The 133,697-nt window shown below is 37.0% G+C and overlaps 1 protein-coding gene and 1 pseudogene across 1 annotated transcript; one reads left to right on the plus strand and one right to left on the minus strand.

Moving 5' to 3' along the window:
• Positions 1 to 11,422: 11,422 nt before the first annotated feature.
• LOC114093936 (small ribosomal subunit protein eS27-like) lies at positions 11,423 to 11,730 on the minus strand (annotated as a pseudogene).
• Positions 11,731 to 52,357: 40,627 nt separating this feature from the next.
• Dars1 (aspartyl-tRNA synthetase 1) lies at positions 52,358 to 111,328 on the plus strand. The gene is made up of 16 exons (XM_027936849.2): positions 52,358 to 52,607; positions 54,497 to 54,554; positions 57,030 to 57,122; positions 70,061 to 70,163; positions 82,159 to 82,261; positions 85,829 to 85,909; positions 87,610 to 87,669; positions 94,375 to 94,486; positions 95,587 to 95,721; positions 98,198 to 98,345; positions 102,665 to 102,811; positions 104,520 to 104,562; positions 105,795 to 105,875; positions 106,432 to 106,543; positions 106,714 to 106,785; positions 110,665 to 111,328. Exons 1-16 carry the CDS (start codon positions 52,542 to 52,544, stop codon positions 110,754 to 110,756), a joined length of 1,506 nt encoding a protein of 501 aa, XP_027792650.1. The 5' UTR covers positions 52,358 to 52,541; the 3' UTR covers positions 110,757 to 111,328.
• The last annotated feature ends 22,369 nt before the right edge of the window (positions 111,329 to 133,697 follow it).

Genomic DNA, 133,697 nt, shown 5'->3' on the forward strand with positions numbered 1-133,697 from the left:
ACCCCATATACAGATTGCAGAATCACATCAGTTACACATCCATTGATTTACATATTGCCATACTAGTGTCTGTTGTATTCTGCTGCCTTTCCTATCCTCTACTATCACCCCTCCCCTCCCCTCCCCTCCCCTCTTCTCTCTCTGCCCCCTCTACTGACATTCGTTTGTCCCCCTTGTATTATTTTTCCCCTTCCCCTCACTTCCTCTTGTATGTACTTTTGTATAACTCTGAGGGTCTCCTTCCGTTTCCATGCATTTTCCCTTCTCTCTCCCTTTCCCTCCCACCTCTCATCCCTGTTTAATGTTAATCTTCTTCTCATGCTCTTCGACCCTACTCTGTTCTTAGTTACTCTCCTTATATCAAAGAAGACATTTGGCATTTGTTTTTTAGGGATTGGCTAGCTTCACTTAGCATAATCTGCTCTAATGCCATCCATTTCCCTGTAAATTCTATGATTTTGTCATTTTTTAATGCAGAGTAATACTCCATTGTGTATAAATGCCACATTTTTTTTATCCATTCATCCATTGAAGGGCATCTAGGTTGGTTCCACAGTCTAGCTATTGTGAATTGTGCTGCTATGAACATCGATGTAGCAGTGTCCCTGTAGCATGCTCTTTTTAGGTCTTTAGGGAATAGACCGAGAAGGGGAATAGCTGGGTCAAATGGTGGCTCCATTCCCAGCTTTCCAAGAAATCTCCATACTGCTTTCCAAATTGGCTGCACCAATTTGCAGTCCCACCAGCAATGTACAAGTGTACCCTTTTCCCCACATCCTCGCCAGCACTTGTTGTTGTTTGACTTCATAATGGCTGCCAATCTAACTGGAGTGAGATGGTATCTTAGGGTGGTTTTGATTTGCATTTCTCTGACTGCTAGAGATGGTGAGCATTTTTCCATGTACTTGTTGATTGATTGTATGTCCTCCTCTGAGAAGTGTCTGTTCAGGTCCTTGGCCCATTTGTTGATTGGGTTGTTTGTTCTCTTATTGTCTAATTTTTTGAGTTCTTTGTATACTCTGGATATTAGGGCTCTATCTGAAGTGTGAGGAGTAAAGATTTGTTCCCAGGATGTAGGCTCTCTATTTACCTCTCTTATTGTATCTTTTGCTGAGAAAAAACTTTTTAGTTTGAGTAAGTCCCATTTGTTGATTCTAGTTATTAACTTTTGTGCTATGGGTGTCCTATTGAGGAATTTGGAGCCCGACCCCACAGTATGTAGATCGTACTGGCCTCAATCTTGATATCCTTCTGCCTCAAACTCCCACATCGCTGGGGTTACAGGTGTGTGTCACCACACCCAGCTGCTGATGACCATGACCTCTTTCTTTCTTTAAAAAATATTTTGTTCTTTTTAATATTTGTTTTTTAGTCATAGATGAGCACAATACTTTTTTAAAATTTTAATTTTTATATGGTGCTGAGGATCGAACCCATTGCTTCACATGTACTAGGCAAGCACTCTATCACTGAGCTACAACTCCAGCCCATGCTAACGACCTCTTTATTTGAGTTTCTCAACCACAGGGTAATTTATCCAGAATTTAACTAGCTTAGCCTGTCACCTCTAGATATCATATATTCTAATCATGTTGTGAGCCTATCCACTATGTTGAGGAAGAAGAGGGAAGTTAGTGTATTTTACACACAATTAACAGGTCAGATGAAGATATTAAACAAAGCAATGCTTCTGTATTTACACTTTTATGGGTAACGTGAATAGCTTTTTTCTCATGAATCAGCTTCTTCATTTCTCTCTTCCATGACCTGGATTTTCCTTCTTGGCACCTTTGAAATGAGTACTCTTTGATAGGTAAAATTGGAGCATTGAAGACTCTACCTGGGACAGTAAACACGCTTCATCAGAACATGGATTTAACCTACTGTGTTAGTCAGCCTTCCATTACCGGAACAAAATACCTAAGAAAATCACCTTAAGGGAGGAAAGGTTTATTTTGATTCATGGTTTCAGAGGTTTCAACTCATGGTTACTTGTTTTGGGACCCGTAGCAAGGAAAAGCCTCATAATAGGGAGCGCATGGTAGAGCAGAACTGCTTACCTCATGGCAGCCAGGAAGCAAAGAGAAAGGAAGAGGCCAAGTTCCAACATCCCTGTCAAAGGATATCCCTAGTATCCTTAGCTTCCTTCCACCGGACCCTACCATCTCCCAATAGCTCCATTAGCTGGGGGCCAAGCATTAAACACATGAGGTTTTAGGGGACATTTAAAATTCAAACTATAACATCTATTGCCTAAGCCTTTCATATGGACCTTAGCAGAGCGTATTCAGCATTGTTGCTTTTATTTTCATGCACAGATCCTTTCCCAACAACAAAAGTGTGTGTTTACTGAAGACAGGGATAGCTCCTCTATCTTTGGATCTTGATATTGAACATATCTCACTTTTAATATTGTTACTTTTAAAAAGTTCTCTTCAGAGACTAAGTATAAAACAAAAAGAAAAACTTAAGAAGATCACATCATCTTCAATCAACACATAGGAAGCACTACACTTGGCGCCTAGATCTGCAAGAAATGCAAGAATATGTTAAGTTATCACAGAAACCCAAGAGCTCGGACTGAAGAGGATCACCTGGGCAAGGCCAAGGAACTAAGCAGAATAGATGTTATGGTTTGAATATGAAGTGTTCCCTCAAAGTTCCTGTGTTCATGCATGAATATTCAGAGGTAAATGTGATCGGATTATGAGAGCTCTAACTTAATCAGTCCATCCTAGTTTGAGTGGACTGATTGGATGGTACCTGTAGGCAGGTGAAGTATGGTTGGAGGAGGTGGGTCACTCAGGCATGCTCTGGAAGAGTTCACCTTACCTGCACTGCAGTCCCTTCCCCTTTCTCTCTGTTTCCTGGCTGTCATAAGGTAATTAGTTTCCCTGCACCACACTCTTTGGACATGATGTTCTGCTTCACCTTGGGCCGAGAGCAATGCAGTCAGCCGACCCTGGACTAAATCTCTGACACCACGAACCAAAATATACTTTCCTTCCTCTAAGTTGTTCTTGTCAGGTATTTTGGTCATAGCAACAAAGAGCTAACTGACACAATAGAGAAGCATTACAGGTCTTCAAGAACAAATTGAAAGAACAAGGACAAGTTGAAAGACAAATTGTAGGAAGAGTCATTGATGGAATTACACAAGATAGATAAATGCAGGGAAAATTAGAGGCGAAAAAAAACTTATATATGTATATAGAAGGGATATACACATATCCCTTCTTCCAAAACAGAATTCAGGGAGTTTATAAAACTTCAAGGAATTTTCATAAAAATTCATACCAGATAAATTTTTAAATAAGAAGGTTATAAAACTGAATCTAATTATGGTTAGATAAAACTGAGAGTGAGATTGTTTTACAAAATTTATGCTGTGTGGAGAACACAATCTGATCCATGAATCATTGCTTAAATAAGGTAAAAGTAAAACATTTTTTTAAAGATAAGCTTAATAGTTTTCAGTCCTAGAAACAGAGAAAAATTTGTCTCTGAGGTATTTAAACAAAGGATATTTATGCTGTTTGATGAGTAACAAGTGCCTTCAAAAATATTCTTAAAGTAAATAATATAGGCAGTTGATTACATAATATGGGGATGGGAGGAGGAGACTGGATGTAAAAAATCAGGGAGGATACTAGAAATGAGAGGTTCCAAAGCAAAATGGTATGCTTCTGTCTAATCTGGTTTAATTTCAGGATGGATTCTTCTTTTTTAAAAAAAATATTTTTTAGCTGTCAATGGATATTTATTTATTTATATGCAGTGCTGAGAATCGAACCCAGTGCTTCTCACATACTAGACAAGTGCTCTATTGCTGAGCTACAACCTTAGCTCTCAGGATGAATTCTTTAAAAATCTCTAGATGTCATGTTTCTAAAAACATGGTGGATAGACCATCATGGAGATACTTGATTAAAAAAAAAAAGTAGATTCCTGGGCCTTCCCCAAGAGGTAATAAATCAAAGTCATTGGGGGAAGAACCTCAGGAAGTTTTAAAGAAAACCTCCCAGTATTTCTACTGCACACTGATATTTGAGAACCTTGAGGAAAGCCAAATTTTTAGTCTTTGGGTAAACCTATTGTGGGTTGTGAAATAAGTACATTGAATTATAATGAGTATTTTTAAAATGAAATAAAAATAGGAAGATAGACTGTATCTAAGTGTATCCAACTTAATCAGGATAAGAAATTAGGATAAGTACTATTTAGGGAAATTTTTTTTTTCAGTGCTGGGGATTGAAATCCATGGCCTTGTACATGAGAAGCAAGCACTCTACCAACTGGGTAAATTTTGTGAAGATCTACAGGTTATTATATATGTGTGTGCATACATATATGTATATCACATAGTGATTATGAGATTATATTATACCATAAAATTATATATTAAAAAATATCTTATAGTTGAGCTTTCCTACTCTAAATTTCCATGTTACTGGGGATTGAACTCAGGGGCACTTGACCATTGAGCCACATCCCCAGTCCTATTTTGTAACCACTGAGTTTCTTAGTGCCCCACTTTTGCTAAAGCTGGCTTTGAACTCGTGATCCTCCTGCCTCAGGCTCCTGAGCCATTGAAATTACAGGTATGTGTCACCCACAGGGCTGAATTTCCATGTTTTAAAATTCATTATCATAATATATCTTTTCTAAATCTATACATTTAAGCTGGGAACATAACTCAGTGATAGAATACTTGCCTAGCAAATTCTAGGCAATCCATGCTATTCCCCTTCTCCCTCAATCCCAAGTACCACAAAACAAATAAATCTATGTATTTACTCCAATATTTATTAAGTGCCTGTTGTGTGTAGGTATTGTGATGGTAGAATATTCAAATGGCTTTGAACTGCCCACACTACTTAGGCACAGGACACATCGTTCGACTCTAAGTCAAATAGATATTATTAACTAATTGGCTATTAATATGCATTTTGCTTTCTGCCTATGTTTTTCCCCCTTTGGCTTTTTTTTTTTTTTAACTTGGGTAAAAATAGATGCGGTGAAAGAACGTGAAAGTTCAGAACAAATAGCTGTGCTCATTTTGTTAAAGCTTTACAACATAAGGCTGCTCTTGTATAGATGTGACCTTCTTAAATCATTTTAATCAAATTAAAAACACTTATCTGAATACATTCCAAGCATCACTTATCCTAAAAAATCATATCTCTTGAATACATTATAAACTTTTTCATTTGTTTCAGTTTGATCAACCTGAGATGCTTAAATGAATACATAATACACTCTCATCTCCCTTGGAATACCCTAAACCAAAAGCTAAGAATAACTCTGTCCTTTCTTTGTTATACAAAATTTAGGAGTAAATCTATTGCCTTTATTCATTTTTTAAATATATATATATTATAATGTATAGTATATATAATATATTATTATATATAGTAACATGTATTATAATATATTATATATCAAATGATATATAACATATATTTAGTTGTAGATAATATATTGTTTTTATTTTTATGTGGTGCTAAGGATTGAACCAGTGCCTCACACATGCGAGGCAGGTGCTCTCCCATTGAGCTACAGCCCCAGCCCCGCCTTTATGCATTTTTAAAAAAATTTTATTTATTTATTTTTGCATTACAATTCTTAATACACCATTATACCATAATTTATCATATCTCTGATTATATATAAGGTATGTTGACACCAAATTCACATCTTCATACATGTATTTTGTATAATATGAGGGTCTCCTTTCACCATCCATGCTATTCCCTTTCTCCCTCCCTTTCCCTCCCACCCCTATTCCCTATCTAGAGCTAATCTTCCTCTCTTGCTCTCCCTCCAAACCCCAGCCTTTATGCATTTTTAAGCAATGAAAAAAGTATTTTAATATCTTCTTGGGATCAAAACAATTTATACTCGATTTCTGTGATTGACTAGTTTGAAACAGCTAGGAGCTGAATCCATTCCCCTCTTATGATAAAACATTTGAAATACATGGTAGTATATGTTAGTTTTAGAAATTTTTGAAAGTACCAACACAAAAGGAAAACATTTTTTAAGTTACCAATAACCCTACCACCTTTGTTTATAACAATAACACTTAGAATATATCCTTCTAGATCTGACTTAAGAATCTTCTTTTTCATCATATATTTATACAAAATCTTTGGATTTACCAGCCCTAATGATAGAAGTTTGTATCTAGTCTTTGATATAATTGTAGAATCAGATAGAAGAAAGTAATGTGAAACAGTCTGTTCAGAGAAAATTCATTATGCACCTTTCTTAATGCAGCTATTAAAATAGGGGAGAAAAACATGTTAACAAAAGGTAACTTTATCACCGGGACAAGATATGCTATTATTGTCTTAATAACTAAATTACTGTGCGATATTACTTTCACTCAAGAATGTTAGATGCTTAATAAGAAGTGCCAGGACGGGATGTGCTCAGCATTTTCACACTCATTTATTGCAATACCTCAGAGCATTATAGAATGTTCAATTGAAATGTAATTTTCCAGCTAAGTTTCAGCTCTGCAAAGGGCTAGGGAAACTCAAACCCTAGATTTTGTCCTAGAGGTTTTGAAGTTTAATGTTATTATGACTATTTCACATGCCAAGGTAAACCCAACAGTGTTAAGTTACACTCCTGGGGATGGAGTACAAATATAATCTCCAGCTTACAACTGACTTGCAACCAAAAACCCGCAGACTTGAACTGCTTCTCAAAAAGAGATGTAACTGATGTCAGCACTGGAAAGATGAAAGCAAACTGATCCCTACATATCAATGCCAATGTGCCAGTGCACATCCAACTATGGCAATAATACAAAAATGGAAGGAGATCAGGATATCCAAACTTTAGAGGCTTTAGAGGCTAGACCAAATTAAATTTGATCAAAGAGCAGAAACATTATAACTACCAGTCTAAATGCATTCTGTTAAGTTTAATTGCAAGTGTGTCCATAATTTATTTCCAAGAGCTTCAAGACATCCTGGCTAGTACTTTGAAATTTTGTTACCTAACAGTTCAAGAATAGAGATATTTTAAGAATCTAAGACTATAATGGCATATTTATAGGTGATTATATACAGTGGGATGTATAACATGATTCCCTGATCTGTTGATAACACTTGGACCGTGGAATGAGAGCCTGAGTGAAAGCAGTAATTCAAAATTTCCTTCCTTTGTGATTTTTTTTGGTCTAAATCTCACCATTACTTTTTCATTGTTTGGCCCTTATTGTATTAAAGGGCAGGGCAAGCCTGATAAGAGCAAAGGAAAGGCTTAGCACAGTTTGGAGAAGGCAATATGGACTTCCTCTAAAACCAGCACTGGGACCCACCCCGGGGGGCTGGAACCATGGGAATTTCCTTCTGTAGCATGTACCAGCCTATAACTTAACCTTTTCTATAAGATTGATGAGACCGAAGAATGGAGTATTCTCAACTCAAGGTAAAATCAAATACCACAAGTTAGAAGTTCAGGTGAATTTCTATTTCATGGACACTAGCATATTGTCGAGAAGACCCTCAGATTGCATGAAGGGAGAAAAAAGTTTTTCTCCAACAACTCCACTCAACTGTGATGAATTGAAATTCTATGCCTGAGGACAGCAACCGCAAAGAACCCCAGAAGAAAAAAAAAAAAACACTTTAAAGTCACTTCTAAAAACCGATGAATGTCACATATTATGCTCACAGGATATCCTATCCAAAAGGATTTGCTTCTTTCCACCATCAACTTGCAGCTGTGACTGTCACATTCTTGGGGTGAAACTATGCTCCAAGTCCACTTAAGCCTGATCTGCTTATGAAAACTACCAACCACAAATATGCAGCCATTGGAGCATCCTGACCTCCCATCACTAACACAAACACTTTGGATCTGCTTGATTTATTAATATGATGAGTGATTCTACTAGAACAATGGTTCTCAATATGGGGCTGATTTCCCCCCCCCACACACAAGGGACATTTGGCAATGTCTGAGAACAATTGATTGTTATAACGGAGGGGATAGTGAGGAGGGGCTTACTATTGTCATCCAGTGGTGGGTAGAGCCAGAGATTTTGCTAAACATCTTACAAAGCAAAGAACAATTAGGGAGGGGAGGCAAGCAAACAAACAAAAATCTTGCCCATGTCAATAGGGCTGAGAGTGGAATACTCTGAACCTCTAAACTGGAGTTCTTTTCTTTTTTTATAACTCTTTTGTGGAAATGAGCATATACGTGACTGGGTGAGGTTGGGGTAGGAATGTATTTATTTGCTCCCATATTTCTCCACGTCAACACCTTCTCTATTATCATTTTTCCCCCAGTACTGGAGATTGAATCCAGCCACATCTTCAGCCCTTTTTATTTTTAATTTTGAGACAGGGTCTTGCTAAGTTGCCCAGGCTGACCTCAAACTTGCCATCCTCCTGCCTCAGCCTCCCTAGTCCTCTTCTCTACCTTTTTGTAACTGCTCACTCTTCTCTTTTCACCTGAATCCCTGGCTCCCTACACAAAGGGTGACTTTTAGAACAAAACAAATGTTGCTGTCTTCCAGAAGCCAAATGGTAAGTGCTAACTTTTCAAGTGACTTCAACTGTTTTGATGAATAGAGCTTCTTTTATAGCTGGTGAAGAAAAACAACCCAGATAATGGTCTCTGCAGCTGTTGGGAAGTTTGTCAGTTTATTTGTTTATTTTGTCTAGATTAGCTGCCCTGGCTACATCAACTCCTGCACTTGACCAAGCAAAATGTCTCATTCCTAAATTAGGATAGTCAAAGACACTAGATGAACCTGGAAAGAAACATGAAACCATGGGAAAGAAGATAAGGCTGACCACCTAATCATCTTGTTTTCAGAAAAATCCAGACGTCACCTGCCATAGTCCAGAAAAAGAAACATGGAAGAAGACAAAAATGCTAATAAGAATGCAAAGACAGGCCACACTAGAAATTGAGGTCGGGAGAAAGAGGAGGCCACATTCTTTTCCATAACTACTTTATACTCATCCTCCAGAATACAGGCATTGCCTGCTTTCTTTAAAAGTGCCAAAGTATAATCCACATCCTTTCTAGTTACATATCAAAAAGCTCACAGCCCTATTCTAATCAAAAGGTAGGGATTCCCAAGGATAGTTGAGTCTGGAAGCAGGGTTATCTAAATGACCTGATAAGCCCTTATCTGTTATCATCCTGTGATATGGAGCACATTTTTATTATGAGTTGCTGGATTACAGGAAATAAAATGAGAGGGAAAAGGCTGTATATCTTTACCTAAAGCCATATACCCTTATTTGGGAAGGAATTTAAAAGTTATAATTAAACAGAGTGACATAAAAGAGCATCAATAAGTTTCCTCCTGTCCATCACAAAGCTAACAGTTCATCCTCAGAGACCCAGTTCTCCCTGCCCCTGACACTCCAGCTACACAAGGAAGTTTGATTTTTTCACATTTCAAGATTCTGTTTCCCACCCCCATTCCCTTTATCATGCTATTCCCTCAGTGGACAATACTCTGTCCCTCATCTTCATCCCCACTCTTGTCTTCCTCTTTATTAAGATAGGATCAGGTGTCATTTTTGGAACTTCCTTTTATTCTACCCCCACCCCATTTCTGTACTTCCATAGTAATCAATTCATAACATCATCATTATTATACAAAAGACCTTTTCACATCCATTCACTTTTCCAGTAGATCTCAAAAGTTTAGTGAGCAAAATTTTCACTTGAAGAATTTGTTAAAATACTTATTGATTTGCTCTGTGCAAACTTTGATTCAGTAATTGTGAAGTAGGCCCAAGAGACTACATTTGTAAATAAAACCTTCCCTAATAATTCTTTTTTTATGATTTTTTTCAGCTTGTTTGAGGCATAATTGACACATTAAAAATTATATATATATATATATATATATATATATATATATATATTTTTTTTTTTTTTAAGATGTACAATGTGGTGTTTAGATACAAGTATACCTTATACACACAAAGGAGTTTTATCCAGCCATAAAGGGCAATGAAATTATGCCAATCACAGGAAAATAGATGGAGAGACCATGATGTTAAGTGAAATAAGCCAAATTCAGAAGGTCAAGGGTCATATGTATTATCTCATATGTGAAAGTAAGAAAGGCAAAGGAGAAAGATGGGGTCAGGGGTATCTTATGAAAATCAAAGAGAAATTGATAAAGGAAGGGAACTAGGAGTAGGAGGTGGGAGGGAGGGGGAAATGCTAGGAGTGATACTAAATTAAAAAAAAAAAAGATAAAAGCCTACCAAGCACAAAGATTCACACAGTCAAGTTAATTAATATGCCTCACATAGTTACTTGTGTGTGTGTGTGTTTGTGTGTGTGGTGAGAAAATTTAAAATCTATTCTGAGCAAATTTCTAGAATATAATACATCATTATTAACTATAGTTACAATGTTGGACATTAGGTCTACAGACTTATTCATCTTTTAAATGAAAGTTTGTACCTTTTGTCAACATTTCCCCATTTCCCTACTTCTCTCCCCTGGCAACAACTATTCTACTTTCTGTTTCTCTAAATTAAACTTTTTAAGATTCCACATATAAGTCATATCAAGCAACATTTTCCTTCCTATTCTGAGGCTAGCGTTCAACCACATTGGAGAGACTGGCTTCGTCTGTATGCTGAGCCCCCTGATACTCCAAACTAGAAGCCATCTTTAATTCACCTTTATATCCTCATTCCTAGCCAGGATCTACACAGAGAAAATCCAAGTTCAGTAAAAGTCATTGAAGGGATAAGTCCTGAAACATCTTAGTAAGAGAGCAGTAAAAGAAATTAGAAGGCAGGAGTGATGGAAAATCCTTGAAGTCAAATTTCCAGTTGCTTCACAATTTACCAAGAAATTCACAATTTGCTTTCTTCACTTTGGGCATCAGCTCCCTGTACTGAGCTTCCCTCTGCCCACCATTCCTGAGGTTATACCAATTAGCTACCTAGGGGCTTCTCTATCACCTTTATACTGCATACCACACTCTTCTAGTGTTGCAGTCAGGAAAAAAAGGTGTGTTTCATGTTAAATATTTCCCTGTACTTTCTCATTGTCCATTCTTTTGTTGTTACTGCTGTTGTTAGTTGTTTTAGCTTTGAGGTATAATATACAAAAAAAGTATACACAGTGCACTTCTTGGTTAGTTTGGACATATGCATATAGCCAGGATACCATCACCACAATCATAGTACTAAATATATCCATCTCAAAAAATCTCATTTCCTTCCTTCTTTCCTTCCTTTCTTCCTGAATAATTAACATGAGGGCTATAGGTGTAGCTCAATGGTAATCTGTTTGCCTAGAATATGCAAGAACCTGGGTTCAATGCCCAGTACGACCATCACAAAAAAAAAAAAAAAAAAAAACTTAACATGAGATCCATCCTCAACATATTTTCCTCAATATATTTTTTTAATATCCAAAATGTGTTTATTGGGATGTTTTCCCACTCATCTTGATTCAGGCTGCTCCTAGTGCTGCTTCCTCCTGAAGGAACATCCTTCTGTAAGCCTTGCTTTTCCTCCCGTTAGGCTGGCAGAGGACAGTGGAGCAGCCAACACACAAAACTACTGTTTGTGCATGGCTAAAAACTGTGGTGATTTTATAGCATTCGGGGCATTTCACATCCATGAAATAGGAGTTGGGGCTCTGCACCAGGCGCTTCTTGTGTTTTCGCTTCTCCTCTTCCGGAGAGGAATGAAGGAGATCTTTCACGAGAGGCATGTTCTCGTGGGGAGGTCGTCACCGCTGGAAAGACTCAACATATTGTAAAGTGCACAATACAGTATTGCTGTTACTATGTTGTATAGCAGATCTCTAGAACTAAATCCTTATCCATTCTTAATAATTAGTAGTGCCCAGCCTGAAATATCCTACTACTTTTACACAAATATAAAGGAAGGTCTGTATTCATACAACTAGTATAATTGGGAAAGGAATACAGATCCTGGTTTTTAAAGCAAAGTCTCAATTATGCTTTCTTTGGTATAGATGTTAGCTGGATTACAAAATAAAGGAGTATGTGTACACACATGTGGGTGTGTGGTTAAATATGAGCTAGCCAAGAATTTTCTAGTTTCCTATTAGAGCAAAATGGGTTTGATTCTTTGTCCTGATCTCTCCCATCCTGGTTCAGTGGGAACTGAGAATATTCTTCCACCCAACCCACAGGTCAAAGAGTTCTGTGTTATTGGAAAGCTATTATTTTTCCAGGCTCTGTGATGTTAATGATTTAATTATCAATATAATGATGTAGCAAGTTTGTTTGATTTTGGGAGGTCTTAGTACCATATGTCAACAAATACTAAGAAAAAACATTCCTTCAGATCTCCAACAGACACACACACACACACACACACACACACACACACACCAAACTTGACCTACTTCCCTCCCTACAACAAATCTCTTTCCAAACATTCCATCAGAAAAGATTACCACTTTAAAAACTTTTTAAAAATAAACTTTCTATTTTGGAATAAGCTTAGATTTTCCAAAGAGTATAGAGAGTTCTCATTATACCTTTCATCATTTTTTCCCAGTGTCTTAATCTTACATAATCTTGGCCCATTTGTCTAAATCAGGGGATGACAAACTGCAGCAGACTGCAGATCAATCCAGTTGTCTGTTTTTGTAAGGCCTGCAAGCAAAGTATAGTAGTCCCACATTATCCACAGTTTCAGTTACTTGTGGTCAATCACTGTCCAAAAATATTAAATGGAAAATTCCAGATATAATTTGTAAATTTCATATGCAGCTGTTTTGAGTAGCACAATGAAATCTCAGGCTGTCTCATCCCCATCTCAACCAGGATGTGGATCATTCCTTTTTTCCAGAGTATCTATGATGTATATGCTACCCTCCCATTCTTGAGTTTTTAGTTAACATATCAGACTCCCTGTATGGAAGTGCTTGTGTTCAAGTAACCTTTATTTTACTCAATAATGGCCTCAAATGCATAGGTAGTAATGTTGGAAATTTTACTACCGTACATTGTTATTATTCTTTTATTTTTTATTATTATTAATCTCTTATTGTGCCTGGTTTATAAATTCAACTTTATCATAAGTATGTATGTATAGAAAAAAATCATATTATACATAGGGTTCAGTTCTGCCCATTGTTTAAGTTTTCGATGGGTAAGACTAATATGTTCATATTTCAAATAGTGGGGAGGGGGAGGCTGTAATTCAAGACACATGAAAGTTATGTCAAATTCAAAATTCAGTTTCCATAAAGTTTTATTGCAATACAATTATGCCCATTCCTTTACATATTGTCTGGTTACTCAGACACGTCAGAGAACATCTGGCCTACAAAACCTAAAATCTTTACCATCAGGTTTGCTGAGTTCTGGTCTGAACTAAGAAACGAACATTATCACATTACTATTAACCAAACTCTGAGCTTCGAATCAGTAGTTTTTCCACTAATGTCTCACGATGCAATCCAGGAACCATGAACCACGTTGCATTTAACAATTGCTTTTGTATGGTGAGCAGGTGCATGATCATCCTACTTTGGAAAATATTCCTGCCTAACAAATGAATTTCAGCTGGCCACTTGAACAGGGCTTGTTTTTTTGTTGTTTGTTTGGAGTTGTTTACGTATTTTACACAATAGGCAGACAGTTGAAAACAACATCTGGGCTAGGAACGCTGTGAACTTGAAGATGGAGGAAGAGCTATATTTGTTCGAGCATTCCACGCGCTGGGCCAAGGCAAAAGGGACCAACTCAGCCCCTTGAGAAAAGGGGGCTCCCAATGACCCTCTTGGTTCATATGGTAGGAGGCCTTCCTCGGGCCCCACGCAGTCTCTGCCCCAGCGCCCCGGTCCTTTGTTTCCTCTTCCCCCACCCAAGCCTGTGAACGCCGCGGCTCCGGCTTTCACCCTACGGCGGCTGCATTCAGCGGGCTCCGCGGGCGCGGGCGGGCGCGGGCGGGCGGCGTCCGGTTGCCGGGCAACGGTCTGAAAGGCAGCTCACGTTGCCGCCAGGGCCGAGACACATCCGCACCAGCCAGTCTGCGCCGAGAGCCTGTGGCCTGATTTCTCCCCCTCCATTGTTGTAGCTCATACAAAAGGCTACACCGCTAGCGTGGTCACCTCGGCTGCGATGAATCACTCGCCAGGGCATTTTTCGGGCCGGAGCCTTTGTGGGCCGAGATGCGCCCCCTCCAGGGCACAGCTCCGGGCCTGTCACTGGCAGGCTCGGCGCCTCGCCACCCTTAGCGAGGGGTCTCCCTCCCTGCCTCCGCCCTACCCACCACCTACCGCTTTTGTTCCTTTCAGCAGGCAGCCAGGCCCTCGCTTGCCTTTTGGCCGCTCTGAGATCACTCCGGCGGCGGCGGCCCTGGGCAGTCTTCCCTCCCCACCCGCGCCTTCGCGCTCAAAGTAAGCGTCGCCTATAAAATCCCAGGCCTCTCGGGTCATCTTATCTCTTTTTCAGCCATCTTCCCCCCGCCCCGCCCCCATCCCTCTCAAAGTTTCTGAGGCCGCGGTTGCCATGGGACTCAAAAAACAACTTGAGGGCTGAAGGGAAGATTTCTATGGTGGCTGACAACCCTCCTCCCAAAACTAGAGAATGAAGACCGAGGGATGTCCTTGGGATTCTCCAACGTTCCCCCTGTCCACCAGTCTTTCGAATTACATTTAACCCACCACCCTTTACTCCACGAACCAGTTTTCAACATCGTGTTTGGATTCTGGGAAGTTCAGTGGTGAATTGGGAAAAGAAATTTTGTCATGCCTAGGAGCAAGTGTAGGTAGAAGCTGGAAGGGTCTCCCTCCAAAGGAAAACTATCCCAAGAATTTTCAAGAGTGTAAAATAGACAAAGAGCACCGTTAAGTTAGCTGTTTGTTATCACATCTTATTTGCTGAGGAAGAAGTGCATGAAGGTAACAGATAATTGGCTTTTTTTATATGTGAAATGCCTGCTGTTCAGGTTCCAAAGAGTGGGCACTACTCTCAGCGCCTTCAGCAGGCCAGGAGCAAAAGCACAGGCCCTTGCCCCACATCTCAGCACTGGTTCCTGCCAACGTGGGAATCCAAGTGTACCATGCATCTGACAACATCCTGCCATCTCTCATAATTCCCATTACTGTCCCCATAAGATGCTGTTAAACCCCAGGCACAAAGTAGTAAGTAAGACCATAAGAGGGATTCAAACTGCAGTTGTAACTTAATTTTTATATAGAATTCGTATTATAGGGGTGGCAGGGAGATACCCAAAAAGTCTGTATGCTTTTCATCTGTTTTACCTCTTTCAGCTGATCTATAGCAAATTGCAGTTACCATAAATCAGTAAATCAGATGAAGTGCAAATATTTGTCTACAGATGTGGCACAAACCCTGAACCCTCAGAGCAGATGCCTACCATTGGGAAACAACTAAACACTGCTCTCTTGATGACTACTGGGATCATATCCCCATGCTAGGGAATTGGAAGTGGGTTGAAAGGAATCCTCAGAAATAAATTATGGTTTCTTCTCAAGATTATTGTTATTCCACTAAAAAAATTTCTAAATATAAATTTCACACATGGAATGATCCCAAGTATAACTATTCATAGCTAGAGTTTATCATTAATAATAATACCTAAATTTTCACAACAACCTTATGAAATTTTTTTAAATTATTACTATCTCCATTTTACCTATACAAAAACAAAGAATCATTGGATACTTCTTGCTCCAGCTTTTGTACATGTAGGAGAGACAAAAGGAGAAGGAGAAGGCATTTATTAACTGCCTATAGTGTTTCAGGTGTAATTCCAGGCAAGGTAGATCATGCATACAAATGACCATACTTTAGAACTATCAGCCATGTGTAGGACAAACAGAAGGAAGAAAAGCTGTGCTCAGGAGCACCGATTAGAAGTTTGAACACATCTAGATTAAAGATAAGAGGAAGGAAACTAGGATTATGGTAGTGACTAATTTTAGTTACCTAGGAAGCTCAGGGGAGCAAAAACAAGATAATTATGTTTTGCAGAAAAAGGAAAAAGAATGTCAGGGTTATGGAGGATTCCTGAGAGATGGGGCCCCAAGTTTCAACCACAGACCTTAGGTAGCAGTTAGGTAATAAGGCCTTCAAGACGCAGATGAAGAAAGAAAAGTGATGTAAGAGGCACTTGGGAAAGAATCTTGGCCACTGATGTAGTGGGGGATGTGAAATAGAAGAGTCAAAAGTGGTGGAGTCTTCAAATATGCCGAAGTTTATTATACTAAAAAGCTCTCAAGTAGGTTAAAGGAGTTAATTCAGCATCCCAAAATGCCTAACCCACTCCTGAGTAGTTTCTGACAGAAAATCTGAACCAATAAATAAATATTAAATTACTTTACATTATGTAAAACAGTGCTAGGCTCACAAAAGAAGTTAATTGAGTATTTATTGAACGACTGACTGCTTAAATAAATTGAGGAACAAAGATGTGCAAATCCTAAGCTTTCCTTCAAATCAATATGTTTTCAGTTTCTGCCCTGGTGACTATCTGAATAAAGCGTCCAAGACATGGAGATGCATTGGGAAGGAGCAGGAGACTGGGGCTCATGTCCTATTCTGCGTATAACTCGAAGGAAGTTGTTTATACAGGGTGCAATGGCATATACCTATAATCCCAGTGATTCAGGAGGCTGAGGCAGGAGGATCACAAGTTCAAAGCCAACCTCAGCAACTTAGCAAGGCCCTAAGCAAGTTAATGAGACCCTGTCTTAAAAATAAGAAAATGAAAAGGGCAGGGGATGTGGCTCAGTAGTAAAGTGCCCTTGGGTTCAATTCCTGGTACTGGTACAAAAAAAAAAAGGTTCCCTGTACTTGGACCTTCTTGTCCATTAAGTGTAAAGGGTAGACTGAATCTTAATCATCTAAACTACAAAAATCAACATTTTACAAAAATATCTCCATCCAAAATACTTGAAGAAAAATCAATGAAGCATTTTTCACTGAGCAGAACTTGGCAATTTTCTCCCACAGTAATAGAAATGCATCATACTAAATGGTGAAGGAGATATGATATTTCTAGGCTCTTTTCCTATAAAAATACTGGCAATGTGCACAAGTTTGGTGGGACTTTCCCATCAATTTTGATTCCCGTGATTTCACACTCATGGAAATTTCTTCAGAGAAGCAGTTTCTTTGGCAACCCCATGCTCACGATCATCTTAGTATCAATAGAAGTTATGCAGACATGTCAGCAGGAGAATAGACCTCTTCTGGGCAAAGGGAAAAAGGAGCTGTCTGCTTTTATTTCCAAAAGCTAAATACAGAAGACACAAAAGATTTTTACCACACTTGTCACATATGGTAGAATAAGTTGAAGATAAAACTCAAATCTATTCCATAAAACAAAAGGCTTTGTGTGTGTTTCAAAGGCATTTTATATTGTATGATATGAAATTAGCTCCAGCTCTTTGAGCATTACATATATATTCTAAAATGAAAGTATATAGAATTCTTCCTTATACTTTCCCTCCCAGGAAAATAGAATATCATTAAAATAAAATTTAAAAAAGACTGAAGGGAAACATTGTTTGTGGTGAGCTTATAAATAATGAAGTGTCTTAAATACCAAACAGTTCCAGCAAACTGTATCAGTGGTAGTGGTCAAACTCACTCTGCTTCTCCTTAGTATTGGTTGTATTTCTAAAATCTAAATTTAACTTTGATTCAGTATTATCTTTACATTGTGAGGTGTGGGTCAGCAGCAACATCACCTGGATGTTGATTGTAAAAATATACAATCTCCAGGCCTATCCAGAATGTGCATTCTAATGAAATCATCAAGTAACTTGAACATTACTATTGGAGAAGGCATGCTCTACTCTACGGCATACATCTAACAGAGATGATGTTTTGAAGCAGCAGTTTTCCTTTCTGGGGAAAATAATTGTAGAAATTATTTGCTATAGTGGTCAAAATGGGGGGGCTAACCTTTCCCTAATGACAAAGAACAATAAAATATAACATGCTCTTATTAGTATGAGAAAATGCCATCAGAGGCCTATAATCAGGGATGTTTATATTGGGGGCAGATTTGGAACTCCTCCATCCACATTCTCCTGGGCCAGTCTTCATGTGACCAAGCATTCACTTTTGCAAGATGGCTGAGGTTAAGAGTGCAATCTGGCCACAGAAAGAAGAAAAGCTCGCTGACCCATGCTGACCTCTGACACTGACCTCATTAGCTAACCAAATGAGGTAACCACCCAAGAATATCAGAGCGCATTATATTTTGATTACACCAAAGCATAAGAAGATGCAACAAAAGATTAGTTACATAAATGGTTCTATCTTGATCATCCTTACTTATTAAACATAATATGAAGAACGCACACACAAATTATCTTCCATCTTCCAGTATTTTTTCCCATTATACCAACATATATTGAAGACAACAAAAGGTTCTTTTCTTTTATAACTCACTAGTCTTTCTCTTCAAAGTACTTAAGACAAAGTAGAATTATAAATTTATTTGGGGTTTACTATTTTATGATAACCTCTACCACTAAGTTCCCTAAAGGCAAAGATCTCCCTCTGATTTGCTGTCTATACCTAGCATTTAGCCAGATGCCTGGCACCTAGTAAGAGTTCAAGAGACAGTTGTTGAGTAATGGACTACATGAATAAATGATTGAATATTGACTCATAGCTCTAAAACCAAACCTATCTAAATTATCTTGTAATATTCAATAAAATTGTCTCTTCTGTTATGCTAGGGATTAGATAGACAAATTCTCCCTGCCTTTTAGAATCTCACATTTTAGTAGAAAAGACAAGATTTAAAATAATACTAATTGGTAACCTCGTAGTCACTACTCCAGGCTCATTAAACATGTTAACTCATTGAGGCCAAAAGCAGAGGCAGATATTCTGAGCATCTCCATTCTGCAGATGTGAAAACTGAGATACAGAGAGGTGAAGTTAACTTGCCCAAAGCCATATGTTTAGCGTCAGGTGAACCTATATGTGAACCGAGGTCATCTGCTTTCAGAAACCATATTTTTTTTTAATTTTTTATTGTTGGCTGTTCAAAACATTACATATTTCTTGATATATCATATTTCACAATTTGATTCAAGTGGGTTATGAGCTCCCATTTTTACCCCATATACAGATTGCAGAATCACATCAGTTACACATCCATTGATTTACATATTGCCATACTAGTGTCTGTTGTGTTCTGCTGCCTTTCCTATCCTCTACTATCCCCCCTCCCCTCCCCTCCCCTCCCCTCTTCTCTCTCTGCCCCCTCTACTGACATTCGTTTGTCCCCCTTGTATTATTTTTCCCCTTCCCCTCACTTCCTCTTGTATGTACTTTTGTATAACTCTGAGGGTCTCCTTCCATTTCCATGCGTTTTCCCTTCTCTCTCCCTCTCCCTCCCACCTCTCATCCCTGTTTAATGTTAATCTTCTTCTCATGCTCTTCGACCCTACTCTGTTCTTAGTTAACCATATTTTTGATAAGGCAGTTTGGTAACTTTTTTTCTAATAAGCCTTCAGGGACCTGATGCCTTGAAGAAGGATGAGAGAAGTATACACAGGATCTAGGGGAGCAGGAAAGGAACAACTGGTAACAAACCCAGTCTGTGCTTTTCAAATGACAAAAGCAAGAGCTTGCTGCTGGTGAATTCCCTGGGAAGATCTTTGTGGGGGATACAGAGAACAACACAGTGTTCCCCAAAGGGTTGCAGTCAGCCGCCTGGAGTCAATCTCACCTCCTCTCAGCTTGTTTTTTGTCAGCCTTGGTAACAACAGAGATCCCAGTCCAATAAAAACATATATTAACCTTTACTGTGAGCTTGGTGCAGGAACCAGGCTCCAGCTTCAACAGTTTAATGGATTCAGAGGAAGTTGGAACAGGATATCAATGACATCCAGTTTCAGAATTTAGGACACAACAGGATAATCACTTGCCCAGGCACAATACATATGATTGTTTTCCATCTTGGTCATCCATCTATCTTTATTCTCCCTTTTTAGCCCCTCCAGGGAGGGACCTACGTCCTCCTGTCTTGATGTACATTAAGGTCTTTCAAATGGAATTGCTTCCTTTAATTCCTGACAGGTTGAGTGTGGTCACTAGTTCCGCTTCAAGCTTGAGTGTGTGTTTCCAGCTGAGATACCATCACAACTCACATTTCCCTTTCAGGGCTCCACAGATTACTCTAGCATGTAGTTATATTTTTTAAAAAAAATTACTCTCAGTTCCTCGAAGTAGTTTAACAGAACTTAGATGTTGGGGGAAATTATGCACTCTGGCACAATTTTTAATTAACTTAATCAGACCAATTAGTTTGAAAGGAGAAGATGCCATGTAATTCATGTCTTCTTGGAGGCAGCAGTCTTTAGTTGGCTCTTTGGTCACTGAATCAATAAAGCTGGAATCTTTTTCTAAGGAATAAGTTATAAGTAAAAGAAAAACCTTCCACTAAAAAAGTTATTTATGTGGGCTTTACACTTTGCCTTTTTCAACTTTCTGCCTCTTCTTTTGGATAGCTGTACATTCCAATGTTTTCTTATTCCTTTTATACTTAGAAGGTATCTGTGTTTTTTTATTCAAAAGAAAATCACTTTTTTTTTACTGGACACATTTATTTATATTCATTATCATTTAATAAGACAAATTGAGAATTTTCTGCCCACAGATCTTTAATAAAGAAAATTCTAAAACCAGGGGGAAAAAATCACCCAAAGAATATTTAAAATACCAAACAGAAGATTGGTGTAGATGAGTTTAAAGATTAACACATTAATATGCACTTATTTACTTGTTCACAATTTTTAAAAATTAAGATAATCTAAAGACAAATCATCCAGAGTAGTAAAATGGCATAGTAACAACTTTTGGATACATAATTAACTATACAATTAAAAACAATTATAATTATTATGCATCTAAGAAAATCACTTCTTATGAGAATTCTATTTATACCTTTGGTTACTCTTCCCTCTTTTTTTCACTGGCCCCGCTCAAATTCTTTGCTTTCCCTTCTCGCTATTTGCATGGTTGATCCTGTTTTTCTCCCTCTCATAGACCTGCATGGTGCAAAATGAATAGTACAAGGGTATTTTTCTATGTGCCATTACATGTATTTGCATTCTTTTCTCTCTGTGGATATGTTATCATAGAACTTGTACACGCCTCAGAAAATAACACTAATGAATTACAACTCAATATTAATAATCTCCCAATCCACATTATTTTCTTGTTTGTTTTGTTTGTACCAGGGAAGAAAACCAGTAGCACTTAACCACCAAGCCACACACCCTGCACTTTTTATATTTTATTTAGAGACAGGATCTTGCTAAGTTGCTTAGGGCCTCACTAAGTTTCTGAGGCTGGCTTTGAACTTGTGATTCTCCTGCCATTTGCACCTGGCTCCCCATTGTTTTCAACATATACTAATTTGTAACCATATCAAGTAGAAGTAATGGTAAAATGTGACAGCTAGGACGCAGCCCTCTCTCCTTCTTGTTCAGCAGCCTTCCCTGCTGTGGCCTGGGTGAAGACATTCACCTAAGTTAAAGCACGATGAGCAGGAATCAGCTAGGAGTGCTGTGTTTCTCTCATTTGCTCTGCGTGGCCTGTCAACAGAACCTGAGAGCTTTAAACTCGACATGAATTACTAACCACTTATCTGCGATTTCCCAGCCATGTCTACTTTCTGTGTAACTGAAATATTTTTCTGTTCCTGATTTCAGACAAGCATTACTTTCAATGTGCCACTGCCTAAGGCACACAAAAAAAATGAATATGCAAACTTAATGAAATTTGGTAGACATACAAATGCAGTCATGAAATGTTTCATTATTAACCTCATGCAGTATAGCATGATTCAAATACTTTTAATACTTGGGTAACCGCTTCCTACATTTAACATTTAACTAATCTTTGCTAATGAGAATTATCCTAATCTAACTGAAATTTCCATTACCCTCCTAATTAACAGTGCTGTTATGGTGATTCAACTCTTTAGCCCACCAAAGACATAAACAAGAATATCTGGCAATTTTACTTTCATTGTGAAATATCAATTTCATTTACATCCAAAGAAAGTATGGATGAAATAAGTGCAATTGAGTGATTGGACTGAAATGGTGTGTAGCATTGCCTAATATATCAAGTTTTCTGGTAATAGTTTTTCTAAATCCATTACCTTATTAATATAAAGTGTAACTGATGATTCGCTTTGCATGCTGTGACAATAGAAATCAAATTAGGAGCTCATTTCTTCCAGAGGATTTCTGCACTGTCACCGTTCAAAACAAAGTCTCTTTCAACAAAATGCCCACATCCGAGGAGAAATGTTGAAATATGAAGTGATTTGTAATTCTTAATAATAACTTTTGTTAAGTCCCTTTCTACCCACTAGCATCTTTCAAATCCTTAATGATCCTTATAATTAAATTACAACTCAGAATGAGAACTTTCTGGAAACATATAATGCTAGAAATATAGATTTTTGTTTAAAATCAAAGCAGTGTAATTTAAAGACAAATAGCTAGACATGATTGAAATTGAGAGTGCCTGGGCCTGAAACAGAAGTTCTTCTGATAAAGAAGCAAGTTGATGTGTGAGAGGGCAGAGAACCACACCCCATGGGACAAGGTCAAGATTAATTCACTTTCTAACTAAGACAGATGAGAATCATTGCACAGGAGCCCATGGAGATGAGGTCATGCATCAAGCCCTGATGCCTATGGATCTCAAATGCTACAAATGGCTACTGAACACTCATCAATTCCATTTCATAGGAGCAGTCTTAATGAACAAGGAGCAGGGCTCATGTCATCATATGTTCAGACTTGAGGCAGTTTCTTCCCAAGGAATAAGTAGTGTTGCATTCCTGCTAGAGATGGAGACACAAGGGAAAAGGGAAAAAGTATCCTGGCATTCATATCATAGGAAAACAAGCTGCTGTTTTGTCACCTGAAATGATAACTGTACCGCTGATGGTTTTGAATGAGGTCCTGCTGTCCTCAGAGACAAAAGAATGTCTGAGTGCAAAGTTTGGCAATTTCCTCAATCTAGACTCACCACTTCATAATTGAAAAAAAAAAAAAAAAGGTTAAGGTATGAAGTGAGTGTGAGCACTTATATGCATTCACATGTGTGCAGTCAGCATACATGCTTAATATATTGTGAGATTTCTTATTGCTAGAATAGCAAATTAGCCATACTCTTCTAGGTGCTCAGAGGAGAGAGGAAAGAGCTCATCCTCCTGCTAGCCCAGCCCTCACATAGTCAGGGAGAACTGTTAGAGGGGCATGTTAGAGGGTGATGGACCTGGTCAGGCCCATCCTTGCATAGCATTTCAGTAGAGCACATCTGTTAGAATTTCTAGACTAATCCTCAAAGTCTGCTTCCCAGAAACTTAATTTAGCACATCTACCAGAAAGAAATCAGAATCTCTTGATATTACATGTTATCTACAGATCAAAGTAGTTGGTCAGGTAACAACTCTAGATCCATCTAGCAGTTTCCAAAATAGCTTGCTCTGATCCATTATCTGCAATGTTGAGAATACCATTTTTGAATTGTAAATAAGTAGTTAAAATTCAGATTAGACAGAAACTCCTTTAGGTTTCTCTTCCTGCCCATTAAAGATTTTAACTGCATTTTTCTTACATCTTTTTAATCACACTTATTGAAATTATAACAGTTCATAGCACTATGGTGCTTTCAAATTATCAGGGACGAGGTTTTCCTGAATACCTTTGATGTATGTGAAGAATCCATATGGAGGAATAAGTACCAGTTCACAAATACCAACTCAATTTTGTTTGGTTTATGCTACCTTTGATTACCTGCATTTAAGTCATAGGAGATCATCTCTGATTCAAAGCCCAGACTAAATTATGTGGGGGTTTTTTATTATTATTTTTATAATGACAGTGCTATTTTCAAACAGTCTTACAGAATGACTTATATATTAAACTTCCTAAGAATTCCTGAAAGCCAGGACACTGATATTTCAGACCAGTCTATTACCCAATTGTTTGGCATCCAAACCTTTTAGTGCCTTTTCCGCATCTCCAGGCTAGTCATCCCTCTCTTCAACAGGGATATGTTAAATAGAGTGGGGATGGCGGGGGCTGGAAACAACAGGTGGGAAGGACATAAGGAAATCCATACAGATATGCCTAAGAGAGCCTGGAAAGAAAATAATAATAATAATAATAATAAGCAGAATGTCCATGAAAATCTTGCCCTGTGTTTGGAATACCAACTGAACAGTGTCCTAAAGAGAAGGGCTTTTTAAATATCATTTTTTTTGTATATATATAAAACTACCATGTGATACTTGTAGTAGGGAAAGGCCAAATAGAAAGACAAATTTCCATATATTCTACATACTCCAATGAAAGATTCCCACTGTAACTTGTTTGCCCTGTATTTTAAACACAGGAATTTAGGACAATATAACTCCTTCCTTTCAAAACAAGCAGTTTTCCCTTCTGGCCAACATAGCATAATACAATTGTAACCCTGGCGTGCCTGATGGGCCCCATTGAGCCCACAGCCTCCCTTCCTCAGCACTCTGGGAGCTTCCTCCACACGCAGTGTGTGCTCTGAGAGTTTGCTTTGACTCTGCCTGTTTATAGCACTGAGGAGGAAGAAACAAAGCAATTGTGAAGCTTGTTAAGTGGCCGTTCATATGATATTAGAGGTGACCTTGCCACTTCCAGTTCTATTTATTCCACTTCCTTCCAAACCGGGGCAAATCCTTCCTTTCAGAGCAAGAGCACCGCTCTGTGGATACAGTCTGTGGGAACAGAGAAAAGTTCAAGCCCTCAGAGGTTATTCATTACCCAAGTCTGGAAATACAGTTTTTCCCATTCACTCACATGTCGGGTGTATAAATCACTGCTGCTTGGAAGAAGGAGAGGAACTTCTATGAAAAGCAGTTTTATTTCAGTGAGGTTTAATTTTATCACCACCCTAGGGAATCTTTAAAAAAAAATGTAAAAATTCCCACATCCCCAAAACTCCATGTACATGAAGGGATTTATACCTAAAGCCACAATAGAATCCATACTATGTAGATTCTCCAAATTAATATAAGAATTTCTCTTGTGAACTTGGCCATAGCGTACCTACAAATATTCATCACCCAAATGTCTAACCCTGTCAGAAAGAGACCAAAGATCACAGTTTCATATCAATGGGCTTTCATGGTGTTTTCTGTTGTAGTTTGCTGCATTCTTCAGAAAGTAAAGGCATTTCCTGAAGGACCACGGAAGCCAGCAGGCGTATAGCTAAGTATAATAGTGGATGTTGGTATGGGTTGTATCTGCTGGAGACAGAAAATGGCTTATCAAGACTTAACCTTGATTATATTGAATAATGGCTCAGCAGTTCAGCTTGGTAATTTCCTCACTGTCAGTGTCAAGGCATTTGCACCATCACATACAGAAGTACTGTTTGAATCTGGCAAAGTGTAAATCCACATGCACCATTAAAACTCTTTCAAGGGCTTAGGTTGTAGTTCAGTGGTAGAGTTCTTGCCTAGCATGTGTAGGACACTGAGTTCAATTCTCAGAACTGCATATAAATAAATAAATTAAATAAAGGTCCATCAATAACTAAAAATGATTTTTTAAAAAACTCTTTCAAATTCTTCTTTTCTCCACCGAAAACATTTTATTTTTATCTTTCCCCTCAGACTAACTGAATAATCCTTACTTCTTCATCTTGTGGACAAATAAGCTGCCTTTTAGACCTGCTGATTATAACAGATGTTGTTGAGACAGTGAAAGGATTAAAAAGCAATCGGAAGTGCCAACTCCTTTACAGAGGTCTTCATCAAGTCCCTTCTGAGAAGTTTTGGTGTTCCATAGTACAGTGGGGTGATTATAGCCATGATAATTATTATATGGTTTATGAAGAACTCCAAGAAAGGAACTCAAAAGTCTCTTAAGATAAAAAAAAATGCTAATCACCCTTATTGGTTCATGCTATATACATATGTTGGAATATCACACTGTACCTTATAAATATGTACAATTATTACATTATTTTAAAATTCCAACCTACCCTATTCCACTAAAACTGGGATTGGGGGAGTTGAAGTTGGGGCAGACTGTGGTTTGGCTTACCTTTCAATCCTGGTCTCCCCTTTCAGACCCCTCCCTCTCAGTCCTGGTTTTCCCTGGGTTCATCTCCATGAATGGCTCAGATGGGAAGTTTCAACTGAGTCCTCATGCCACACAAAAATTCAAGAGCAGCTTTAATACTTGTCAAGTTCATTCCATGTCTGCAGAGAACATCTGCATTTGGCTCCAAATTTCTGCATTCACTCGGTTATTCATTTAGTCAGTAACCACATAACCAGCATGCTGTATAACTATGAGGAGATATTAATCTGAACAAGATTGTTCCCTACCCTTATGTTGTTCAAAATCTAATTGGGAAAGTAAAATACATATTCACACGATTTTAATATAAGATAAAAGGCAAGAAAAAACGTAGAATATAAATTTTTCTGAAGGTACAGAGAAAGGAGTAAACTCTTCTGGCTAGGTGATAAAGGAGAACATCATGGTAACATCATATAAAGTGACTTATAAAACTGGCTCTTGAAGAGCTGAGACCCCAGAGATGAAGGAAAGGCATTTTGATTGTGGGAAATGCATGGTAAACGGCAGAGAAGCAAGAAAGTACATAGGGAGAGATCAGGACACAAATAATAAGTGATCCTATTCAGCAGGAGCACAGATTATCTGAAGAGAAGGAAATGAGTGAAGGGTAGGGTTGACCTGGAGTAGAAATGACAAATTTACCTAAAATACCCAGGAAGATTTTTTTTCCAGACCATTGGGAATGGTTTCTAGGTGTAGTGGACAACCAGTGTTCCCTTCCTATTAGAATACATATTTAACCTTTTCTTGGGCATTTATTTCTTTAATCATTCTTCCAAATAATAAGCACAGCTCTGAGGAACATTTTTGTTCAAGCATTTTTGCACATATCCATACTATTTCCCTGTAAAATATTCCTAGGAGACTTCATGTACTATAGGAGATGGACAGTCCTCCAGCCCTGGCGAACCAAGGAAACACTCCCCAGGCAGAGTCCTGTTCCTCCTAACCCCCTGACACTTGGTAGTCATTTTAAATCTTTATTGATTTGATAGTCCAAAAACAATGATTGAATTGTCATTCTTACTTACTTGATTGCTAATAAGTCTAAACATTTTTATCAAATATTGGTGGCCATCTAGTCAATATATAAAATTCTCTAAATTGGATTTTATCCGAAGTGAACTAAAAAGAATGCATCAGATTCATTTTCATTTTGTTTCCTGAAATTAAATTGTAAAACTATTGATCCTGAAACTGCATCTCCAGGAAAATAGGGAAGGGTGGCCTGATTTTCCTATTGATTGCCCCTACCCTCATCTTCAGCCTTCGTTTGACTGGGAACAGCTGGCCTTTGAAAATTGGCCATGCAGTAATGCATTGTACCATAACTCCAGCTCTGCACCTTATCTTGGGCTCTTTGAACCTTGACCTACTCTTCTTTCAGCTGTTTGAAGCCTCATTAAAATTTATTCCTCTCTAAAGGCATGTATAATATTTTGCTTCAAATAGATATTTATCTTCCCCTTCAAAGATCTAAGTTTCTTTGAGAGCAACTTTGTCTTATCAAGTTATCTCCTGCAATAACTAACACAATTCCTCCAGTATTTTTTAATGGAAATAAATATAACAGTCTAAAAAGTATTTATTTCCTTTTCTTATTTTCTTTATTTTCCTTTGTTGTCTTTGGGATTTTTTATTCTTGGAAAAACTTGCCAACATGAAAATAAAATCTCAAAAACAGATATAACCCAATTCCCAATCAAGTAACAATGAATTAAATACTGACATTAATACATAAGCAATTCTCAAAGAAGATATTTCTTCCTTTCTAGAAACGCTCCCTTTCATGGGCCAGGTGTTATTGAATCATTAAATTACTTTGAATTCTAGCGGAGGTAAATAAGAACATATTTTTAAGTAGATTAAATATGTCTATTTTTTTGTTTTGATTCACAAATAAATTTGGATTTTTTTAACATATACAGAAATGTGTATTTGAAACCTCAGATTAAAGCATTTTCTAAATCATGTTGTATTTCTTCACTGAAAAGGTTCACCTCCACTGAGCACAGGCTCTCTGAAACAAAACCTTAATAGCATACTTAGCAAAGGAATAGTCACCAGCTGACTAGCTATTGATTTAATGTTCCATCATTCCATGGTTCAATCATACCTACCATGGTGAATCAGTTGGAGCATCCTCAATGAACCAATAAATGAGCAATTTCCCCCACTGAAGGAACATGTTTCATATGTGGCAGAGGCATACATAACTTATCACAAACAATGTGAGGACCAAGTGCTGCATTGATTTACCTTGGATCATCTAGCCTTCTGTTTTCAGTAATGGTTTATTCCTCTAATTGGCACTTGCCACAGACCAGCCTTTTATTTAAACATGTGGGCATGTGATCTATCTCTGCCTGAAGTCAGGGACCATTTCTTATATATACACTTAATCATTTTTCTAGGACATACATTAGGTGGTCAATATGTATTTGTCAAATGAGAATCATAAGTTAACACAGAATAGGGCCAGTGTTTGCTATATGCCTATGGTTTGCAATCCTGGATGCCGATTAGCATCATCTGGGGATCTTTGTTAAAAAGGCTCAGGCCCCTGGGGCTGGGGTTGTGGCTCAGCGGTAGAGCACTCGCATTGTACATGTGAGGGCCTAGGCTCAATTCTCAGCACCTCATATAAATAAATAAATAAATATAAAGGTATTATGTCCAACTACAACCAAAAAGAAAAAAAGGCTCAGAATGTGGATGTCTTAGAAAAACTAAGTTCAACTATATTAAACTCAAAACATAAAGCAGGTTATTCCTCATGAAACAACTCTCTAGACCCTAGAGCCCCTAGTTATTCTTATTCTTAGTGCTAACCTTTTGGGCACCTGACAGTAAATTTCAGCATATGTAAAATATAAAAATAAAAACATTCTGCTAAGGCCAGGCCTCAAGATGACTGTAGTTGGCATTTGATGCACACAGATACTTGGCCCAGAAGAAGGACCAGCCACAAGTCATCAGCCCCTTCTCTAAATTTTGTGGTGGCCCTTAATGCTTGGGCAAGAGACCTGTTACTCAACTTCACTTTCCACACATTGTAAAATAAAGATGGCAGGAACTGCAAACCATGGGCCCAACTTTCTAACTAGTTTTGCAGACCTTCTTAAGCAGCTAGGGTCAGAAGTAGGTGTTCCTTTGCTCTGAGACTTGGAATTGTAAATGTAGAACTGGGGAACCCTCTCATCCCATCTTCCTAAATGACTTCTTCCTCAAGTGCTCAACACATGATCTGACTCAGCCTTGGAGAGTGAGGAGAAAGAGGGTAGTGGCAGTTGGTGGTGGCAAGGGGAAGTGACAAAGGGAAAACTTAAGGGTTGGTGGCAACAGCAGATGTGGTGACTGGCAGCACATGATGTGGTGAGAGGGTGATGCTGTGACTGTTACACCTCTGCTACTGGTGCCTTCTTTTCCACACCTTTATCCAGGAGCCATTCAAGAGAAAGGTAGATAGAGTCATTGGCTTAAAAGTGATCAAACACTTAATGTAACGTGAGGTTGTTAATGCTAACCTATGAACTGATTCTCCAGGATCTATCCCCATTGCTCTCTGGGTCACCATCACCAGAGGCCATAGTAATGCTACAGCCTCCTGGATCCTTACCTTAAACCTACTGAACCTAAAGGTGGGGTCCAGAAAAAGGGACTCTGATACAGGTAGTCCTTAAGATCTTACTATCAGAAATCTACATAAGCATAGTTTTGTTGATTTGAAATTTCAAGTTGCTTCACATTCAACATTGACGTTTCACAGAAAACTACAGGGCATACAAAAGTGAGTTTTAAGTTAGAGTCCCTCTCAAAGAGGTATCAGCCATAAGTAATGGTCATAGTAGCAGTAGTAATGACAAGTAAACAAATACATGTTTAACTACAACAAATTAGATGAGTTTAGAAAAGCAGCAATGAAGGCTTGTGGGTGTTCACATGAGAATGATTAAAACTCTGAGTTTAGGAAAGTCACTTGGAGGGAGGTGGCATTTCAGAGTTTTCTTTTCTTTTCTTTTTTTAGTTGTTTGTAGACCTTTATTTTATTTATTTATATGAGGTGCTGAGAATCGAACCCAGTGCCTCACACATGCCAGGCAAGTGCACTACCACTAATCTACAGCCCCCAGCCGTGCGTTTCAGATTTTTTAAAACCAGAATACATGTATAATATCTGCTTAGGTTTTGTAGATACCTGAGATCATTCTTGAAAGAATGGAGAGGATTTCAACAGGTAGAGTGGGAAAGGAAAAAGCAGGATTCCGGGAGGAATGTACAGCATAGCAGTAATGTGTATCAACTAGTATTTCTGCCATCTCTGGAATTTGCTTTTGGTAAAAATCCTCAAGAGCCTGAGGTAGGACCTCAGGAAACTGGTCCTACCAATTGGCATCAGTTAACACAGAATAGGCCCAGACATTTATTGGGTCCAGTCATTTCCTTTGTAATTTTTTTTTCTGGTTCCATAATATATGTAAAATTGAGGTACCAAATTAATAGAAAAATTATTTTTAAATTATGCTGCTACACGGGAAAGAAAACAGATATCAACAGCTCATTTTGAAAGGCTTCCAAAAAATAAGGTAGAACTAAATAGGGATGGGTAGATGAGTTTAGTAAAATGTTCACAGTAAAATCCAGGAAGTGAGAATATAGATGTTCCCTGTTGATATTCTTTCAAGTGCTGTGGGGTTGAATTTTTTCATAATAAAATGGGGAAGAGGGAATATTCTGCTCCCATAGATCTTGTGACCTTGAGCAAGTTTCTACTTAGCTTGCCTGGATGTCATTTTGCTCAGATATTAAGGGGATTGAACTAGTTAATCGCCAAGGTCCCCTCTGGTTCTCAGATTCTTTCATTCACTCTTCCTCTCTGACAGGGAGCACCAGGTTGACCACCACAGAGAACAGTCATCTAACTACCATGACTTAGCTCAGCTAATAAAGGTAGTTAATCTTCCTTATAGTTGGCAGGGATGACCTGACTTGGGCCCAGACAAAGTTACACTGCTGTCTGTAGCTCCCGAGCAGGTGCTGGCAAGTCAGACCTTGAAATTTGTTTTGAAACCGACCACCTGTTACTGTGATTGTGTGGCCGTTTTCCTGGCTTATGGGATTTTACTTCAGCTGTTGTTCTCAGGCGAGAGTTTATTTCCTCTAGGAATCACCCAGTTCACTTACCCTAAACTTAGCATGTGTGTGCAGGGATCTTCCGGAGACTGAGTCAACTATGCAAATGTGAATAGTCTGTCAAAGATCCTGAAGTTGCCTGCAAACTTGAGTAACAGATTTTAAGGGGAACAGTGACAATCCTCTTTCAAAATTTTTGTCACAGATAATCATTCTTTGAATTTTTGCTTCAGAGAGAAGGAACTAAAGGATCAGATTTAAAGTTGTTCCTGACTCCATTTTTAACCTGCCAACCCAGCCTGGGGATGAGTCAGCTCTCAGCATCATGCTGAGTCAGCACTTCCCTGGCATTCAGCGCTTCCCTTGAAATTCTTGTGCCCGTGAAATTTTATTGCAAGATTAAAATTTATCAGACTCAATTTTTCCCTGGTAGTCTGAATAGAATGCTTTGATTTTGGAGCTAGAATGGACCTTAGTGATACACTAGTCCAACCCTTCATTTTAGAATTGAAGCAAGTGACACTTATTGACATTATTATAAAGAGACTTTTTAAAGGTTTGTAAGCAAGGTCATAAACCTTGTTAAAAGCTGAGCTAGAAATCTCCTGATGTTGCAGAGTATGCTTTTATAAAAGGGAAAATAGTAAAAGAAGCTTCATGAATATCAGGTTATTTTCTTTAAAAAAAAAATTGTGGCGTTCTAGTTTACTATTACTGCCTAATAAAAATGAAGTGGCCTCCAACAACCACTTATTATTACCTGTCATGGTAATAATGGAGAATAATACTAGGCTTCTTTAGGTGGCTCTCATTTGTGCAGTTGCAGTCAGATGACTTCTTAACCCACATGTCTGGTGCCTGAACTAGAGCAGCTGGGACAGCTGGAGGCTGGCCAGATGTCTCTCCACGTGGATAGCTCCAGTTTCCTCACAACATGGTAACTGCAGGAAGATGAATTTCTTACATGGCAGCTGGGTTTCCTCCAGAGCAAATATTCCAGGTGAACATTGCAAGGCTTCTTATGACCCAACCTTGGAAGTGCAGCAGCAGCATTCCTTCTGCTACACACATACAGGACCAGCCTAGATACAAAGAACTATGTAAAATAGGCATGAATATCAGGAGGCAGGGGACATTGGGGATCATCTTTGGAAATTACCTACTACTTCATAATACCAATACTCTTTAGAGATAAAATGTTTAGCAATTTGAAAACAAAGTGTGGGCAATCATTCTAAGACCTATGATTTGTGCTTAGGGTCAGCATGATATCAGCAAAGAACATAGAGTTTGGAGTTTAAAAAAAAAAAAAAAAAAGGCTTGAATTTAACTCCACTACCATGTACTACCTGTGAGACCTCAAGCAAGTAATTTAATTATTTGGAACCTGAGGTGCAATGGGTAGGTAATTGGATTAATATCTACTAACATCTACTTCAAGGTGTTATGTATTTAAATTATATAAGTAATGGGCATCATGCTCTTTGCTCATATTAGATACTCAGTACGTTTTAGCTCCTCTTACCCTCAGCCATCTCTAGACTCTGGACCTCTCAATAGGTATTCTCTACATGCATTTGAATGTCTCTGATGGGCCAGGAGGTCATGATTCAAGCATTAATAAAATAGTTCCCTTCCTTCAAGGAGTTCATGCTCTAACGAGAACAAAATATGAACAAAATATGCAACCTAATGAGCATACTATTATTATAAAGGCAGACACATGCTAGTTTGGGAGCAAATAAAAGGGAAGAGTCTACTCTATACAGGAGGCCTTGGGGAAGGCTTCACAGGGAAGAGAATACCTGAGCAGAATCATAAAAAAAAGTAGGGGCGGGGGCTGGGGTATAACTTGGTGGTAGAGCATTTGCTTAGCACACGCAAGGCCCTGGGTTCAATTCCCAGCATGGCAAAAACAAACAAATAGGAATTTGCCATATATATGAAGTGGGGAGAGGAATATCAACAGAGCAGAAGTAGCATATGCAAAGGCAAAGGAGCATACAGCGTCATTAAGAAGTGAAAGCATCTTAATCATGATGTATGACTGACAGTGAAGGTATGGTGATATCTTTCTCACAAAGAGTCCAGAATGGGGGAAATTGTTTTAAAAGGGGAAAAGAACGTCACTGAATATTTTAGGGGAAAAAAATGAAGTAAAATAATGCTTCTAAATGGGTACCATCAGTGAATGAAGTTCCCCTTCATTATTTGAGGTGTAACAATCTTGTAAAATTTTGTATGACCCGGAGTTTTACAGGAGAGTTTATGAAATAGTTAACTGAAACACATAAAATACAGAGAAGTAGCAATGTAGGAAAATCATCAAGAAGTTGATTTAAACTCTTCACCAACCTTGGAAATGGACATTATTGTGTTCCGGTGCCTGGGGAATCTTTGTGGGTAAGAGAAACCTGTGTTAATGCCAACCAAGCTCCATTCAACATCCTACCCTCCCCACTGGCACAAAAGGACCCATCACCCAAATAAAAAGATCAACATGCAGGTGTCAGAGAAGCAGGGAGTGTTGGTGGTTTTCAATGTTGTGAGAGCCAAAACATTTAGAAACTAAAGCTCTACTAGGCAACAACAGTACTCCTTGAAGCTCTCTTCTTCTTTTGATCTGAATTTTCCACTCCTAGGAGAAAAGAGTCCTACAGACCTTGTGAAAGTAATGGGAACTTTCACAAACCTACCATTGACAAAGATGTGTAGTGTGTCTCAGAAATTTAAATGGAATTTTTTTTTTTTTTTTTTTTTTTTTTTTTAGAAAGTGAAAGCAGTTGACAGTGTTGAAGCATAGGGTGAGAAGCAAGGAAGACGGAAATGAAGTCATGGGGGCACTTTGGAATCCATCATGGCTAAGCAAAAGATGATGAGGGCTTGGGGTAGAGCCAAGAAAAGATGAAGAGTAGGGGAGGAGTAGAATGAGATGTAAGGAGTGAAATGAAAGGTCTGGTTGGCTTTGCAGAGAGAGGATGGAAAGAACCCAGAGACAATACTTAGATTTCTGGCTAAGATGATGTAGAGGATGGTATAGTCATTAGCTAATAGAGTGTATCCAGGAGGAAGAATGAATGGAGTGGTGAAAGAAGGTAATTAATTGGGTTTTGGAAACACCAAGATTAAGATACCCACAGGATATCTAAAAGAAAATTGTTCTAAGTTGAATTTATGGGTCTGGAATTTGGGAGAGTCAGTTGAGTAGAGAGGGAGGACTTGGGAGTTAGCTGCCAATTTGGAGTAGTCTTTTCAAAAATTAATATTTTCCAGTGACCGAGGTAAATTATTGACGTCTGTGGTTGTAATGATTGCTCAAACAGTCATAGGTTATGGATCTTAAACTCTTTTTCTTTTTCTAAATTTTTCTTTTTAGTTAGAAAAAGGCAAGCAAGAACAATGATTGGGAAAGGACTGTAGGAACAAAGCAAATGGGTCAAATACTTATAATTTTCAGCAGAAAAAAAAATACATAAAAATTCCTGTATCACACACTGAGACACAAAACCTGTCAAACCTTAGTTGATGCCTGCTATGGTTTGGATCTTGAATATCCCCCAAAGACTCATGGGCTGAAGTCTTGGTCTCCAGCTTGATGCTACTGGGAAATGGTAGAAACCTTAAGATGTAGAGATTAATGGGGGGGGGGGGGTCTTCAGGTCTTTGGGGACTATGCCCTTAAGAGGATTGTGGGACCTTGCCAGTCATGAGATCAGCAGTTTCCTCATCCTTTCTTTCATTTGCCAGTCATGAGGTTAGCCATTTTTTCCATCTCGTGCTCCTGACATTATGTACGGCCTCATCCCAGATCCAAAGCAACAGGAACTACCAATCATGAACTGAAACCTCCAAAACTATAAGCCCAAATAAAGCTTTGCTCTTTTTAAGTTGATTATCTCCAGTATTTGTTATAGTGACAGAAAGCTGACTACACACATTGGTCATTTAATTAATTCCAAATAATCACAACTAAACTTTACAAAAACCAGCCCATTGTCATGGAATTTGAGTCTACCTAGCTTACAAAGGTAGGAAATTGGTTTAGGGTCTAATAAAGCTAACAAAATTACTGAAAGTTTGATTTAAGCATTTTCTTTAAAGATCAATATCATTTGTAGTACACCTCTCAAGGCCTTCTACAAGCACATTAGCAATAATGGATGATGAGTCCTAATCCCCATTGCATAATTTTTTGGTCACAATTGGTTCAATTGGTTTTCAAACTTTTGGAAACTTTACCGTTTCCTACAGAGCTGATCATTCATATATATATATATAAAATTCACATTTGGAGCCCCAGCCCCAGTGGATCTGGATCTGGGAGAAATCTCAGGGATTTGCAAGTTTAAAAAGCATCTCAGGTGACTCTGATAAAACTGTATGACCTTAGACAGACCAAATTATCCCTTAGGATTCAATTGCTTCATCTATAAAATTTCTCAGCACTTTTTTTGAAGTCCAGAACTACAGTGATAAATGAATAAGGGCTTTGGACTCAATAGATTCTCCATCCACATAAAATGGCATTGTCTGTGGCAAAGCCTCAGCATTACCCAGAAGACTCATTAAAACACAGGCTGCTAACACCTATTACCAGGTTTTCATTCGAGAGGTTGTTGTGTGGCCTGAAAGTTTTCTTTCTATCCTGTTCCCAGGGGATACTAAGGCTACTGATCTGGGGACTGGGCTTTGAGAACCATCAATCTGGAGATTCAAAAACATTGGTCTTATTTAGGTCAATTAGTTGAAAGCTGTTGGGTTGGTCCGGAGGGTGCCAGATGTTGCCTTAGAATTGTCTGAGCCCAGGTTTTCATGGTTCCTGATCCCAAAACTTGGTTCATTCATCCAATAAATATATGCTGAGTATCTTCAATGTGGCAGGCATTGTTCTAGGTACTGAAAATATTACCTGAATAAAACAGACCCCAAAATGAATTAATAAAATGATTTCAGATAATAATAACTGCCATTAAAAAATTTAAAAACCAAGTAATTGGATAAAGAGGCTGAACTGATGGTGATTCTTCATAGACAATGGTCATAGAAGCCTCCTCTAAGGTTGTAGCCTTTAAGCTGAAACCACAATGAAGTGAAGGAATCAGCCATGCTGAGAGGGAGCAAGAGCATTCCAGGTAGGAGAAACAGTGAGGGCAAAGGCTTGGAGGCTGGAACAAGCAAGGTGAATGGGGCTGGAACTAGTGATTGAGAGGTAGAGTGATGTGGGATGAGGATAAAGAGGTGTGCAGGGCCAGAGAAATGCAGGGTTTTGCAGGCCTTGTGGATTATTATGAGTCAGGTCTGTACATAATGCCTGTATAGATCAGCCCTTCCCAAACTCTGGTGTGCATGCATATCACCAAGGATCCTGTTAAAAACTGATTCTGACTAAGTAGTCATACGGTAAATCCTGGGATTTTGTTTCTCACAAGCAGGAAACTGGGATTTAGGCCACACTTCGAACAGCAAGAGCCATAGAAGAAAATGTTAGGAAGAAATAGGTCCAATCCTCCTTCCATCAGAGAGAAATGTGGATACAATTTAAAAGAAATATTGGAAGATGGGAACTGAGGAAAAATCATAATGTTGGGGAATTACACCCTAAAAATTATTATTCAGGAAGATCTAGGATGTTCCCTTTTAGCTTACAGATCAAAGGATCAAAAAGACTGTCACCAAAATGAGAAAGCTAAATAATAATTCTCTTGGTAGTTTATTTAGAAGCAACTGGTATAGATTTCCAAAGAGAATTTGCTCACAGTTTAGTGCTGTCACCCCCCACCAACCTTGCTTGAGAATGTAATGTCTGTTTCTACAACCTCTCTAACCTTCTGTAGCTCCCTATGGCTATTGCCTGCCTTTGCCCCTTTAAATGTTCTCTCCAGCCCTGATTACCAATGCTGGCCCTTCTTGTGTCTTTAAATAATGGCCCAGAATTTAGATGGGGTGAAAGGGGAAACAGAGGGAGGAAGAAGAAAGCATTTCAGAGACCTCCTCTACAGCACTGCCTGAAGTGCAACCATGAAAATGCAGCGGGATCTGCTTCCCCTCCTCCATGCTTTTCTGCAGGTGGGAATGGGAACAGAGTAGTTTAATGTTAGAAACCCACATGTGTTTTCTTTTAAGGAATGATCTTCCTAGAATGCATCCCAGCACAGTCAAAAACAAAACAAAAATATTTAAAATCGGATGCCTCTTTGCGTAAACCTCTATACCACATGATGGATCCCTTGTTTGTTATCATAAGCACGTGTTTCCCCAAAATTTCCTGTTTTTTAGATGATTTGTGAATTGAAAATTTTGTCAGTGGAAGGAAAGTCACATTATTGAAGCTGTAAACAATAGAATGACTACGGCTTTAATCCTTTGAATAAGGCTTTGTTTCCCATTGACTGAAAACTTCCTCAAGGAAGGAAAGCTAGGAACATTCAGGAAGGATTTGTATTTTATTTTACAACAGCTTTGTGAGGGAGAAAATCATTTGGAAGCCATAGACTCCCTTTCCTGGTTGATGGGCATCAGAACACGCAGCCAGCGGCTGCAGACAGTGGCTCCCCACCCACTTAAGACTTCCCTACCCGACTGCCAACTTTGTTTTCTTATTGTTAGACTGACATCCACAGTCATTCATCCGGTACTGGAGTTTCACATATTCCCAGGACATGACTAGGAACAGGTGCACCTACGAGTTAACGCTATTATTCTCATAGATCAAAAATATTTCCCGGGCTGGGATTGTGGCTCAGTGGCAGAGCGCTTGCCTAGCATGTGTGAGGTACTGGGCTCAATTCTCAGCACCACGTATCAATATATAAAATAAAGGTCCATTGACAACTAAAAACCAAATTTTTTTAAATTTCCCGAATATATTGCATGAGGCTTATATTGTGTACTCCTTAATGCATGAATCATGTTGATTGATGAGATATAATAATTGCAATTGCAAAATAACCATCATCCATTAAGCTCTTAAATTACTTTAATTACACTTTCTTCTCTTACCCTTACTGAATTTTTATTTGCTTTGCACATCAACAATAATTTTTCTTAAAAATCAAGTAAATCTGGGCTGGGGTTGTGGCTCAATGAATGGAGTGCTTGCCTAGCACATGTGAGGCACTGGGTGGAAACCTCAGCACCACATAGAAAAATGAAATGAGGATATTGTGTCCACTTACAACTAAAAAGCAAATATTTTTTAAAAATCAAGTAAATCAATGAACTGAATTATCCTTACAATTTGGGGAAAGGGTCTATGATAAGAGAAGCTAGCTTTAAATCCTAAAATGCTGATGTGGTCACTCTTGTTTTGTGCAGATTCTGTGCTTCAGACATTAATCATAGAGCTCAGCGCACAGGCTGTCAGGCCCCATTGCAGGAGTCAAAATGGCTTCTTGGACACCTGCCACTTCCAAGACTCTGAGTGATATCATCTTCATTTATTAGTCCCCACTGAATGAAGAATATCATATGCACTTCATTATTGCCATCAGCCCTTAGAGTTTTCCTTCAGGTATGTATCTGTGGACATAATTTAGATATTCATTATCCTGAGAATTATGTTTCAGGTAGCCAATCCTAATTATGAGTCTATCCCATAAGTGACTTCCCAGAGACAGAAGGTGCAGCTGAGGTTAGGCTTTGGTCTTTGTTAGCCATGATTACAGCAGGAACTGCCTCTTTATCTCTGTGGTTTGTCTTTCCAGAACTACCTGTGCCAGCAGTAACAGCCTTCCTTACCACTTTGTTAGGGACACACTTGGGAGAAAGAGACTGGTTCTTGGCTGAGAAAGACAGGATCCATTTCCAGTGCTTTACAAAGCAGTGTCTGCTTTGTCTTAAAGTCAGGGAAGTTCTCCAAATTACTTTCAGTAGAAAAAGATTTAAAAGGTTGTTCCTATATTGGGTTTTGTTTGTTCATTTGGTTGGGTTTATTTATTTATTTATTTATTTATTTATTTTTGTCTTTTGTCCAAGCACAAACCCTTTTGAGAATCTGTTGATAATTATGAATCATCTCCCCTCAAAAATGCACATTAATGTAGACACAATATCATTATGCAATTTCAAGGGGTTCATGGACCCTTGGAAACTGTAAACCTCAAATTAAGAACATTTGATTTAGACTTAGGTAGTTTCAAAACTTTTAGAAGTTCATTTTATGCCATATATCCCCTAAGCATTTAAAGAATGAAACTAAAATAATAAAGTAAAAAGAAAAGAGTTTAAAAGAAAATACTTTTCTAGAATAGATTATAGTGGTTGTCTTTTTCCTGAGAAAACATGGTATAGTTGAGCAGGAAACACCAGCTTTACTCTTTGCAATTTGCATTCTAAAGCCACACTGTATATTAATGGTCCTATACATAAACTATATGTACTGTATATGTAAATAATAGCTACCCTGATGGTTGCTTGGTATATATGAAGTCAAGGGCTTGGACTATAGGATTGACTTACTCTCTGCAATAAGCACAAAGGTAAATATCGCTAAGGACATTGAGGCTCAGAGAAGAAAGCACCTTTCCCAAAGCCACACAGCAGCAGAGATGGGGCCCTGACCCAGGGCTGCCTATCTCCAAAGGCCTTGCTTTTAATATATTATGAGAACATAGGCCTACTGAGTTTTATAATTAATTCATTTCTACCCTGTGGAATCCTTGAGGTAGTTTTCAGGCAGATAGGAAGCAGGCTGAGTGGAAGCAAAATCACACCCCCTTGCAGTGCCAACTCCAGAACGAACGTCTACCCAGGAAAGACCCTGAGGGCCAGAGTACAATTGGAAAGTGGCCAGTGGTGAAGCTCATCTTAAGGCTGCAATTGCATAACAAGTACTGAGGCTTTCTGCCACAAAGTCTGACTGGCACAACTTTGGTGGCCCTGTTATAAAAAGAAGCTGTCCTGTCCTTCAATGGGATGGTGGTGAGGGACTTGGAGCTGAGTTCCCTCATGGCACTGGCCTCAGAGAAGCCACTAAAAGAGCTGGCACTCACACCACAGGGGCTGCTCCACCAGCCCCAACTCTGGCTGCTGGCCCTGTCACTCTGCTGCCCTCTGCGGTGGTCAAACAGGGATGAGACGCTGGAAAAACTGGACATAGGCTCCAGCCTACCCTGAACTACGAACATAGTAATAGCCAAACATTTAAGCTTTTCTAAATATAGCTGGTAACATGTGACACAGCCCAAAATCTAGAATAAATAAATGAGGTAATCAAAGCCTTAAAGATTTACTTTCTTAAATAAAGTGACATAAAGAAGTAGTACTCCACTCACCTAAGTCACTTAGAATTAACATGGCAAGCTTGAGGCATCCATTTATGGGAAGCAGGATGTTACAGTGGCTGAGCATATGGCTCTGGGGTCTGATGTTTGAGTTCTGATGGTGATTCCACTACTTACTGTTTGATTTCAAATATGTTAATTCTGACTTTTTGTACCTTCATTTTCCCATCTGTACTACTAGTACCTAGCTGAAAAAGTTGTTCTAAAAATAAAATATATTAATAAATATAATGTACTTGCATAGCGTCTGGCACATTGTAAATATTCAGAAAGTGTTAAATAGTATTGTGATTAATGTTTGGCCATTTTCATGATCCCTAAAGGGTGAGCCACTTTGTGCATAGAGCCAAAGGTGATTGTGAAGACCAGAAAAGTAGGACTGAGGGTGGTGAGGTGAGCAGGGAAACTTGGTGCAAGGCCTCAACAACAAGAGGAGTGGAGCTCCAGTGTTCCAGTCAGACATGGCTGCATTGTGAACCATTTCAAAATGCCATGGCTTCAAATAAGAAGTTATTATTTCTCATGATTGTACGGATTGATCAAGCACTTCTAATACATAGAGTGTTGGCTAGGACTCATTCTGGAACATCAAAAATGGCCTCATTTACCCTCCAGTCAGCTACTATTGTTGGCCAGGGACCTTGGTTTTCCTCCATGAAGTCTTTTTAAGTTTCTTCACATCATGGCAGCAGGTTCCAAGTGAGAACATTCCAGAAAATTAAGGTAGAAGCTGAAGATTTCTTAAGGCTCAACCTTGGTGATTATAATTGGGTCAAAATAGGCCATAGGACAATGTACAGTCAAAAGCAATGGAAACAGATTAATTCTTGATGAGGTCATGACGCAGTCACATTGTAAAAGAACATATGGGATGGGAGATAGTGTTGCAGCCTTCTTTGGAAACATGATCTGCCACAGCTAAGCAGTTAGTGAGGAACTAGATTTTCTTTCTTTCTTTCTTTCTTTTTTTTTGTTTTTAGTTGTCAATGGACCTTTATTTTTATTTATTTGTATGTGGTGCTGAGACTCAAACCCCATACCTCACACATGCCAGGCAAGCGCTGTACCACTGAGCCACAACCCCAGCCCTAGATTTTCTTAATAATATTTGGGTTGAGTGACTCAGGAAGGCAAGTCTGAGTTTAAATCACAGAGTTACCACTAGAATAAAGAAGTCAGTGGAACTAAACATTTTTAAATCAGCATAGCATACCCATGATTTGAATAGGGTTATTCTTCAGAATATAGAAAATAGTCCCTTACAGTCTAAATCATGTTCAGAATCACTAATAAAAAGAGATACAAGACATTTGTTTAGAGAGAATAATTAGAGTGAAGTGCATTTCTGAAAGTAACTTTTTGTTAAAGCAAAGGTAGATGTTAAATCTACATATTCCCTGAACAGTGACAATGGAGAGCTTATAGAGAAAAAAATGAAGGGTACTATGTTAAAGTCACAAAGAAGAAAACAATGAAAGGGAGCCTGAATTATAATAGGAAGAATCCGACAAGAGGCTGAGTCTTGTAATTGCTGTTACTGAGATTTTTATTCCTCCCCCCCTTCATATGTGTACAATTCTTTAAAAATTGTGACATGCTTCACATTTATTTTGTATTTTATATTTCAATTTATTGGTTGGGGGTTCTATGGCCTTTATTGAATTTCTGGATATGGCTGCTGTTATATATGGAATTACAAAATAAGATTGGCAATAACCTGGCCAAATGAACTATTATATACCTTGAACTCTCTAGTTCCCCACTTGTAGAAGTCTGGTCTTTGAGATAAGTTAGAGATGGATAACACCAGAAAGGAAAAAGCAGAAAGATTCTGGTAGGTTTTTGAATGTTAGGGAGAAGAGAAAACAACAAGAAATAGTAGCAGGATTTGGGGCCTAATAATAAATGAATAGTTATGTTTCCAAGAGTGATTGAGAAGGTAAGTGAAAGGGTAAAAGAATCTTATATTGCAGGGGAGGATTACAAAAACAACGAGTGTGTGACTAAAAGAATATTTTAAGAGGAAGTTGCAGCCATTCAGCCTTTTCAGACACCCTGACAGTCCTGGCTTGCTTCTATTTGGGAAAGGGGCCCCCCTCATTCTCATTTTATGAGACTATAACTTTTTATTATTCATTTTACTGTTTGTCATTTATTGAGTTGTTTCTACCCAGTGTGTTTACAACTCACATAAAATACGAAAGACAATCAAATATACAGAAACAAGGCTGGGAAATGCAACTTGCCCAGTGAAAATGTCATTAGTATCTAGTGGCAGCTGCATACTGTAAAACAATTCGAGTCACCGAAGGTAGATAAAAAACAAGGGAAATGAGTATCTAGATGCCTTGATGGAAAACTTTTTAAAATAGAAGGTGGACTTAAATGGGCTATCAGAGAAGAGGATAAGTTGTCCAAGTGAGAAACTAGACAATCCATCAAGAACAAAATGCACAGGGGGAAAAAGGTGAAGTTCTCATGGGAACAGGATATAAAATTGATGACAATAGGCCTTCGAAGAGGATGAAGAGCAACATAACAATGTGTGCTATGTATTATTTGCATAAACTCCAAAGAATTTGGCACCTTCTACATTTGCCTTATCAGAATCATAAATCAGGAAGTAAAGGGGGAAAAAGATTTCAAGCAGCCAAAATGGAGATTAAAATATTCAACTTTACTCAAGGGAATCCTCAAGTCCTCATTTATAAATAATTCCAATAAGCTTGGCTAACTGTTTTTAAAAACACAAATATTTAGAGATTCAGATTCAACATTTACATGTAGTTGACTATAATAGCAAATCACACTTTGGGGACATTAATTATGTACCAAACTCTATTCTAAATTGTATCTAGATGGATTGATTTGTACCATACTAATCTAAGAGATAGAGACTAGGGTTATCCATTTTACAGATGAGGGAATTGAAACACAGATAGGTTCTTAAAAAATACCCAAAATCAACACAGCTAGTGGTGAGTAGGTATATGATCCAGGTTCCAACAGCCTTAACAATTAGACCAGCTCCTTGCAAACTTTAAAGTGCATGAGAGGGCTGGGGATGTGGCTCAAGTGGTAGCACGCTTGCCTGGCGTGCGTGCAGCCCGGGTTCGATCCTCAGCACCACATACAAACAAAGATGTTGTGTCCACCGAAAACTAAAAAATAAATGTTGAAAAAATTCTCTCTCTCTTTAAAAAAAAAAAAAAGTGCATGAGAATCACCTAAAGGGCTTTTAAAACATGGCATGCTGGGTTGGAGGTGTTGCTCAGTTGATAGAGTACTTGCCTAATGTTACCAGGCACTGAGTTCAACCCTCAGTATTGTGGTGGATGGGGGACACAGATTGCTGGGCTTTACCCTCAGAGTTTCTGGCTCCATAGGTCTCAGATGGACATAAAGACTTTCCATTTCTAACAAGTTCTCAAGTTTATTTGTTTACTAGAATACCATTACAAACTACCTTGGTTTGGGTGGCTTAAACAACAGAAATTTACTTTTCACAGTTCTGGAAGACAGAAGTCCAAGATCAGGTTGTTGATAGGGTTGGATTCTTTAGAGGTCACTCTCATTGTTTTGTAGATGGCTGCCTTCTTCCTGGGTCTTCATATGGTTTTCTCTCTGTGTCTATATCCTAATCTACTTTTTTTTATAAAGATACCACTTTGTGCATAGAGCTAAAGGTGATTGTGAAGACCAGAAAAGTAGGACTGAGGGTGGTGAGGTGAGCAGGGAGAGGACACAAATCAGCTCACAATACTAGATCATCCTTATATTGATACTGTTGGTCCAGGGACCACAATTTGAGAATCACTGAACTAAGCAATACTATGTGCATGAACTATCTTGGGAGTTTTTATGTATATTTTCAAATTTAAATTAGTACATATAAAACAATATTTTTTAATGGAGCTTATGGTTTGTTTTACAACCACTCAGCCTTGCCATTATAGCACAAAGTTAGCCACAGACAATAGATAAACAAATGAAGACATGGCTATGTCTCAATAAAACTTTTCATTTATAAACACTGAAATTTGAATTTCATAGAATTTTCACCCATTACGAAACTGTTCTTTTTTTAAAAAAAATTTTTCCCAAACATCTGTTTAGAAAAATGTGAAAGCATTCTTAGCTGATGGGTTGTACAAAAGCAGACAACAAGCCAGATTTGGTCAATGGCTATAGTTAGCCAGTTCTTTGTAAAGACTTGGATTTTGTTTGACATAATGGAAAGCCATTAGACAGATTTGAGCAAGGAGATTTTAATTCTCACATGAGAAAATTATCCTCATTTTCTTGAAAAAAAAAAAAGGATTAGAGATGTCAAATGACTTACCTTAAGTCACCTAGCTAAAGTGATAGATATTGTTGGCTGTCTATTTAGTATCCATTTCCCCTTCCTAACAGAATCTGTTTTTATTTACATGTCCACCCATTTTCTAATGCATCCATGCACTTCAGTGGAGGTAACACCTCTATCCCATCACAAAAATCCTGGGGTAGGCCTGATTGACCCTATTGGTCCCTTTTTGCCTACTAGTGACTGGTTCAAGCACAGTCATATGATCCAGTTCTGGCCATTGAGATGTAAAGGAAAGCTTGCCACAGGGATTTTGAGGAAAAGCTTCTTTGTCTAAAAGAAAGGCACAAGAAGGTAGGTCTGTCTCTCTCCTTGCCTGATGTTGTCATGACTGGATGTGATACCTGTATTAGTAGCAGGTATCTTGCTACCAACCTGAGGATGAAGCCTACAGAGCTGAGGGAAGAAAAGAACTGCTCCCCAATTCTTGATGACATTGCCAAATGGCTAAACCTGGACTCTCTTGTTTTCCATACTTCTTACCATGTGTTCCTTTACTGTTTGGAACTGAGTCAAGGTCCTTCTCCCTCACAGCCAAAGGCACTCCACCTGATCCTATTGGTAAATAGGAGTGCTAATATTTGAATTATATGCAGGCATGAAAGAAGAAATAGCTAAATTCAGCATGACAGCAATGCTGGAGCCAGAATGAATTGTCAATACCAAGACTCAAAAGGCTTAGCAATTTACAACAGGACAAATGTTCTATAATTCCACTTACATGAGCTGTCTAGAGTGGTTAGAATCATGAAAACAGAAAGTAGAATGGTGGTTGTCAGGGGCTGGCGGGGATGGCGCAGAGAAATGAGAAGTTGTTCCATGGTGCCTCCGTCTGTTTTATTTTATTATTATTTTTTTAATAATAAAATAACGGAAGCTGAATACTTTATAAAGAAAGGGCATGGTGGCACAAGCCTGTAATCCCAGCAGCTCTGGAAGCTGAGGCAGGAGGATTGAGAGTTCAAAGCCAGCCTCAGCAACTTAACGAGGTCCTAAAGCAACTCAGCAAGATCCTGTCTCTAAATAAAACATAAAAAAGGACTAGAGATATGGCTCAATGGTTAAGTGCCCCTAGTTCAATCCCTGTACCAAAAAAACAAACAAACATCAACAATGAAAAAAAAAGCAAGTTTATTTGGATCATAATTCTGACGACTGGAAAATCCAAACAACTTGGTGTTTGGTGTCTGGGTGCATCACAACAAAGCAAAGAAGAGGAAAGGAAATGAACTGCAGGCAGAAGGTACAATAAGTAGGAAATAAGGAAGAAAGAGAATTAGGAGGGACTCACTCTTTAATAAAAACCTTCTTTCTCAGGAACTAACCCTGTGAGAACTATTTGAATCCTTCCAAGGTGGTGCCCTCCTGATCTAATTACCTTCCATTAGGCTCCACCTCTTAAAGATTCCACCACCTCAACATCAGATTTCTAATACATGAACCTTTGGGGACAAGCCATACCCAAACCACAGCTCCTGAGTATAGAGTTTCAGTACTATAAGATGAAAAAGTTCTAGAAATCTGTTACTCAACAATGTGAATATAGTTAATACCACTGAACTATATACTTTAAAAAGATTAAGAAATATTATATTATATGAGTGTTTTGTCACAATTTTTAAAAGGTTTGCAAACTAGAGTCATTTAGTATAGAGACAAGGAAGCCTGAACATTTCAGATGCTGTAAACATGTTACACTATATGAACATGGGCCTCCTTATTCCTCCCACTTTAAAGCCTTTAAAGTCTTCAAATCTTTAAAAATCACTTTCTCAATGAGGTCCAGCCTGACTACCACATTTAAAATGAATACCCCATTACTCTTGCCTTGCTCTACTTTTCCTCCATTTTTTATTATCACTTTCTAACCCATTATATAATTTACTTGTTATGTTTATTATTATCTGCTTCCATCCTCCAAAACATAAGATCTCAAGAACCAGAATCTTTATCTTCTTTGTTCTTGGACATATTCCAAATACCTAGACTAATGGTTGGCACATATTTAGCACTCAGTAAATATTCATTGAAAGAATGAATGAGAATGAAGGGAACAGAGGGGGATGAGAATAGGAAAGACAGCAGAATTTCTTGGACATAACTTCCCTATGTTCATATATGAATACACCACCAGTAAAACTCCACATCGTGTACAACCATAAGAATATGATCCTAATTAGAATAAGTTATACTCCATGTATGCATAATGTCAAAATATACTCTACTGTCATGTATAAAAAAAGAACAAATAAAAATAAAGAATGAGCGAGCATTGGTGTTTATTTTGATAACCACAAATTATCTGCTAGAAACCTGTATACACTGACATTATAAAATAAAACAAAAAATAAGACTTCTATGCTAAGACAGCAGATCTAACTTTGCTTCCACACCTAATCCCACAAAAATTATGATCAAGAGGATGGGAGAACAGGAAAGGAGACGACAGTACCCAAATGTGGGATGCTAGAAAGCAGACAGATCAGTGGTAACCTACTTAGCAGTTATGAAAAGCTAAATCCTGAGGTAGCAGGCAGGAAGACTACGAAACAACCTAATTTATACAAAAGAAACCTCAAAGACTCAGAACAAGCAGCACCAAGTACCTCTGAAAATGAGTGGGAGTGGGAGTTAAAATAAGGAATTTGAAGGGAAATCTACATGAGAAGAGGAATCCCTGATCCCTTCCTACCCTACTCTTTTGGCAAGAGTTCTCTCCCACCCTGACATAATATATTCTCTGGAGAGGGTTAAAGCATGCATCCTTCGACTTCAGGAACTGGGCACTGTACCAAAACTAGAGGGATTCAGATACCAAATACATGTTAAATGCTGAGTATTCCCAGAATACTGACAATCATATCTTTATTCTTCAGGCAGATCAGAAGGGTTTTATCCTGAACAATTTGACCAGCCAAAGGGAAAGATCTAAAGATACTGACACCTGAGTTTCCTGTCAAATGTCGGCTAGAACATCATATAGCAAAACTCAAAATTGACAAACCCCATGTAAGTACACACAGAGCTTCTAATCAGCTTTTTTTTTTTTTTTTTTTTTTGGTATCAAGAATTGAACCAGGGAAACTTAACCACTGAGCCACATCCCCAGTCCTTTTATTTTATATTTTGAGGTAGGGTCTCACTAAGTTGCTGAGGGTGGCCTCAAGTTTGTGATCCTCCTGCCTTAGCCTCCCAAGTCACTGGAATTATAGGCCTACACCACCACACCCAGTTCTAATCAGTTTTTTAGTCCCCACTTTTAACATAAGCAGACAATCAAGGCTTTATCAACTAGCTGAGGCAGGTCTCTAGCACTGAACCAAAAAGAACCAAACCAAAAAAAAAAAAACCTTATAAAAAATGCACCATGTAGAGAGAACAAATTTTAAAATTACCCCCCAAATTGCCTTATTTTTGTACTCAGCAAGATGAGAAAATACTGCACGCATGTTAAAAAACTGGGGTTCTAACTGGGCATGCTGGCTCATGCCTTTACTCCCAATGACTCGGGAGGCTGAGGCAGGAGAATCACAAGTTTAAGGCCAGCCTCAGCAATATAGTGAGGCCCTAGGAACTTGGTGAGATCCTATCTCAAAATAAAAAACCGAGGGCTGGGGTTGTGGCTCAGTGGTAGAGCACTTGCCTAACATGTGCGACGCCCTGGGTTCAATCCTCAGCACCACATTAAAATAAGGGTTAAAAAAAAAAACAGAAAAGGGCTAGGGATGTAGCTTAGTGGAAGTCCCCTTGGATTCAACCCCAGGTACCCCCCAAAAAAGATTGGGGTTCTAGTCTGGAGTTCCATTCATTGAACAAAAAAGTGCTTTAAGAAATTATAAACATAATGGCAGAAATGATAAAATAGCAACTGAAAGATTAGAAAATAAAGTTGAAGAAATCTTCCAAAAGCACATCAAAAGCCAATAAGATGGAAAATGGAGAGAAATAATAGGAAAACTAAAAGACCAGTTCAGAAAGGCCACTCCTTGAATAATAAGAATTCAAGAAGAAGAGAGTATAATTAAGAACATTTTTCAAGAAAATGTCCCAGAACTAAATGAGTTTCCAGATTGAAAGGCCCATTGAGGTCCAGCACACTGATGACTTTAGACCCATAGGATGGCACACATTATGAGATTTCAGAGCATTAGGAACAAAGAGAAAGACCAATGATAGCTTACTTAGCAGATATACTGACATATGGTTCTTTTTTTCCAGGGGGGAAAAAAATCACACATGAAGAATCAAGAATCACAATGGTGCTTCAGATCTCTCAAAAGCAACATGAAATTCAGGGGGTTGTATTCCTGGTCTCTAAAATGACTATTTTGGAATGGACATACTGGCAGTTGGAAGAACCCCACGTTGTTCCTATCAAGACAAAAACAAGCAAGGCCAAGGTCAGGGCATCACTGACTTATTTAACAAGCCATTTATAGATTAAGACAGTTTATTGCTTACATAAAGAGTGAAAAGAAGAATGAACCAAAGGTGATCCTTGTCTCACACATCAAAAATGACAACACTGAAACAAAATGGACCAGATGACTGCAACATGAACTGTAGGACACCCTGTTGCTGATGAGCCACTTTTAGACTACTACTAAGCATGTTTATACCCTGTTTCTCCACAGCGGGAGGGAGACAAGAAGTCCCATACATCAGTAGACTCCCTCCTGGAGGAGATGAGAAACCATCCCATGACAGCCTCCCAGGGAGATAGGAAAGTGAATGGGAGATGGTCTCCTATCCCCTCAAGTCCCAGGAGAATCACAAGGTGATCTGAAGACTCACATTTGCTGTAGTTCAAGTCCTTGCCCACTTGGCTTATCTGGATACCTGCAAGGTACCAGGGGAAACAAGGAAGAGCTATTTCTCTACAGTTCCTTGGCCTTTGGGATAGGGCTATTATACTGCAGAAGGATAAAAGGAAACCCCTGAAATCACTTCCCCATTTCCCAACTAGGAGAGTAAATCACATTGTCAGGTTCTCTGGGGGATGGCAAAAATTAGTGCAACCCTTAAAGGCCTAATGGTTAATATTCTTTATCCTATTCCTATTTTTAAGAATGGTTCCTTCAAAGACCAGATATTGACCATACTGTCAATGTCCAAATCATAGCCTCAGTTGCAGTTGTAGTTATCTGTACTAGAGCAGATTCACAAGACCTCAGGCACATAGAATGTGGCCATTGATCTGGTAAATATTTCTTTTGTATTACTATAAGGAAAGAGGACCAGAAGCCTCATTCCAGGCTATGACCTAAATACAAAATACAAATACTTATCAAGGCAAAGGGGCCAAAGTAAGGACGACCTCAAGGACATGAAGAAACCTCATAGACAGATTGAAAAATAAGATCCCTGCCCTAGTAAAGGTACAACTGATGGAATTTGTATTGAGATTTTTGACAATCAGTTCATACATTAATAGAAAAAAATCTTTAAAAATACCAAAACACAGCAATTTCACAGACTCCTATTTGGAATTCTAAAGGTATAATGGAATGTGTTCTTTTGTTTTTAAGACATTTTTTTAAAAAATACATTTGTTTATTTATTTATTTTATTGTGGTGCTGAGGATGGAACCCAGTGCCTCACACATGTGAAGCACGCATTCTACCACTGAGCTACAGCCCCAGCCCCTGGAATGTGTACTTTTGTTTTGTTTTTGTTTTACCCAGAGGGGCTTAACTGCTAAGTCACATCCCCAACCTTTTCTATTTTTTTATTTTGAGAAGGATCTCATTAAGTTGCTGAGGGCCTCACTAATTTGCTGAAGCTGACTTTGAATTTGCCATCCTCCTGCCTCCGCCTCCTGAGTTGCAGGGATTGCAGGCATGTGCCACAATACCCAGCTTGTGTTTTTTAATGGAATGTATTATTGATCACAAATATTCAATGTCACTCCCTAAAGAATCAATGAATTCTCCTGTCCGGTTGAATCAGGAATAGCCAATGAAAACAGGAGCAGAAGGTGAAATATGTTACCTCTAGGCAAAAACTTTAAGAGCTAGGTTGTCAAAATAGAGGATCTACCAGCCTAGGTCCCTGTATAGTATTAAAAGAGGAATCATAAGCTGGCCTGTTAGCCCATACCTGTAATCCCAGTGGCTGGGGAGGCTAAGGCAAGAGGATCTCGAGTTCAATGCCAGCCTCAGCAAAAGCAAGGTACTAAGCAACTCATTGAGACCCCGTCTCTAAATAAAATACAAAATAGGGCTGGGGATGCCCATAGGTGGTTCAGTGCCCCTGAGTTCAATCACCAGTAACCAAAAAAAGAAAAAGAAAAAAGAGCAAGAATCATGACTATAATCATGTGATTACTAGTGCCTGATATGATTAGCATAAAGTATATACCTACAAATAATCATTTATCAAATAAGTAGGAACAAAATTTTACCCCACATGCAATTAGTTAAGCACAGACCATCTCTCTCAAGACCTGAATGAGGGAACCTCCAGAGGCCTTTCATTTGCCCCTAAACCCCTTCACCAGTATTAACTGTCATTTTGTGCTAGGGTAAAACTACAGACAGCTGAAACTTAATGGAATGTAAAAAATATCTACAGGGGAAATAGTATTTAACCAACTCTTCAAATTACTTTCAATAAAGACTTATTAACAAGTTGTGTTTTTGTTTAGAAAAAGCCATCCATTAAGCCAGGTACTGGGACAGTGGTGCATGCCCATAATCCCAGCAGCTCAAGAGGCTGAGGCAGGAGGATCCTGAGTTCAAGCCAGCCTCAGCAATTTAGGCGAGGTCCTAAACAACTCAGATCCTGTCTCTAAATAAAATACCAAAAGGGGCTGGGGATGTGGCTCACTGGTTAAGTGCCCCTGAGTTCAATCCCTGGTACTAAAAAAAAAAAAAAAAAAAAAAAAAAAACCATCCATCGGAAATCAACATTACATACTGTATTCAACAATGCAACTGGTCAAGGCAATCAGTGCAATTGTGTGGGTTTTCTTGTCATTGTGTGCCCCCTTCACTTTTCACCTGCCTTAGCAACTTAATTGCCTATAACACAGAACCCCTGTGTCCCAATACGGAGTACAACCATTTTGCCAAAAGGCCTCCTCTTCCCCAGGCAGCCAACCTCGCTGGGGATAGTGAAGGCGGAGATGTACAGAAGAGGAAAAAGCTGAGGGCTGAACTTTCGTGCGTGTTTTGCTGACTAGTTTGCGATTAAAGTCCAGAGGAATGAAAGGGTTGTGAAGAAAACAGAGGAAAGGCCACAGTTGAGACGAGCTTAAGGAGAATAAGGACAGCAAGTACCCTAGGACCCCGCCCCTCAGAGCCAATCCCGCGAGACTGTACCAAATTCCCGGGGATTCCTTCCAACCCGGGGACAACCCCGTAGAGGCGGAGCGAGGGGGGAAGAGTACGCGACGGCGCTCTGCTGCTGGCCTTTCGGCGCTTCGGAATCTCGAGAGAGCTGGAAGTCTCGCGATCTTTCCGAAGCCGAACTTCCACGCGGAGTCCGAGCGCGTGTACCAAGGCAGGAGGGCCGGGAGGGCGGAGACTGTGCGGGAGGGAGAAACCCCTTGGCTTCCCCTTACAGACGCCTGCGAGGAAGAGTGGTGTCCACTCCCAGATTCAGTGTCTCGATGCCCAGCGCGAGCGCCAGTCGCAAGAGTCAGGAGAAGCCGCGGGAGATCATGGACGCGGCGGAAGTGGGTTTCCTCCTTCTCTGGGTTTGGGAGGGCAGAATCTGGGCCGGACCGCGCTGAGGGAGGGAGTAGGGTAAGCGGGGCCCTGCTGTCGGGCTCCTTACATTAGCACTTTGTCTGGATGCTGAGGGCCTAGCGTCCAGGCCTCTGGAACCTCCATGGGGCCGCCAGGGCCTGAGCATCGTGGCCAGACCGCATTTCTCACAGGATCGCCTGGGAGCCCTGGCCTACAAGGAGGGCGCTCCTGGGGTAGGGTGGACGTGAAGCACCCTCTGCCATGGAAGGAGGAGCGGCGGTGTCACATTGAGCTTGTCTGGGTTAGGCACGTCCTACACGTCATGCACGCCTCACTCCACCCCCGCCTCGGGAATATTTGATGACCTCTAGTAATCGATACGTTCTCAGCCCTCGTATTCCTAATGTTTTGCCAAATAATAACAGTACTAAGTAAAACCATTTGCTATTATGTTAAATGACCATTTTTCCATGTGACAGCATTAAAGAACACACGTTATTTTATTTTCTGTCAGTGACCCAATGAGGTAGGTAATGAAGTTTGTGGAAGATGCATTTGAGATAAACACCCGGCAGTCATTCAGGCTTTTCAGTATCAAAGTTTTAAACCATCCCAAACCTCCAGTTCTGTGTGCTGTAGTAATATTGAGCTTTAAGCAATGCCTGTCTCTTAGTTTCTCTGTTGAGGAATTTTGAGGTTTTGGTAAGGAACATAATAAGGCATATCAGAATAATAAATTGAAGAACGGTTGTTGAAATATGAATAGAACTAATTAGAAGGGGTGACACCTTTATCTTCACTCTCATGTATTTTATGCTGCCTTTAGGCTTCATTGTGTGACAGCATCCTTCCACTGTGATCCTAGTGATATTTGTCCTTGATGTGTATTTTTTAATATTAGAAAAAAGCAGTTGTTCAGTAACTTAACATATCTGTTTTGGTATAGACAGAGAATTCAGGATTCTCCAAATCTAAGAGGATTCCAACAGATAGCTGTTGAGTTACAAAAACAAATTGTTTCTTACAGATCTTAAGTTACCTTGCAAAAATCTAAGAAAATTATTTTTGTGTATTCTTGATCTGATTTATTATATAAACAAGTAGTGCCCCATTGCAAATAGCATGGATCTAGATGTAAGGTAAATATTTTGGAAGAGTTACAGCTAGAAGGATCTTTGAGATCATTTTAGAGGTAAAGTAAGATTAAGAGGACACTTACCTATTTAATGTTTAGTTTGTTAATCACCTGGATCCTTGGTCTGCTATTTTCTGTTCCTAACTCTACAACTACAAGAAATTTGATAAATTGTCACTGTCTAACCTTGTAACCTGTTGTCCTGAATCTGAAACCAGGAAGCTGGTGAATTTTTTAATGATATTTTATTAAAAGGAAAGTTGTAGTTAGCTTATGTCTTACATCTCAGATTTCTAAAAACTGTAGACATCTGTTACTTGGAAAGCTTACCAAAGCATTGGTTGTCTTTGAACATCTCTTCCTGTAATAGGAAGTTAATAAAACTGGTACTTCATCTTACTCCCTTCACAGAGGAAGTTTATATTCTACTTTGAAGTAGTTTGATCTTTTTGAAGAAGGTAGTTAAGATGTGTTGTACATGTGTGTAAATTTTATCTGAAGGCTATTATGTATGTTATTTCCATCCGGGATTGGTTGTCTCGGAAATAAACTAACCAGCTAGATGCTTTTTCTTTTTTCTGTAGATACATATATAAATAAATAACAGATTTCTATATCTAAAAACTGCTGTATCTGAGTTAATGAAATGATTGTGAAAGTTAAGACAAGTTCATTTTTTAATCTGGTTATTTGTGTTTATGTGTTTAAATGAAAAGTCATGATGCAAAACTTTTTTTGTAGGATTATGCTAAAGAAAGATATGGAATATCTTCAATGATACAATCACAGGAAAAACCAGGTTAGTAGCTATGTGAAGTTTTAAGTAGGGTCAGCATAACACTGAAGAAATAATTTTGAAAAGCTTTAATGGCATTCATAAACCAAATAGATGTCATTACTGTATGTAAACATTGTTAGTTTAGTGTTTCAAATCTGGATAAGAAAGAAAATATGTCCAATGAGTATTACAATTAGCTTTTATCCAACATGTTGGAATTCTAGAAATTGTGAATGGTGTATTTTATTTTTTTAAATATTTATTTTTTAGTTTTAGGTGGATACAATATCTTTTATTTTTATGAGGTGCTGAGGATCAAACCCAATGCCTCAGGTGCAAGCAAGCACGCTACCTCTTGAGCCATAACCCAGCCCTGAATGGTGTATTTTAAATGATTTTATTTGATTTTATCAAATTCCTCAGTAATCCAATAAGATTTAACTCTGGACTAGGGGATAGGAGAAGAGTGGTTAATAACTGCTTTTATCACCTGCAGTCTTTGTATGTTTTCATGAAGCTACCTCTATTACTTTCTTCCTAACTTCTCTGTTTTTGTCTACTATTTATTAAATTCCTATTCTGCTTGATTCTTTCCAAGAATTTATTTTCTTAATCCTTAAAGACTGTAAGGAACTAAAGTTGAAAGATAAGGAACTTATCTCATGCAGCCATTATCTACCAGACCCAAGATTGAAACTGAGACCATCTGACCCTAGAGCTCATGATTCTTTCCATACCTAGATCCTTTGACAGTGTTGTAGTTTGAGCTTTAACACTTGTATAAAAATCGTAATACTTAGCTCAAAATAATTTCCCATCTGCTTCAGTTTCTCCAAACTTCTTCTCTACTGCCAGTGTCTGTTAAAACATAGAATAGACGGTAATTTTTGAACTGAAACCCTAATACTGTGGATCACTGCCACAGTTAGCCAGTTTTACTGGTGGAGTATAACTTGTGTCTCGAGTATGTTGCGGTATATTAAAAGTTGAAAACCCTCACGCTAATTAATGGGATGCCATAAGAAATAGGGCTATTACCCTTTTTTCTTTTCCAAAATACTATTAAAATTATCATGTATAAGTCCACTTTTTAAAATGTATGCTTTCTGTTTTGTTTAGTTTTGAGTTTTGTTGGCTAATTAGTCATGTGCTTTTTCAGTCTTGGCATTTTCACATCTGCCTTTTCAAATCTTATGCTGCTTTGTCTCTTGATTTTCTTTTACATGTTTTTTTGTCTGAGTTTACACAGCAGACTTGGAAGTTGGCATATTCATAAAGACAGTGTTTTGCAGAAATCCTCTTATGATACCCAATAGCTTTGAAATTCCTCTTCCATTCTCTTTGCTTTTAGTCATGAGAACAATGTAAATCATGTTATATTTACAGCTGCATCTTTGCTTTAAGAGACAAATTATATCTAGATAAAACATAAGTAAAATACATTTGTGATTGGATTTTATTATAATGTCCTATAAGGTATTGTCTTTGCTATTGTAGTGTCATCTATTACTGTGTTCTTACTTAATATCTCAGGTTTTTTCCCCTAATCAATTGATTATATATTTAAAACAACGATTTCTGAATGTTGGTTTATATTGCTACCTCTATGTAATAGTTATTTTGTCACCATTTTTCTATTAGGGGGACTCTAGATGACTGTAGTTTTTTGTTTTTTGTTTAATATCAGGGAGGCATAATAGTTGGGGCTTACTAGTAGCCAAGAGGTTCACATAACTGTAGGAAACAGTGTGAAATGACCATCAAGCATGATTGTATTTCGGGGTTCAAGCATCTTCTCTCTCCATCTCTTGGCTGTCCTTCTTGTAAAATATTGGCTTCATTCTCTCCTCCTGCAAACTCATGCTAGTGAGAAAGCTACTGACTACAGCCCTGGGCCTACACCATCTCAGCTTAGAGAAGAGGGTTACAAGAGCTTTATTCCCAGCATGTATATTTAAGTTCCAGAGAAATACTATGATTAGTTTGAATGACATATCCTTCCCTGTATCAGTCATTGTTGTAGGCCTGGTGGAGAATCCTCCCTGATGGCTAGCTGACTAACGTACTATGTATGGTGGGCAGGCAAACTGCCATATTCACTTAGGCATAGGCAGATGAGGACAGGCTGTATTTGACCTTTGAAGTCATAAAGTATTCAGCAGATTTGCATTTTGAAATTATCTCTTTGACTGCAATGTAGAATGAATTAGAAGGGGACCAGTATAGAGGCTGCTGCTGTAGTTTAAGCAAGAAATAATAACTTGATTTAGGATGGTGGCAGTAACAATGGTAGAAAATTGGATGGATTTTGGAGATTATTTAGAAAACACAATCATAAAACTTGAAGCAAATTTCATATTGAAGGTGATAAAAAAGAAAATGTTACCAAAGATAGAGAATTGTTTAATATGATACAAAATTTTTAGATTACCTGTCAGACAAATAACTAAGATCTCTAAATTCTGAATCTAAAAATTGCTTTACCATTTGTTGCAGATCGAATTTTGGTTTTGGTTAGAGACTTGACAGTACAAAGAGCTGATGAAGTTGTTTGGGTACGTGCAAGAGTTCATACAAGTAGAGCTAAAGGTAAGATTGATATAATGAAAAGGACATTGAATTTTTTGTCTTTCAAATTCCTCACAGACCAAAATGAATTTATCAAAACAAAACTGAACAAAACAACATAATTAATCAGTTTTAAGTTCCTGTGAGCCATCCTTAAAATTAATTTGACCCTGAAGACTTCAATGAAATCTTAGGACTTTAAATTTCTTCTCTAGCATCTTTCAGAAGTTTAATAATTTAAGTGAAAAGTGTATTTGAGAAGCTTCTCATTTGTTAGTACCCTTATATTTGTAATTATTTTGATGAGGAAAGAAGTAGAAGAGAGACAAGGCTAAGACAGCTATCCTATATAGCAGCCACTGGCTACATGTAAATGTTTAAATTTAAATTCAGTAGCTTAGTCACACTAGCTATATTTTTTAAGTTATATTCCCTTTTGGACAGAAAGCACAAATAGAGTATTTTTATCATTTTAAAAAATTTATTTATTTTGGTGCCAGAGATTAAACCCAGGGTTGTTTAACCACTGAGCCATATCCCCAGCCCTTTTTATATATCTTTTTAAATTTAGAGACAGGGTCTAAAGTTGCTTAGGGCCTCACCAAGTTACTGAGGCTGAATTTGAATTCATGATCCTCCTGCCTCTACTTACTGAGCCACTGGGATTACAGGTATGGGCCACCATGCCCAGCTGTTACAGCATTTCTTGAGGTTTTTTTTTTTTAAGTAATTTTATTATAGAACTTACATACATGGTCATTATTTTAAAATTCCAACTTTTTTTTTTCTTTTTCTTTTCTTTCTTTTTTTTTTTTTTTTTTTTGGTACCAGGGATTGAACCCCTTAACCATTGAGCCACATTCCCAGCCCTTTTTAAAAATAAATAAATAAATTATTTATTTATTTATTTTTTAGTTGTACACAATACCTTTATTTTGTTTGTTTATTTTTTAATGTGGTGATGAGGATCAAACCCAGGGCCTTGCCACGTGCTAGGTGAGTGCTCTACTGCTGAGCCACAACCCTAGCCCCTCTTTTTATTTTGAGACAAGGTCTTACTGAATTGCTGAGGCTGGCTTTGAACTTGCAATCCTCCTGCCTCAGCTTCCTGAGTCATAGGGATTACAGCGTATACTACCATGCCTGGTGAATTCTAACCTTTTATACATATATCTCACTCTCTAGGATCACTACTGTAGATTGTTTATTCTTTCACTGTATGGCTCCAAAACATATGAATACTTGTGAATTTTAAATAGGTACTAGGAGAGTTTTAAGTTTTTTTAATAAGGCTGGTTTGCTTTTCTGAAAGGTTGGGCCATTTATTCTATAAGCAGATAATCACACTGTAATTTTTCATTTACATGTCTTTATCCCATTAGATTGAGATCCTTTTTCCTGTCCATATTGGGCACTTTGTTTCCTAAACATAGTTATTTAGCAGTTGAAAAGAATACAGGACACATAATAAGCCTAAATCATGAATACTTTCTATCTTACCAATATCTGTAATATGTCTCTTCTCCACGAGTGAAATTTTCCAGAGATTATAACAGGGATTTTTGAATAAGACAGATCTGTGATTGAATCCTGGATTGGTACTTATAATCTGTTACCCTAAGCAATTGCCTAATTCTTCTTCAATGTCTTCTCTTAAAATCTCAGTATGTAATGGGGCTGGGATTGTGGCTCATTGGTAGAGCCCTCGCCTAGCACGGGCGGGACTCCGGTTCAATCCTCAGCACCACATACAAATAAAGGTATTGTGTTGTGTCCATCTACATCTAAAAAAATAAATGTTTTTTAAAAAATCAGTATGTAATAACACCTAGCTTATAGCTATTATACGACAATTTTTGTAAATCTTTTGCATTAAGAATAGCCTTACAGGGGCTGGGGATGTGGCTCAAGCGGTAGCGTGCTCACCTGCCATGCATGCCGGGTTCCATCCCCAGCACCACATACAAACAAAAGATGTTGTGTCTGCCGATAACTAAAAAATAAATATTAAAATTCTCTCTCTCTTTCTTTAAAAAAAAAAAAAAAGAATAGCCTTACAATAATTTGTGAGGACAATGAGTATGATAGTTACTTATTTGTCTTTCATTGTAAGTTTTTAGGTGTCTTATTTCCTCTTGTAAACTGCTGGAAGGCACTATTGCTTATTTTATTTCTTTGGTGCACAACACCTAATAAAACAGTAGTAAATTGGGCTGGGGTTGTAGATCAGTGGTAGAGCGCTTGCCTTGCACGTGTGAGGCACTGATTTCAATCCTCAGCACCACATAAAAAATAAAATATATAAAACAAAAAATAAAGGTATTAAAAAACAGTAGTAAATAATAATTGAATAAATAAGTTCTAAGCTAGGTGTCCTATGCACACATAATACAATGTTGTCTTCTAGGTCTTGTGCTTACTGTCTAGTAATTTACTCTAGTTGAAAAGATCATGGTAGTGGCAGTGGTAGCGCATTCGTCTGGTGTGTGTGAGGCACTGGATTCCATCCTCAGCACCACATAAAAATAAATAAATAGGGGTATTATGTCCATCTACAACTAAAAAAATATTTTAAAAAAAAAGAAAAGATCAAGCATGTATTTTAAGAAACTAAAAGACAATTACAAAGCATCACATAAGTGAAAAAATAGATCATCTGCTAGTTTTTTTCCATTTATAACAAACTATTTTGGTTTCCTAATTGATAGTCTCTGCCTGAAAATCTAAAACAAATTGCAAGAACTTTGTAGTTGTGCTGCAAGATAATACAGGGAATGTAGTCTTGCCTGTGAATGGCAGTGTAGGAACATACCAAAGGATTTAAAACTCCCTTGAAAAAGAATTTTCTTGTAGGAATTACTTGTGCAGTTTTTATTTGTGTATTGTCTATCTATATTATAATATATATATCAGTAAATAAATCATGGGTAGTGGGAATTCTCCTTTTAATCGAAAACCACTATATTTTAAAATTCAAACTATAGAAGCTCAAGAGTAAAACAAGGTGTAATTCTTATTACTCTAAAGAGAATAAAGACACTATAAAGTTCAAAATGATATTTAGAAATCTTTTTAAAGTAAACCTGACATGTTTGTTTCTTTTACAAAAATGGATTTATACTCTATATCAGTTTTCATGTAGTTCTATATCATTCATATTAATTTTAATTTGTAAAATAAAAATACTTGTTATTTTGGATCAAAAAGTAGTAATTGTTATGAAATACTCCAACTATATGGAATTAAATCAGGACTATAGTAGAAAATCACTGTAAACCTTTCAAAAAAAATTATTTTTTTTTTTTGAGAGAGAGAGAGAGAGAATTTTTTTAATATTTATTTTTTTAGTTTTTCGGCGGACACAACATCTTTGTTTGTATGTGGTGCTGAGGATCGAACCCGGGCCGCACGCATGCCAGGCAAGCGCGCTACCACTTGAGCCACATCCCCAGCCCTCAAATTTGTTTTCATGAGGTGGTGTGTATATGTGTTTGAGCCAAGAGTTTTATAATATTCAGTTTTATAACCTGCACTTTGTTTTTCATTTTATCTTGGACATCTTTCCATGTCTGTGTGTATTTGGTTTTTCTCTGTGGTTTTCTTTGTGGTAGCGCTACCACTACCACGATCTTTTCAATTAAAGTAAATTATTAGACAGTAAGTATAAAACCTAGAAGACAACACTGTATTATATGTGCATAAACTAAACCACTAAAAAAGTGGTTTCACAGATTGTGTTTATTTATTTATTATCCCATTTGTGTAAGGTTTAGTTTTACTCATTGTTGTTTTAATTTGTATTTCACTTCCTGGTTAAATTAGATTTCCTTTCTTGATGTTAGGTGTTTTAATTTTCTTTTGTTTGTTATTTGTTCTTGCCTTGTTTGTATTTTTATTATATAAGAACAAATATTTTTCTGTAAGTCTGATTTGGTTTTTGTTTTTTATTTTAGGTGAGAAAAGCCTTGATAATGCCTACTTTAGAATTTTATATAAATGAATCATTTATTATACACTCTTTGGTACAAATTATATGTATTGGCAGATTATTCTTTTTTTTGCCCAGTACCATGGATTGAGCCCAGGGGCACTTAAACACTGAGCTGCATCCCCATCCCTCATATTTTATTTTGAGATAGGGTTTTGGCCAAATTGCTTAGGACCCCACTAAGTTGCTGAGGCTGGCTTTGAACTGGGATTCTCCTGCCTCAGCCTCCCAAGCTACTGGGATTGTAGGCACGCACCACCATGCCCGGCATGATGCGCACTTTAATTATAGAGTGATATCCATCATATACCTATACTATACTTTATTTATCCAAACATGTATTAATGGACATTCTAGTTAAACATCTCCAAGTTTGGGCTGTTTTGAGTAAAGTTACTATTATGTAAAATAATCATGTAAAAATATTTATTGAGCTGGGACTGTAGCTCAGTGGCAGAGCACTTGCCTAGCATAAGTGAGGCACTGGATTCAATCCTTAGCACCACATAGAAAATAAACAAATAAAGTAAAGGCATTTTGTCCATCTACAACTACAAAAAAAATTTTTTTTAATATTTATCTACATATAAACTTTGATTTCTGTCGGGTGGAATTGTACTCATAGGATGGATAGATATTTGTTTAACTGTTTAAAAAGGTGTCACTTTTTGAAAGCAGTTGCATCATATTGTGATTTTGAAATGCCATCTTCCTCTAAAGGAAACTCAAACTACTTGGAGAAATAGCAGATTTTAGGTTTGAGGCAGGAATTGTACAAGGTAGGCCTGGAATATTTGTCATAATAGGTAGCACAGAAGCTAGAAAAGGTGATTTAGGTTATGTGAAAAGGAGTGGAGACCAACTTTAAGAGGCTACCATGTGCTAAAACTAGTATAATTTGAGTATCAATAAGGCTAATTTGGAATTGATACACGTTAGATATTAAATCCATAAGTTTATAATAATATTAAGGCACACAAAAATGTTTGGCACCAATGGAACAATTTCATTGTTTTCAAAATTAACTAACCAGATAGTAGAATTAAGGAAGTTAAGGAAGTATCTGCTCAGAGAAATACTCCAGCTGATTAATTAAAAAAAAAAAAGGAGTGTTAAAACATCATCATTTGACCCTATGATCTAAGCATTGGGTCATTAATGATTGCTAACATCACAAAAGAATACAATCAGGCATATTTCATGTCTATTCATGGAAGAACATACCTCCAAGTAAATAATCTTGCCCCCTAAAAATATGCCCAAATCTCATTAAGCCTTTAAGTCTAGTTACCAACTTACACGAAAAACATAGAGAATATATATTTAAATGACAGTGAGATAAAATCAGTGAAACTCAGACTTACCGGAACCAACTGGGCAAAACCAACCTGAATTATTCAATAAATTGAAAGGGAGAACCTATGGATTAAAACACATCTGAGCCAATTATTCATTTAGATCTTGCTTTATACAGTAATAAACAAAATAGGGAAAGACAGTATTGGAAATTTGAACATTGAATATTCAATGTTAAAGAACTTTTTTTGGAGGGCGGATACCAAGGATTGGACTCGAGTGCTGTGACATGCGACTAAATCAGGGTCACTCCAGGTGAATTTGGGTTGGCACAAAATAATTACACAGAAATTGCCTTTTTATTTTGGGGTCCAGTGATGGCTCTTGACTTTAGGGGTTTGTTGGAGAGAGAGAGCTTGCATTTGGATTCTGTATTTTTATAGAGGGGGACACAGAGGGACATTTGGTGGAATGTTCCAAATAAGACAAAGAGTCAGTTTCAGGGGGTTGAGTCTAGCTTCTTGATGTCTTGTGGTCAGTAGATTGATTTACATCTTGGCAAGTCACACCCATCTCAGATGCTGTGTGGGAATACAGGCAGAGCAAGAGGAAAGTACACAGGTGTATTGCATGGCCCAAAGAGCACTCAAAATCAGGCTAGTCCTCCCATATGCACAAATGCTCATGGTTCACACACACAGCCCATGGCTGGCCCATGACACTCAGAGGGTACTGAGCCACATCCCCAGCCCTATTTTGTATTTTATTTAGAGACAGGGTCTCACTGAGTTGCTTAGCACCTAGCTTTTGCTGAGGCTGGCTTTGAACTCGAGCCCCTGGGATTACTGGCTTTTGCCACCTCGCCCAGCAAGAACTAATTTTTTATTTGAGATAGTACTGTGGTATCATTTTTTTCCCCTAAAGATCTTATCTTTGGGGCTGGGGATATGGCTCAGCAGTAGAGTGCTCGCCTCGCATGTGCAAGGCCCTGGGCTCGATCCTGAGCACCATATAAAAATAAATAAATAAAATAAAGTTGTTATGTCCAACTACAACTACAAAAAATGAATGTTCTAAAAAAAAGATCTAATCTTTTAGAGATGAATACTAAAATATGTACAGATGGAACAATATAACTTAGGCTCTTTCAGAATAGTATAGGAATTGAAAAATGAGTGGGTTGGAATAAAGTTGAAACAAGAATGGCCATAGGGTGATAATTAGTGAAGTACATGGGATTGTAGGTAGAGAGTGGTATCATTTACAAATATTGATTATTTTGTCCTTTTCTTTCAAATGTTTATATCTCATTTCTTGTTTCCTTTTGTAGTAATCAATGGATTCTTTAGTACTGCAGGGATTTACATAGTGAAAAATTTTTCAAATAGAAATTTAACATCCTGGTGATTTTATTTCAAGACTTCAGGAATTCTACATAGAAAGTTGTTAGAGCTGAATGTGGTAGCACATGCCTGTAATTCCAGCTACTAAAGAGGCTAAGGCAGGAGAACTGCAAATTTCAAGGCCAGCCTGAGCAATTTAAGGAGACCCTGTTTTGAAATGCAATAAAAATTGCTGGAGATGTAGCTCAGTGGTAAGGTGCTTACTTGCCTAGCATGCTTTAAGCCCTGTGGCAAATAAAGAAAAGAAAATGTCATTAGAAAACAATGTCAAATTTAAAATACTTCTAAATTTTCTATTTATTGGGAGCAGATGTTTACTTTATCTGTCAGACCTTTGTCCAGAATTTTTTCTTTTCAAAATATGTGTTGACTGATGTATATATACTCAACCTTCCAAGTCTGTGAGTTCTGCACCTGTAGATTCAACCATAGACCAAAACTACTCAGAAAAAAAAAAAAAAAAATTGCGTCTGTATTGAACATGTACATTTTTTTCTTGTCATCATTCCCTAAACAATACAGGTTTAATAACTGTATGGCATGTACATTGTATTAGGTGTTATACTCTAGAGATGATTTAAAGTATATGGGAGGATGTACAAAAGGTTATATGCAAATACTGTATATGCCATTTTATGTAAGGGACTTGTGCCTCTGTAGATACTCACTTTCACAAGGGTCCTGAAACCAATCTTTCACAGATAGGGAAGAATGACTATGTAGAGGGATGTTTTACTACTCACTCAGTTTTTGTGTTTGAAATTTTCCACAAAGTTATTCTATCTTTTTGTTTCAACTCTTATACTATAAAGTGTCCTTTTCAAAATCTATTTAAATAGATTAATGCCATGTTTTTCATGTTCTTGTGCTTTTTAAAAGTTGGTGGTTTGGGGGTGTGGGTGTGTATAATATATATATTTATGATGGCTTTAATAGCAAAAATTTAGAAACACTAAAAACCCAGCAGTATAAAAAATTAAATGAATATTGATGTCTCCATATAGTTGTTTGCACGTTCGTTAGGTAAAATCAAAATTTTTCAAGAATATTAAGAACCTGTGCATAATTAAAAGAATTGAAAATTGTATATCGTATGAATAACACAATTTTGTGGTATATACATACCATGGATTAAGAGATAACTAACACTGAATAGAAAAATGCAGAATTATTTTTATTTTTTTTAAATACTTTTCTGTAATTGTGATTATTTTTCTTTTTATAATGGTCCCCAATTATACTGCTGAAGTATTTTGTGTGTGTGTGTTTTTGAGCACAAGAAGGCTATTGCTATACCTTCCAAAGAAAATACCTGTTAGAAAACTTTCTTCAGCCACGAGTTAAAGTGTTCTTGGCCCTGAGTTAAATGTTAGTGAACCAACAATATTGCTTGGAAGTCCTTCCATGAGCCAGACATGGTGACAGATGCCTGTAATCCCAGGGACTTGGGAGGCTGAGGCAGTAGGATTCAAAGTTAAAGACCAGCCTCAGCAAATTAGCAAGTCCTGAGCAACTTAGTGAGACTCTGTCTCAAAATAAAAAATAAAAAGGGCTGAGAATATGGCTAAGAAGTTAAGCACCCTGGGTTTAATCCCCAGTACCAGGAAAAAAAAAAAAAAAAGGAAATCCTTCCATGGTTCTAGTTGTAGATCTCCATGGTTAGCATTTCTCCAAGAAAGTTATCGAAAAGTGAAATTTCAAGGTTAAAGGATATGCATATGCTTGATTTTTTTCCCCCCTAATTTTGTGAAGAGTTCATTGGTATTTTGTTAAATTGCACTGAATCTGTAGATCACTTTTGGGAGTATGAGTATTTTAATGATATTCTTCCAGGCCATGAATATGGAAGGTCTTTCCACCTTTTAGTGTTTTTCAGTTTCTTCCCTATTTTGTAATTTTCGTTGAAAAGATCTTTCACTTGCTTAGTGTATTTCCAGGGTTTTATTTGGTTGGTGGGTGGGGTGGTTTTTGTTTTGTTTTGTTTTGGGTTTTTTTTTTTTTTTTGTAGCTGTGCTTTCATGATTTTTGTATGTAGATTTTATATCCTGCTAGTTTACTGAATTTGTTTTTCAGTTCCACTAGTCTTTTGGTGAAGTCTTTAGGTTTTTCTTTGTATAGAATTAAGGGGTAATTTGACTTCCTCCTTTCCTATTTATATGCTTTTTGTTTCTTACATTGCCTAATTGCTGTGGTTAAAAATCCTTTTAAATGGACCATTAAACACTAAAGCTCTAGTATTTGCAAGTGCTTTAACATAAAAAGCTTGATGACCCTACCATTTGAATCACATGTAAATGTTTCAGTAATGAAGACTACATATATATGAAGTGAGTAATAACAGAATTTCCATTCTAGTATATTAATAAAAATGTTACAAAATGTGTTACAATTAGAATTTGGATCTGAGGTGTCTCCCAGAAGAATTGGGTGGTAACTATAGGTAGATTGAGGGTGAGCCCTGGATAGGTAGGTGTATCTTCTCTAAGACCCCATACTCCCTGCCCTTTTCTCTGTGCTTCCTAGCTGCCCTGAGTGGAGCAGTGCTCTTCGACCTGGACCTGGACCTGGACCTGGCCCTGGCCCTTCTGTTTTGATATCCTGCCTCATCTTGGGCCCAGAGAATGGACTTGGCATCTATGGACTTAAACCTCGAGCCCCAAATAAACTTTTCCTCCTTTAGATTCTTGTCAAGGATGTTAGTCACAACAAAAAATGCTAACTAAATAGTAAGACTTTCCATGTTCAGTTACCTTAACATAAATTTATAAATTTGTTATATTGAGTCAAGAGAGCATTTTTAAGGCTTTTTATTTTTATTTATTTATTTATAGTTGTAGATGCCTTTATTTTATTGGTCAGTGTTTATGTGGTAAGGACTGAATCCAGTGGTGAGGATCAAACCCAGTGCCTCACGCATGCCAGGCAAGTGCTTTGACACTAAGCTACAGCCCCAGCCCCATTTTTAAGTCTTTTATGCTCATTGCCCAATTGTTCTCTAGAAGTGTTTTTCAAGTTTACCTTGCAGTCAGCAAGTTATGATAGAATGTTTTTACTTAATTCTACCAAGCATTCAATATTATATTTTTATTCAATATTATATTTTTAAAGAATCTTTGCTCATTTAAAAGGTAATTAATACAAAATAATTGTTTGCTTCAATTTACATTACTTTTATCACCAGTAACATTTTGTTCCTTTACACATTTACTTGCTATGGTTTTCTTCTTTTTCCTTCATATTATCTATTCTGAACTATTGCCCATTTATTTATTGGGATCTTAATGTTCTTTTGTCATCTTTAAGATCTTCTTATGTAGCTTATATGTCATTTATCAAATGTGTTTTCCAAGGGTTATTTTTCTTTTAACTGTTTTCTGGCTGGGGCCTGGAGATTGAGCCCAGGGCCTCATATATCTAATAGAAACTATTCTCTGCTCTTTCTTATACTGCATTGACCTGGTTTTATGATTTCTTTTCCCTAGCAAGCATGCTGAATTTGGGGACATTCATTTGTTTCTGCATTAAGCTTCCTAGGACTTCCCAGGTTCTACTTGTGTTGAATCCTGAATGTGGCCAAGATTTCCTGTCAACCCTTACTTTTCTTCTATACCTACTTCTCTGATTGAATAAACTACCAAAAAAAATTAGAATTTTGTTTTCTGATTAGGAAAGTTTATGTTTATTGTGGAAAGGCCTCAAAATACAGAAAAAGACACACACACACACACAAAATAAGTTCCTATAACTTCACCATTAAGTAGATGCATTTTGGTGTTTTTTCCCCTAAATAATCAATCTTAATGTATTTTCTACACAGACAAAATTGGAATTATACTCTACATATGGTTTTGTTGTTGTTTCTGTTGTTTGTTCGGGCACTTGACCGCTGAGCCACACCCCTAGCCCTATTTTGTATTAGAGACAGGGTCTCACTAAGTTACTTAGTGCCTCACTAAATTGCTAAGGCTGGCTTTGAACTCGCGATCCTCCTTCCTCCGCCTCCTAAAGCCGCTGGGATTACAGGTGTGCACCCTTGCGCCCTACATATGGTTTTTATCACTTTTCATATGGTAGTCAATTATAAGTGTTTACCAGATATTTATTTACTTTTGTGTTCTCAGCATCCAGCATATTTGTGCATTATCCAACTACAAAATAGTGATACTCAATCCTTAAATAACCAGTTGTAGTGATGCTATTAATAATATAACAAGAATTAATTGTTAATATTAATAGGACTCTGCCTCAGCTTTAAACATACTATATAATCCTCCAAATGTAAAAAGAGACCCTTTGAGTATAGACTATTATTTTCTCCATTTTGGAAATGAGGACATTAAATGGTTTGTTCTTGTTTGTTTGTTTATTTATTTATTGTGGTTCTGGGGATTGAACCCAGGGCCTTATGCATGCGAGGCAAGCACTATACCAACTGAGCTATATCCCCAGGCCCAAGTGACTCAATTTTTCCCACAGGCCCTTCATAGGATGTAATAGGATATCCCAAGCCTTTTGATTTCAAAAACTTTATTCTCTACCAGACCATTAAAATAAATATTACCCCCTAGTGCTAACCCAGAGACATTTTACTGTGCTTATGCCTTGTAAGTCCTATAGAGCTTTGCCCTCCATTCTCCAAAAGGAGGTCTTTTGTGCAGCATTAGAGTTTCTCACTGTATGGCTTTGTAGTGCGGCTAGGCCTGTGGTGGTTCAGTCTGAACCTCTAGAGCAGCTAAAATATTCTGATTAAATTCTGGCTTTGCTTAATAATGTTGTATTACCCGTTACCTTCCATTTTCACTAACATTCTATGCTAAGTGGAATAGTATCTGACTTTGGATTCTATTCTATTGGTTTTTAGTAAGTGTCACACTAATCCACCCATAAGAGTCCCTGTGATAGTTTTTACTGTATAGTATCTTAAAATTCCTTTGAATTTATTTAAACAACTTTCTTCAAGATTTTGCTTTGTTAATTTTAGTTGACCAGGAGGCTAAGGCAGGAGGATCATAAATTCAATCCCCAGTAGTGCAAGAGTGGGCGAGGGGGTGGTGTGGAGATCTTACTTTGTGACTGGATCATACTCCAGAGGAAAAGGGAAAATTAATGTCTTTTTAGAGATAAAAACCTGTCAGTCATATATGACTCCAGAGTCAGTAGATTGTATCCATGTCGGCACTTTGTTTGCAACTTGTCATTTTTATTCATGATTGCTATCTGATTTGCATTTCAAAATACTGTGTAGTGAAAATAATAACTAAGTCTGCCTGCATTTTTGCTTTTTCTTTTTGCAAGGATAATTCTTAATGTGAAAGATAATTCTAAATTTAAAAATCAAAATCTTTTGATGTTTTGCAAGACAGTCTAATGAGAAAAGTGGTTTTGAAGAGATTTAACTCATTTTTATAAGAAAGTAGTTTTCTAGTATTTGATCAGAGACTTAAAAAGGATGTCACAAGGATACATAATGACTGAAACCTATTGTGAATAATATTTTTTTAGGTTAAAGATAAGGAATGACAGCTCTTTATGAAAGGAGGGGAAATCAAGAGTTACAGGATAAAAAAAAATAAAACTGGTTATAGAGCTGGGCATGATAGTGCATGTCTCATCTCAGCTACTCAGGAGACTGAGGCAGGAGGATCACAAGTTTGAGGCCAGCCTGGGCAACCTAGCAAGACCCTGTCTCAAAAAAAAAAAAAAAAAAATTGGAAAGATAATAAAGGAAATCAGAATATGAAAAGTTAACCTATCAATCTAAATGTTCTTTAAAATGCAGTTTGATTGGAAGAACTCTTTTAGACAGACCATCCTCATGGAATGTTTGTATTCTTGTTATTACACACTTTATTAGCATTTTGGTGGTTGTGTCACTGAAGCTTCCATGGTAGTTTGTGCAGTGCCTTTGCTTATAGAATATATTAGCTATTGAATGAATGTTGAAAGTGATCTGAAGTTACTTGAAATTTGTGTAATATGACAAAATAATCTTGTAGATTTGTGTATTTTTTTTAATTAGTGATTTGCCTATGTTCTTATAGAAAACATGTTAAAATCATTTTTTGTTACTCATTGGTGAGAACTTTGGTTTCTCTAAAGCTCATTGATTATTTTGACTGTGACCGGAAAACAGGGTGGATACTTATGTGTGTACATGCCTGATGAGTGTAGTACATTTTGGCCCAGTTTTAAAGTAGAGAAGCATTTTCCTTCTTTGTAAAACCTGAAGTAGTATGTCCTTAATGCACTTGTGTTTTTTCTGTCTTATTCAGGGAAGCAATGCTTCTTAGTTCTACGTCAGCAGCAGTTTAATGTCCAGGCTCTTGTGGCTGTGGGAGACCATGCAAGCAAGCAGATGGTTAAATTTGCTGCCAAGTAAGTAAGCAATTATATCCTGTTGTCAGAATAAACAATGGTGGGAACCAAGACTCCCAAGGGTTTGGACCATTTTCATACATTAACATCAATGCTTCGTTTGTTTAAAAATGTAGTTATTTAAATTGTCAGTTCAGTGTTGCTGAATACATTAAACTTACAAAAGAGAAAATATGGAGCACAGGCTTGAAATTCATTTGAAACTGCTGAAGCAGCACTCTTTACAGACAAGTCACATTTACTTTCAAGTAGAGTAACAAAAAGCCTGGCAGCCTCAACATAGCAGAGCAACTTTATTTTGTTGTGTTTGTTGAGCTTCCTTTCCTCCTCCCTCCCTCCCTCAGTTTCAGATGTGCCTACTGAGCAACAAGTTTTCTAACTGAATAATAAAAGTATATAAAATAAAAGAATGTTGTTTGCAAATGATTCCCTCCTGAAGGAAGTAAGCTAATGTCATAATGTGTTACAGCTTTTAACTTTGACACTCAAAGGATTTAGGGCAGAAAAAGGTCTACAGGTCTGGTCTTCTTGCTCAGAGTTCCTGCAGAAGCACATTGTTTTTGTGCAAGAGGCAGGATATAGAAAGAGAAAAGAATGGTGGTTGTGCATGCTGTGGCTCTGAGGTAATGAGAGTAGTTTTATTTGTTATTGGTGACATGGTTAGTTTTGTTTGCGTGTTTTTCTCAATTTCATTGGTATTTTATTCCCATGATAATGATCAAAGATGACAGAGGAAAATGGATGGTTTTTACTTTTAAATAGAGTACTTAATAGGTATAAAAATGTTTTTTAAAAGAAAGAAATTAGGGTTTAGAATAAATGCTATATTTTTCCTATTGATTTTTTTTTAAGATGGATGTTCTTCAGATGGATGCTTTCAAAGGTGTGTTAATAATATAGATGAATTACAAATTCTAGAATTAGAAAGAAATTTAAAAATGATCTAACTTAGTATTCTAATTTTTGTTTGAGCCTTCCCTGACTCCCTACCGTAGTGTTTTACACATAGTGGATGATGAACAACTGGTTGTGGTTTAAAGATTTATTTATCAGATTCAGCTTTATTGTTTCATAGTAATAGTTGCACTCAGGTTTTAAAATTTCAGTGCCATGAATTACATCAACTCACTGATGAATTTAGTAGTTTTAGTGTTACTGGTATGGCAGCTCTATCTGTCCCTTTCCTAGACCTGCTGCCCAGAGACTGCCTCTTCGTGTCTTCTGGTCTTCTGCCTGTATTTTCTTGTGATTAGGCTGGCTTGTTTTGATTTCTTTGTGTGTGTGTGTGTGTGTGTGTGTGTCCCTTTATTTTATTTATTTATTTTTTATGTGGTGCTGAGGATCAAACCCAGAGCCTCACAAGTGCTAGGCAAGTGCTCTACCACTGAGCCATAACCCCATCCCATTATTTTCATTTCTTAGATAGTAAGTGTGCTTGTGAAATACATTTGTCATTATGACTTAAGATCAGTGTATTTCCTATGAAATAGGACGTAAATGAGTTTGGTCCCTAGAAATAAACTTTTATCTATAAAAAGAGCCTTATATAAAAAGAAAAAAAAAAGATGGCCATGGAATTCACAGACATATATGCCAAATTATATTTAATATACTAGAAATTTTTAGGGAAAAGTTAACTTGGAACAGATAATTTATAAACTTCAAACAAATAGTGTATGTTGGGGTGTGTATGCATGATAGGCACTACAGATTGAACCCAGGGCCCATGCCTGCTAGACAAGTACTGTATCACTGAACTATATCCCTAGTTCTTCTTTTTAGTTTTGAGACAGAGTCTTACTAATTTGCACAGGCTGGCTTCAAATTTGTGATCCTCCTGCATCAGCTTCCCAAGTAGCAAGGATTACAGGAATGTGCTACCAGTCCCAGCCAAGCAAATAATTTTTGGTTTTTGTGTTTTATGTATATACAAGTTTTGAAATATGTGAAACTGACATTTTACATAGAAGGTATTTTTTTAATTGAATTGAATTATAACCTCAATGTTACATTCATAGCATTCTAATTAAAAGTCTTGCCTCATTTACCATTAATGTTCACATTCTACCAACAAGTGGTGAGTCTATGTGGTATCTTTAGAAGTAGACACATTAAGAGCTGGGGTTATAGCGCAGTGGTAGGGCACTTGCGTGGCACTTGGTTTGATCCTCGGCACCACATAAAAATAAATAAATAAAGGCATTGTGTCCATCTGCAACTGAAAAAATATATATTTTTTTAAAAAGTAGACAACATTAAAGTAGACCACAGAAAAGTTATTCTAATTAGTAACAACAGTTGTTCATATCAAACATCAACTACAACTTACTAGCTGAAGAATTAGTTGTAGATGGTCTCCCAAACAGAATCTAGTTAACTGATGTCTTCACATGTAAGTTAAAAGAAAGGCAGGTTTTCATCCATATGTGATGGTATAAGAATGATCTTACTTTTAAACAAAGGAAGAATTTAGATAATTTCTAAAGAGAAAATCAAAATCTAGTTGTAACTTAGGCTTAACAGTTAAGTTGTAACTTGGGGTTTTTTTTGTTTTGTTTTTTTTTTTTAACAAAAAGCTATTTTTAGTCCCCTAAAAATTGTACCGTATACAGTTGTATGTAACTTTGGCAGTAATATGCTAAGGTATTAAGCTAGAGTAATTAAGAATAGTTCTGTTAATGGCTTTTATTAACTTGGGAAAAGGAGAAAGTCTCATGACTAAAACTGTGATAAATGATGAGTTTTTAGTATTTGGGGTTGGTTTATTGGTAAGATAATTTTCCAGCTCCAGATGCATCAGTCACCTTGTCTTTTTTATATTTGGACTACTAAGGTAGCTCAGAAATCCTTATCCTTGGTGGTAGAAGACATATATCTTTTCTTACAGAAAGCCAGTAATCTGATCTTTGTATTCAAAGTACTAATTTTTAAAGAAAAAGTTTGTACTTTGAAAATTGTTACCTCCTCTGTTCATACATAATAATAAATCGAGTGACGCTGTAAATTCTTAAGAACTTTTTTAAAATATTTTTTTTAGTTGTAGATGGATACAATATCTTTATTTTATTTATTCATTTTTATGTGGTGCTGAAGATCAGACCTAGTGCCTCACACCTGTGAGGCAAGTGTTCTACCACTGAATTACAACCCCAGCCCGGAAGAACTTTTAGAATTTAAGATGTATCTTTTTTGCCTGCTGTCTGCTGGTTCCTTCTCTACAATGGCTGGTTCCCTCTCTACAATGTTGTTTTCCAGTACATTCTTCAGATTGGGCAGAATCTCCATGCCTACAACCTCCATCTCATGATTTTCTTTTGGGGAAGGGAGTATGGGGAGGATTTAACTCAGGGACACTCGACCACTGAGCCACATCCCCAGCCCTATTTTTGTATTTTATTTAGAGAGAGACAGGGTCTCACTGAGTTGCTTAGTGCCCTGCCATAGCTGAGGCTGGCTTTGAACTCCTGGTCCACCTGTCTCAGCCTCCCGAGTCACTGGGATTATAGGCCTGTGCCACTGCGCCTGGCCCCTTGTGATGGTTATTGATTTCTTAGGGATCCACACAGGATGGTGGAAATTTTTTATATATACTTTTTATATTTTAGTATACACTTCAATAGTAGTCTTAAAATTATGGAAGGGTATTTTTCCATGTTAAATGCAGCCAAGAACTTCAGTGTGAACTTAGTTCCTCCAATAGAATTTAATTTCACATTCACAGTTCAAGGATCTGAAGCCAAATGATATCTGTGTTCAGTATAGGTGAAGATTTCAAAGCAATTTGAATACAGACTTTGAACACCGCTGGGTTACCAGGTGGTACTTGATAGTAAAAAGACATTCTGAACTCAAAAAAACCTGTACCATTTAAGCAGTTGGTATTCAATCCTCTTTTTTCTCTGATAGGGGCAGCAGATCATTAATAGTATAGTAGCAAGGAAAAATATTCTGTTTTCGGTTTCAGTAGTTTATCAGATTAGACATTTGATAATCCATTTAAAATGATACAAATTTCAGTAGTGCTGCATTATGAATTTTCACATGAACACATAGTTTTATAAAATTATCCACTGATACTTTATTTAAGTTGTCATCGTTAGATTGTTCTTTGAAGAATTTTAGTTAATTATGAGGCAAAATTTTTCTGAACCAACCTCAAAGTTTCATGTAATTATGAACAGGCATTCTTCACATTACTAACGTTGAAATCAAATATAGAAACACATTATTAAATAGAGAACTGACACTAAGGCTAAGCTTTATATAGTAAACCAATGTCAGCAATTTAGTTTTAGTAAAACTTTAAAGTTTAAATTGTTTTTATTTTCTTTAAAAATTAATTTTAAAAGTAAGAGCTATAATAATAATAAGCATTTACACTAGTTTTGTATTTGTAGAGTTTGGGAGTTTTTGTTTGTTTGTTTGTTTGGGGTTTTGGCACTCTATTGAACTCAGGTTCTCACTAGGCAAGTGCTATACCATCAGCTACATCCCCCACCCTTTTTTTTTTTCATTTTCATTTTAGTTTGAAACCATCTCACTAAGTTGCCCAAATTGGCTTTATCAGACTTGTAATTCTTTCTATAGCCTCCCAAGTAGCTGGGGTTACAAGCCTGGGTCCCCAGCTACTTGTAAGTATTTAAGTAAAATGATAAATAATTAATTTAAGTCATCACTGAAGGTCCCTGATATCTTTTGTTCTACTAAAGAGAGCCCATATAGTATTTTCAGAGTCAGTTCTTGGTCTGTGCCATATTGAATAGGGAATATACTTCTCACCTATCTTATTTTAAACTTACTGTTCTTGAGATTTTGGTAAAGAAAAATGAGTTCATAAAATAATTCATCATAGAACCACTAGGATGATTGAAACCTTTCATTTTTGCCAAGCACCAATGAGAGCTGGCTTAATAGAGGACCAGAGAACCCAGAGACTTGGCTTACCCACTAAATGGTAACAAAAATTCAGGCTCCTTCTGAACTCTGCTCAACCAAGCCTCCACTTCTATAATGTTTTTAATATATGTGAAACGCTATTAATATTTAAGAAACTAAATAAATCTACAATTAAAATTTAGTAATGACTGCTGTTGATATATCATGCCAAGCTTTCTGGTATCTAGCATGAATTTTTATACTTATTTGGGTTTTCTTCCTTATTAGTACCTGTACCAAGCCATAGTACAATGATCACCAGCATCTTCCCCATCTAATAAAAAAATACTGAGAAATAAGAGGTTTGCTCATAATAGCAATAATAGCTGACTATTCTTATGTACTAAATATAGACCTGTGAAGTGCCATACTTGCATTTTCTCACCCATTCCTCATAGCAACTCTGTAAGGTGTAGAGAGTGTTTTGTTCGGGTTTTTGGTTTTTGGTTTGGTTGGGTTTTTGGTTTTTATTCTTTTCTATTTATTTAAAAAGTATAATTGAAGCTAGGAGCAGTGAGATATGCTTGTAACCCAGTGGCTCAGGAGACTGAGTCAGGAAGATTGCAAGTTGAGGCCAGCCTCAAAAACTTAGGGAGGCCCTAAGCAACTTAGTGAGACCCTGTCTCTAAGAAATTGTAAGAAAGGGCTAGGGATATGGTTCAATGGTTAAGTGCTCAGTACCCCCAAAATAAATAAAAATATGTAACAGATTTTAAATTAGTATAAAATATTTTATGTTTGAATTATAAGTTGATGCTAAAAATAATTTCAAAAGAGAGATTTAAGTTTTCTAAACATTAAGTTATGAAACTTATACTGAGTTTGTCTATTCCTATAAAGCAGTAGTTGCTTTCCTAAGGAATCACCCCATTGTTTAAAAGCATGCTATAAAAATAATGGGGAACAAAATTGGAACTGAGTTCCATGTTGCAGTGGCAGTTATTTCAGTAATTTAAAATTTTTGGTGTTTATAAGCGTAAAATCTAGATATCACTAGGCATATCTACTAATTGATTGCATCTAGTTTTATTTAGCGCCCCCCTTTCCTTATCAGCACTGCCATCAGATATAGACCATCTTACACATTATAAGGCACAAAGTCACTCAGCAAAGCACCTGTGTGGTATACTGAAGACAAGTTTCGATTTTTAAGTTAAAATAATTGATGTGGAAAATACAACCACAGACTAAAAATTTAAAATAGGGAGTTATCATTTGCCAAGGTTCTGGAAGATGATGAAAGAGTTTTTCTGGGTAAATTGCAAGCTCTTTGTTAAACAATTGTACAAACTGAAATCCTCCGTATAGTTCCATCTTCAGCAAGGGATAAGAGATCTTGAAACATTTGGGTATGGGTGTTCTTTCAGATTACTTTTTTGTAGAATAGTGCTAATACACTGTTGACTCTGTTATATGGCATATACATTCCAATTTGTACTGTGCCAATTTGTACAATAAAAATCACAGGATTTATGGAGAAATGACTTAATGGTATGATACTGAGAAACTTAATCAGTGGCACTTTCTTTAAAGGCAAGAACTCAACATTTTAAACATAGGTTGAATAGTTTTATACATGGTGGATACTTGAAAAATACAATAAATATAATACTACAATACTACAATAAATATAATACTACAATAAATATACTACAATAAATAAATACTACAATAAATATAATATTTTGCCTTTAAAAAAAAAGATCTGCAGTTTGCTGGTGGAAGTAGAAAAGAAATGCAGCCTGTGAGCTATTGTGAAATAATAGAAGACTGCCTGAAAGTGGAGGGAAAGTAGTAACACCAGATGTGGGTGATTGTGGCTTATAACATAGGCCACAGGTAGATGTTTTGAGATAGATGTGTGTATTTTGAATATTCCTGTGTGACTGAGGGCACCCAAGCACTATTGTCTTCCCTGGCCTATTGTTTCTTACTAATGAAATCTGACTTAGGCAAATACAGAATTCTCTGCTTATGTTGTTCCTAATTTATCAACTGTGTTCACACTTTCAGAACAAGTTTATACCAAAATTGATTTGTCTCTTGAAAGAGATAATGGTGTTTGCCCAGTGGTTGGGTTAAAAACATGGGTGTTATCTGTTTGGTTACTGCTTGTGTGGGGATGAGGAAAATAACAAAGTAGACAATAACTTCAAAGTTTCTAGTTTGAAGAAACTAAGTAAATATGACAATATTAATTTGAAGTAAATTGCCAAGATGGGCTGTACTAAACATGACCCGCTCTCTGGAACTGGGATGAGCTCACCTTGCCTTAGAGCACTGGCCAAATAAAGGAAAGATAAGAACAGGACTGAGACTCTGCTTGGATGGGCAGTCCACAGGATTTCCAAAGCTTTAACTGTGTTGAGTAAATTGAAGACAAGTTTCAACTTTTAAGTTAAAGCCAAGACTGAAACAGGTAGTTTTACTGAAAACCATCATTTTTTTTCTTACTGATAATATTCTGTTCCTCCCATCCTGAGTCTTCCCTCCGTTCTAAGTATTTCCTCCATTGTCTTCACCATCACTCCATTTTAACACATCACTCCTACGGCCACAGCGTGGGTTTTGTCCCTCAGGACTTCACCATTTTTAACTCCAGTGACCACCATTCCTAATGACAGTTTCTACCAATCTCCCTTTCCCAAGCCTACTAATTTTCTAATGGACTTCATCAAGACTTCTAGTCTTTTTATCTGTCTTCTCATTTTCTCCCAGTATATTCAACCTCCTACTGACCTCATGCCAACCCCATGTTTCATTCCTAGAACTATTCTCACTGCATGATTATCCACCACTTTTATCCACCTATTTTGTTGTCTTGTCCTGTAAATACTGTTCAAACTATAGACTACTCTGACTCCATAATCACACTGAGGTTTGAGTATTGTGTAGGATGTGTGGCATAATGATTGATTTCCACTGATACAGCTGTGCCCAGTAATATATATTCTACTTTATAATAAAAATTGAAGATTATAAGCTGCCTGTGTTTGAACTCTTCAGGATCCTTCCTCTTTATCCCTTAGTTTCTAAGTATACTTACAAATGAAAAATTTGGAAAACTGAGTTTTATTGCTTACTATTTCAGCAGTCTTCTTTTATGATTTAAAAGAAATTCTGGTGGATTCTGTTTTTTTAAGTGAAGTGAAAAATCCTTTTTTACAAGTGTTTTTGGCTTATATTAGAAATTTGAGGACCAATGAAGCATGAAGTGATTAAAAAAAATTTTTAACACATTCTACTTGGAAAATCAGCTGCTTAGTGAGCTAGCTAACCATTCAATCTAGTTTGGAAAATAGTATGCACAAAAAATGTCTATGAGGAAAAAGCCATTTCAGTTTCCCACTTATTTATCATTCTGTTTGGGGTCATTTTTTCCCTCTACTGCTAAGATTGAACCTAGGGATGCTTTACCACTGAGCTACATCCCATCCTTTTTTTTTTCTTTTTTAATTTTGAGACAGTGTCTCACTAAGTTTCTGAGGCTGACTTTGAACTTGCAATCCTCCTGCCTGCCTCAGCCTCTCTCGAATCAGTCTTTATATATAAAATGCCTGAGATTATCTTTACTACTAGGGAGTGCCTAAGGACTGTTTATTCTCCAGATGTCTCCATTTTTAATGTTACCACCCAAGGACACTAGACATCAAGACATGTGAACTCATATACAACAAAGTGGGAGAAATAATGGTGTTTATATGTTAATTGCTTAGGCCCTACTTTGAACTCTATTCCCTCTGGCCACATACCAGGTGGGAAAAAGCTGGGAGTCTACTATTAAAAATATCAAATCAGATAGTTCCAGATGGGGTTTCCTCATCATTTAAAAGGCAAAATATGAGGTCACTTTTAATATCTTAAGTAGATAACGATCTTAGGATTTACTTTTGACATTAAATTTGAGGTGTTTATCTTTTACCTTGTTAGACTACATATACTGCTAGCAGTTTTGAGGCTTTTCCTTAAAAAGAAACATTGGGGGCTGGGGTTGTGGCTCAGTGGTAGAGTGCTTGCCTAGCATGTTTGAGGCTCTGGGTGTGATTCTCAGCACCACATACAAATAAATAAAAATAAACGTCCGTTGACACCAAAAAAAAAAAAAAGGTGGCTGGAACTGTGGCTCAGTGGTAACACACTTGCCTTGCACGTGTGAGGCACTGGGTTCAATTCTCAGCACTACGTATAAATAAATAAAATAAAGATCTATCAACAATTAAGGGAAAAATATTTTTAAAAAGAAAAGAAAAGAAAGAAAGAAACATTGGAATTTAATACAGAGTAAACTGTTTTCCCCAAATTATCTCTCCTTGGAATGCTAATCTGAAAAGTTGACTCACTAATTGGATTTAAGTACCATAGGACTCTTTATCACATTATTTTAATCAATTCTTTGAAAAGATCAATTTTGTTGTAGCTAAATGAATGTAAAAATGAAGCAACTGAGGGGCTTGGGGTTGTGGCTCAGTGGTAGAGCACTCGCCTAGCACATGCAAAGACGCTGAGTTTGATCTTCAGCACCACATAAAAATAAAGGTATTGTGTCCAGCTACAACTAAAAAATATATATTTTTTTAAAAAATAAAGCAACTGAATGAGTTATATAAAGTTGTTGGCACACCTTGTTCCTTAGAATTTTAAGAACAAATACTTTATTGTATATCTGAAATGGTTCAAAGGCTTTAAATGAAATTTGTCTGGAAACAGGAAGATATAATACCTATCCAAATCTGTATTTCTGAACTTTCCTCTTATGTTGACTTTAATAATCTGATTTAGTAGCTAATGCTGGAGTTGAGGCAAGGAATGATCCCCTTTTTTTTCTTTCTATTTATTGTTTTCATTCGTTGTATCTCTAGCCAGACCTAGGCAGAATGTCTTTGACCACATTTCAGCTTCTTTCTGGAAGGAAACTAGTATGAAATTCAGTCCATAAGAATAGATAAATTTAGCTTGAGTCAGCTTAAAGAAGACTGTCTGGTAATGGAAGGTCCAAGAGACCGTCAAGGGTCTTTTGCAAAGCCAAAAGGGGTAAAGTAAGAGAATCAAGATGTTTGGAACATAATAAAAAGATAGCCAGGTGGGGCAGGGCAGGTGACTTGGTAAAGCAGAACTACACTAACCAATGAGGAGAAAACTTTCCTCATATAGACATGTGAAACAGCAACAAAATTCTCATAAGGCCTGAATCATATACTCAAACATTAAGTTTACTTGTGTAAACAGATGAGGCAGCTAGTAGGTGGCAGTCACATTAAGAGAGATTCAGTGACACCAGATTGCTAGTATTGGAAAAGGTTTTAAACAGTAAACTGAAACCTCTTTGTTCTTTCAGGTCTTAGAAGAGCCTTATCTTAGTTCACCAACTACTTTTGCCTTAATAAATTGAGCTGCTTCAAAACTCGAAATTTTAGTTAGCTATTATATCATAACTCTAGAACAGGAGAAAATGTAAGAAATTTATTTACTCTTGTTTATTTATTTTTTATTTTTTAGTACCAGGGATTAAACCCAGAAGCACTGAGCCACATCCTCAGCCCCTTTTTCTTATTTTTTATTTTGTGACAGGGTCTCACTAAGTTGCTGAGGCTGGCTTTGAACTTGTGATTCTCCTGCCTTATCCTCCTGAGCTGCTGGAATTATAGGTGTGTGCCATCACACCCAGCTAATTTTTTTTTTTTTTTTTTTTGAGATAGTTAATAACAGGCATAGAATCCTAGGCAGTATAGCAAAGTAAAATGAAAATTTTTCTTTCTTACTATTCTGAATCTGTTATCCTCATTTTGATCCCTTCCCTAAGCAAATGTTCATGAACTGGATTGGGGTGGTGGTGTGTGTAAAATAAGCACTGTTGGGTTTCTGAAATGTTTGATAGCACCACAACTACTAAAGACCCAGTTCTTCATCAGAATGAATAGAACTTTTCCATGAACATTAGATCTTATCGTTTTCAACAACTGTATTGTGCACATTCTACTGGTGTAAGAATATACACAGGGGCTGAAGTTGTGGCTCAGCGGTAGAGTGCTCACCTGGCATGTGTGAGGCACTAGGTGTGATCCTCACCACATAAAAATAAATAAGGGCTGGGGTTGTGGCTCAGTAATGAGTGTTTGCCTAGCATGCTTGAGGCACTGAGTTCGATCCTCAGTACCACATAAATGTAAAATAAACATATTGTGTCCACTTCAAACTAAAAAATAAATATTTTAAATAAATTTAATTAATTAAATAAAGGTATTATGTCCACCTACAACTAAAAAAAATTTTTTTTTTAAATATACACAATAGTAAAACTAGTACATTTTGTATGAGAATCACTATTTCTTCCTTGGTTATGTACTAGAGATTTTTAAAATACATCAAGTGTTTTAATAACTTCATAAAGGTTTTATTTCAGAATTTGAGTGTCTCATTCAAGATCAAAGTTTCTTAAAGAATAAACTACCTAGGAGTACATTTATTTTTATGGTCATCATATATTAAGGTTTATTCATAAAGGCATTCTTTTAGTAGGAATACACAATCCAGTAGGCTGTCTGTCATAAATCCAGTGGCAAAGTTTACTCAGAAACTATAGGCAATGAAGATTTAATTTCAAAACAGCACCCTAATGTCCTCTTGAAATCTTTTCAGTTGACCTTCTTCTATTATTTAATACCATTACATACCAGTAATTGCATTTATTGAAGCCAGTGTTTCTCATTATAGGAAATGCTGATCATACTGAATCTCAAGTATGGGGAGCAAAATGTTCTTTAATAAATAATAGAAAACCTTTTGCTACTTTTCACAATTTACTTGGCCCTGTTGCCTTTTATGCCCAGAGTATCTTATAAATGATAACTAAACTATGGCATCTAAAAAATAATCTCTTAAAGAATGTCACAAAGTGTGCAACATAATAGCTTATTTTAAGTAGGTTAAATAGACTGGTTTTATCTCAAGTGGCTACTGTTTTAAAGAGAGCTTAACATGTTCAGCTTTATTCCTTAAACACCAAATGAATCCTGACACCTCTAATGAGTTGATTAAAGCTGGGAATTTTATCTCTTGACAGCATCAACAAGGAAAGCATCGTAGATGTAGAAGGCGTTGTGAGAAAAGTGAATCAGAAAGTTGGAAGCTGTACACAGCAAGATGTTGAGTTACATGTTCAGAAGGTAACCCTTTTCAAAATATGAAATTGTGAGGGCTGGGGAGCACTTTCTAGCATGTCTGAGACCCTCGGTTTGATCCCCAGCACCTAAACAAACACACACACACACACACACACACACACCAAAATATGTAAAAATATTTCTGTATATAAATGGTATCTAGAAAAAAATTACAGCTTTTCATGTCACATCTACATTTTTTTAAAGCTATTTTTTTTTTAATTTATTTTTTAGAAGTAGCTGGACACAATACCTTTATTTTGTTTATTTATTTTTATGTGGTGCTGAGGATCAAACCCAGGACCTCGCACTTGCTAGATGAGAGCTCTATCACTGAGCCACTATCCCAGCCCCAACAACTACATTTTTTTTAATAGTTTTTTTTAGTTATAGATGGACACAATGTCTTTATCTATTTTTATGTGGTGCTGGGGATCAAACCCAGTGCTTCACACGGCCAAGGCAGGCGCTCTACCACTGAGCTACAGCCTCAACAGTTTGTGTTATATAACAAATTATCTCAGGTTTGTTTGTTTTGTTTTTTAATTACCTCAGGATTTAATGATTTAAAACAACAAACATTTGCTTATGATTCTGTGAGCAAATTAGGATAGGCCTGTCTGGAATAGGTCACCTGCTCCACATGGCATTGACTAGTTCACTGATGTATCTGGAGCATCGCTTCTTATGGCCTCTCCTAATCTAGGATCACCTAGATAAGTTGATATGGTACTAGGGTAGTTCCCAGAGGCAAGTAAGGAGAGCCCTGTGCACAAGCACTTTTTTCAAAATTTCAGCTTGTGTCATGTTTATTAAATATCCCTTGTTCAAAGTCATTAGGCAAAACTCAACTCTAAGCGGTAGTGAAATAGATTCCAATTTTTGGAGGAGGAGCAGCAAGAACATACATACAGGAACAAGAGGAATTATTGCAGCCATTTTTGTACTTAGTCACATAAGGAAAAATATAAAACACATCTTAAAAATTTATTTACAATTATGAATCGGTCTTACTATGAATTTTCTTCTGATGATGCTTTTAAAGTTTGATTGATTATGCCAATCTTTAATAGTTTTGTTTCATTGAATTAATATTTTCACAACATAGAAAAGTCAAAAGAGATGACCCCACATTGGTCTCACGTTACAAATAGTAACTTTTTTTTTGGGGGGGGGGTATGCTAGGGATTGAACCCAGGGCCTTGTGCATGGGAAGCAAGCACTCTACCAACTGAGCTATATCCCCAGCCCATTACCTTTTTCTTTGTTTTTTTTGTTTTTAAACATAACTTTATCCTTCATCTATTTTCTTCTCAGGCATAGAAACTGAGAATGCTCATTTTCATTGACTTGGTAACCAGCTACTTAGGAGGATCACAATTTTGAGGCCAGCCTGGGCAACCTAGCAAGATCCTGACTCAGAATTTTTTAAAAGAGGATTGGGAGTGGGGATGTAGCTCCATGGTGGGGCACTTGCCTAACATATGCAAAGCCCTGAGTTCAGCCCCCATTTCTACAAAAAAAAAGTAAATTCACACACATTTAGTACTATTGAAATGACCTTTCAATTTTGAACCTATAGCTCTGCGATTGAGGCCTAGATTATGTCTACAATATGCATTATTAAATATCTCTTTAAGAAGGTATCTTCAGGGTTGGGGTTGTGGCTCAGCAGTAGAGTGCTTGCCTAACACATGTAAGGCCCTAGATTCAATTATCAACACCACATAAAAATAAATAAATAAACGTATTGTGTATTGTGTCCAACTACAACTAAAAAATTAATTTTTTTTTAAAGAAGGTGTCTTCAAAACAAGATGGTTTCTTTCACCCTCACTTTATCTCTGTATGTGTATATGCACATGTGCATGAGTATATATTAAAAAAATGAGGCAGACTGATTCAGAAAGACTAATAACACATACGTACTCACTAATTTGAGAGTGAGATTGTATTTAACAGAAATTGATTATCATGGAATTCTCTTGAGACATAGAAAATCTTGTATTTTTACTGACCTAACTTGATAGAATTCTTTCTATGTGTCTTATTTTGATTCGATCCCATCAGGCAATCTGTAACCTAATAAAGAAGTCCATTGATGCTGACTTCTAAGAAAGATAGCTCCTGTCTTCTAACTAAATCTTTTTCAATTCTTTACTGAAGAAAACTTTTAGTGACTAGAGCAAACAAATGTATTTTTAAGAAATTCTTACTGAACTAGGCATATAGGTCATTGATAGAGCTCATGCCATACACAGGGCCCTGGGTTCAATCTGTAGCACCAGGAATAAAAGAAGATATTCTTAAAATGTAGCAGGCAACTTAAATAAGGGTTAATAATAAATATAAAGCCTAAAGAACTTACAGACAAGTTTTGCCTTAATAAAAATAGTTATAAAGTATTTCACAAAGCATAGTTTTACAGACTAAATAGAATTTTATCATAAGCAATGACTTTTCCTAATCATGTATATATTTATTCAATCAGCATTCACTGATAATATATACTTTGTACCAAGTATTATGTGAAGGTCTGTAGCTCAAAATACTCAAAAACCTAATAAAGATGATGATGGATTTCTACTAATTATAAAAGTAAAAGAAGGAGCTCTTTAGGTCTACTTTGTATTGGAAATAAAATTTGTTATCAAAGGAAACCCTACAACTTGGGTATAGGAAATAGTGACAAATAACTCTGCTTTACTATGAGGAAGACTGAAGTGTCCTTTTGACACTTTTTTTTTCTTGAAGTGTCTGAGCTAAATGCTAAATGTGATCTGCCAACTGGAAGAATATAATTCGCTTTCCTGAATTAACTAAATAAAGGCATTTCCCTTTGTGCTTTAGCAAGTTTTCCAGCCATGGTTGGGAATATAATATAGTAATTTTTTTAAGAGTATTCGGAAAATCTTAACCCAGTCTTTATGATCTAATTGTTTCTTATCACTGAAATGTGAAATTAGTGATTGGATATTGAAGAATTTTAACAGTGTAAAGGAACATTCTGTATGGCAGCTTCCAACCAGAAAGCATCAAGAAATTACATGTTAATATTTGATGAGAGGAGGCAATTAAGGGATCCTTGGAAAAAAAGAATAGGAGAGGTGTAAGCAGAGCTAGACTGAATCAGATCCTAGTAATATCAATGGTCAAATGCTTTTAACAGTAGTAGCAATTCTTATATTAATGGATTGATTCTTACATAAACCTCATTTTAATTAAAGCTCTGAGATTAAATGATTTCCCTAACAACAGCTTTTGTATGACAAATCTAGGCCTTAGTTATTTATTACATTGGTGTTTACCCTAGGGATAACAGAATATTTGTTACACCTTTTCTTATCTGATTATTTTAACAACCCATTGAAGTAGGCAAAAATACCTCCATTTTAGAGATGCAAAATATATATATATATCTTCTTTGAGTTTAGCAAGCATTTTCCGTTAAGGATGTATGCAAACATTGCTTCATGTTTAAATCAAATGCAGATTTTTTTTTTTCCTATTTAAGCAAAAGATACCAGGTTTTGTGTGCCTTTGCTATTTTTGGCCATTTCTCACTTTCAGATTTATGTGATCAGTTTGGCTGAACCCCGCCTGCCCCTGCAGCTGGATGATGCCATTCGGCCTGAGGTGGAAGGAGAAGAGGTATTTTATATTTATGAAATACACTTCCTGTTTATATTTAGTTTGTAAAACATTGAAAACCTGATGCCTAGTTTTGTACTGAGTACCTGTAAATTGATTTGGGCTCACTTTTCATTTAAATTTACAGGGTCTGGGAATGTGCTTGCTTACTATGCACAAGGGCCTGGGTCTAATCCTTAGCACCATAAGAATATATATGTATATAAATAAATTTTACAGTTCTAACATTTTTATCTCAAAATCCCTTTTACACTTTTTTGTTTGTTTTCTTTGAGGTGCCAGGGATTGAACCCAAGCCTTACACATGCTAGGGCTAGTCCTTTGGGCTGGGTATATAGCTCAGTGGTAAAGTACTAGCCTTGCATGCACAAGATGTACAAGGCCCTGGCCTCCTGGCCTAATTCCCAGTACCATCAAAGAAAAAAGAAAAAAAAAATTGAAAATTCCCACCCACTCCCAACTTTTATTTTTTGGGTTTACCTATCAATATTTACAGTATTAGAAATTAAGACAAATTTGAAAGAATTAATTTGTTTAAAACAATACAAATGTATTTTAAACTTGTATATGTTTCATATGAATAATAAAATTAGCAGTAAAAAGCATTTTATATTTTCCAAAACAAAAAATAATTTAGTGTCAAGTGACATTGTAAAAAATAATAATAAAAATAATTTTTTAAAAAGTGATATTGTGTTATATATGCATAAATCTTTAATGTCTGTCTTTTTTTTTCCATTTTAAAATGTTGTCTTTTTATTATTGAGTTTTTTTTATTTAGTACAGACACAAGTGTTTTATTAAATACATGTTTCACAAATCTTTTTTCCCATTCAGTGGGTTGTCTTCTCACTTTTCCCACCCTTTGGTACCAGGAATTTAACCCAGGGGCACTTAACCACTGAGCAATATCCCAGCCCTTTTTATTTTAAGGCAAGGTCTCACTAAGTTGCCTAGGGGCTTGATCCGTTGCTGAGGCTGGTTTTAAACTTGTGTTCCTCCTGCCTCATCCTCCTGAGCCACTGGGATTACAAACAGGCCACTGTGCTTGGCTTCACTTTCTTGATGGTATTATACGCCGCACAAAAGTTTTTCTTTTTTTTTTTTTTTTTTTATGTCTGTTTTAATATACAACTAGATTCTCATTGCTTCTGAATTTACTCTGCTTTACCTTCATATAATCTTTGGAAAGCTCTTTGGTACACTCATTATGAGTGAGAGTGAAAAAGTATTATTATGCAAAAAAAAATGGGTTTGACTTCATGAACTCCCTGAAAGAATCTCAAGAACTTTTAGTGGTTCCCAGACCACACTTTTGAGGACTACTATTTTAACTTTTATCTGTTCCATCAATGTAGGCCTAACAGCTTAAATACAGGAATCAATAAAGTTGCAGGTGGTTAATTCTTCTAATGTTCCAATAATGAGACAGAGTTGTGAGGTGGAAAAAGGAAAGAAAGCCTCAGCATCTGTTCATGCACATTTCTTTCTCTTTAACACTAACTTCTCTGATCCTGCCTCTTATTTCTACCGTGACTTTAGATCCCTGATTTTTGTACATAATATTATTAACACACAGCCATTCTTACTTAAAAGTGAGCAGCTTCTGAAAGGTTTTTCTGTTCTTCACAATTTACAGTCTGTTTTTTGGTGTTATAGGTTTTTTTGTTTTCTGTTTTTGATTTTGTTTTGTTTTTTAGGAAGGAAGAGCTACTGTTAACCAAGATACAAGATTAGACAACAGAGTCATTGATCTCCGGGTATGCCTCGTTTATTTATTAAGGTGATATGATTATGTCAAAATTGAGATGAGCAGGGATACCATAACTATTTTAAGTTTATAAAGCTAATTGGCATTTGCCTATGTATAATAATTCAGGAAACAGTTACCTTTCAGATTGACCCTTCTTCTAACAGGAACTGCTGGCAACAAGAACAGTCAAGTACTGGTTCACAAGATGTTGACTCACTTTGTTTTAAAATGATAGTGATCATAAATCCAATAAATAGAGTCAGTTCCAGGTGATAACTGTTTTGACAAGTTTAGTCAACAAGAAAATATAACTACTAATATTACTACAAAATTGTGAAAGAGGTTATATGCACATTTTTAGAACAAAAAAAGTGCAGATGAGTAATTAATGCTTCAATCTTGTGAATTTGATCTGGACACAATTAATAATACAGAAGTATTTGGCCCTAGTGGTTTATACAGCAGTTTCATGGGTCTTTTGTTTCCCTTTTGCTTTAGTTGCAAGTGAAAGATTTCAGTGCTTTCATCATTATAGTAAAACCAGTGTCATCTTTTTTTCTTAATGTTTGACCACATCTTCCTCCTTAAATATTCTACCTAATGTCAGATTCTTTGTCACCTTAAGAGTTATTTCCAACTCTTCTGCAATCATGCCAATTTAATTTGCACTTATAATACATTCAGTGTTGTTCCTAATTATTTGCTTTTTGTTTGCTTTTACCTTTTCCATTTTGATTTATGTAGAAAAATCCAGCAGTAATCAAAAGTCCTCTTTTCTTTTTATTTATTTATTTTTTTAGGGGCACTCCACCATTGAGCTACATCCTCAGTTTCTTCTTTGCTTTTTTGTTTTGTTGTTGTTATTTTGAGACAGGGTTTAAGTCCCTGAGGCTGGCCTCCAGCTTGTAATCCTCCTGCCCCAGCCTCCAAAGTCAGTAGAACATGCACAACCCCCACCCAACCCACCCTTTGCTAGACCTCTTGAAACTGCCTAGAAATCTCAGGTTTTTGCATATTTGTCCCTGTTATTTGTTCACACAGTTGTGATTACTTTGTGCCTCTGGAATTTGGCCCAAAGATTTTATTATTTTTGTTTTGTTTTGTTTTAATTCATTGCCACCATTGAAGCAAAGGAATTTTGTCAGGTGCAGTGGCACCCATTGAAGCAAAGGAATTTTGTCAGGTGCAGTGGCACATGCACCTGTAGTCAGTTCAGTCACTTGTGAGGACAAAAACAGGAGACTCACTTGAGCACAGAAGTTTGGAATTAGTCTGGGTAGCATAGTGAGGTCCATCTCAAAAAGAATAGAAAGTCAGGCATGGTGGTGCAAACCTATAATCCCAACAATTTTGGAGACTGAGCAAAAAGATCACAAGTTTGAAGCCAGCCTTGACAATTTAGCAAGGCCCAATATCTCATCTCAAAATAAAAAATAAAAAGGACTGGGGATGTAATTCAGTGATAAAATGTCCCTGGGCTCTATCCCCAGTACCAAAAAGAAAAGAAAGAATAGAGGAGAGATAGTAGTTTTGTATTAAAATTTAAGTGGCTTTTCTTAAAAAGTTGGAGGAGAAACTGGCAATACTGGGTCCACATGAGCTTGCATACTATGGGGCATGCTTTGTCCTGTACCACTAAGGATCATTCTGTTATTTAATTCATGTTATTTGGTCCTCAGAAGCATTCATATTTATTTTTTTAATATTTTTTAAATTGTAGATAGACACAATACCTTTATTTTATTTTGTTTATTTTTATGTGGTGTTAAGGGTCAAACCCATTTCTTCACACATGCTAGGCAAGTGCTCTACCATTGAGCCATACCCCTAGCCCCAGCATTCTCATTTTTAACCTCTACTTTGACATTTAGGGAGGCATGTGCATTAATAACTTCAAATCTTTAAGCACCTTAGTTTACAAAAGCAGCTGTTTTATTCTTAACTTAGCAAAGGCAGGGGTCAGAAGGCTGGGGTTGTAGCTCAGTGATAAAGTATTTGCCTAGCATGTGTGAGTCACTGGATTCAATCCTCAATACCATAAATAAATAAATAAATACATACATACATACATACATACATACATACATACATACATACTAAATAAATAAGTTGTGTCTATCTACAACTTAAAAAAAAAAGTCAAGGGTTGGAGAAGCTGCAAGTCAAAGGCAAAATTAACATTCTCCAATAATATAAAACATTCCAGGATATATCTTCATGTTCATTCTACTGTAGCCTAATGTTTCTGTCAGATAATGAATTGTTTTCTCTAGAAACTTTCTAGGCAGGCAGTCTGAATAAAAAATATTTCGTCTCCTGGCCCCATACATATAAATAAAATACAAAATAGGGCTGGGGATGTGGCTCAGTGGCTGAGTGCCCCTAAGTTCCATCCCAAGAACCCCAAAAACGGGGAGGGGGTTTATTAGGTTGACTTACTTGACCAGAAGCTAGATAGTCCAACAATGGCTGGAAAACTGGGAGAACCAGTACCTGAACAGTCCAAGAGGCTGAAGCCCCAGAGCAAAAGGTATCAATGGTGCTACCCTAGTCAGACCTAAGGCTTCTGAAAATTCCTTGGTGGATCACTGGCAGAGTCCACTTTGGAAGAGTGAAAAAGTGAAAATCCAATATCCTCAGAGATTGTAGCAGCAATCAAGAACCCATTCAATAAGAATAGAGCTTTCATGTGCTGTTGCTTCCTTGTTCTTCCAACTTTTATTCCATCCACACATAGGGAGGGTCTCCACTTGAGTTGGCTATTCCCACATGCCAATCATTCCTTGGCAAACCCAGAAGTCTCTTAATCATCAGCATCTCTTAATCCGATCAAGTTGACAGTTCAAATTGACCATTACAAATTAACCATACCTAGCCAATTGAAATAAGGTTTAATTATACTTTCAAATTACACAGTATACTTTACATTAACTTATGTGCCATAATATTTTAGTTGCATTTTATTTGAAATAGGTTTACACGAATGCTTTATTAAATATATACTTCTTTTGTTACTCTAATCTTACTGAAGATCATTGTTAATTTTAACCCTAAACCATAAATTTTTTATATAGATGGAAAAGGCAATTATAGTAATCAACATGTAATAAGGTAACAGTTTTTCTTTTTTTGATTATTTTTCTTTTTTAAATTTTTTCTTCATGCTGTTTAATTATATTCTACCCAGAACAACCTGATTTGGCTGAAAGGGGAGAAATTTCCTTTACCATTTCTTAGATTTTAAATTCTTTGAGTTGTCCTCTTATGATAATGATTTTTGAAGGAGGAACAAATATTGAAAGATGAACCAGTAGTGGATACAAAATGATTTGTATCTACTTTGATTTTATCCACTGAGCACGATTTCTCTAGCAGATTAACTGTACAGTCCAGGCTTTTGGACAGTGTTTGCCTCTGGACAAATTGCCTTAGAGTGATATTCAAATCTCCTAATACTAAATTTTATTTTTTAGTTTGGGGGCAGGGAGTTTTGTTCGGTTTGGGATTTGTCTTTTCTTTTGGTACTAGGGACTAAACCCAGGGGCACTATACCATGAAGCTACATCCACAGCCCTTTTTATTTTTCATTTTGAGACAGGGAATTGCTAAGTTGCCCAGTCTCGTCTCAAACTTGTGATCCTCCTGCCTCAGTCTCCTGAGTACCTGGGATTGCAGATGTGTACCAACATACCCAGCTTCTTGGTAGTAATTCCTGTTAATATGATAAGTAATTTAAAAAGTTCAGGATTTATTTTGGAATATTTTATTTTTCTTGGTTTTTTTCCCCACCCTCATTCTCAAATTAAACTATTAAAAATAGTAAATATTTTCCAGTATGTAAGGGCTAGTAGAAATTAGAACATAGTAGACAAATTAAAATCAGACATAGTGGCACATGCCTATAATCCAGCAACTCTAGAGACAAAGACAGGAGGATAACAAATTCAAGGACAGCCTGGTCAATTTAGCAAGACCCTGTCTCAAAAAATAAAAAGGGCTAGGGACGTGGCTCAGTGGTAGAGCTTTCCTGAATTTAGTCCCCAGTACCAAAAAAATAAAGAAAGAAACAAATTGGGACATTGGAATTATTATCTAAATAACTGTTCACTGTCTATTCTAAGTACCATCTTTCTGATGGTTAGCAAGTGTCTTGAAAAATCTAATGAGGAAAAACACTATATATATATATGAATGAGACATAATTCCAGTTTCCTGGATCTGTGTTCTGCACTAACATTCTTGTTTATGTAATCAGGACGTCAAGAATGGTAGCCCAGTGTGGTTTTTAAAAAAACATAATTAGTGCTTTGTACGGTGGAACACACCTATAATCCTAAATTTGAAACCAGCCTCAGCAATTTAGTAAGGGCCGTAAGCAACTTAATGAGGCCCTATCTCACAATAAAAAATAAAAAGGGGTGGGGATGTGGCTCAGTGGTAAGGAACTCCTAGGTTCAGTCCCCAGTATCAAAAAAAAAAAAAAAAGAATTTTAAATAAAACATAATTAGTGAAATTTCTATTAATACCATATAAGCTGTGGTGATCATATATAGGTTGTTAGATTTTTTTTATGGTAATACATTATCTAATCTATTTTATTAAGAGTAATGACAAATGTCTTCTGGATGATATTTCTCACCCTCCTTACAAGCAGGTCAGACACACAGTTGCAAATGAGTTATAAACGTAAAATGTCTGAAAAACAATAAATTCTTCATCAAAATTTTAAAACTCTTTACTGAAAGAATACATTCAGTTGGGTGCAGTGACACATGCCTGTAATCCCAGCCGCGCTGGAAACTGAGGCAGGAGGATCATGAGTGAGTTCAAAGCCAGCCTCAGCAAATTAGCAAGGTCCTAAGCAACTCAGTGAGACCCTGTCTTGACATAAAAATATTTTTAAAAGGGCTGCGGATGTGGCTCAGTGGTTAAGTGTCCCTGGTTTCAATCCCCAGTACCAAAAAAAATACATTCAACTACTTTACCACTAAGAACAGGATTAAGTTTAAATCCCAAATCACAGAAAATGCCCAGATAAATTCAGATACATAAAGTTAAATAACACTGAAAATATACTATCAAATGTACTTCAAAGAGGCTGAAATAATTTAATACTTCAACTAGCATTGTAGTACCCAGTTTCCCTAGTCTTCAGCACTATATATTCATTCTTTTTTTTTTTTTAAGTTGTAGTTGGCCACAATACCTTTATTTCACTTATTTATTTTTATGTAGTGCTGAGGATCGAACCCAGGATCTCGCACGTGCGAAGCAAGCGCTGTACCGCTGAGCCACAACCCCAGCCCCTACATTCATTCTTTTTTGAGATATTCTACTCCTGGGAATTTGAAAAGCAAATCAATAATCAGAAACATATGTGAAATTAAATAATTAAGGATACCTACTTCAAAGTAGCCTATAATTTTGAAATGTTAAATAAGATTTAAATCTTCACACAGGACATGAAGACTGTAGGTTACTATATTTTTGAAAGCAAAAGATTTTGTAATTTGTTGTGATTGAATGAACCCTATTTCCCTAAACCACATAGTGTAAAAGAAAAGCCACAAGTCTTTCTCTAGTTTAAGTGTAGACATCTTGCAAATGAATAAGTAAATAGTCCAAAAAATTATGAGTCTTTTATATGTTTTCAGTTGTTTTGTGGGAAATTATTGATTTGTACCTTTGACTTTGAATTATAGAATACTGTTACTTAAATATGTCCTGGTTTACATGAATTTTTTCACTCCACCTACAGAAAGTCGAGGTTATTAAGTAGCATTTTTTGTGGTGAAGGAAATGTAGATTGGCCATCTCATCATTAACAGCGTTTTCAAAGGGTGCTACTATCTACATTCAGAATGAATGCTGTATGCACTGATTCAAGAGTAAAGCCCTTTGACATGGGGTAAATAATTGAAATTCCTGAATACCATTTCAGCTTTCCACAGCTATCAATGTTTTAAGGTCAGGTGTTTTTTGCTAAATGTCTATCTAGTCACAGAATAACTTCTTGATGCCTTTTTCCCCTCCTTCTAATGTATTAGGCAAGACTTTCAGATAAGAAACCACTTCTTTTGACCAAATGATCAAAAGTTAGTATAGAACAGAGACAATTACTTCTAGAGCTTTCTGGCAACTATTAGATTTGGTTGAGGCTGAAAGTAAATTGGGGGACCAAAGAAACTGAGAAAGAAAGTAGGGGAAGGGAGAAAAAATACAAAAGGTGACTGGTGGACAGTGCTTTAGATGCCATTTGAGAAGTCAGTGTCATAGGATATCTACCCCTTTTATTTTTTCTTAATTTAATTGAAACAAACACATGATTGTCTGCAATTCAAGTATTATTGATAATAATTAAAAGTATATGGTTGCTTTATTCATTTATTATTCAGTGCTAAAATCTTCCCTTAGAGGATTTGTATGCTGCACAAACATCGGTAAGCTCACTTCATGGTTGCCTTTAGAAAAAAAAAAAAAATAGAATTTATAAGTAGGGTATTTCATTAGTTAAGAAATATTTTTCTTTTATGGAATTCTTACAAATTAAAACATCTGCTCATAGCATTTCTATGATCATATATAGTCATTACATTCCAGCGTCCTTATCACCTTCTGTGTTGTTTCGTTTGTGTGCTTTTAGGTTTCTAGCAGTGCTGAGCACACATGGTGAATGAAATTGATTTTATTACATTTTTTATTGTCTTATAGACATCAACTAGTCAGGCAATCTTCCGTCTGCAGTCTGGCATCTGCCATCTTTTCCGAGAAACTTTAATTAACAAAGGTTTTGTGGAAATCCAGACTCCTAAAATTATTTCAGGTAAGCTTCAAAATATTTATATTAATTTTTACTTTACTACTGGAGAATCACAACTGTCCCTTAAGATTTATTATCAAGAAGCTTTTTTTTCCCAAAGCTCATGCTATATATTAGGAGACATTTATCACCACTATCAGTAATTTTACATCCCCTCATTCCTTTTTTGTGATGATGGTTTTAAAATGAGACAGTAACACAAAAAGCACAATTCCTGTTTCTAAAATTAAACCAGGAGCTATGCATTGTTTAAGTATCTTTTGAAATTGGTATAATAATTTTGTTTTGTACAAACTGTATTGTAAAATCTCTGAATATCCATTAATGGGAAAATTACATTAATTCTTATTCTTTTTGTTTAATATTTATTTTTCGGTTTAGGTGGACACAATATCTTTATTTTACATTTATGTGGTGCTGAGGATTGAACCCAGGGCCTTGTATGTTCTAGGCGAGCAATCTACCACAGAGCCACAACCCCAGCCCTAATTCTTATTCTTACATGAAAACCTTGTCTTAATTATTTTGCCCTTTTGAGAATTGCTAAAAAAGAGTATTATGGGTGGTATTTAGTTAAAATTTTAAAATGAAGTTTTGATTTTTTTATTGTTTTTTGGGCTTGCAGGGGGCACTTTACCATTGAGCTACATGCCCAATCATTTTATTTTTCCATTTGAGACAGGGTCTCACTTAGTTGCTGAAGTTAGCTTTGTACTTAGAATCCTCCTGCTTCAGCCACCCAATTTGCTGGAATTACCAGTGTATGTCAGTGCCTGGCCTTGCATTCTTGATAATTAGAAAATGGTTATCTTTTTCCTTTCTGTGTTTTGTTTTTACAGTTACAAAGGAGCTTTAATAGATTTGAAATTGGTACAGAAAAGAGGCATTTGTAGCCAAAGAACTCAATGTGGTTTACATATAAACTATGTAGAATCACATATATATAAGAATACTATATAGACTGTGATTTATCTGCAGCTCTTGATTTTCCAGTCTTTCTTTTTTGAATACATTGTTCAAATTTAAAGGATAAATTGTTTTTACTAAAGGATTACATTGATAAACTTATAACTTATTATAATATATAAATGTTTACATTTCAGCTGCCAGTGAAGGAGGAGCCAATGTATTTACTGTATCATATTTTAAAAATAATGCATACCTAGCTCAGTCTCCACAGCTGTATAAGCAAATGTGCATTTGTGCTGATTTTGAGAAGGTGTTCTGTATTGGACCAGGTAAGATTTTTGTCAGTTATGATTTTTTTTCCAAGTTCATTAATGATATAATAATTATAGTGTTAGAAACACATTTTGTGTGTGTGTTTGATGTACAGGCGCTTTTAAAAATTTAAATTCTTTTATCTGCTCACTATTAGACTTTGAGGTAGAAATCAGAATGTGTTTGAGTAGACATTTTAGGGGGGAAAGTAGACTATTTAGAATACATATATACTCACTAGTTCATTAAACATTTGAACATCATTCATGTCAATAGGATCATAAGCATTACATATTCTTACTAAAGAATGCTGAAGAAATTTTTATTATCAAGAATATTTCATTTTAAAGATGCATGCTTTGAAAATATTCAGTCTGAAATATACCTAAGTATATTAATTATTTTACCTACATGCAACTAAAGCAAACCATAATTCACGTTTGAACTATTCTTTCAAGCCCCCCCAGTACTAAAACCCAGATAGGTGCAATCTGTCAGATATTATAGTTTGTTGTCTTTAATAACTTCTTCTTTTATAAGTTTCCAGTGTTGTTCTTTTTATGCCAGATGGGTATGGTGGTACACGTCTATAATCGCAACAGTTTAGCAAGACGTTAAGCAACTTAGCAAGACCCTGTCTCAATATTTTTAAAAATAAATAGAAGGGCTGGGCATACAGCTCAGTGGTAAAGTACCCCTGGGTTTGTCCCCAGTGCCCCTAAAAAACAAAAATTATTTTATTCCAGAGCCATTCTGTTTATTATTATTTATATGCTTAATTTTGGTGTTATGCTGAAGTCTGTTAGAAATTACTGAGAAATGTCTATATCTAATATCATTTTTAAAATACGTTTGCTATAAGTACAGGCGTGTAATCATGGCATATTTTTATGAAGCTAATTATAAGAAAAACATCAGCTTTCCTTCATTCTTTTAAAACTTAACAAGTTATATATAGTTTTGATAGCTTAATAAAAATTAGGTGCTTGATAATAGAGAAACTGGCAAGATCATTAAGTGTCTTTAATTTTCTGAATTTATTAACCAGTTATTTGTTTTAACACATGCTGCATATATAGTCTTACGTTAGGTACTGTGTACATAAAAGAAGAATCAACCAGCATTTCTCAAATGTTAATGCATATGAATCACCTGGAGATGTTGTTAAAATGCAGATTCTAGTCAGTTAGATCTGGCATAAGGCCTGATATTCTGCAGTTCTTAAAAGCACATAGGTACTAGATGCTTGATGCTGCTGATTTGCAGTCATGCTCTGAATGACAAGAGAATAAACATTGTACCTACTCCCAAGACTTAATAAGATGTTCATACAGAGCTGGGGATGTGGCTCAGTGGTAGAGCGCTTGCCTAGCACGCATGAGGCACTGGGTTCGATCCTTAGCACCACATACAAATAAAATAAAGGTAGTATGTTCACCCACAACTAAAAAGATATTTTAAAAAAAAAAAAAAGGATGTGCAGTCACGGGGAATAATCAAATGATTTTTAAAATGAATAATCAGACTGTGCTGAACAGTCAGCAGATTGGTGTTAATTGTGTACCAAGGAAAAACTAAGGGAAGAGGTTGGAATTTGCTAGTCACCATAAAAGAAAATTCACACCGAAATGGGCTTTAAGGACAAAGTAGGATATATAAACAACAGAAATGACATTTTAGAGGAAAGAGGATAAGTAAAGAGCATGGAGAAAACAAAAGAATAGTTAATATTAAGAAGAAATGGGGGCTGGGGATGTGGCTCAGTGGTAGAGCACTCGCCTCGCACGTGTGAAGCACTGGGTTCGATCCTCAGCACCACATGAAAATAAGTAAATAAAATAAAGGTACTTTTAAAAAGAAGAAGAAATGGAATATACAAGGTAAGATTAAGTTGTGAAAGAATAAAGGTTTTAGACTTTTGTCATTTTATGTCTTATTACAGTAGTCCTTTGGGAACCATTGCAAAGTTCTGAGCAAGGATGTGTTTATAGGAATATTAATCTGGCAGTGATGTGAAAGAAGAGCTAAGCTAGACTTAGAAAGCCTGGGAAGGAAGAAAATGCAGTGAGGCTAGTGAGCACTGAACTGAAGTAATGACTAGAATATGTATAATGTTACCTCATTTGTACATGTTTCATTTTGCCTGAGTCATGTTTTAATAAAATTGAGAAGCACTTACTGTATTGGTCATAATTGAATCTGTTTGTTATTATTGAGAAGGCACCTTAGGATCTTACATTCCCTTGGGGTTCTCAATGAGCCTGATTTATTAATTCACATTTGGTATAGCTTTTACTATAGGACCGTAGGAGTTTGTAATGAACTTGGTATCCAAGAGAATGCTGAAACAGATGGTTTATCAAATTCCATTCCAGCCCTGTAGTGATATGAAAATAGTACAGCTTGAGCACTACTGAATGGAGTTTTATATTTAAATCCAATTTATCTAAAACTTAAAATACTATTTGCTGTTCAGTACTTTTCTTAATTCAGTTTTCAGAGCTGAAGACTCCAATACCCACAGACATCTGACTGAATTTGTTGGTCTGGACATTGAAATGGCTTTTAGTTATCATTATCATGAAGTTTTAGAAGAAATTGCTGACACCTTGGTACAAATATTCAAAGGACTTCAAGAAAGGTAAAAAAGATTTTATATCCATAACTGGCCTTAATTTCAAATCAACGTGGGTTCTTCTTTAAAAAATAATATCAATTCTTGGGCTAGGGATGTGGCTTAGTGGTAGAACACTTGCCTGGCATATATGAGACCCTGGGTTCAATCCTCAGCACTATGGAAATGATAACCATGATAATAATAATTCTTGAAAATATGTAGACTAAATTTCCCTTAATCTAATAAATATAGTTATATGCTACATGAAGATGGTTTAGTCAGCAAAGGACCACATATATCACAGTGGTCCCATAAGATTATATCACCTAATGACATCATAATCATCTTTGTATAAATACACTTTGAGATGTTCACAGTGACAGAAGCACAGGAAGTGGCCCTGTCCTTAAGGGATACATGACAGAAATTAGAAGAATGCACACTCAGTACCTATGGATCCAAGTCAGTTGGGACCTCAACTAGTTAACATCTTTTTAGTGGTGAAGTTTACCAGATTGTGAACAATTTGGCTGAATTTTTGTTTTTGTTTTTGTTTGATTTTTACTGACATCCTGAATGTCTGAAGAAATTAGAGTGTCTATTACTTTTAGAGCAGTTTATTATTTGAGAAGTTGAATGGAATAGCTTGACACTGAGCGTGGTGGTGCATGCCCATACTCCCAGTGACTAAGGGGGCTGAGCAGGAGAATCGCAAGTTCGTGGAATAAAAAATGAAAAGGACTGAGAGTACAGTTCAGTGTTAAAGCATTTCTGGGTTCACTCCCCACTACCACCCAAAAAAATTTGTATTGAGCTACATCTAGGTAGCCCAAGTTCAAATCCCACCTTTGCTACTTTTCTATGTAGGCTTTGTACATCTCTGTGCCTCAGTTTCCTCGGCTATTAGATCAAAATAATGTTACATCAGACCTTAAGGCGCAGTTGCACACGCCTGTCTTAATGTAAATTAAGCCTATATCAGGAATGGTTAATTCTTAAGTCACTTTAAATTTTGTGCTCAGTAAAGACTAGAAATTAGGGCTGAGGTTGTGGCTCAGTGGTACAGTGCTTGCCTAGCATGTGTGAGGCACAGGGTTCAATTCTCAGCACTGCATATAAATAAATAAAATAAAGGTCCATCAACACCTAAAAACTAAAAAAGAAAAAAATAAATAAAATTTTTTTAAAAAAAATTAGAAACTAGTAGACTGAAGGAAGTTTTTACCTGATTAGGTCTGGGTGAATTGGCATTTATAGAAAAATAGATGTGTTCTAGATGTTCTCAAAATTTAATTGTATAAAATGTCCACTTTAGGTATACATGCCAAACTGACAAATAAGATCATTGAAAGACCATTGAAATTTGTTTACTTGTGATGATGTTTAACATGGAGAAAACAGGAAAAGAAAATCAGAAACAAGTTGATCAAGAGAATCTCTTTTGGGGATTGGGAATATGATGATGTTTAAAATGGAGAAAACAGGAAAAGAAAATCAGAGCAAGTTGGTCAAGAGAATTTCTTTTGGGGATTTGGGAATATCTATCACTTGCCAGACCCTGCCCCAAAGAGAAAAGAAACCAAGAAAGTCTCTTTTTCCTTTCTTCATCCTGGTGACTATACTTCAATTATTAGGTAGGTAATAACAGACTTAATCTAGCATTTTAAAGCTGATGAAGGACCATATTTGAGATTTTTTTTTTTTTAAGAATACTGATTTAACAGTTCGTTATATTTTATATGCTTCATTGATACTTTTTATTAAAGAGTTCAAAAATATGAATTTTACTTAAACATTGCAGGGATAATGAATAAATTCAAGAATGCAGAAATTAATCATTGATCTTATATTAAAATACTGTAGCATATGCACTAGTATTTTCTAGGCAGTCTCTGCATTGCTTTGTGAAGTTAGTATGTTTAACTTTTGTCCTCTGAAATATTTTGATACTGTTTATTTAAGCAACTTCAATTCAGATAGCCATGGAACAACTAATAATATTGTCTTATAAAATAATAGCCTTTGAAACCCTGATGCAGGAATGCAGTTTTTCTCATTTTCTTTTCACATATATAATTCAAGAAAGTTTCTGAAATCTATTTTAGATAGTTATAGCATCTCCATTTAATATTAGTGAAATTTTTACTTTGATTCTAAATAACAGAGCAAGCATGAATCAGGCCCTTTGGATTAATCCAATCTCCACTTATTACACACTGAGACGCCATTATTACTGAACTTATTCAGTACTCTTAAGGTGGCAATTTGAAAATAAGTCTTCTTTATGTATTCTATGACTCATGTAGAAATTTTAAGATTCTGTGTCACTTGTAAATTGGGTTATTGGGCTTATATCTTGTTCCTTTCAGATTAGTTTTTACCTAATAGAGGAATAATATACAAATGAATTTTTAAGCATTGATAGTCATATTTTTGTACTACCATTGTTAGACATGAGTGAGGATTACTATTCAAAGCAAGCTACTCGTGGTGGCTCATGCCTGTAATCCCAGCAGCTCTGGAGGCTGAGGCAGAGGAGGATCCTGAGTTCAAAGCAAGTCTCAGCAACAGCAAGGCACTAAGCAACTAATTGAGACCCTATCTCTAAATAAAATACAAAATAGGGCTGAGGACGTGGCTTGGTGGTTATGTGCCCCTGCGTTAATCCTGGTACCAAAAAGAAATTATTAGGGTCTTCCTAATCCTTCTTCTGTTAAGATTTGAATAAATCTGTCATCAAATTTTTTTGTTCCTATGAGAGTCTCTAAGACAATAAAAAGAAAGTGTTTTAAACCGAGCGCAGTCGGGCATGCCTATAATCCCAACAGCTCGGGAAGCTGAGACAGGAGGATCGAGAGTTCAAAGCCAGCCTCGGCAAAAATGAAGCACTAAACAACTCAGTGAGACCCTGACTCTAAATAAAATACAAAATAGGGCTGGGGATGTGGCTTAGTGGGTGAGTGCCCCTGAGTTCAATCCCTGGTACCCGCCAAGAAAGGAAGTGTTTTTTAAGGTACAAATGCTATATAAAGAATACTAGAATAGATAGGCTAAGCAAAGTAAGCCAATCCCAAAAAACCAAGGCCAAATATTCTCTCTGATAAGTGGATGCTGATCCATAATGGAAGGGGGCATAGGGAGAATGGAGAAACTTTGGGCAAAGGGGAGGGGAGGGTGCAAGTCTATTAATTAAGAAAGTTTTCAAAATAAATACTAAAGTATGGCTATTAGCCTAATGAACAACCCTGTACTCATCACCTGATTTCAACTGTTGTCAACCCATGACCAATTTTATTTTACCTATTTCCTTTACCCCATATTTTATTTTGAAGCAAAACAAATTCCCACTTATCATTTCATCCATAAATACTTTAGCAAAAGTTTGTTTGTTTGTATTTTGGTATTGAAGGTTAAACCCTGGGGCACATTACCACTGAGCGATATCCCCAACTGTTTTAATTGTTCAATTTGAGACAGGTCTTGCTAAATTGCTGAGACCAATCTCCAACTGCAGTCTTCCTGCCTCAGCCTCCTGAGTTGCTGGGATTACAGGCAAGCACCATCACACCTGGCTTGCTTTTTTAATCTTTTTTTGAACCAGGAATTGAACTCAGGGTATTCTACCACTGAACATCACATCCCCATCCCTGTTTTGTATTTTATTTAGAGACAGAGTCTCACTGAGTTAGTTGGTTAGCACCTCACTGTTGCTGAGGTTGGCTTTGAACTCATGATCATCCCGATCCTCCTGCCTCAGCCTCCTGAGCTGCTAGGATTACAGGTGTGCGATACTGTGCCTGGCACTTTTTAAATCTTAATGAAATATCATCTTGCACATCAGAAATTCAGTTTAGTTAACATTTGTCTTGGGCCTATGGTATATAGGGTAGGCATATACTATGGGAATTATCAAAATAGAAAAGAAATTAGCACTGTCCTAAATGAATTTGCAATATTATAATGGGAATTGTGGCAGGGTATAGGTAGGACAAGTGTTCATTAATTTGGTCTTCCTTGAAGATAAAGGTCTTGTTAAAGGGTTTAAAAGTCAGTTTTTTAAATGCTTCATAAAATAGATTTTTTATGTTCTAACAATACTTAATATTATTGAGTCACAAAAAAAATTTGAGTCCTTTAATGCTTCTCTGCTTACAAAAATATGAGACCAAGAAATGTTACTAAGTATTTTAAGTATTAATTTTATTCTTTAATAATTTGATAATGATTTTCCTGGTGTGTATACTGATTCAGATAATGATTTTTTTTTTATATTGCCACAGTGACCTCTTGTGGGGGAAACATTTATCTCACAAACTTTATTAACTAAATCATTGTACATATAGGTTTCAGACTGAAATTCAAACCGTGAATAAACAGTTCCCTTGTGAACCCTTCAAATTTTTGGAACCAACTTTAAGACTAGAGTATTGTGAAGCTTTGGCTATGCTTAGAGAAGCTGGAGTTGAAATGGGAGATGAAGAAGATCTGAGGTTTGTTTTTATGAATTTTTAAAAACCTTTAATAATTAGTTTTAATATATAAGAGAATGAACATATTAACAAATTATTTTTCTCACCTGATAAATTTTATTAACTTTGGTATTATAGTATGATACTATTTTATGAATGTATGATCTGAAATAAAATATTATGTTTAAACTATAATATAGAAAGCGTAAGCTTCTAAAATTTTGTTCATAAACATCATTTCCTCCCACTCATATTTATATCCCTTTCAAGAGATAGGGAGTTTTGCTTTTGATCTTATCACCTAATATGTTAGTTTTCTTTCCCAATCTACCCTCATACAAAATCAGGGCATAAAAATGTTAACATCTCCCAAAGTTATAGAAATTATTACTTTTATCTGGGCTTGGTGGTGCACATCCGTAATCCCAGCTGCTCAAGAGAATGAGACAGGAGAATTGCAATTTGAAGCCAGCCTGGGCAATTTAGTAATCCCCTGTCTCAAAGTCAAAAATAAAATAGGCAGAGATGTAGCTCATCTCTGTGGTAGAGAACTCCTGGATCAATACCTAGTACTGGAATGGGGGAGGGAGATAACTGTTTTTTATTTGATTGCATGATATTATGTAATCTAAATCCAGATCATACAACTTGTAATTTAGAAGCAAATTATGTAGTTTAGTAAAAATTAAAAATTACTACCAGCTTATCACAACCAATATCATATGTGGGAGGGAAAGGATACTATTGGCATTTTTTATGTGTTTTTTTTTTAAGTAAATTGTACTTAAAACCCATTATTTATTTTTGTTCCTTTACAAGAAATATGTATTTAATTATAGACAATGTATTTGTATATTATGTGTGTATCTATAATTATTATATGTATTTTGTGTGTGTGTGTGTGTGTGTGTTTTGGGGCGTCCCCTATACTGCTCGATGACATTTAAAGGCAAGCCATATAAGTTTTATAATTATTGTAAACTGGCAATATTAAGGATTTTGGAAATTGCCCTTAAATTAGACACTAAAGAAACTGCTTCCTGACTTTAGAAATTTAATGTATCTGCGTAGATACTATTACATTTTAAATACTTTTAAATATTGAGTTTTATTTTACAGACCTTTGATAAAGAATACCAAAAAGTGGAGACACGGGTCCTCAACATGTCTGAGATCCTGGGTTCAATTTCCCACCACCAGGGGGGAAAAAGGCAGAGGGGACCAATTAAGGGCAAGATTAGTTTACGTTGGTCTAGTGACGTTTTATTATATGTAATTGTAGAAAATTATTCCATGGTGCTTCTTAATTAATTAATTTCTAAATTCTCTTTGGTCCTAATTATTGGAGCAGCACCTATAAATGCTAAGTTTCATTCATAAATGGTTTTCTGTAGTACTTGCCTTTTGAAAAGCAGCATGATAAACAATTGTTTTGGCCATATTTTTTGTCCTTTAAGGACTTACAGGAAGGAGTGCCATATTAATTTTAAATTGAACCAAAGGATGCTGAACCACTGAGCCACATCCCCAGCCTATTTTATTTTTAATTTTGAGAGAGGCTTTTGCTGAGTTGCTTAGGGCCTCTCTGGCGTTGAACTTGATCTCCTCCTACCTCTGCCTCTGGAGCCACTGCGTTTAAAGACGTGTGCACTCCTATGCCTGGCTAGTTTAAAATATTTTTAAGTTGCTGATTAATCTTCAAACACCTGACTTCATCTTTCATTTTCAGTACACCAAATGAAAAACTATTGGGTCGTTTGGTAAAGGAAAAGGTAAGACCTCTTATGCATGCTGCACTTTTTTTCTATGTCTGAAATATCTTTGTACAAGAGGATAGTTGCAGAAGGTTCTAAAACTCTTCTACAGTGGTAACCTTCCAGAATAAATAAAAGGGGAATGGTGCTTTTTTAAAAAATTCTTCTAAGTCATTGTTAGATTAGCTAGAAAGGACTTCAAAATTATTTGCATTTGTTTTTTTAAATTCTTCCTGAATATCCCTACTCTCTTACGAGACTTGAAGATAAATAAGCTTTCTTCTGCTACTTTACTATCTCATCTTCTAAAACTAAAAGCACCAAATGGAATAAAAGTTAAAACTTACTATGGTCTTTCTAAAAGAATTAAGACAATGATTTAATGAAATGAAACAGTCCTTGAGCTCCTCTTGATAATAGCACTTAACATGGTTAATCTGACTAAAGAACTCAGATATTTCTGAAACCGTACAATATTGAATTTATACCTTTAAAATGCTTTTTCAGCAGGGCAAATTCTTCTAGCTTATTAACTCTGTTGACATTTTCTCTATTCTTCAGTTTTAGCAAAAATGTTTAAAGTCAAAAATAGTTGATTTTTAATGGGTTCCTTTAAAATTAAATCTAAGTCACATAGTTAATATTCTAACAAAAATGTCATAATTTTATGTTAATAATTATTTATTCCTTTCTATTGTAGTTTTCATGTGAAGAAAACTACTAAATTTTACTTAAATATCTTTTAAAAATTGAGAAGGTAACCAAAGTTTATAAAAAAAGATTAATACTGTAAGAGATGTCAGTTTTTTCCCAAAATAATCCATAGATTTAACTTGCTTTCTGTAAAAACCTAACAATTGATATAATGTGTCTGAAATGTTGAGATGAGCTAGAATAACAAAGGGAAAGTACTGAAAATCAAAGATGTTTATCCAAATATACTTTATGATTGGGGAGCAGTTAGAGATTACATGTTCAAAAAAGCAATAAATTGGACTTTGATTCAAATTTTGAACCATGGCTCAAATTTTGGCTGGTAAATAGCTTCCAAAGATTAGGTACTGCAATTATTTATAACACATGACAAAATGCTGTAGGATGTAAATGTTACTTCAAAAAAGCAGGATATTTATAATTATAATGTAAATATAGTAATTTTGAAGAGCAAAAATATACATGTTTAAAAATATTAATTTAACAAAAAAGTTTATTTTAAAAACGTATTTTAATTGCCTTTATTCTTTTTATAGTATGATACAGATTTTTATATTCTTGATAAATATCCATTGGCTGTAAGACCTTTCTATACCATGCCTGACCCAAGAAATCCTGTAAGTAATTTAGTTTTAAATGGCCTGTTTGGGAGAAGAAAATAACTTTATTATCACCATGTCAAATTGCTGGTCACAGTGGCCCACGCCTGTTCTTCCAGCAGCTCAGGAGGCTGAGGCATGAGGATTGAAAGCCAGCCTCAGCAACTTATCAAGGCCCTAAGCAACTCAGTGAGACCCTGTCTCTAAATAAAATACAAAAAATGGTTGGGGATGTGGCTCGGTAGTTGAGTGCCCCTGAGTTCAAACCCCAGTACCCACCCTACCCCACCCCCAAAAAAATATCTGTACCATTTCTTAATTTTAGATGTAGAACTCTGATTTGTTGCTGGGGGATGTGGAAGGAGAGGGCTAAGTCTGATACAAGTAAGAAAGAAATTACTTAGCCTTCAGCACCTCTATGTTAAAAGAAGCTCATTATATTTTATTTATTAAAGAAAGTTGCATCATTAATTGTAGAAAAGGATGGACTTTTCATGCAGTGTAGTTTTTTTCTACATACTTATAATGGAAAAGGGGTGATAATATTTTTAAGAGTGGTTTGCTTTTCCTACAGAAACAGTCCAACTCTTATGATATGTTCATGAGAGGAGAAGAAATATTGTCAGGAGCTCAAAGAATACATGATCCTCAGCTGCTAACAGAGAGAGCCTTACATCATGGAATTGGTAAATAATTTAAAATGTATTTAGCGGAATATTTATTCTGAAACAAATCCTTGTAAACATTTTAAAGACTTTTCAAAGTCTTTTTTTTTTTTTTTAAGTCTTCCTTGAACAACATTTTTAATTTTTCAAGATAAATAAGATGATAAATTTTGTTTTATTTATTTTTATAGATTTGGAGAAAATCAAGGCTTACATTGATTCCTTCCGTTTTGGAGCCCCTCCTCATGCTGGTGGAGGCATTGGTAATACTGTTATTGCTTACAAATAAGTCTGTAAATACTAAGTGTAATATAAATTTGAACCATAAGAATATTTTAGAGTGAGTTGTGACTGAGTAAAAATTTGATTTCCAAAGTAGGAGATGAACAGCTAACTTTTATATTTCTAGAACATTATAGGGATGGGGTTAGAGTAAAAAGGTACAACTCACATAATAAGTACACATATTTGCAGATTATTTGCTAAGAGATGACTGTCCTGAAGATATATAAAATTATTAAAACTCAACATTTTTTTAAAAACTCAATCAGAAAATTTTGGGGTGCTGCAGGATTCTCAAAGTCTCAGAATTTGGAGAATTTTGGACTTTCAGAATAGGGATGCTCTTGTATGTGTGTGTGAGAGAGAGAGAGGTATTTTTTTTTTTTTAGCTTTAATCATTTCCCAATGTTTTCATATCTCAAAATATTACATTGTATTCTAAAAATACATAAAATTTTTGGTCATTTATAACCCAGTAAAGCTAGAAAAAAATTTAAAAATAAAAATAATTAAATAGCATTAATAAAGATCATAAGAATTTTTTTAAAAAAGAGATAAAATCCTGGAGTAGTGGCACTCACCTTTAATCCCAGTGACTTGGGAAACAGGCAGGAAAATCAAGAGTTCTGAAGCTAAGCTACACAACTTGGTGAGACCCTCTCTCAAAATAAAAGGACTAATGATATAGTTCAGTGGTAGAGCACACTTGGATTCAATCCCCAGTACCACCAAAAAAAAAAAAAAAATTGTTATAGAGATGATGATAGTGGTTATACAACGTGATAAATGTATTTAACCCATTAAATCTCAGATTTTCAGTTCTGTGAATATTTGAATGAAACTGACACAGATAAATTCAGACATGTTCAAAATCATAAGCTAGAGATTATATATATTATTAATAAATATTATAATTATACTATTATTGTTATGTGATTATATTGTGTAATTAGGTTACATATTATACACTAAATATTTTAAGTTTTTATGTTGTTTCACATCTAGATGATGGAACAAGAGCGTTAATACCACTGAACTGTATACCTAAAAATTATTAAGATGGTAAATTTCAAAGTGAAGGCCAGGCGCAGTGGCACAAGCCTATGATTCCAGCAGCTTGGGAGGCTGAGGCAGGAGGATCGCAAGTTCAAAGCCAGCCTCAGCAAAAGTGAGATGCTAAGCAAATCAGTGAGACCCTGTCTCTGAATAAAATACAAAGTAGGGTTGGGGATGTGTTTCAGTAGTCAAGTGCCTCTGAGTTCAATCTCCACTACCCCCACCCCCCAAAAAAATTTTTTTGGAAGGAAAAAAGACACAAAATAGGTACATTTACCTCCCTACAGGAAACCATTGTTTCTAGTTTTTAGCTGACCTTTGCAAAGATATTCTTTGCATATGCAAACAAACACATACACTTTTTTAAATATTTGTGTAAATATTTTTACACAAATCATAACATACTGCATACACCATTAAGTAATTTGCATCTTTTACATAATAATATTTTGTAGCTGTTCCTTATCAATTAAGAGATTTTCATTCTTTTAAAATCTCTATATAGAATGTATTGAAAGGTTATACCATAATCTTGTTAACCAGCTTTGTATTGACAAACTTGTCGGTTTGTTACCAGACTTTTCTTATTATAAACAATGCTACATTGAATATATAGTTTAAATTTTAATGGGAAAATTATGGCTATTTTCTCTCATTCAGTAATGTGCATTTTGAATGAATTTTTTCAGACTTCTACAATGATAAGCAATGTAAATTTTAACCTAAATTATGTAAAAGGATGCTTGATGGGGCTGGGGTTGTAGCTCAGTGGTAGAGCGCTTGCCTAGTATGTGTGAGGCACTGAGTTCAAATCTCAGTACCCCATATAAATAAACAAAATAAAGATCCATTGACAACTAAAAGTATTTTTTAAAAAGAAGATGCTTGATGATTATCAAAATATCACCTGTTTTTTAGCCAGGCATGTGGCACACATTCCTATAATCCCAGAGTCTCAGGCGGCTGAGACAGGAGGATTACAAGTTCAAGAGCACCCTCAGCAACTTTAGTGTGATCCCAATGATGTTAGAGAGACCCTGTCTCAGCTTAAAACGTAGGTCTGGGGATATAGCTCAATGGTAGAACACCCCTAAGTTCTATCTCCAGTACCCTCCTCCTGCCAAAAAAAAACTTAACATTTGAGAAGGAAAAGGAATATGTTGTTTTATGTTTGAGGTTAATCTGTATCACTATAATTGAAGGCTCAAATTTTTGTCTACAGGTGTTTTTTTGGTAAAGAATATGACTAGAAACAATAGTTCTCTCATCTATGTTTATAATTTTTGGGGTGTACCTGGTCCTGGGAATTGAACCCGGGGGTGCCTTATCACTGAACTAATCCCCATACGTTTTGTTGTTGTTGTTCTTTTTTTTTTCTTTTTTTTTTTTTTTTTTTTTTTTGTAGTTGTAAACAGAATGCCTTTATTTGTTGATTGAACCCAGTTCCTTGCACATGCTAGGCAATGCTCTGCCACTGAGCTACAGCCCCAACCCCCTTTGTTATTTTTTATTTTGAGACAGAGTCTTCCTGCTGACCTGGAACTTGGGATCCTCCTGCCTCAGCTTCCCAGGTTGCTGGGATTACATACATGTGCATCACATCCAGCTATATTTATGATATTTATTTTAAATCTTTGAAAAGTCATTGCCACATAAAATAATTTTTGACTTTTGCTTTGTGTGTGTGCTATGATAATCTTCTATAGTTATAGTTAAATAGATGAATCAAAATGCACTCAAGAAGTTGTTTTTGTTTTTTTAAAGAGAGAGAGAATTTTAATATTTATTTTTAGTTTTCGGCAGACACAACATCTTCATTTGTATGTGGTGCTGAGGATCAAGCCCAGGCCACACGCATGCCAGGCGAGCACGCTACCACTTGAGCCACATCCCCAGCCCTCAAGAAGTTTTATGTGCTGGTTTTTCTCTGCTTCAGAGTTTGTACTTGGTCTTAACTTGTGTCAGTAATATTTAAGCCAATGTCTGTTAACTACAAGTGGCACATGCCCATAATTACAACTGGACAACTTAAGCAAGACCCTGTCTCAAATTAAAAATGGCTCAGGATATAAAGCATATCTGCATTCAATCCCCAGTATCAAATTTTAAAAATTAAGCATATCAACAGAAGTACTAAAACATTTATTGTGATTTTATAGTCATTTAACATGGTTTTAGTACTTCTGTTGATATGCTTCTTTGAACAGGTTTATGACTCTTATACTCATTGCCTGAACTGCAGAATCAGAATCTGATATCATTGAAACATATTGGCTTATTAAGTGGTTTGCTTTAGTGTTTATATTATTAAATCGTAGATTCTGTTCATTTTATGTATGAACTTGTTAAACTCCATGCCACTTAAGGATATCTCATTTAGTCTTTCACCCATGTAGCAGCATATTTATTTCTTTTTTTTCTTTCCCATGTTTTTTATTGGTACATTGTATTCAACATAATATTGGAATTTACTATATAGTCACACATAGAGATTATATAACAATATAATTTGGTCCATATTGTTCCCCAGTTATTTCCCCTTTCCTCTTCCCTCCCCCTGGTCTCTTTCCTCTCCTCTATTGGTCTCCTTTTCATTTCCATGAGACTATCACCCCAGCAACATTTCTGTTTCTGAATCAATACCCAAAACATTCAGTTTTGGATAAACTCAAATTAACATATTGTTTTCTTTCCTTATAAGGAAAAGCACTTAGTTGAACAATGATATTATATTTATAGTTAAGTAAATAAGACCCTGAGAGGTCTTTCAGGAAAGAAATTAACCATAATTTTGTTTTCCTCAGGATTGGAACGCGTGACTATGCTGTTTTTGGGATTGCATAATGTGCGTCAGACCTCGATGTTCCCTCGTGACCCTAAACGACTCACTCCTTAAAGCCACCATGCTCCTTACTCTTTTCAGGAAGTTACTATTAATCAGGTTGTACCTTAGGTACTTAAAATATGCAATAGAATAATTGTCTTATCTAAAGTGCCACAGTTGTTTTTTAATTAATTCAGTATAGGTTAATTTAGAACAGAAGATTTTTATAACTTCAGACGTACTTCAGTAGGAAATGCTTGAACGTTTTAAAAAGAAGTTCATATAGTTTATTAAAAATCATATTCCATTACTACAGTAAATGTTAACAAGAGTTTTTGAACAGTTATGATTGTGAACATTTTTTTCTGTTCTATATTACGGTGGCCCCAGTATTAACATCTTAAATTTTCAATATTTGAACTTACTTTTTTAACTTTTGACATTAAGAACAATTGGAAAAATACCCAAGATTTTAACAAGTATATAACTGGCATCTCATGAAAAATTAGTATCAATTCTTAAAAGTTATATCCAGAAATCATGTAAAGTGGGTAAAAATACTAACTAGAAAATAATCAAAATAATGCTATATTAAATTGTTAAATGCTAAGCCTGAATTTCAATAAAATTTAAAGCTAATTAAAGTTTGTATTTGTGTAACTTTGTGGCATTCTGATTTTATAACTTGTTCCTGGCATTTTTACTTCGGTGAAAGAAAAAAAATACTCCATAAGTTTAAGTGAATGCTTAGAAACCAATGAGAACTGATTTTTTTGTTTGCAGTGTATAAAATGCACTTCCATCTTGCCCACCAAAAAGAAATCTCTGTGTAAATATTACAATTAGGAACAGTTTTCTTCTAGGTTATTATATGTATCAGTGCTAATGTTAATTTTACCATAAACAAAAGTAAAACAATGTAATACAAGTATTTCTTATAAAGAAAAAAATAATATGCAAGTAAAAAAGAAGGCCAAAAAGATGGGAAGTTGCCACTAGCCCATAAACAACTGCCCATTATTTTCAGAAATTAAAAGGAACATTGATTTTCACCATCTAGATCAAGAACTCTTTGAAAAATAGAAACTCAATTTTTTTTTTTTTGAGAGAGAGAGAATTTTAATATTTATTTATTTAGTTAGTTTTCGGTGGACACAACATCTTTCTTTGTATGTGGTGCTGAGGATTGAACCTGGGCCGCACGCATGCCAGGCAAGCGTGCTACTGCTTGAACCACATCCCCAGCCCGAAACTCAATTTTTATATCTTTTTTTCATATCACCTTGCAGTGTTTCATAAATTAATTGGCACCAAAAATAAAATGTACTGCTACCCACTGGTTTTTATATTTTTCAGACCCTAAAATAATACAATAATAATAGCCCTAACGCCAGTGTTTTCAATTTCATATAATTACAGCTTCTTTCAAAATAAATTATTTGTGAAGTCTTAAAATAATAACTTTTTATTTATTTTTATTATGAAATATTTCAGACTTGCCAGCCAGGTTATACCATGATAAAATACCCTATTCTCAACATCCAGCCTTGTTGAATATTAACACTGTCTTATTTGCCTCAAATATTTTCAGTTTTTTAAAAAAGGAAAAGAAATTATGTATACAGTTAAGGCTTCTTATGTTTCCTCCTACCATATAGGTAACTACTGAAAGAATTCAATGGCTTCACCAAGTTTTTAGATTTTTAACTAAATGTGTTTCTGTAAGCATCTAGTATTGTTTTGCAGGTTTGTTTTATATGTTGATTCTGGGATTTTTATTCGAATTATCAAGAGGAAAGGTTAGTCTCCCAGAATGTGGTATATACCTCTTCATTTTTTGGTTTTCTTTCCTTTTCTTAATTGTAGTCCCAGTTGTGTACAAATTGAAGAGTCTTTATTTAGCAGGCTAGCTGACAACTGCTCCCCACAGGATTCATAACTGTCTCTGCAAGGAACAGCCCAAGCTTGAGCATTTTAGGATATTTAAAGACAAAAACCACATCAGGGTTGACATAGCTGCAAGCCAGCAGGTAGGGAAGCTGAATTGATTGTAGCGGGACAATGCAATGGGTACATTGGTATTTCCCACGGAACTTTCCAGGATGTCATAGCAGCAAGCAAGCAGAAGGGAAGTGGGTCAAAATGACCCTAGTTCAGCACAAGTTAGAGAATGGTTACTAACGTCTAGACAGTCAATCTCTGACAAGGTACATTGCCCAAGAAAAATGGAAATCAAAGAGAACAATTTAACATTGCATAAAAGAATTGCTATTTTGTGTTGCCAAGTATGCTATGCTAGGTAACTATTAATGGGTACAGAGGCAGGGCTTTCCCATGGGAAAAGCATTTCTTACATGATATGGAGTCTCAGGGTAAAATGGAGTCTGTTGGTCATTGCCCATATAGCCTGGCCCATAACAGTAGTAAAACATTTTGGTATTTTATATCCCTCAAAATGGTTTTTTTTTTTTTTTTTTCTGTTTATTTGCTTATTGTTTGTTATTTACTCCCTTAGGGATTTCATTGGCATTTTATTTTCAAAATTATGAAAGAATTCCGTGTTGCTGGGCATAGTGGCACACACCTTTAATACCAGCCTGAAGAAAAAAAAAAATTAGTTAATGCTAAAGTCAAGCATCCAACTGAAGCATATTTAAGTAATTACTCAAATGAGGGACATAGCATGAATTATGAACTTGTTGAAAATTTCAGTTATTGAAAGGATAAAGAAATTGAGTGTTGTTCCAATCTGGCTGCTTCCAACTGAGAATAGGAGAAATGGGGGCAACCCTCCTTACAGAGTTCTATAGTAGAGCATGGAGACCTTGGTGGAGAGAGGTGTCGGGGAAGGGACCTTGGAGGTCATCTAAAGCCAAGTTCCCCTTTGTGGTCTCAGTGAGTCAGAAGGTGAGCAGGGGAATAACATCTGTCCATGTGTTTGGGAAGCAGCTGGAGCTGGGCGTATTGTTCCTATATGAAATTAATAATAGGCAGAGGAAAGGTTATTGTAAGTATGGTGAAATCAGGTAATTATAAGACAGGTGACAATTAATTGATTTGCTATTACTAAGAAAATAATTCCAGCAAGTAATACAGTTGGGACCCTATTGTCCTTAGTTAGGGACATAAACCCTACTCAGATTTATGATTCCAGAAGTGTAGGTTATTCGGAGCATAGCAAGCATGATTAACTGTGGAATCCTAGTTTCTGGTGTTTTAATCTCCATTCTGCTTGACAAATTATGCAAAATAAGAACAGAAACAAAATTTAACAGTATAGTTATAGGTAATAATTCAGTTACATGTATAGAAAAGTATTTAAAAGGGTTCAAAGAAAAAATTACTTAAGTTAAACTGCCCCAAACTTCATTCAGCCATCTTTGTTTCCACTGTTTCTGGTCCGAGGTCACTAATTGTGAAATTAAAGATGATATGCAGAAAACACAGAAGAAACAGATTTGGGTGGGGGTTAACTCAATGAATGTCCCTTGAAGCCAAAGATCCCAAATGAGGTCTAATGCTTGAGGAGGACAGAAATGTGCTTGAGGAGGACAGAAATGAAGGAGGAGTGAATATAATAAATTTAATTAGTCTCTGAGGGCTATTAAAAAAAGTCAAAAGGAGGCCTCAGAAAGTATTATTAGGAACTTCAGATGTAAGGCTCAGCAGCTTCCTTGGGAATGGCAGGAAATTTGATGGGGCCTGTTAGAACTTAGGGGACAGGTCTGGGCCAGAATGTACTAGCAGGAATGAGTTTTAAATTGCTTAGGTGGACCCAAGAGGAGTGGCCTTCTAATTTGGCTGCTGTGGGAGTGCTTAAAATGACCTTGAAGTGGGGGGTGGGGGCTGTCCACTTTTCTTTTTTTTTTTTTTTTTTAATTTTTTTAATATTTATTTTTTAGTTATCGGCGGACACAACATCTCTGTTTTGTATGTGGTGCTGAGGATCGAACCCGGGCCGCACGCATGCCAGGCGAGCGCGCTACCACTTGAGCCACATCCCCAGCCCTGTCCACTTTTCTTATAAGGGGGCTACAGGTTGGGAAGGGGAGAGGTGAACTAAATCTGCAGTAAAAGGAGGGGGGGGGCCTGAAGATTAGGGCTGGGGAAGATGTGTGTGGGCATACTTCCAGAGGGTAGTCCTGAGGTGAGCTATGAGGGGTTTCTGGACATCAGAAGGAATACTAGGTGACTGTAGTTGAATGGTGGGTGGGAGGAGGGGTCATCCATAGAGAAGTTCAAAGGGGCTGATCATAAGGGACTTCTTGGGCAATGCTCAGATCCAGAAAGCCAAAGGGAGGAGCTTAATCCAATCCAAGTGAGTGTCTATAGATAATTTGGTTAAGGTTGCCTTCAGGGTCCTACTTGTCCTTTCAACTTTTCCTGAGGGCTGTGGATGATAGGGAATGGGGGAGTTATGAGGCAATTGAGTTGGTATGAGGGGTTTGGCCTGTAATAAACAATGGGCTTTAAACCTTTGAGGGTTAAAGGATATTGGGGGAGGATTACATAATGAGTAGAGTCTTTCAGTTGGATATGAACTTGAGAATGGTGACTTGCTATTTTGGGTTGAGAAGAATTCCAGACTGTCGGGTTAGTCACAGCAAGTAAGAGGCATTTTAGGAGGCTTAGGGGGACGCTGGGACAGGTCTGGGCCAGAATGTACTAAAAAGATGGTAGTGGACTTTAAAGAAGGATTGATAATGGAGGCTTTTAATTTGTGAAGGAGATCTCCACCCAATAGGGGGACAGGGCAACTTGGTAAAACTATAAAGGAATGGGATAATTAAAGGGATCCAAATATACAAAAAGGAGGGGGGTCTGCAGTGGATATGTCAGGGTCCCTGAGACTCCCATAATTGGGATTTTTTTGAATTTATTTTTTAGTTATATGTGGACACAATACCTTTAATTTTATTTTTTATGTGTGCTGAGGATCAAACCCAGTGCCTCACATGCTACACGAGCACCCTACCTCTGAGCCACACCCCAGCCCCCATAATTGGGATATTTGATTTAAAAGTAAATCCATGCCATTTAATCAGGAGCAAAAGACTTGCCCCACTATCAACTACAAATGAGACTGCATGGCCATTCACCATCCATGTGACCCTGGGCTCCTCAGATGTGCCATCTGAGATGGCAGGGACAATAGAGCCCGGCCCCTCCATTCCAACAACTCAGTGAATGGGACTTGGGGATCAGGTGGCTGTACTGGGGGGAGGGGTGTCCTTTTCTGGGGATATTCTACCTTCCAGTGTTCCCATCGTCTACAGTTGGGACAGGGTTTGGAGGGGGGCTTTGGGTTAGGGCAGTCTCTTGCCCAGTGTCCATTTTGCCCACATCGAAAGCAGGGTCCAGGAGGTGTATATTGGTGGGGCTATGAGCCATGGAGCTGTTGGGGGGTATAGCGGAGCCATGAGCCCATAGGGGCTTTCCTGGGGCTCTGAATGGCAGAGTCCAGGAGCTGATATTTAACTTTAAGATGTTTCTCTTGGGCTGGGGTTGTGGCTCAGTCGTAGAGCGCTCGCTTAGCATACAGGAGGCACTGGGTTCCATCCTCAGCACCACATAAATGTAAAATAAAGATATTGTGTCCATCTAAAACTAAAAAATAAATATTTTTTTTTAAAAAAAAGTTTATCTTTCTCCCTTTTGGCCTCATCTTCCCGGTTGTTAAAAACTTTGAAACCTGTATCTAAAAGTATCTGCTGAGGTGACTCAGGACCCTTTTTTTTTATATATATATTTTTAGTTGTAGATGAACACGATAACTTTTTTTTATTATTATTTATTTATTTATTTATTTTAGTTGTAGTTGGACACAATACCTTTATTTTATTTATTTTTTTCTATGTGGTGCTGAGGATTGAACCTGGGGCCTTGCATGTGCTAGGCCAGCACTGTACAGTGGAGTCACAATCCCAGCCCCAACTCAAGCTCATTTTCTGTTTCTTGCAAATGTCAGGGGTTGGGTCAGCAAGCTTCCCTTCCCCCTCCCCTTTCGTGGCGGCTGTGGGTGAGAACTTTCCACCTGGCCTAGGAGACCCAAAATGGCCAATTAGAAACTGACATGGCAACAGACCCCCAACTGTGGTCTGGCTGAAGCAATCCCTGTCAACTCACATCAGTTCTGAACAACCCATGATAGACACGATGCCCTTAAACTCCACTCTGCCAACCTGCTGTGAGTAGCTGCAATTTAGATGGCCTAGGCCCTCCTATCTCCAGCTTCCCTTATTAGCATTGTTCTGGCCTTTCCCGCCCTGAGTTCCCTGGCCCTCGAACTTTTGCAGACCCATGAACCTCTCTGGTGAGTACCCTCGCCCCCAATAAAACTTCCTTTTTTGGTGCCTCATTCTTGTTCCATGGTTCCTGATCTCCCACGCCCTTTCTGCTTAATATCAGGTGCAGGCCCGCTGATAAAGTTAAAATGGAGAAAGAGACTGTCATTAGTACTGTTCACATTCAAACTCTTATATTTGATGACGGCCTAAGTAAGTCTTGCCAAAAGTAGAGTGGGATTTTCATCAGGTCCCTGGGTAATTTCCTTTATCTTTTCCCAATTCACTTGGGTGTGAGAATTTTTTTGTCATTCCTTTGAAGAGACAAGTGACCATGTGTTGAAGTCTGATGACCCTGAGGTCTTGAGGCTAATAAGTCCAATCAGGTTCAACTGTTGGGATAGCAACATCTGCTACTAGATGGATATCTGATATCGGGGTTTTAGCTATGTAGGAGGCCCACATGTTCTCTAGCAGCCTGCCAAATGCAAGCATGTTCATCATTGGCCAGGGTGGACGTTAATATATAGTATATGTCTGCCCAAGGAAGGTGGTAGGACTGAGTCAGAGGGGTGAACTCCTTCCCATACTTAGCAGGGTTTTCAGAAAAACATCCTAATCTGTCAGATCAGAGGTGGGGACTTACAACAAAGCAGCCTGCAAGGGAAAGAAACATCAATCAGGCACTGCTGGAAACCCCTGTGAATCCGCAGGATCTCTTGACTAATGCCTGTCAATCAGCAGGACCCCCTGGCCAATCCTGGAGTTCAGCCAGCTCCCCTGACCAACTCCAGCGGGACAAGGGACTCTAAAAACACCTTTTCCTGTCCCAAGCCTTTCCCTTTCTGCCTTAAGCCCCATAAAAGTCCAGTCCGGTCAAGATCCCATGCGGTTTCTCCTCAGACCCTTCTCCTGTCCACTCTGATCAATTTCTGCCTGGGAGTGATATCTCAAATAAAGCCTCATTCAGCAGCCTTTTTAAATCTGCTTCCTTTGGTCGCTGCCCACCTTGACTGATCTTACACTATCCTTTATTTGGAACATATCTGTCCTGGAAAAGGGAACATGGACCTGAACTGTACCTTCAGCTCCTACTACCTCCCAGAGAGGGAACGTGTGTTTTACTGGGAGATTTCTGGACTGTGTATGGGTGAGGGGATGGCAGGAGAGAGGGGGAACTTGTGGGGAAGGGAGGTGTCTGAGGGGGTGGATGGGGGGTAGGCAATGGGACTTTGGGGAAAGGAGTCAGCTGTGGGAGTAATGGGGCTGGGCCAAAGGGAGCTTGATGGGGGGCAGTGGAATTTTGGGGAGGGGAGCCTGATGTGGGGGCTGTGGGACCCTGGGATCCGTAAGGAGGGGGTTCATTTGTTATTTATGAGGCTGTAAATGAGGAAGGTTGTGTGTCTGTAAGAATTAATTGTAAAGTGGGACAAGGTTTGTATAATGAGGGGTTTGAGCAAAGAACAATAAAGTCTTCAAGATAGGGGACCTCACACCATTTGCCATTTTGTAATAAATAACTTTTTTGGGAATTTTTTTTTTTTTGAGAGAGAATTTTTTTTTTAATATTTATTTTTTAGTTCTCGGCTGACACAACATCTTTGTTTGTATGTGGTGATGAGGATTGAACCCGACTGCACGCATGCCAGGCAAGCGCGCTACCGCTTGAGCCACATCCCCAGCCCTTTTGGGAATTTCTTGATTAAAGATTCCATATTCGGGCCATTGGTGCAGAATATCTAATTTATATTGTGGCCAAATTTGAATGCTGAGCTTAATGAACTGTTTGAGTTTCAGGTCAGTTTGGGAGTCTTAAAATTACAAATGAGACAACCCAAAGGGGAGTTCTGGGGAACTGACTGACTGTCCGGGAAGTGTGACCCGGGTATCAAATTGAAACCAAAGCTCCTCTGAATTCTTCCCAACATCAAACTGGATGGTCTTACCAGAAAATGGAGGAACATCTTCACTCCAATTTCAATGGGGGGGCACCCCTGGAGTCCCAGCAGGCTAAAAGGCGGAGTCTCGGGGCAGGGTACCTATCTGCTAGAGACTGGATGGATGCACAGTCAGTCTTATCTCTGTAGAATTTAAGGCCAGTAATGATTGCAGGAACAAAATGGCAAAGGGGTCTCTGATCTGGAGGTCTGCAGGGTATTGGGAAGGAGGAGGGAGTGGGGAGAAGGTGGTAAGGGTTGGGGAGGGGGGGTCAGAAAGAGGATGCCTCAAGCATCAATAAAGGATGCAATACAAATCCTTGCACTGTCTATGTAGCATAGGCTGTGAAAACCTAGCTCAGGGTTGGGGTCGGTTAAGGGTCCCCTATCAGCAGTCCTTCAAACAGTGGACTTCAAACAGTGGAGGGTCTCTTTCTGTAGGGTGGGGTATGCACAGTCAGTTTGGGGATTCAGCCATAGCTGCATTGTTTCTCTGCTTTTCTTTGGGGGCTATTTTTTAGGAAAAATTATTTTCCATAACTCTTCAACTATGAAATGGTGAAGCTGGGTTTTGATCTCAGGAAGTCTGGCTTCAGTATTCTTTTTTATTTTGGTACCTGGGATTGAACTCAGGGGCACTTGACCACTAAGCCAAATCCCCAGCTGCTGGGAGCCATTAGCCAAGTAGGTATGACAATTTCCTTGCCAGCGTACCCCATGTTGCTTAGTGATCCAATTGCAGTGGTATCAACCTAAGACAGGAGGCTGATGCCTAAAGGTCAGTTTTCCGATGACGGGTAAGAACCATATGTTGAATTGGACAACCTACCAGACATGGTCCTTAAGCCACATTGCTTGTTGTTTAATTAATCAGAAGGGGGGAGATTCTGGGAGCCATTAGCCAAGTAGGTATGACAATTTCCTTGCCAGCGTACCCCATGTTGCTTAGTGGAAGGACTCGTGGAAATAGGACATTTTGCAGTGACATTGCATGTAGGTGACCTTGCTCAAGGACCAGGGATCCGGGTTTAGGGTGTTCCCGGTTTAAGGTTATTCCTGCTGGGAATAGGGTGTATCCTGCTGCCTGAGTTCCCCTTGAGTTCTCACGGGATTCAGACAGTATTTTTTGGGAGACAGAAGCCCAGTGGGGGTGGATTTCCCCAGAACGTGATTGTAGACGGCTGGTGTGAGTTCGGGAATAAAGAGTTGCTGTTTGAATCTACAAGCTGTGTGGTGGCTCCTGATTTTGTGCCCAGGCAGACTGCGGCACCCAGCCTTTTTTGTTGATGTTGCTATTGTATTTTATTTTTTTTTTTTTAATTTTTTATTGTTGGTTGTTCAAAACATTACATAGTTCTTGATATATCATATTTCACACTTTGATTCAAGTGGGTTATGAACTCCCATTTTTACCCCATATACAGATTGCAGAATCACATCAGTTACACATCCATTGATTTGCATATTGCCATACTAGTGTCTGTTGTGTTCTGCTGCCTTTCCTATCCTCTACTATCCCCCCTCCCCTCCCCTCCCCTCCCCTCTTCTCTCTCTACCCCCTCTACTGTCATTCATTTCTCCCCCTTGTATTATTTTTCCCTTTCCCCTCACTTCCTCTTGTATGTACTTTTGTATAACCCTGAGGGTCTCCTTCCATTTCCATGCAATTTCCCTTCTCTCTCCCTTTCCCTCCCACCTCTCATCCCTGTTTAATGTTAATCTTCTTCTCATGCTCTTCGTCCCTACTCTGTTCTTAGTTACTCTCCTTATATCAAAGAAGACATTTGGCATTTGTTTTTTTAGGGTTTGGCTAGCTTCCCTTAGCATAATCTGCTCTAATGCCATCCATTTCCCTGCAAATTCTATGATTTTGTCATTTTTTAATGCAGAGTAATACTCCATTGTGTATAAATGCCACATTTTTTTTATCCATTCGTCCGTCCATTGAAGGGCATCTAGGTTGGTTCCACAGTCTTGCTATTGTGAATTGTGCTGCTATGAACATCGATGTAGCAGTGTCCCTGTAGCATGCTCTTTTTAGGTCTTTAGGGAATAGACCAAGAAGGGGAATAGCTGGGTCAAATGGTGGCTCCATTCCCAGCTTTCCAAGAAATCTCCATACTGCTTTCCAAATTGGCTGCACCAATTTCCAGTCCCACCAGCAATGTACAAGTGTACCCTTTTCCCCACATCCTCGCCAGCACTTGTTGTTGTTTGACTTCATAATGGCTGCCAATCTTACTGGAGTGAGATGGTATCTTAGGGTGGTTTTGATTTGCATTTCTCTGACTGCTAGAGATGGTGAGCATTTTTCATGTACTTGTTGATTGATTGTATGTCCTCCTCTGAGAAGTGTCTGTTCAGGTCCTTGGCCCATTTGTTGATTGGGTTGTTTGTTCTCTTATTGTCTAATTTTTGGAGTTCTTTGTATACTCTGGATATTAGGGCTCTATCTGAAGTGTGAGGAGTAAAGATTTGTTCCCAGGATGTAGGCTCCCTATTTACCTCTCTTATTGTTTCTTTTGCTGAGAAAAAACTTTTTAGTTTGAGTAAGTCCCATTTGTTGATTCTAGTTATTAACTTTTGTGCTATGGGTGTCCTATTGAGGAATTTGGAGCCCGACCCCACAGTATGTAGATCGTAGCCAACTTTTTCTTCTATCAGACGGCGTGTCTCTGATTTGATATCAAGCTCCTTGATCCATTTTGAATTAACTTTTGTGCATGGCGAGAGAAAGGGATTCAGTTTCATTTTGTTGCATATGGATTTCCAGTTTTCCCAGCACCATTTGTTGAAGATGCTATCCTTCCTCCGTTGCATGCTTTTAGCCCCTTTATCAAATATAAGATAGTTGTAGTTTTGTGGATTGGTTTCTGTGTCCTCTATTCTGTACCATTGGTCCACCCGCCTGTTTTGGTACCAGTACCATGCTGTTTTTGTTACTATTGCTCTGTAGTATAGTTTGAAGTCTGGTATCGCTATACCTCCTGATTCACACTTCCTGCTTAGCATTGTTTTTGCTATTCTGGGTCTTTTATTTTTCCATATGAATTTCATGATTGCTTTCTCTATTTCTACAAGAAATGCCGTTGGGATTTTGATTGGCATTGCATTAAACCTATAGAGAACTTTTGGTAATATCGCCATTTTGATGATGTTAGTTCTGCCTATCCATGAACAGGGTATATTTTTCCATCTTCTAAGATCTTCTTCTATTTCTCTCTTTAGGGTTCTGTAGTTTTCATTGTATAAGTCTTTCACCTCTTTTGTTAGGTTGATTCCCAAGTATTTTATTTTTTTTGAAGATATTGTGAATGGAGTGGTTGTCCTCATTTCCATTTCAGAGGATTTGTCGCTGATATACAGGAATGCCTTTGATTTATGCGTGTTGATTTTATGCTGTTGTATTTTATTTAGAGACATGGTCTCACTGAGTTGCCTAGTGCCTCGCCATTGCTGAGGCTGGCTTTGAACTCAAGATCCTTGTGCCTCAGCCTCCTGAGTTGCTGGAATCACTGGTATGCGCCATCATGCCAACTGGCTTCAGTATTCTTAACCCCATAAGTATTATCACTCCATAAATGATAACTAGTACAGTGCTTCTTTGGCTGGGGCGGTTTGGAGTGTTGCAGGGGGATAGTCAGCTTTTTTGCCGCTGTGACCAAAACACCTGACAAGAACAATTTTAAAGGAGGAAAAGGAGCTTATGGTTTCAGAGGTGTCTGTGTCTATAGACAGCCCATTCCATTCCTTGGGGCTTGAAGTGAGGCTGAACATCATAGCAGAAGAGTGGAGGAAAGCAGCTGGTAACATGGCACCAGGACACAGAGAGAAAGAGAGCTCTGCTCAAGAAGGACAAAATATAAAGCTGGGCGAGATGGCCCATGCCTATAATCCCAGCAGTTTGGGAGGCTGAGACCGAAGGATCTGGAGTTCAAAGCCAGCCTCAGCAAGAGAGAAGCAAGGCACTATGCAACTCAGTGAGACCCTATCTCTAAATAAAATACAAAAAAGGGTTGGGTATGTGGCTCAGTGGTCAAGTGCCCCTGAGTTCAGGCCCCAGCACCCCACCCCCCAAAAAGGACAAAATATATATTCCAAACGCATGCCCCCAGGGACTGACCTCTACCAGCCACACCCTACCAGCCTATGGTTAATCCCTGTCATGGAATTAATGCACTGATTAGGTTAAACCTTTTGTTGCCCAGTCATTTCATTTCTAAACTTTCTTGCATTGTCTCACACATGAGCTTTGGAGGACACCTAATATCTAAACCATAAGAGGGTTTTGTTGGTTTGGGTTTTTGGTGGTACTGGGAATTGTATATAGGATTTCATGCATGCTAGACAAGCATTCTGTCATTGAGCTACAACCCCAGACCTGTAGATTATTAATAATAGATGTATTTCACTAGGTTAATGAAATTCCATATATTAAAGATTTCTGTTATGAATATTGAATTTGTCAAGTTCTTTTTCTGTATTTACTGTAATTTCTCTTTTAGTTTTGAGTATGGCAGATCACAATAATAGAAATTCCTAATACAGTTTTTCTGGAGTAAATACTAAATTATCACTATGTATTACTTTGGCAATACTGGGAATTGAAACCAGGAGCACTTTACCACCAAGCTATGTCCTCAGCCTGTTTTGGGTTTTTTGTTTGTTTGTTTGTTTGTTTTTAATTTGTATTGTTTTATTTTAAGATGGGGAAGCACCAACTTGTGTGGGCTGGCCTGAAACTTGTAATCCTCTTGCCTCAGCCTCCAGACTAACTGAGATTACAAATGTGTGCCACCACTACATTCAATTTACTATTTTATTTTTTAAAAATTTTAGGGCTGGGGATTTACATTTCCCTAGCATGCAAGAGAACCTGGGTTTGATCTTGAGGACTGGGGGAAGATTTTAGCATCATTCTGGCATATACAGTAATATTCACTCATTTTTTTCCTTCCCATATTTTTTAATTGGTGGATTATACTGTACATACTGATGGGATTTGTTTTCACATGTTCATACGTGCACACAATAACAATATAATTTGGTTAATATCATTCCCCAGCACTTGCCCCCCCTCCCTCCCCACCTCCTACCCCTGTTGATCCCTTCTCTCTACTGATCTCCCTTTGATTTTCATGAGATCTGCCCCAGTCTTTCTGATAGAAAACATAAGAACGCTTAACCTTCTCAGTTTGACTTATTTTGCTTAACATAATGGTCTCTAGTTCCATCCTTTTTCCTGCAAACAACATAATTTATTTTTCTTTATGGCTGACTAAAATAAAATTGTATATATGTACCATATTTTCTTTATCTATCTTTCATTAATGTACACCTAGGCTGGTTCCACAGTTTCACTGTTGTGAATTGTGCAGTAATTAATTGCACCCACATTTGTGGCATAAATATTTATTATTGTTGTATAAATATTTATTATTGTTGTATCTTTTTATTTTTATTTTTTATTTTTTGTAGTGCTGGGGATTGAACTCAGGGCCTTGTGCATTCGAGGCAAGCACTCTATCAACTGAGCTATATTCCCAGTCCTATTATTTTATCTTCTTGTCAGACCATTCCCTTTACCAGCATGAAGTGACTGTCTTTGTCTCTTCTGATTAATTTTGGTTTGAAGTCTGCTTTGTCAGATATGACAGTAGCTACTCATGCTTGTTTTGGAGTTCCATTCACATAGTATATCAATTTCCATCCTTTTACTTTTATCTTGTAACTGTCTTTGTCTATAGGGTATATTGTAAGCAATATAGTTGGGTCTTGTTTTTTAATCCATTCTGCTAGTCTATGTCTTTTAATTGGAGAGTTGAGACCATTTACATTCATTGTTTTTACAGAAAGATGTTTTTAATTCCTGCCATTTTGGTTTATCTCTAATATTTAATTTGGTCCTGTTTCTCATTTGCTTAACTACTTTTCAAATGATATTTGTTTATTTGTGGCCTTTGGGGTTTGCTCTTTTTTCTTAATATCTGCTTATTTTGGAAGGCTTTTATTTCTCCTCTGACTTTGAATGAAAGCTTTCCTGAATATAGAGTTTTGGTTGACAGTTTTTTATTTCTTTTTTCTTTTTTCTTCTCTAGGGCTTGATGCACATCATTCCAAATGTTTCAGGCTTTTAGAGTTTGTACTGAGAGATTGGAAGTGATTCTGTTAGGCTTGCCTCTAAGTGTGACCTGAAGCTTTTCTATTAAGGCTTTTTAAATTGTATCTTTGTTCTGTATATTAGGTATTTTAATTATAATGTGTCGTGGAGAGGTTCTTTTTTGATGTTATCTATTTGAGGTTATATATATATATATATATATATATATATATATATATATATATATATATCGCTATTCATCTCATTCTCAAGATTTGGAAATTTTTCTGTTAATATTTCCCAGAAGATGTTATCAATTCCCTTAGCCTGTATCTTACAGTCCTCCTCAATTCCAAAGATTCTTAAATTTGGTCTCTTAATGTCCCAAAGTTCTAGTTTATTCTGATTATGGTTACTTATTTTATTTAATACTGTCTGAATGTTCAAGGCCAGGCACTTTATCTTTCAACTCTGAAATTCTGTCTGCAACATGGTCTACTCTTATTATACTTTCAAATGAACATGTTGGGCTTTAAGCATGTTTGGAGGTATTTTTCTTTGCTCTTATGTGTGGTCTTTTTTAGGGCGGAGTCTTCACTTCCAAAGTGTCCTAGAGTGATCTAGATTGAGATCCCTCCCTCTTAGGAGTGGAATCCACAGCCTTTATGTTCATTCTCTGTTTTTGCTATAGCAGTAGGTAGGCAGATGTCCAACCATAGGTGGGACCAGGAGGCCCACACCTGTCTGTTTCTACTTGGGGCCTGGTCATTAGTTTGGGTTTTTGATGCTTCTATTCTTTACATTAAATTATAGCTCAAGATCACGTGTCATTCATTTGTGTGTAGGGTAAGATTCACTGTCTTTTGGTAGAGTTTAGTTCAACAGCAGATCCCCTACCATGTGAACTTGTTGTGTTCCTGTAGGTTCCCATCGATTCACAGGATAGGACAAAACAAACAATAGCAACAACTGATACAAATAATATATAGCATTAAAATAAATACCCAGTTCCAACTGTGACATCTACAACATTAATTACCACAAAACCCATGGCTGGGGCTCAGCTCAGTCATAGCGCACTTACCTGGTATGCGTGAGCACTGGGTTCGATTCTCAGCACCACATATAAATAAATAAATAAAGGTTTATCAACAATTAAGAAAAAAAATTTTTTTTAAATTACCACAAAACCCAAGAATGGTAGGGTCAACAATAAAAAATAATAACCATGAACTAGATCTGGCTTTAAAGCAAACAACATGTGTCATCTATGTTATCCACCACAGTAATAATTTTATCAGCATTAATAATAGAGCAGGAGTTACATAAACCAATTCTAAAAGACGGTAAAAAATACAGTTAATTAAGAGAAAAGAAAATGCTCTAGGAAGGTAGAAAAAGAGTTTACAGTTTCAAAAGGGAATAGAGAGAATGCAGAAGAGATGTAACAGGTGATAAGTATAAGGAGGAAAAGAAAAATTTAAAAAAAGTGAAGGGAAAGAAAGAACAATAATTTTGCTGGTAGGAGGAGAATAAAAGAGAGAGACAAACAAATGAAAATGAAAACACTAATAAAACCAAAATACATAAACCAAAAAAATCTGAACCCTCAAAAGACAAGGCAATGAAAAATAACTGCATTTTTAAAATGATATGAGAAAAAAAGAAACAAATATGTATATGTATACATGTCCCTGATCCAGTCAGCACATCAAGAATTCACACACACACACACACACACACACAGAAAAAAAGAAAAAGTTGCTCTGTAGGCCGAGGCAAGAAGATGGTGAGATCAAAGCCAGCCTCAGTAAAAGCAAAGCACTAAGAAACTTAGTGAGACCCCGTCCCACTAAGTTTTTTTGTAGTTTATTTAAACTACAAAAAAGGACTGGGGATGGGCTGGGGATATAGCTCAGCTGGTAGAGTGCTTGCCTCATATGAGCAAGGCCCTTGGTTCAATCCCCAGCACCACGGAAAAAAAAGAGTGGGGATGTGACTTAGAGGTCAAGTGCCCCTGAGTTCAATCCCCAGTAGCCCCCTACCCCAAAAAAAAGAAAAAAAATATATGGAATTGTCTTCACTGAGGTGGTAGAAATAGTTGACAAGAATGTATGGTCACTGTCTTATGCCCAGCTGTCTCTCCATTTCTTCTTGACTTATGTACTGAAAGCAAGGACTGTGGGTTGTTAAACCTTTTTTGTGTTGTTCTCTGAGCTGCCATTTGGAATGGCCTAAGTCTGAAACTGGTTGAAATAATTCTCAGCTTCCCTTCTCACCAATATGAAGTAGGACAGAATGGAATACACTGTCAGTTGGAGTTCTGTTTGATCTGACCAGGTGGGTGCACTCCCTGGTGGGGTTGCTGCAGAGTTCTATGAGTAGAGATCCTGCCAGTGGGGCTTAGGTCTAATCAGGCCTTGGGGGCTTTGTTGGGTAGTGTCTGCTCTGGAGAGATTAGATCAACACTCCCCTAGGGCCTGGCAGTTTCCCATCTCTGTCAGGGGTTGGATCTCAGGAGCCTCCCAAGAATTCCACTTGTGGGACAAGGGCGCCAATTCTTTACACACTCTGCTACCCAAGAACTCAAGCCTTCCCAATCTTTGCCTCTGTGAGTATTCACACCCTCCTGTTCAGATTCCCAACCTGCTCTAGCTGATCAAGTGAGCCACCAGTCTCAAAGAAGTGAGTTGGGCTCCCCTTCTCTTTTCTGATTTTAATCCCCCTAGGTACAGTCTTCTCTGCGCCTGTTTCATTCCCATTCTTTCACACAGAATGCACTTGCCAGGACAGTGTGGCAATGTTTACTATGATCTCCCAGCTCCTACAGCAATAGCTGCAGTTCTTTCACTTCAAGATGATACCCTCCTCAGCTTTCCATGGCCAGTTGGCAAACAGCATATTTCAAGTGTACAGTGCAGCCTCTGGATCAGCTAAGTTCAGGCCTTTTTTTTTTTTTTTTTTTTTTTTTGGTTTCAGGTTTTTCTGTACCAAATCTGTTTTTCCCTCTGTTCTCCCTCTGTGATGATCCAGTGCCACTGTAGCTGCTGCTTCCATAACTGGCTTGACTCTAATATACTTTCTTCTTTGCTTAATGTACCCAAATTTCTGAGTCTGTAAAACACTCTGACTGTCCAATATGAAATTTGTTGTTACATGTGTTAAGAGTGGGGGTTTTTAATTGATGAGCAGTATTCCATGGACTGGATATGTCATTATTTGTTCACCAGTTGACGCATATCTAGGTAAGCTTCTAGTTTTTTAATCTATAATGAATACTGCTGCTATGACTACTCACTTATAAGTCTTTGTATAGACATTTTCATTTTTTTTAATATTTTCACTTCTTTGGGATAGATATCCAGGTTCTTATGGTTTAAATCTTAAATGTCTCCCCGAAGCTCATGTGTTAGTCTTGGTCTCCAATGCAGCAGTGTTCTTAGTGGGGCTTTTGGGAGGTGATTGGATCATGGGGATCCTAACCTCATGAATAGATTAATCCATCTTAATCTATATGGTTTTGCTTTTGGGTTTTGTTTTGTTTTTGTTTGTTTGTTTGTTTGTTTGGGGGGGGGGGTTTGCTACCAGGCATTGAAGCCACGGGTACTTAACCACTGAGCCACATCCCCAGACCATTTTTGTATTTTATTTATAGATAGGGTCTCCCTAAGTTACTGAGGGCCTCACTAAATTGGTGAGCTTGGATTTGAACTCATGATTCTCCTGTCTCAGCCTCCTGGGCTGCTGGGATTATAGGCATGTACCTTCAGTGCCACCTATGTATTCATTATTTAATGGATTTTAGAGGAAAATGAGTTTCGTTATAAAGCCCTCTCTCTCTTTGCTTCCCACCTGCCATGAGGTAAGCAGCTGTGTTCTACCACATGAACCCTACCATAGTGTTCTGTCTTGCCACAGGCCTAAAATATGAAAGTAGCCAACTGTGGACTGAAATCCCTGAAGCCATAAGCCAAAATAAATTACTCCTCCTTTAAATTGATTTTCTCAGGTATTTTGTCACAGAGACAAAGTTGACTAACACAGTAGGAATGAAATTTGTGAGTCATAAGATTCCTGTTCTTGGGGCTGGAGTTGTAGCTCAGTGGTAAACACTTGCCGTTTACACATGAGGCACTGCGTTAGATTCCCAGCGCCACATATAAATAAGCAAAATAAAATAAAGGACTATCAACAACTAAAAAAAAATTTTTTTAATTCTAAAAAAAAAAAAAAGATTCCTGTTCTTAGTCCATTTGTGCTATAAGCAGAGTAATTAATAAAGAACAAAAATTTGACTCAGTAGTAGAGTGACCTTCTAGCATGTGATTCTATCCAGTACTGAAACAAAAGAAAGTTATTTCTCACAGGTGCCTGATGAAGGATCATGTGTCTCCTTCCAAGATAGCACTTTGTTGCTGTGTTCTCCAGAGGGGATAAATACTGCCTTCACATGGCAGAAGAGACAGAAGGGCAAAACAAAGGGTGGGAGGGTGACCTAAGCCAGCTTCCTTCAGCCTTTTCATAAGGTGCTAATGGACTCATGAGGGCACCTTTGTGAAAATCAGTTGACCATATAAGTATGTGTCTATTTCTAGACTCCTTCCTTGTACGTTGGTCCATATATCTATGCTGACAATGGTACCACAACATTTTGATTTCTACAGTTTTAAGTGAAATCTTAAGCCAGCTATGGTGGTGCACAACTGTAGTCTCAGCTATTCAGGAGGTTGACTCAGGAGGTTGACGCATGAGGTTCAGAGGTTCATGGCCAGCCTGGACAATTTAGCAAGACCCTATCTCAAAATAAAAAGGATTGGGGATGTATCTCAGTGGTACAGCACCCCTGGGTTCAATCCCCAATACCACACACACAAAAAAAATCTTAAAATCAGGGAGTGTAAGACCTCGAACCATTCGAACCATGCTCTTCTTTTTCAAAATTTTGACTCTTCTGAGCCCTTCATCTTTTCATCATCATGTCATTTTCTTCAAAACATCCTGTTAAAATTTTGACTGCGTTGCATTGAACCTATAAATCAATTGGGGGAATATCATCAGCTTAACTGTATTGAGTCTTCTCATCAGTGGATATGAAACATCATTGCATTTGTTTAGATCTTCTTTAATTTTCCTTCATTTATACAGTTTCATGTATAAATGCATCACATCTCTGGATAATCTATCCATATGCTTTTGGAAAAAATGTATATTCTGCCTTTGTTGATCAAAAAGTGTTCTGTATATAGTGTTAATGTTATCATTTAGAACTTATGTACCTTTGTTGATTTGAGGCAGGGGGGTGCTATTAGTTGCTGAAATAAAGCTGTTAAAATCAATTCCATAGCCAGGTGCAGTGGCACACACCTATAATTCCAGTTACTTGGGAGGCTGAAACAGGAAGATAGCAAGTTTGAGACCAGCCTTGGCCACTTAGCAAGACCCTATCTCAACAATAAAATGGCTGGAGATGTATCTAATTGTTGAGGCCTCTGGGTTCAATCCCCATACCAAAAAAAGAAAGAAAGAAAAAGAGTTGGCACAGGGGGAAGAGAAGAAAAAAATAATTTCATGATTTTAGAGTCTATTTCTCCCTTGAATTTTTTTCTAAGAGAGAGAGAGAATTTTTTTTAATATTTATTTTTTAGTTTTCGGTGGACACAACATCTTTGTTTGTATGTGGTGCTGAGGATCGAACCTGGGGCGCACGCATGCCAGACGAGCGCGCTACCGCTTGAGCCACATCCCCAGCCCTTGAATTCTGTTTTTGATTCATGTATTTTAAAGCTCAGTATTCCCAGCATGTGTATTATTATGATTGTTGTCTCTTCCTGATGAATTTATCCTTTAGTCATAATGCAATACCCATTTTTTAAACTGGTAATTCTCTCTTAAAATCTGTTATTTAATAATACAGCAGTTTCCATCTCCTTGTGCTAATTGTTTATGTAGTATATCTTTTCCCATCTATATACCTTCAACCTATCTGTATCTTTATATTTAAAATGGACTTATTTTAGGTAGCAGAGAGCTGAGTCTTGTTTATTCTGATAATCTCTACATTTTTTGTAGAGTTTATTCTGAAATATTCAATGTAATATTTATAAGGCTAGATTTGTATCAACCATTTGTTTCTTATTTGCCTCCTGCTTTTTTCTTTCTGTTTTACTGTCCTGTGTTTTCAAAAAAATGGTTATTTAAATATTTTTTAGAATTTTATTTCAGCTAAACTTTTTGTGCTTTTTATCTCATGATTGTTCTAGAGATTTAAATATACACCCTCAACTTTTAAAGTCTACTTATAATTACTAGTATTTAAGGTGGTTTTGTTGTTGTTGTTGTTTTGTGGTGCGGGGGATCGAACCCAGGGTCTTGTGCATCTAAGGCAAGCATATTACCAACTGAGTTATATCCCCAGTGCCCCCACTGAAAAAACAAAAGAATTTTGCATCTAGATATTTAGCCATAATGTACTCTCATATACTGTCCCTTCTAGTTGGACTAGCTATAACACAACAGCCTGTTTGTTTATTTAACAGTTTATATGAATCAAAAGTTTTGTACTTGTTGGATAACATGTATAATATTCTCTTATAGTTTAAAAAAATCAGCCTCATCTTTGTGTGTGTGTGTGTGTGTGTGTGTGGTGGTGGTGGGTGGGGGGGACTGAACCCAGGGGCATGTGCATACGAGGGAAGCACTCTACCAACAGAGATATATCCCCAGCCCATCAGCCTTGCCTTTACATTTATGCATTTTTTTCGCCTATCTTTTTTTTTTTTAACCCACGGGTGCTTTTTACTACTGAGCTACATTTTGTTGTTGTTGTTGTTGTTCTACTTATATACACATGACAGCAGAATACATTTCAATTAATTTTATACAAACAGAGCACAACATTTCAATTCTCTGATTATACATGATATAGAGTCTCACCATTTGTGCAATCATGTATGTACCTAGGGTAATGATGTCCGTCTCATTCCACCATCTTTCCTGCCCCATTCCCCCACCCTTCCCCACCCTCCTCTTTACCCAATTCAAAATTCCTTCATTCTTCTCATTCCTGCCTTCAATATGGATCAGCATCTACTAATCAGAGAAAACAATCAGCTTTAGTTTGGGGGGATTGGCTTACTTCACTTAGCATGATATTTTCCAGTTTCATCCATTTACCTGCAAATGCCATAATTTTGTTCTCTTTTAATACTGAGTAATATTCCATTGTTTCTTTATCTATTGATGGGCATCTACATTGTTCCACAGTTTAGCTATTGTGAATTGAGCTGTTGTATAAGCACTGATGTGGCTGTTCACTATAGTATGCTGATTTTAAGTCCTTTGGGTATAAACCTAGGAATGGAATAGCTGGGTCAAATGGTTGTTCCATTCCAAGTTTTCTGAGGAATCTCCATACTGCTTTCCAAAGTGGTGGCTCCAATTTGCAGTCCCACCAGCAAAATATGAGTGTGTCTTTTCCCCCACATCCTCACCAACACTTGTTATTTCTTGTATTCTTTTTAACTGCCATTCTGCCAGTCCTTTAATTTTTTGAGACAGGATCTCACTAAGTTGCTGAAGCTGTTCTCAAACTTGCAATCCTCCTGATAAACTTTTATAATTATTGGTCTTACTAAATAAATAAATTATATATATATATATATATATATATAATTTATTTATTATTTCTAATCAGTTATACATGTCAGTAGAAAGTTCTTCAATTCATTGTACTCAAACGGAACAGAATTTTTCATTTCTCTGGTTAAGCATGAAGTAGAGTCACACCATTTGTGCAATCATACATGGACCCAAGGTAATGATGCCTGTCTCATTCCATTGACTTTCCTATCCATTTGCCCTCTCCCCTCCCTTTTGCCATCTCTGAAGTTCCTCCATTTATCCCATGCTCCCCTATATGGATTAGCATCCATTTATCAAAGAGAACATTCGGCCTTTGGTTTTTTGAGATTGGCTTATTTCTCTTAGCATGATATTCTCCAACTCTATCCATTTACCTACAAATGCCATAATTTTATTTTCTTTTTAAAACTGAGTAATATTCCATTGTAAAATATATATATATATATAAAAATTTGTAGTTGGACACAATACCTTCATTTTATTTATTTTATGTGGTGCTGAGAATCGAACCCAATGCCTTGCATGTACTAGGCATGCGCTCTACCTCTGAGCCATAATCCCAGCAGAACAAATCTTTTCAACTAGTTTATTTAGTTTTGATCCCACTGAACCTCTCTGTTGTATTTTTGTTTTTTAGTTCAGTAGTTTCTGCTCCTGTATCATTTTCTGCCACAGTTTCAATGTGTCCCCCAGATTTCATGTATTGGAAACTTACTCCCCAAAGCCGTGTGTTAATGGTATTTGGAGTTGGGGCTTTGGGAAGAAAATTAGAATCAGATGAGCTCATGAGAGTGAGGTCCCCATGATGGCATCGTGGCACTGGGTTTGATTCTCAGCACTGCATATAAATGAGTAAAACAAAGGTACATCAACAACTAAAAAAATTTAAAAATAAATAAAAAGACTAGATTTTTGCTCTTTCTTGCCACATGGTGTCTTGCACCACCTCAGGACTTAGCAAAGTCCCTACCAGCTGGTAGACCCTCAACCTTGAGTGAACCCCAAGAATCATGAACTGAATAAGCCTTTATTCCTTATAAATTACCCACTC

The sequence above is a fragment of the Marmota flaviventris genome, chromosome 11 (genome assembly GCF_047511675.1).
Source record: "Marmota flaviventris isolate mMarFla1 chromosome 11, mMarFla1.hap1, whole genome shotgun sequence".
In the NCBI taxonomy this organism is placed as follows: domain Eukaryota; kingdom Metazoa; phylum Chordata; class Mammalia; order Rodentia; family Sciuridae; genus Marmota; species Marmota flaviventris.

Bases quoted from the DNA above. Each gene is read 5' to 3' on its own strand.
- Dars1 (XM_027936849.2), top strand. From the start codon at position 52,542: ATGCCCAGCGCGAGCGCCAGTCGCAAGAGTCAGGAGAAGCCGCGGGAG. The intron at 52,608-54,496 runs GTGGGTTTCCTC...CTTTTTTTGTAG, and splicing joins AGATCATGGACGCGGCGGAA to GATTATGCTAAAGAAAGATA. The intron at 85,910-87,609 runs GTATTTTATATT...TTTGTTTTTTAG, and splicing joins CTGAGGTGGAAGGAGAAGAG to GAAGGAAGAGCTACTGTTAA.